The 144,179-nt window shown below is 39.7% G+C and overlaps 2 protein-coding genes and 1 pseudogene across 5 annotated transcripts; all 3 read left to right on the top strand.

Annotated features, from left to right (window-relative positions):
• Positions 1 to 40,036: 40,036 nt before the first annotated feature.
• On the top strand, positions 40,037 to 109,927 carry KLHL7 (kelch like family member 7). 3 transcript variants are annotated; one of them, XR_013414656.1, is made up of 12 exons: positions 40,037 to 40,421; positions 57,618 to 57,720; positions 58,510 to 58,603; positions 58,873 to 58,997; positions 59,593 to 61,042; positions 74,210 to 74,385; positions 77,651 to 77,825; positions 85,945 to 86,087; positions 100,003 to 100,243; positions 102,154 to 102,355; positions 107,161 to 107,258; positions 108,554 to 109,847. XR_013414656.1 is itself a non-coding variant. In XM_015133867.3 (12 exons), exons 2-12 carry the CDS (start codon positions 51,908 to 51,910, stop codon positions 108,835 to 108,837), a joined length of 1,695 nt encoding a protein of 564 aa, XP_014989353.1. In that variant the 5' UTR covers positions 40,037 to 40,421; positions 51,831 to 51,907; the 3' UTR covers positions 108,838 to 109,847.
• Positions 61,050 to 69,969, top strand: LOC106997494 (GTP:AMP phosphotransferase AK3, mitochondrial pseudogene; annotated as a pseudogene). The gene has a single exon (XR_003728212.2). The product of XR_003728212.2 is annotated as a GTP:AMP phosphotransferase AK3, mitochondrial pseudogene (transcript).
• A 5,598-nt stretch (positions 109,928 to 115,525) lies between the features above and the next one.
• NUP42 (nucleoporin 42) lies at positions 115,526 to 133,333 on the top strand. The gene is made up of 7 exons (NM_001266179.1): positions 115,526 to 115,739; positions 118,579 to 118,807; positions 120,505 to 120,599; positions 127,632 to 127,708; positions 128,471 to 128,557; positions 132,037 to 132,121; positions 132,737 to 133,333. The coding sequence occupies exons 1-7, from the start codon at positions 115,619 to 115,621 to the stop codon at positions 133,312 to 133,314; spliced, it is 1,272 nt and encodes a 423-aa protein (NP_001253108.1). The 5' UTR covers positions 115,526 to 115,618; the 3' UTR covers positions 133,315 to 133,333.
• The last annotated feature ends 10,846 nt before the right edge of the window (positions 133,334 to 144,179 follow it).

Here is a 144,179-nt window from a genome sequence, read left to right as displayed (position 1 = left end):
AAACAGGGGAAGGGAAAGGTGGATGGTGAGAAACTTGTGCTCCAAGGTGGTCATTTTGTCCATTTGAGATTCCAGGTCAGTTCTGCCAAGTGTCTTCATCTCAACATGAGATTTCCTGGCACGATTAGGAGACTGGAGTTCCTAAGGTCCTCGAGAGAAAGAGAGAGAATGATCCTAATGTGCACTCCAAAGCCTACTTTGGTACCTATGTAACATGGACATGGAGTTGAAAGCCACAAACCTGCCATGGGGCCTGCTGTGGCACTGGGATAGATGATCCCACAGCAAAAGTCTTCAGGATGAATAGCCTGACTGGGGGCTGGATAAGGGAGAGATTCAGAAAGGTCTATAGCCAGAGAGAGCTGAAGGTAGGCCAAGCCAACAAGGAAGGGTGACTAGGCGTTGACTAAACCAGGAAAAACTAGACAACTTTAGCAGCCATTGAAGTCTAATGCCAAAACTTGCATGAACTTCAATAGGCACTAATCAATGCACACTCAAGAACCAAGATTAAGGCTATAGAGACTCCTCTTCCCACCCTATATCATAAGAATACAATAAACTGTACCCCTCCCCCATGTACTTCCAGGTAGGAAGGCAAATAAGGGGTGAAAATGGGAGAAGTCCTAGAACCTGAGAGTTACATGACTAGATCAGAATACATTTTAAACCAGATTAATTTGTGTTTTTTGGTTTTGTTTTTCTTTCCCACCACCTACCAGGTCACAAGACTAAATAAGCTATAGATAAAACAACGAAATTAAATCTCTTCTAAATTTCTGTATCACAAGTAATTTTGCAACCCTGCTATAAAAATACTCAAATAAATAATAAGTTCACATTATATTGCATTTGACCCCAAAAAGCAAAAGATTCTCTCATGGCTCAGAAGTTTTCTATAAAGTCATTCATGTGAGGCTTTTGTGCATGAAGAATGATCATGACTATTTGCACTTATATATCTAATATTTTAATCTCATAGATTTATTAAGAGTGGGAGATTACATTATTTACTCACAATTCTTTCCCTCCCCAGCTTTGCATGGTTCACTGCAGGTAGAGCATTCTACTCCTTTGAATTATTTTGTTTTTGTTTTTTTTTTTTTTGAGACAAGGTCTTGCTCTGTCACCCAGGATGGAGTACGTGGCTCAGATTATAGCTCACTGCAGCCTCAGCCTCTCAAGCTCAAGTGATCCTCCCACCTCAGCCTCTCCAGTAAGTGGGACTACAAGCGTATGCCGTCATGCCTGGCTATTTATTTATTTATTTATTTATTTATTTATTTTAGATATGGAGCCTTCCTATGTTGCCCAAGCTGATCTCAAACCCCTGGGCTCAAGCAATCCTCCCACCTTGGCCTTCCAAAGTGCTGCAATTAAAGGCAGGAGCCACCATGCCCAGGCATTCTACTCCTTTGATGGTGGGCTTGGCCACATCTCTTGCTTTAGACAATGGAATGTGGGTGGAAAAGAGAACATGTCCGTTTTTAGCCATCACATTTCCATTCTCCTCCCTTACTCTTCTGCCATCTGCCATGAGAATAACCCTAGGTAATCACTGGTCCCAGAATAGAAACATGTAAAACATACTAAACTCAACTCACAGACTGAAGGAGAACCCTCCCCAGCCTACCTGCAGGTCAGGAATATAAAAGAAGTAATTTGGGAGTTTTTCATATATCAATATTGCAGCAAAAACCTGACTGATACATTAAGCAATTAATATTTCTTTAAATATTAAACAGTTACTGTAAACATATACTATTCATACAACTGATAAACCAAATCACAGATCTAACAACTTAAAACTTCCTAGCTATGGCCGGGCGTGGTGGCTCACGCCTATAATCCCAGCACTTTGGGAGGCCAAGGCGGGCAGATCACAAGGTCAGGAGATCGAGACCATCCTGGCTAATATGGTGAAACCCCGTCTCTACTAAAAATACAAAAAAAACAAAAAAAAAAATAGCCAGGAGTGGTGGTGGTCGCCTGTAGTCCCAGCTACTCAGGAGGCTGAGGCAGGAGGATGGCATGAACCCGGGAGGCAGAGCTTGCAGTGAGCTAAGATCATGCCACGGCACTCCAGCCTGGGCGACAGAGCGAAGCTCCGTCTCAATAAAAAAAAAAAAAATGTCCCAGCTATTCAAACACTGATTATAAACTTCTTTAATTATATGCTAAATAATTACTTTAAAATCACAAATTTAACATAGCAGGTAAATGTTTTAAACAACTTAAACTAGAGACAAAGCATTCATGCAATGTTATACTGATCACCAGCACTGCAGGATTTGGGTGGTTAAATGACTGTTTCTCCATTGGATTTGGAATCTGATCACACAGCCCAAAATAATTCATCCCCAAATTACTAGAATTTAAATTAAACTTCTATTACAACTAATACTCACTTTTGCTTCTAATCGATTGCCTTTCTTATATATTTGAATTTTCCAATGCATGGTCTCTCTTTACAAAATGATAAATTATCTCATGTTTTCTATGTCTGCCAGTACCTAACCAATAGTCCTGCCACTGTAATATGATGGTCTGGCCCGAAGGTATAAAGGGAGACTTCTGTCTCATGAATATCTCATAATAATAGGTAGCATATCTAGTTCAGGGTTTTGCAAACTTCAAGGTGCATGCAAATCACCTGAGAATCTTGTTAACATATATACTCTGGTTTAGTAAAGCTGGAGTAGGGCCTGAGATTAAGAGATGCCAGTGCTACTGGTTGTTGAACCATGCAAGTACTTTGCATAGCAAAAAATGTAGGAATATCTTCTCCTGGGTGGTAAGGGACTGACTCTACGTAGCTAATTCCTCTGCGGTATCTGGCTCCTTTATTTTCTTGGAACACATTATCTTCCTGCATGGTTATTACATCTGCTGATTAACTGTCAAACCTTCACTTCCCTGGCTATTTCATTTGCCTACTAGTGTCGATCAATTGTTCTCTTTCTTGAAACAATGTCTACTTCTTTGACACTCCCTGTTTATTCTTTCCTGTACACAGACACAGAAATAAAGACCCTTCTGGCCAGGTGCAGTGGCTCACGCCTGTAATCCCAGCACTTTGGGAGGCCAAGGTGGGCAGATCATGAGGTCAGGAGTTCAAGACCAGCCTGACCAACATGGAAAAACCCCGTCTCTACTGAAAATACAAAAATTAGCCAGGCATGGTGGTGCAAGCCTGTAAACCTAGCTACTCAGGAGGTTGAGGCAGGAGAATTGCTTGAACAGGGAGGCAGAAATTGCAGTGAGCCAAGATCGTGCCATTGCACTCCAGCCTGGGCAGCAAGAGCAAGACTCCATCTCAGAAAAATAAAATAAAATAAAAACCTTTCTATACTTCATAAACAGGCTGTCAGGAAAAATTGTAAAAGATTTTGAAAGGCAACAAAAAATTATTGGCTGCCCTGTCTAGCACACTTTTCTAGGTTTCATTGTCTTTGAACTATTTTATAACTCTGTAAGTTGTAGTGAACTGATAGTAGTACAATGGATTCTTGTCCACAGAAAAGCAAACTAAAGTGGAATGCACTTAATTATTGCCTTGTGGATAGATTCATTTTGCATTTATTTGTAAATTTATCTTGGCATTCCTTATTGCTTATATATAGGTGATTCTTTAAATTCTCCTTTGACCAAGTAGTAACATAGCATTGGTTCCCTGGTTAATTAATGAATTAAGTAAAATCTGGCCAGGCATGGTGGCTCACTCCTATAATCCCAGTACTTTGGGAGTCCAGGGTGGGTGGATCTCTTGAAGCCAGGAGTTCAAGACCAGCCTGGCCAACATGGTGAAACCCTGTCACTACCAAAAATACAAAAAAAAATTGCTTGGCATGGTGGCATGCGCCTGTAGTCTCAGTTTCTCAGGAGGCTGAGACTGGAGAATCACTTGAGCCCCAGAGGCAGAGGTTTCAGGGAGTCAAGATGCAATACTGCATGCCAACCTGGGCAACAGAGCAAGACTCTGTCTCAAAAAAAAAAAAATTAATGAATTAAGTAAAATCTTTCACATGGATTTATTTTATATCTACCCAAGAGAGTCATATAGATACAATACTGTCTTTTAAAAATAGTCCTTTAGCAAGACACATAATTGAAAAAAAAGCTACCCACTTATTCATTATTTACTAATTTACTAATTACTTCCATTAATAAGACTTGAACAAATCTATTTGTCTTCATCATTCTCTTGTTTTATATCCACATTTTTCTTCTTTCTTTTTTTCTTTTTTTTCTTTTTTTTTTTTTTTTGAGATGGAGTCTCACTCTGTCACCCAGGCTGGAGTGTAGTGGCACGATCTCAGCTCACTGCAACCTCCGACTCCCGGGTTCAAGCAATTCTCCTGCCTCGACCTCCTGAGTAGCTGGGATTACAGGCTCACGCCACCATGCCTGGTTAATTTTTTGTATTTTTAGTAGAGATAGGGTTTCACCATATTGGTCAGGCTGGTCTCAAACACCTGACCTTATGATCCGCCCACCTTGGCCTCCCAAAGTGCTGGGATTACAGGCATACACCACCGCGCCCAGCTAATTTTGTGGCATTTTTTGTGGAGACAAGGTCTCACCACGTTGCCCAGGCTGGTCTTGAATTCCTGGGCTCAAGCAATCCTTTTACCTCAGCCCCCAAAAGTGCTGGGATTACAAGCATGAGCCACCATGCCCAGCTGCTAAATTCTTTTTTTTTTTTTTAAGAATCCTTGTTTTCTACCAATAGAAGACTATTTTCGGACCCTTTTGGGGTTTTTTTGTTTGTTTTCCTGTCTCATGTCTTGGAAACTACCACAGTTCAAGGAGTTCAGGCTCCTTCTAGTGGAGAAAAGTATCAAAGACCAAAATTTGGGCCTTGTAAGTCTACAAGAGAGTTGGTGGTGAATGAGTGCCCCTGCTGCGGCTGCTGGTTCATTTGAGAAGTCACAGGGCTAGAAAATATGTATTTTTAAAGTCCGGAGTTCATACTGATTTTCCCAAGCATATTAAGTTGCTATGCCCTACTTTTCTTATAGTCCGGGGTTTCACTGACCTCTAAGATTTCTTACTGTGTTTCTGCTAAAGAAAAGATGCTAGGCTCATTAAAAAACAAACAAACACACACACACACACACACACACACACACACACACACACACACACACACACAGATATAGGTTTCCAGATGCAATGAGGAAAGGTTTGGGGAAGGGCTATAAAAGAAACGTTGTGGCCGGGCGCGGTGGCTCAAGCCTGTAATCCCAGCACTTTGGGAGGCCGAGGCGGGCGGATCACAAGGTCAGGAGATCGAGACCACAGTGAAACCCCGTCTCTACTAAAAATACAAAAAATTAGCCGGGCGCGGTGGCGGGCGCCTGTAGTCCCAGCTACTCAGGAGGCTGAGGCAGGAGAATGGCGGGAACCCGGGAGGCGGAGCTTGCAGTGAGCCGAGATCGCGCCACTGCACTCCAGCCTGGGCAACAGCGTGAGACTCCGTCTCAAAAAAAAAAAAAAAAAAAAAAAAAAAAAGAAACGTTGTATTTTACCTGTAACCTGTTTCCTTGCTTTTATCTCGTGTGTATAGTTATTTACATATAACCAGAGAAAAGAAGAGGGTAGGAAGCCACAAGGATTCAGGAATATCTCTTTAGAGACAGAAGAAAAGTCAAGCATTCTGTCTTGATCGATCTCCATTCCCCCGGGTTCAAATGGACCCCAGTCCACTGGGAGAAGTAAAATATTCATTTTAACCTCCCACTTGGCAGGGACAGAAAGATGTCAGTGGTCTCAAAGGACACTGGAATTGTGGCTTACAATTTCCTGGAGCTTTCTCTAACGCAGGAAATACATCTACTTTCACTGTGAAATTTTTCTCTTTGCCTGTGAGTATCAGATATCACTTGATTCTTTTTTTTTTTCTCCCAAATCCTGATGGAATTGAAGGTATCGCTTGATTTTAGAGTGTTTCCTTTTTTTCCTCTCTTTAAGTTGCAGGTTTTGTGAGACGAAAATTGCATCCTGCCCCACCTAGAGGACTGGAATGATGTGGGATCTAAAACCTGCCTGTCAGTGTGAAATACAGCCGAATCTGAGTTAGAAGGCTCAGGAACCCTCCAGTCTTCTTGTAAGGCAGCCAGAGGGGAAAAGGGGGATTGCTTGTGCCTTAGCACAGAACTCATGTGACCTGGGATCAAATCTAGATTGTTTCTCAAAGGCAATCGAACATTTAAGATCTCATTCTCTCTCTCTTTCTCTCCCTCTCTCTCTCTCTCTCTAACACACACACACACACACACACAAATGCACACACAAAACAGTTAAATGCTGTTGTGTGATGATAAGATTCTTCCCAAGACTGTGTCACTAGGAAAAGAATATACTTGAATGCTGGTATACATTTTGTGGAAATACTAAAGTGTCCATTAACTGAGATTATTATATGCTAGTCTTGAAAATAGCTTCTTCCGGCCGGGCGCGGTGGCTCAAGCCTGTAATCCCAGCACTTTGGGAGGCCGAGACGGGCGAATCACGAGGTCAGGAGATCGAGACCATCCTGGCTAACACGGTGAAACCCTGTCTCTACTAAAAAATACAAAAAACTAGCCGGGCGAGGTGGCGGGCGCCTGTAGTCCCAGCTACTCGGGAGGCTGAGGCAGGAGAATGGCGTAAACCCGGGAGGCGGAGCTTGCAGTGAGCTGAGATCCGGCCACTGCACTCCAGCCTGGACGACAGAGCCAGACTCCGTCTCAAAAAAAAAAAAAAAAAAAAAAAAAAGAAAAGAAAATAGCTTCTTCCTTACTAGTCTGAAGAAAGTAGCAGTTAATGCCAACTGACTATGAAGCAACAAAGTGCTACATTTATTTCTATTAACTGAGAATTTAATGTTGCCCCCAAAGGAGATAAATTATTTTTAAAAAATCACAAACCAGCCAAATTTGAGAACACATTCAAATTACTATCTCTCTTGAAGCATTTAGGAGACAAATTTTGGAAACTCATCATCACAAATATAGAGGAAAGGGCCAGACATGGTGGCTCATGCCTATAATTCCAGCACTTTGGGAGGCCGAGGTGGATGGATTTTTTGAGACCAGGAGTTTGAGACAAGGTTGGCCAATGTGGCAAAATCCTGCCTCTACTAAAAATACAAAAAATTAGCTGGGCTTGGTGGTGTGTGCCTGTAGTCCCAGCTGCTTGGGAGGCTGAGGGACAAGAATCGCTTGAACCCGGGAGGCAGAGGTTGCAGTGAACCCAAGGTTGCAGTGAACCGAGATTGCACCCCTGCACTCCAGCCTGGGTGACAGGGCAGGACTCTGTCTTAAATTTTTTTTTTTTAATTTTAGACAAAGTCTCGCTCTGTCTCTATTTATCTACCTACCAACCTATCTATATATAGAAAGAGAGGAATGAAGAAATTTAGAAAATATTTTACATGATCAAAGACATAAAGGTGAAGTTAACACAATATCTAGTTTTCCTACTTTCTGAAAAGATACTGAAATTCAAATAGGCAATTAACAAACTCCATTTATCCAATCTCATCACATTCCAGCACTAGGTAAACTTCGTCAGCTAGAAGTATTTATAGTTTAGCTAAGTTTGTATATGCTTACTTCATTTACTAAACGCCTGCTATGCCAGGTTCTTTGTTAGGAATGTGGATACAAAGGTAAAGAGGGGAAAAAATAATCTCTGGCACCAAGATTTCTCTTGGTCCTGTTTTACCAACAGTTCTCTGACTCTTGCATTTAAGAGAAGCAGCTTTGGTTGTGAAGGCAGCTATTATAGAAAGGGAATGATCATTTTGCTAAATAGAACTCAGTGAGGAACTAGCTAGTGAGTAAAAAAGGTTTCTAGGCAGCCAAAAACAGATTCCACACATGCCAAATACTAAAGTTATGGGTTGAATCCCTAGACATGACTCCTGGAGCCTTTTTCCTGCTTTGTATACAATTCTAGCAATTGTGGTGTAAAAGAATATTGGCTCCCTTTCAAAGATAAACTTGGAAAACTTCCAAAGTTAATACTGAAAGGAGACTCTCTAGCCCAGAAGTGGAGTCAAACCACGTAGTTCTGGTTCATTCTTTCTGATTCTAGTGTGCACTGTAACTTTGTTTACAAAGTATATTTGACTAACAACCCACAACTTATAAAAGGGCCAACAGTGTTACAGTGTTGTAAAGTTAGAGGTCACCCTGAAGGATTTGATCAGGTGGTATGTTTTACAGGCTTTAGATAAATTACCCCCAAAGATGTTATAGTTTTATTGCCCTGTAGAATGTTAGCCAATTTTATATCTAAATTAGCAAATATTTTCTTTTGCTTACTGGATACGTGTGTGTGTGTGTGTGTGCGTGTGTGTGTAAGCATTTGGAAAAGTCAATTCTTTTGTCTAGTTGTCTAATTTCCAGTTCCCTCACTAGTAGTTTAAATAAAACTTTGACACATTATAATGTATAACTTTGTTCAGAGACTTTGCTTTTAAAGTTCTGTATTGTTTGTTTCCACACATTATCTGATATAACTACCTGTCCTTCAGTCCATAAAAACTAACAAGCTCGCAGGTACTTGATCTGGGTCACTTTCTTTTTAGCTCCTAAGCTGTCTGCAGCAGGAGGGAGCCATCTTAACATTTGCCCCAGGAGTACCACTTCCTTGATTATTTTGATACCTTCATGGTTGGGACCAAGAGAGATTTCTGTTGACGGCAGCACCCCAGGCCTCTCCTCTCCAGCCTCTCATCAGCTAACTGTAACCAGAAAGGAAAGACACAGCAAATGACCTGCCCTGGCCCATTTAGATAACAAAATACCAAAGTCTTAATATAGTAAAATACCGAAGTCTTAATATAGTAAAATGCCAAAGCTCTGTGCCAAAAGCAATGGACCCAGGAGCCTTTTCTGAAAGAACTTTGCAATATTTATAACTTCCTTATTTTTGCTATATCTGTTACCCCTTATTTGTTTCCCTAAAACAAGTAATAAAACTTAAAATAAGAAGAGCTTATGTTGAAGGGTTATGAGAATATTTTTTCCCTTTTTATTTCTGTTTCAATGTTTCCCATCCCCTATATAACCAATGTTAGCGATTTGGTTTATAATTTGGCTTGCAGGCAATTTTTCTATGTATTTTCAATATGTTCTATATGTATTTTCAATATGTTCTGCTATCCTTCCAGGTCAAAAGGATGTCTTTTTGAACCATTTCCTCACCATTATGAAACAATTTCCCAATAGATTGTAAATGTTGGGGAATGGCATGGAATGAATTCCAGCAATGGAATACTTGGGAATTGTGCTTACCCTATTTGGCGGTTCAGAAATTCATTGTTTCGTAATTCATCTGTTTGTTTAGTCTATTGTTGGAAATGCTCACGGAATAGAGAGAGTGGGGAAAGGTAGGTGGAAATACAGAGGGGAAGAGGGTAGAAAATAAGTCTAGAGAAGCTGTAAGGAATTACCTAGAATGCCTAGTCCACAAGTCCCCAGTAAGAAGGGAGTGGGGGAGAAGAGTTTCCACTGACTTTTCAGGGCCACTCTCGTGTGTGTTTGCAGGTAGGGGAAGGACAATAAGGAAGGATGAAAAGAAATACTCTATAAGCTCAGGAGAACACAATTATCCTTTAAAAAGTGGAGTGGGGTGGAGGGGCAGCAGATGGATACTTAAGACGAACTGGACAAGAATGCTGATGCTCAATGGGAATACATTTAGAAAAAGTGCATACTTCCTCCAGCCAACTTGACCTATGAAGTGAAATAAGATTAACAAACTAATTCACTCCTTCAACAACTATTGATCAAGCATCTGGTTTATGCCAGACACACTGTACTAGTTGTTAGAATTACAGCTATCAAAGCTAAAAAGACTATCCCAATGGAGGAGACTGATGTGTAAACAAAGAAGTAAAACACTACTTAGTTGTTCAGATAGGGAAGCACGAAGGAGGGGAAAGTAACTCAGGGTTTGTTTGTTTTAGCATGCAGATAGAATCTGGGAAGATTTCCTGAAAGGGGAAACATCTGAGATTAGACCTGACAAACAAGCAGAGCTAGCACCAGCCAAGCAAGCAGCAGATACTAAGACCCAGAAGCCAAAAATAGTACCGTGGGTTGGTGATGATAATCCAGTTGGCTGGAGCATCAAGGGCAAGAGCCAGGGGCATAGGAAGTTGGTGAGAGATAAAGCAGGAGAAGAAAGCAGATTCTCCACATTTATATTTCAAGTAGATTTGCCTTTGGATAACAGAAAGGCTAAGGTTAAGGCTAATTGTTAATCATATTTACAGTTCACTCATGCTGACTTGAGAAGCCAGGCAAAAGGCTCACAGACTTGCTCTATAAGCATGTGGGAGAAAGAGCTGGCAGAAAGGAGCCTCACTGTCTGTTCCTGAAGATCCCAGGGCATAGGATGGCAGAAGTTGTTACAGAGGGTTATCAGGCCATTCTTGCATTGTTATAAAAATAATTAAATTAAATTAAATTTTAAAAAACTGAGACCGAGTGATTTATAAAGCATTGGCTTAGGCAGGCAAGGAGAGCAACCAAGTAGGTAAGAGCTGAGAGCTAAGCTGGGGTCCTGACTTCTCATCCAGGGTTAGGCAAGAGAGGAAGTCACAACTATGGAACCAAGTCAGTGCTGGGAGGGCAGGCAGGCAGGAATGGCTGCAACAGGGGACCAGAGGAGCCACAGCACAGAGTGGTCATATAAGGTCCAATTACCCCGAGGGTCCCAGGTCCACTCAGTGGATAGGTGCCTGATACTTTTGGAGAAATACTTACCTCTCTATTCAGGGTTAGTATAATAGGAAACAGTGTGGACTTCCAGAGTCAGATGGCCTGCCACTTTCTACCACTGTGTCCTAAGGCAAATTGCTGAATCTCTCGAAGCCTCAGTTTCCTCGTCTGTAAAACAGGGGTGATAGTATTCTCTATATCATATATTTTTCTTCCCATTGAATGAAATAATGCATGTGGATTGTTTAGTGCAGTGTCTAGCACATAGTGCAAACTCAATATCTGGCACCTGTATCATCACTCTGGCCACAACTTTTAGTCTGCCTTAGGTGCTATGCCCTTCTGGCAACCATCACTGCCCAGTCCACTCAACTGGGATTTGGACATCAACTTTGGAAAGTACTAGGGAACAGAGATCATATCTTTTACATCCAAAATTCCCCTTAGCACTTAACGATTTGATATAATCAGCATTTATGTGTCTACTGTGTTGGGTAGTTTATGGCAATAGACACTAATTCTTTTTATTAAATAAATTACTAAAAAATGACTTCAAACAGCAAAGTTAATAGAAGGAAGCAAATCATTTGCTAATTTACATAATGAGAAAAGTTTCCATTTGCAATCAATTACAGCACCCAGCCTAGCTTAGTGCTTTGCATAAATATTTATACACTTGAATCAAGATGGCTGTGAGATACTCTGCACATATTTTAAGTACTCAGGAGATACAACACTTAACATTCATCTAGCAAATCTGAAGCAGAATTAAATGCCTTGGACTGAAATCCTTTCATAGAAGGATTCACCGTCACGTTATCTTCTTTAACTAAAACAGCATTTCAGTTACTAGCTGTGGTTACAGCAAATTAGTGTATGACCCACAGGCAAACAGCCAACTAAGTAATTATAAGAAATGTATCAACCTAAATAATTCCTTGAGGGTCCTTGAGATACGGTACTGCCTTTCATTCCTGAACCTTTTTCATTAGAGCATCTATGCATTAATATACAATTTACATCTTTTAAATTGAGGATATGACTAAATTATACTCTTTTCAACTTAAGAATTGGATGAAGTTGGACGACTTAAAATGTTTGGCTCTTTAATTGGAAAATAAAAGAACTGCTCCATTTCTGGGCACAGGCACTTGAACTGACATATCGACTTATAAGCTGAAGACCACCAACTTGCCCTTTTACAATCACCTCTGAAAGAATGTTGACTCTTATATTATACTTTCAGTGTCAGATTTTTCCCTTTAAGGTTTAGCCCAAAAGTGCATGGTTATGAAGGACATTTTCTAGACTTCTTGACTACATATGAATTTTTAAAAATATAATGTTGGGCTGGGCAGGGTGACTCACACCTGTAATCCCAGCAAGTTGAGAGGCCAAGGTAGGTGGATCATTTGAGCCCAGGAGTTAGAGATCAGCCTGCAAAATCCCATCTCTATAAACACACACACACACACACACACACACACACACACACACACACACACAAATTAGCCAGTTGTGGTGGCACATGCCTGTAGTCCCAGCTACTCAGGAGGCTGAGGTTGGAGGACCCCTTGAGCCTGGGAGGTCAAAGTTGCAGTAAACTGTGGTCACATCACTGTATTTCATCCTGGGTGACAGAGCAAGACCATGTCTGAAAAAAAAAATTTATCTATCTATCTAGAGATTTCATATCTATATATATAAAGGCAAGGCAATGTAATTACCCAGAATACCTCAAATTTGAGATCTGCAAGGAGATAATAGTGCTTGGCAATTTAATTACTCAGTTAAGAGTTCAAAGCTGAGCCCAGTTCTTCTGGCTTCCTCCTTCATGTTCAAGGCTTTGTTTAATCAGGTCTAGGTACAACATGAGAATAAACAGGAATGTGGGAAATATGCAATGTAAGTTTCCAGTCCTCCAAGGTAGATGTTTATACAGTTAACAAAGTAATAATTACCACAATAACACACAATACTTTTGATTATCTATTATGTGACAAACACCATATTAGGTACTATATGATCCCATCTGCAGTATCCCTGATGGTAATAATAGATTCCTACAGCAATACTCCATGACATACACTATTATCTCAATTTTCTAGTTGGGAACCTCAGGTTCAGAGAGGTTAAGTAACACTCCTTGCATCACACAGCTAGTAAGAAGTAGAAGGAGAAATGTTATTAGGTCAGCTGGATTCTTTATGCCATTTTTCCTTTTAGTTAAAACAACAAACAACTTTTCACAAAGTTTTGCCAGAAATCAGGGATGGATCCAGATTTTGAGGAGCATAAGTTTATATAATTGGGGGGAGATAACTTCTTTAAGAGAAAGAATACAAGATATCTTTTTTTTTTTTTTTTTTTGAGACCTAGTCTCATTCCATCGTCCAGGCTGGAGTGCAGTGGCATACTCTCAGCTCACTGCAAGCTCCGCCTCCCGGGTTTCATGACATTCTCCTGCCTCAGCCTCCCGAGTAGCTGGGACTACAGGCACCCACCACCATGCCCGGCTAGTTTTTTGATTTTTTAATAGAGACGGGGTTTCACCGTGTTAGCCAGGATGGTCTCGATCTCCTGACCTCGTGATCCACCCACCTTGGCCTCCCAAAGTGCTGGGATTACAGGTGTGAGCCACGGCGCCCGGCCACAAGATTTCTTACTTTCACAAATTTTACAAAAACATATAAGCTTGCGAACACATTGTAAGATCCTTCCCGTCACTTGGAAGGAGCCAGAGCAAGTGACACGTAAGCTTCATTAACATCATAGAAAATCCGCCTCTGCTGGGGACTCAACCCTTCAAGTTACCTTTGCCTGGCTGAGAGAGTGAGAAGGTGCTTTTGTGATGCAACAGGACATTCTGATAGCTTTAGACATCTCCTCCCACCCCCAAACGTATCCATTGCTGAGGAAACTTAGATGCTGCTGGGAATTAGGATGTGTGTCGATCAGAGCCTTCAACACATGAGGGTACTCTTGAGGGGAATGGAAGTGAGAACTTGTCTTTTTGCATCCCAAGTCCAAATGAGTCAAATTTGTTTGATGGACTTTGGTGGCCTAACCCAAATTAGGCAACAGGAAAGAGCAGCAAGATCCTGGGAAATCTTTACCATGAAAACAGGAAAAAGGCAGGCTAGAAGGTCAGCTGGGAAAAGTGAACCTTGCATCTGGATCCATTAGTCAATCTGCTCTCAATGCAGCCATCCCGAAGGCAGTTTGGGGGCCCAAGGAAATACCTACATGAACCAAAAGAGTTTGAAGGTGGTAAGGCTGGGCCATTTTTGGTGTTGACCCATTAGCCAACAAATTGTACATCTCTCCAAAGAGTACATCATAAGGAATGACCATAGCCTGTGCTGGGATCTGCAATAACCCTTGTGGTAATAATTAGAGCAGGTGGCCCAGCTTGAGCCACAGTTATTTGGCTTACCCTATTTAACAGTAACCTTGAGGTTCAGCTTCAGCAATAGTAGCCACAGCATGGATGGTCACAGGGCAACGGGAGTATGGCCTGGTTAGGGCACACATCTCCAGACTGCCAGTATTATAGGAAAGGGGTCCTGATCCAGATCCCAAGAGAGGGTTCTTGGATCTCGTGCAAGAAAGGATTCAGGGTGAGTCTGCAGTGCAAAAAAGCAAGTTTATTAAGAAAGTAAAATGGTGAGAGGGCAGCTATTCCATAGATAGAGTAGGACATTCCTGACAGTAAGAGAAGGAACGCATCCACCCTAGGCACAATGCTTGTATATGTGGGGAGATGTGTTCTGCTACAAGGGTTTGTGATAAAGGATTGATTTTCTTAATTACTATATTTTGCAAGGATCAATATTATTATTATTATTATTATTATTATTATTATTATTTGAGACGGAGTCACACTCTGTTGCCCAGGCTGGAGTGCAGTGGTGTGATCTCAGCTCACTGCAACCTCTGCCTCCTGGGTTCAACTGATTCTCCTGCCTCAGCCTCCTGAGTAGCTGGGATTACAGGCATGCACCACCACGTCCAGCTAATTTTTGTATTTTTAGTAGAAACGAAGTTTCGCCATGTTGGTCAGGCTGGTCTCGAACTCCTGACCTCGTGATCTGCCTGCCTCGGCCTCCCAAAGTGCTGGGATTACAGTGTGAGCCACCACCCCCGGCAGACATTATTATCTTCAAAGCAAAATTAGGTATGCCTTTGTTCTCCAGATATCAGGATACCAGACACTCCCAAGTCTTTGTTCTCCAGATATCAGGATACCAGACACTCCCAATTGTTACTGTTTAGTAAACAATATTAATCTGTTCTCTTAACCATAAATATCTAGGGGCTAGGAATGCCTAACTTTCTGAGAATGCAGCCCAGCAAGTCCCAGCCTCATCTTCCTAGCCCTCACTCAAGTTAGAGTTGCTCTGGTTCAAACTCTGACTTCCTCTGCCATATCTCCCCCAACCCTTTACAACAGGACCCTTAATCCTAAGGGTTGCAGAAGGATGCAGATCTGTCTTCTGCAACTTCTTCAGGCTGAATAGGGGCGATTATATTCCTGCCTATTAGGGTCTCTTGCATTCAGGGTAGAGAGAAGCTCAGTCAGACAGCATTGGTATGATGAAAGTCATTCGTAACTCCGAGTTCCAACAAAAGGTGATACCTGGAAGATTAATAAGTGTCCAGTTTAGGCCTGGCGTGATGGCTCATGTCTGTAATCCCAGCACTTTGGGAGGCCGAGGCGGGCGGATCACGAGATCAGGAGATTGAGACCATCCTGGCTAACACGGTGAAACCCCGTCTCTACTAAAAATACAAAAAAATTAGCCGGGCATGGTGGCGGGCACCTGTAGTCCCAGCTACTCGGGAGGCTGAGGCAGGAGAATGGCGTAAACCCAGGAGGCGGAGCTCGCAGTGAGTCAAGATCATGCCACTGCACTCCAGCCTGGGCAACAGAGTGAGACTCCGTCTCAAAAATAAATAAATAAATAAATAAATAAATAAATAAATAAATAAATAAATAAGTGTCCAGTTTAAGAAAGCATTGAGTAAATTTGTCTTGCATTCCTACACAAAGAGTACAACCACAATATATTCCACAACAGCAAAGTAAAATAAGTAAAATCATTCCAAGTAAAATAAACAGGAAGGCTGTCCAAGAGCTAAGCAGTTGTTGGAACCAAGCCGATGTAGGGTCAACTGATAGTGCATCAATGGCAGAGATATGAGTATCTAAAGCTTTCATATCCCAGGTAATATTATGTGAATAGTCTGAAACATACAATCATTTGGTTTTGATCAGAGCACAAGTTCCCCCTTGGGCTGCCGTTAAAATCTCCACATACCCAACAGTTTGTCTGATTATGTAGAGAGGCTAAAGTCTATGCTCACTCGGTAAATAAGTTACTCTCTGCATGATTCCAACTTATATGCAAAAGTAGAATGCCAATCTATATCTTTATGTTATCCATCCCTTTCATTTCTTCTGAACAGGAGTCGGAGGTCACTGATTGGCTCACAGGAATAAACGAGATCACTCTCTTGTATTCCACAGGCCTGTGGGACTTCCTAAGAGACAGGTTTAATTCAAGATAAGTGGACCTAGCTGTTTTTTCCCAGAAGTTCCACTGCAGTGGGTACTAAGGAGAACTTAAGAGGGTCCCTTCCATTTTGGGGAAAGTGGATCTGCTGGGGATCCTTCCTTCCAAGTTTTTAATAGGACCCAGTCTCCCGGCTGGGTTGCAACAAGATTCTCTTCCTTAGTGGGGGAAGGGAGTCTTTGATTTCTACATTCAAGGAGTGTGCTTTGCACTTGTCCTAAGTTGATCACATAATTCTGTAGCTTGAAAGTATCTATGCCTATTAAGGTTAATAAGGTTACAGGTAATAAAGACAGCCAGGTTTCTGGTGGTGTAGTTTAGCAAGAGTCCTTTTTAGAGTCTGATTAGTTCTTTCTACTTTCCCCGAAGACTGTGGCCTCCATGCGAGTGAAGGAGGTACTGAATTCCTAGGGCTGAAGATATGTTTTGGGTAATTATCACTGTGAAATACGGGCCATTATCGCTATGTAAACTTTTAGGCACCCAAAATCTAGAAATTATTTCCTTTAGTAGGAGTTTAGAAACCTCAATTGCCTTTTCAGACCGGGTAGGAAAAGCCTTGATCCAGCCAGTAAAGGTGTCAACAAATTCTAATAAATAGACACTTTACATGGGGACATCTGAGTATAGTCTATTTGCCAGTCTTCACCAGGGTACATTCCCCTATGCTGAACAGGCCTTACTAGAGGAGGAGGTAAAGACTGGTTTTTTGGGTTATTCCGGGCACGCAGTTCACAGGCCTGAGTTAGTTACCTGTTTTACTCTTTTAAGTAAGCCTTTCCTACTAAATGCCAAGACATTAATTGAAACAGAGACTCTCTTCCCAAATGAGTAGAGTCATGCAAATGTTTAACTGTTTCCCACTGATTAGCACCTGGTATGGGCAGTTTTTTTGTTCTGTTTCCCTGGTGCACAAAGCTACTTCCATCTGCAAACCATTCTACCTCAGGATTATCTAGAGGATCGTCTTTTAAATCCAGATAGCTGAAGTAAACTTTCTCCATAACTTGTATGCAAGAATGATCTAGGGTGCCTGTGGGTTCAGGCAAATAGGTAGCTGGATTCAAAGTTTGGCTTGCTTAAAGAATTATATCAGGACATTTAGCAACAAAGCCTGATATTCATTCACAGGAAAGGAGAAGGAACCGTTTCTTGTCTGCTTTATGATTTCCAAAAGATACTACTATTTTCAGCTGAGTTAACAAATCCCTTCCCAACAAGGGGTGGGACATTCAGGAGAAAACCACAGTCCCTTAAGAGGAGCTTACAGGATAGGTGAATGTCATCTATGAGCTTGTCCATCTATCCCCATGACTATACAGTTTTGGGGTGACAGAGGCCCATTATAATGGGTCAAAACAGAATCAGCATTCCAGAAGGAAGTTAATATTCTTACCTGCCACGTCAAGGGTTACCGAGGCTCCTCCGGAGATATGGCTAGCTGCCCGACAGAAGCTGTGGCAGAAGGTCTCAGGCCCCATCACTCTTGGGCTTGCCTGGCTATTTCTGCCATCATTGGTTCAGGTGTCGATGGCTCCCTTTGGAACACTGGGCAATCCTTCTTCCAGTGGCCAGTTTTCTTACAGTGTGCACACTGATTCATGCCCAAGGCATGGTGACTTGGAGACCCAGCTTTGGGTTTCCTACCTTTCAGCTTCCCTTGTTCAGGCCAAGAGCCAGGAGGGCAACCCCATGTGGGAGGTGAGCTTAAGGCTGCAGCCAAGAGTTGCACCTTGTGGGAGGTCCTTCTTGCTCTTTCTGCTTCCTCTGCTTTGTCCCTGTTATTAGAAATTTAAAATGCCGTATCCAAAAGCTGTTCTAGGATAGGCACAGTGGCTCATGCCTGTAATCCCAGCACTTTGGGAGGCCAAGGTGGGTGGATCACCTGAGGTCAGGAGTTCAAGACTAGCCTGACCAACATGGTGAAATCCCGTCTCTACTAAAAATACAAACAAATTAGCTGGGCATGGTGGTGCATACCTGTAATTCCAGCTACTTGGGAGGCTGAGGCAGGAGAATCACTTGAACCCAGCATGCAGAGGTTGCAGTGAGCCAAGATCATGCCATTGCACTCCAGCCTGGGCAACAAGAGTGAAAATCCATAAAAAAAAAAAAAAAAAAAAAAAAAAGGTGCTCCATAGGAGTTTGGGGACCCATAACTGCTTTTTGCAGTTTCCTGTGGATATCAGGGGCAGACAGGAATATAAAATGTACTCCCAAAGGGTTTGTCCTTCCCTTGAGGCAGGATCAGTGTTAGTATATTTCCTGATTGCCTCAACTAAACCCCCTTGAAACAAAGCTAGATTCTCGTCTTTGCCCTGTGAAACTTCCTTAACCTTTTCATAGTTAACAGGCTTTTTCATACATTTCTTCATCCCTTCCAACAAACAAGAGACCATATGATCTCTACTCCCCGGGTCCTCACTGCACCTTTGATAGTTCCACCCTGGATCTTGATCTGGAACTGCTATACCTCCTGCCTGATACACGTGATGGTTAGGGTTACGAGCCAATACCTCATCTGCATGGGTCCTAGCTGTCCCCAAAATGTGTTGTTTTGGCTGGGCACGGCAGTTCACGTCTATAACCGAGCACTTTGGGAGGCCAAGGTGGGCAGATCACTAAGTCAAGAGATCGAGACCATCGTGGCCAACATGGTGAAACCCTGTCTCTACTAAAAATAAAAAAATTAGCTGGGTGTGGTGGCGTGCACCTGTAGTCCCAGCTACTCAGGAGACTGAGGCAGGAGAATCGCTTGAACCCAAGAGGCAGAGGTTGCAGTGAGCCAAGATCGTGCCACTGCACTCCAGCCTGGTGACAGAGCAAGACTCTGTCTCAGGAAAAAAAAAAAAAAAAAAGCATTGTTTTTCTTCCACTGTACAACACAGAGACAACAAAACATGCTGATTCTGCCAAGTTAAACTGTAGGTGAGAGGTAATTTCTCAAACTCATCTATGAATTTTCCTGGATCTTCAGAGAAATGGCCAAAGTTCTCTTTACATAGAGCCAAATCAGACATAGAAAAGGGAACATGTACTCTCACAGTGCTCTGGTTCAAACGTCTCTGATACCAGGGCTTCAGAAGGTCACTGGGTGTCTTACTCAACACTGCAGGAGCCCCACTGTTCTGGAGTTAAAGCATGGGAGTGACTCTGTGGAAGCTTTTAGCCTCAAGGGGGCGCACTGAGTTTGGTGTTTGCCAAGAGGAAAATAATAGCTAGAAGAACAGACACTTGGACATGTTTCAGCATCCCTGGGGTTTTTTGGAAATACTTGGGGAGGCAAACTAAAAAAAAAAAAAAAAAAAAAAAAAAAAAAAAAAAAAAAAAAAAAAAAAAGACGGACTTCCTGCAGTCAGGCATGCACACTAAATTGGATAGTAAAAGGACGTGTGACAGGTTAAGGGTCATATAAGGACATGTTTTTCCAGGTCACTCTGAATACTTCTTTGCCTCCACTGGATCTGTTTCTTCCTTGGGCTCTGATTTCGTAATTTGCTTTTGCTCATTTGTTTTCTTTTCCTTGGAGACCTCAATCTGCATCTTCAGTGACTTACTGGACATTTTTATATGTACATTATCTCCAACTCAGTTTGTCTGAAATCTACCTCAACAAAAAATCCTTACAAGTCAATAAGGAAAAAAAAAAAAGAAAAATGAACAAAAATATAAACAGGCAATTCACAAAAGAAAAAATAAAATAGTCAATAAATGTATGAAAACATGCCTAATCTCATTAAGAATTTTAAAAATAACAAGGAGATGGGAGGACTGCTTGAAACCAGGAGTTTGAGACCAGCCTGGACAATATAGTGAGACCCTGTCTCTAAAAAAACAACAAAAAAAGAAAAATTAGCTGGGCATGGCAGTGCACACCTCTACTCCTAACTACTCAGGAGGCTGAGGCAGGAGGACTGCTCGAGCCCAGAAGATAGTTAGCTATAATTGTGGCACTGTACTCCAGGTGACACAGTGAGACCCTGTCTCAAAAACAATAACACTGAAAAGTCTTTTTTTTTTATCATATTGATAAAGATTTCCAAAACCTAGGATTCCATTGTCATTATATATATATATGTAAAGCTCCTTTTAAAAAGTGATCCCGGCCAGGCGCGGTGGCTCACGCCTGTAATCCCAGCACTTTGGGAGCCCAGGGCAGGTGGATCATGAGGTCAAGAGATCGAGACCATCCTGGCCAACAAGGTGAAACCCTGTCTCTACTAAAAATACAAAAATTAGGAGGTCGTGGTGGCATGCCTCTGTAGTCCCAGCTGCTCAGGAGGCTGAGGCAGAAGAATTGTTTGAACTCGGGAGGCGGAAGCTGCAGTGAGTCGATGTTGCATCACTGCACTCCAGCCTGGCAACAGAGTGAGACTCCATCTCAAAAAATAAAAAATAAAAAGTGATCCCAATGCCTCCAAGCTTGTTACCAGCTTAAATCTGTTAAATCTTTAGGTGCTTTTAAAAGTACTAAGGCAGTTCAAATAACATTTATTGCTCAAATGTACAAAAGCCTCCATGGCCTCATAGTTGTTTTTTAAAAAACAATTGTATTGCGGTATAATGGACATACAATAAACTGCATATATTTAAAATGTACAATTAGATAATTTTTGCACCCATTAAATCATCACCACAATCAAGATCATGAACATATACGTATCCCAAAATGCTTCCTTGATCTTTTTTTTTTTTTTTTTTTTTTTTTTTTTTTGAGAGACAGAGAGAATCTCACTCTATTGCCTAGGCTGAAGTGCAGTGGCGCAATCTCAGCTCACTGCAACCTCTGCCTCCCGAGTCCAGGTAATTCTCATGCTTCAGACTCCCAAGTAGCTGGGATTACAGGCAAGCACCACCACGCCTGGCTAATTTTTATACATTTAGTAGAAATGGGTTTTCACCATGTTGGCTAGGCTGGTCTCTAACTCCTGGCCTCAGGTGATCCACCTGCCTCGGCCTCCTAAAAGTGCTGGGATTACAGGTGTGAACCACTGCACCTGGCTTCACACATCTTTTTAATCCTATCTTATTCCACCTTTTCTTAAACTCTGTCCCAGGCAACCCCTGATTGCTTTCTGTCACTAAATATTAGTTTGCATCTTCTAGAACTTTCTATAAATGTGTATATTTATAGAATGATACAATGTGTACTCTTTTCGTCTATATTATTCTGCTCAGCATAATTATCTTGATATTTATGCATTTGTTGCATGTATCAATAGTTCATTCCTTCTTATTGCTGCAGAATATTCCATTATATGGATACAGTCCTTTTTTAAATCCCTTTGCCTACTAATGGATAGTAGGTTGTTTTCAGTTTTTGGCTATTATAAATAAATCTGTTTGAACATTTATATGCAGGTATTTGTAAAGACATATGCTTTCATTTCTTTTGGGTCAATACCCAGGAGTGGAATAGCTAATTCACATAGGAGGCATATTGTATAACTTTAAGAAACTGCCAAACAGTTTTCCAAAGTAGTTGTACATTTTGTATTCCCACTTGGCAGTGTATGAGAGCTCCAGTGCTTCCATATTTTCATCAACACTTGATATGATCAAGTGTTTTAAGTTTAGACATTCTTTTAGGTGTAAAGTGGCATCTTACTGTGGTTTTAATTTGTACTCCCCGATAAATAAAAATGTTGGGCATCTTTTCATGTGCTTTTTTCCTATCTATGTATATTCTTTGGAGAATTATCTGCTCAAATCTTTTGCCCATATTTTCCCCAAACGATTTGTTTGTTTTTTCCTACTGAGTTGAGAGTTCATTATATGTTCTAGATACAAGTCTTTTATCAGTATGTGATTTGCAAATATTTTCTTCCACACTGTAGTTTGTCCTTTCGTCCTCTTAACAACGCCTTTTGAAGAGCAGATATCCTTAATTTTCATAAATCCCAAATTATCAGCACTTAAGCTCAGTGGGGCATGTAAAGGTAAAGGGAGACTATATAGAGAAAATATATAACACAGTGATTGGCACATAGTAAGTGCTCACTAAATGTTAGTTTTTGTCTATTTTACTGAAGGAAAACATGGCTTAAATACTCAAAACTAGTTATCAGCTTAAATCCCTCATTTTCTTACTCTAAATGATTGTGAGCCTTGTGGGCAGGAATTGGGGATCAAGGCAATTTTCTGGGGCTCTTTCCATACGTGAACATTCATAGCCATGGGTAATTCTCTTTTGTTGACAATGATAAAATTCTATTTGCTAGACAAAATCATATACAAATAATTTCAAAGCATTTTATTTTAAGAGAGATAATCCAATAGAAATACTGACAACTGGCCGGGCGCGGTGGCTCAAGCCTGTAATCCCAGCACTTTGGGAAGCCAAGACGGGCGGATCACGATTCGTGGTCAGGAGATCGAGACTATCCTGGCTAACACGGTGAAACCCCGCCTCTACTAAAAAAAAATACAAAAAAACTAGCCGGGCGAGGTGGCGGGTGCCTGTAGTCCCAGCTACTCGGGAGGCTGAGGCAGGAGAATGGCGTAAACCCGGGAGGCGGAGCTTGCAGTGAGCTGAGATCCGGCCACTGCACTCCAGCCTGGGCGACAGAGCGAGACTCCATCTCAAAAAAAAAAAAAGAAATACTGACAATTATTTAACATTAATCTAAATCATATTGAAATAAAAAAGCAGATGAAACTTGTGTTTTCTATTATCGGGTGTTACGACGAATGTAAATGAATTATTTCTAGGAGGGAAATCACGGAGTGTCAATTGTGTTTACCAAAAACATTCACTCCTATTCAAGTTATTCTTTTATGTCACATCAAAATCCTTTTATCTTTTATCACTGTCATTTTCTGACAGTTATATGTGATAAAGCTATGGTAGCTGGTGAAATAGATAAAACAAACAGGTAGTAAAATGGGCCAGTTGCTGTGGCTCACGCCTATAATCCCAGCACTTTGGGAGACCGAGGCGGGTGGATCACGAGGTTAGGAGATCGAGACCATCCTGGCTAACACGGTGAAACCCCGTCTCTACAAAAAATATAAAAGAATTAGCTGGGCGTGGTGCCGGGCGCCTGCAGTCCCAGCTACTCCTGAGGCTGAGGCAGGAGAATGGCATGAACCCGGGAAGCGGAGCTTGCAGTGAGCCGAGATCCACCACTGCACTCCAGCCTGGGCGACAAAGCAAGACTTCGTCTCAAAAAAAAAAAAAAAAAAAAAAAAGAGGTAGTAAAACGGACAGAGTAGGAAGCATTATATATTACCCTCGAGTCCTGAAAAATAAAGAGAATGTTTATTCCCCAGTCACGCCAGGGCAAAAGGGAGTAATGACAATTTGTTTTCACTGAGAAGCGAGGCATTGCTGAACAATATATGCCAATTTGGGTGCTAAATGGTATTAATAGTTTAGAGATGAGTTTTGAAAATCCTACCACTAACCCACTGCCCTACCAGGCAGGGTACCCAAGTATAAAAGCCACGCATAGATGTGACAAACAAGAGTCAGAAGGGAGAAAATACCATTTTATGAACAGCTAGAGAAGCACTCACAGCCCCTCAAGGCAGAACTCTGGCAGAACCAGAATGGAGAATGGAACTCGGCAGAGAGCCTCCCTCCCTGGCCAGCACCCCCTAAATCAGAAATGGCCGTGTTAGAGGGGCAGAGCTCAGCCTGACTTACACATCAAATTGCAGGCTGGAAGAAGCTCAAATAAATAGACCTGCCCAACAGATACAGGCCCTCCCTGGGCATTTTTACAACTCCATAGAATTAGATAATGAGTGATGAGTGTGGGTGCCGTTCTTTAAATGCATAGTGACCCTACCCACTAGTAAAATGGCACCCAATGACTTACGGCTCTGACCAATTAGATTAGCAACTATTCCTTCCTTGGGGCAGAGCTATTTCGAGAGGTAAAAGGAGTGGATGTCTGGGAAAGAAGCAAAATGTTTTAGCTGGTTAAGTGAGAGTAGGCAGACATGCTCCTCTTTTCCCCCGTCCACGTTCCCCATCCCCTCCCCCATAAGGAGCACCTTTTTTTTTTTTTTTTTTTTTTTTTTGAGGCGGAGTCTCGCTCTGTCGCCCAGGCTGGAGTGCAGTGGCGCGATCTCGGCTCACTGCAAGCTCCGCCTCCCGGGTTCCCGCCATTCTCCTGCCTCAGCCTCCCGAGTAGCTGGGACTACAGGCGCCGCCACCACGCCCGGCTAATTTTTTTGTATTTTTAGTGGAGACGGGGTTTCATTGTGTTAGCCAGGATGGTCTCGATCTCCTGACCTCGTGATCCGCCCGTCTCGGCCTCCCAAAGTGCTGGGATTACAGGCTTGAGCCACCGCGCCCGGCCAGGAGCACCTTTTGGCATGAGCAGAAATATTGAAGCTGTGACACTTGGTGGAGAAAAGAGTAGTTAGTGTCCCAGTGGACCAAAAATTAGAACCTGACGTTTAACCCTGCTTCAACCGCATGCAAAGTGACTTTGGAAAAATGGCTTAGCCTTTCTATGATTATATGCCCATCCTTAAAAAGAGAAATACATATAAAATATCATAAGAAATAATAAACATGCAAATATCCTATGAAGAGTAAAATAATATAAAAATATAAGGAAGATTGTTTCTGAAGGAGCAGATACATACTAGGTAGGAGAAAATGTTAATTTGTGACCTGAGAAAAAAGAAGAGACAAGAAATAAGCAACTACTGGACCATGCAGTTTGAGACTGATAAAACTGGGATATTCCCAAGTAGAAATTTTAAAAAAGGAAATAATTGAGAAATAATATAGATTCTGGACTATAAACAATGTCAGAATCATAAGCCTAAAGTCATGTAAGGATAGTGATGTTCATTTTTAGAGTGGTAACACTTTGAATGATATTCCTAGTTTCCATGTTTATTGCCCTTTTTTTTTTTTTTTTTTTTTTTTGCTAATCATTCGTTTTGGTTTTTGTATATAAACCTCATATAAATAAACTTAATATTATATAATTAGATGATTAGATATGCAAAATGCATAATAAATAGCCATGTACCTAGCATCTTGCTTAAGAAAAACAAAACAAAAATAAAACACACATTACTGAAATTATCGAAGCTTCAAGTGAACTCATCCTAAAATTCACCCATCTCCCTTCCTCACATGGCTAACCATTATACTAATTCGGTGTTTATCATTCACATACTTTTTAAAAAATAATACTTTTACTACCTGTGCATCAATTTCTAACCAATACATTGGTTTACTATTTCTTACACTTCAACAGCGTTATAATGGCTTCATAATGTGTGCGCCTTTATGCATCTTACTTTCTTTCCTCTATGTTACTGAATCTATGTTTATTCCTGTGGCTCTAACTCATTTTTTACTGCAATATAATTACAGTACAGTGTGCCTACTTTATTATGTTCCTATAAGTGGATATTTAGATTGTTTACAACCAAAAAATACTGCCATGAATATGCTATTCCCATATATCTCTCCTTGTAGGTATGCCCGGTCTAGGTGTGAAATTGTTTAGATAGGGAGTATGCATTGTCAACTTTACTAGATTTCATCAAATTATTCATCCAAAGTGACTGTACCAAATTATAACATTGCCAGTAATTGATAAATGCTAAATATCCTTAGCAATATTTGGTATTGTATCCCTATAGAATTTTGGTCAATCAGATGGATGAATGGATGCCAAAACCTATCTCATTTTGGTTTTTTATATTTATTTATTTATTTTGAGTTGAGTTCTCGCTCTGTTGCCCAAGCTGGAGTGCAAGGGTGCGATCATGACTCACTGCAATCTCTGCTCCCAGGTCCAAGTGATTCTTGTGCCTCAGCCTCCCGAGTAGCTGGGATTACAGTCATCCGTCACCACACTCAGTTAATTTTTTTTTTTTTTTTTGTATTTCTTGTAGAGACAGGGTTTTACCATGTTGACTGGGCTGGTCTCGAACTCCTGACCTCAAGTGATCTACCCACCTCAGCCTATCTCATTTTGCATTTAACATGCACTTCTCGGATTACTAGTGATGTTGAACACATTGTTATATGTTTCTTGGTCATTCCAGTTTCCTTTTGAGTACATTTTCTAATTATTTCTTTTGTCCTTTTTTAGAGATGTTTTTCTTATGGATTTGTAAGCAATTTTTATATATCCTAATTCATTCTCAGTCACCTGTGCTTCTGGGATCACAAGACTTTATCAGGACATGATGCATTATATTGTCAAGATGTGGTCCAATATGTCAGGATGCATAAAATATGAAACTTCATAGACAAACTCACTGTTGGTAGTACTGTTATAAAAACATAATAATTCTGATAAATTATATTTCATGCATTTCCCCTCAAAAATGAAAAAATAAGGTGCATTTATAATTTTTAAAAATATGCCAGGCACAGTGACTCACGCTTGTAATCCCAGCACTTTGGGAGGCCAAGGCAGGTGGATTACTTGAACTCAGGAGTTTGAGAGCAGCTTAGTCAACATGACAAAACTCTGTATCTACAAAAAATACAAAAATTAGCTGGGCGTGGTGGCACACACCTGTAATCCCAGCTACTTAGGAGGCTAATGCAGGAGGATCAATTGAGCCTAGGAGGCGAAAGTTGCAGTGAGCTCAGATCACATTACTGCACTCTAGCCTGGGTGACAGTGAGATCCCATCTCAAAAAGATAAATAAAAACAGCTATAGTAAATATAATTTGTATACCATAAAGTTTACCACTTTACAATACACAATTCAGTGGTTTTTAGTGTACTCACAAAGTTGTGCATTTATCACCACCATCTAATTCCAGAACATTTTATCACTCCAAAAAAAAGGCGTACATCTAAGCAGCCAATTCTCATTGCCTCCTTACCACCCCCCAATCCCTGGCAAACAATATTCTACTTTCCGTCTCTTTGGATTTGTCTATTCTGGGGATTTCATAAGAATGAAAACATGTAAGTTGTGGTCTTTTATGTCTGACTTCTTACACTTAGTATAATGTTTTAAAGGTTCATTCACATTATAACATGTATCAGAATCTCATTTCTTTTTATGATTTAGTAATGACTAATGTTCCATTTTAATGGAACATTACCATTATATGGAATACACCACATTTTGTTTATCCAGTCATTAATTGATAACCATTTGAGTTGTTTTCACTTTCTGGCTATTATGAGTAACAGTGTTACAAACATCTGTGCCCACGTTTTTGTGTGGACATGTTTTCAATTGTCCTGTATATATATCTAAGTGTGGAATTGCTGGGTCATATGATAATTCCTAAAAACAAAAAAAACATTTTGAGGAACTGCTGAACTGCTTTCCAAAGTGGCTGCATCATTTTACGATCCCATGAGTAATGTATGGGCATTCCAAATTCTCCACATCCCGCCAACACTTGTTATTATACATTTTTAAAATTACAGTCACCCTAGTGGGTGTGAAGCGGTATCTTGTAGTTCTGATTTTTTTTTTTTTTACTTAGTCTTAGATGACTAATAGAGTTGAGCATCTTTCATGTGCTTATTGGCCATTTGTCTTCTGGGGAGAAATGTCTGTTAAGATCCTTTACCAATTTTTAAATAGGGTTATTGGTGTTTTACATATTCTGGATACAAGTTCCTTTTCCAATGTATGATTTTCAAATATTTCCTGTGATTCTATGGGCTGTCTTTTCACTTTCTTGATGGTATCCCTTGAAGAACAAAAGTTTTTCATTTTTATGAAGTCCAAATTATCTATTTTTTTCTTTTGTTGTTTGTGCTTTTGGTGTCTAGGAAGCCACTGCCCAATCCAAAGTCATAAAGATTTAAGCATAATTTTTCTTCTAAGAGTTTTACAGTTTTTCTCTAAATATAAGAGTCTTATATTTAGTTCCCATTTGAGTTAATTTTTATATATGATGTGAGATAGGGATCTCAATTCATTCTTGTGCATGTGGCTAATCCAGTTATATTAACATAATTTGTTGAAAAACAAACTATTCCTTCTCTCGTTAAATGGTCTTGACACTCTTCCTGAAAATCAATTGACCATAACTACAAGAATTTATTTCTGGCCTTTCAATTATATTTCATTGATCTATATTTGCATTCTTATGTTAGTTCTACATATTAACTTTGTAGTAAGTTTTAAAACATGGAAGTTTACAATTTTTCAACTTTGCCTTTTTCTTTCAAAATGTTTTGACTATTCTGAGTTCCTGGCATTTCTTTGAGACTGAGTCTTCCTCTGTCACTCAGGCTGGAGTGCAGTGGTGCAATCTCAGCTCACTGCAACCTCCACCTCCCAGGTTCATGCGATTCTCCTGCCTCAGCCTCCCTAGTAGCTGGAACTACAGGCGCATGCCACCACTCCTGGCTAATTTTTGTATTTTTAGTAGAGACAGTGTTTCACCATGTTGACAGGCTGGTCTCGAACTCCTGACCTCAAGTGATCCACTAGCCTCGGCCTCCCAGAATACTAGTATTACAGGTGTGAGCCACCATGCCTGGCCTCTTGGTGTTTTCATATGAATTTTAGAATTATCTTGATTTCTATAAAAAAAAAATAGGAGTTGGGATTTTGATAATAATTACATTGAATCTGTAGATCAACGTGGACAGTACTATTATTTTAACAATGTTAAGTTTTTCATTCCATGATCATGGGATATTTTTCATTTATTTAAGTCTTCTTTAATTTTTTTCTATGATGTTTTATATTTTCCAGTGTATAAGCCTTGCACTATCTTTGTTAAATTTATTCTTATTTTATTCTTGTTTATGTTATGATAAATAGAATCTTTTCTTAATTCCATTTTCATATTTATTATTTTTTAAGTTAGTATATAGAAAACTGATTTTTGTATCTTGATCTTGTATCCTGAAACATTGCTGAATTTGTATTAGCTCTAATGCTGTGTGTGTGTGTGTGTGTGTGCACGTGTGTGTGTTCCTTAGTATTTTTTATATATAAGTTAATGTCAACTGTGAATAAAGATAGTTTTCCTTCCTGCTTCCCAAGCTTAATGTCTTTTAATTCTTTTTCTTACATAATTTCCCTGGTTAGAACCTACAGTACAATGTTGAATAGAAGCGGAGAGATGAAACATCTTTGTCTTGTTCCTAATATTAGAGGGAAAACTTTCAATCTTTCAACATTAAGTATGATGTTAGCTGTGGGTTCTTCATAGATGCCCTTTAATGGGTTGAGGAAGTTCCCTTCTATTCATAATTTACTGAATGTTCTTGTCATGGAAGGGTGCCAGATTTTTTCAATTGCCTTTTCCACATCTATAATCATGTTATTTTTGTTTTTTATGCTATTAATATAACACATATTATGTTGATTGATTTTTCATATGTTAAACCAACCTTGCATTCCTGGGATAAATTCCTCTTGGTCATGATGTAAAATCCTTTTTATATAAAAAATCACTTAAAACAATAATTATTTTACTCTGCCAAGGGGTTCTATGTGTGTGTTGGGTTGCAGCTTTAATGCTCCAGCAGGCAGCTTATAATTCTGCCTTACCTGTCACTTGTTGCTTGCATAGAGCCACAAAAGTCAACCAGAAGTAAGAGTTTCAGGCCTTCTGAGGTTTCTCCTGGCCTTCTAGATTCCCAAGTATATGCCATAGTTTTCAAAGTCAACTATGGACATCTCATTACCTAATGTGGTGATTAATTTAAGGTGTCAATTTGACTAGGTTAAAGGATACCCAGGTAACTGGTAAAATATTATTTCTAAGAATACTGTGAGGCTGTTTCCAGAAGAGATAAGCATTTGAATCAGTAGATTGAGTAAAGAAGACCCACAGTCACTAATGTAGGCAGGTGTCATTCAAACCACTGATGATAGATAGAACAAAGAAGCAGAAAAAGTTTGAATTTGCTCTCTCTTCTGGAGCTGAGACATCCATCTTTTCCTCTCCTCAGACATCAGAACTCCAGATTCTCAGCTGGGGGTGGTGGCTCACACCTATAATCTTAGCACTTTGGGAGGGACCTTAGGAACCTTACCTGAGGTCAGGAGTTCAAGACCAGCCCAGCCAACATCGTGAAACCCTGTCTCTTCTAAAAATACAAAACTTAGCTAGGCATGGTGGCACATGCCTGTAGTCCCAGCTACTCAGGGGGCTGAGGCAGGAGAATCACTTGAACCAGGGAGGTGGAGGTTGCAGTGAGCCAAGATCAAGCCACTGAACTCCAACCTGGGTGACACAGTGAGACTCCGTCTCAAAAAAAAAAAAAAATCAAAAAAAAAAAAAAACATGAACTCCAGATTCTCAGGCAACTGGACTCAGACTTACATGGTCCCTCCAGTTTTTCAGGCCTTCAGCCTAGGACTGAGAGTTAAACCACCTGCTCCCCTGGTTCTTAGGCCTTTGTACTCAGACTAATTGCAACAACAGCTTCCCTGGTTTTGTAGCTTGCAGACAACCTATCTTGGGACATCTTAGCCTCCATAATTGTATGAGCCAATTTCCGTAACAAATATGTGTGCATTTACATATGTATGTATGCATGCATTTATGTATGTATATGTAATACCAGCAGCAGACCATCTGGAGTGGCCATACTGTGAAGACACAGGCTGCAGTCAGGGAGGTGCAGCTGGGGCTGTGCACTCCCCAGAGCTAGCAGGGGCCAGGAATAGGTGGGAGCTCCTTGCCCTACCAAGTTGGTAGGCTAGGAGCCCTCTCTCTGGGGCTCAGCTGTAGCCACCCAGCCACAGCTCCAGACCTGGGCATCCCTGTGCTCTCAGGAACTGGGAAGCTCTCCTGCTCCCACAGGCTTGGAAGTGCCTGCTCCCACTCCCTGGCCTCTCCCTGCTTCCAGCACCTGCTCTGGGGCAGAGCAAAGTTGTGGTTGAGCCTGGGCATTGTCACAACCTGGCCAGCTGTACATGTGTTCAGGATGGTGCTGACACAGAGCCCCCAGCCGCTTCAGCCCCCTCTAGACTTTGGGCACCAAAGAGCATGGGAGGCAGGTGGGAAGGGCAGTGACTGATGGCAGCTTGGCATGGGCCTGCAGACACCCCTCAGTGTGGACAGCCAAGGTGCCATGTATGACATGTTGATGAGGGCAGCAGGCAGACAGGTTCCTGGATGGGAAGGGGTGGGTCCCCAGTAAAGCCCCTCCTTTGAGCCAAGAATGGCCTGAAGCCTGGGGGCCAGGCTGCCAGTTCGGGTAGAGTCGGTGGCCCAGAGTGAGAACTTATGGTGGTTTTCCTGGGCCCACCCATGGCTGCCCATGGACCAACAAGCACACACTTCCTCCTTTCTGAAGCCCATAAAAACCCTAGACTCAGCCAGACTCACACAGATGTCAAGACTACCAGCTGTGGGAAAGAGCTGTCCACTTTGGGTCTCCTTGACTCATCAGGATGAACTGCCTGCAGAAAAGAGCTACCCACTGTGGGTCTCCTCTCCACTGAGAGCTGGACATTCATCAGGATGACCTACCTGCAGAAAGGAGCTACCCACTTCAGGTCTCCTGAGAGCTGTTCTGTCGCTTAGTGAAACTCTTCACCTTGCTTGCCCTCTCCACCTTGCTTGCTTGCATACCTCATTCTTCCTGGATGCAGGATAAAAACTCAAGTCTCACCAAATGGCAGGACTGAAAGAGCTATAACACAAACAGGGATGAAACACACACACACACACACACACACACACACACACACACACACACCCCACTTGCCATGTTACAGACAACAAGAAGGAGAGAAGAACTGTGGCCCTTTAGGAAGCCCAGACCTAGAGGCTTCCCAAGCCAAGACTGTGACACCCTCTTCAGGGCTCTATGGATCCTGGCATCTCCAAGCTTCCGGGTGCTATGTGTTCCCCTCATCCAGATGTGGGTATCTGGAACAGAATCTGCACACAGTGCATCTGGACCAGCCACAGCCTCGTATGGAGCCAGCACCTGTGCTGGTGCCTGGAGCTGCCCGCCTTGCCACAGTAGCCGGCATGCCAGGCCGTGCACAGTGGCTGGACCCCAAGCTCACTGTCTCACACACTCCTCACCACTCTGAACCTGGTTCACTGTTGGCAGGTGTGGGATCTAGGCCAGTAGCCCGAGCTGAGCACAGCTTGCCAGGCCAAGTGGGCAGAATGAGTCCAGCAGGTGTAAGCAAAACTCAGGCAGAAGGTGCCACCAGCCACAGAGGTTTCTGGCTGGTGAAGCAACATCCTAAGGATCCTGTGACATATGTATGTATACATGTGTGTGTGTATACATGTATGTATGTATCATCTATCTATCTATCTTTCCATCCATCCATTCATCTTATTCGTTTTTTTTCCTCTGGAGAATCCTGCCTAATATACTCAGTTTTTCCTTTTAAGTGTTTAGGTCAGCCTTTTGCTAGCCCTAAATGGCAATACTGCCTTAGGCAGCTGCAATATTAAACAACTGCTACTTATTGTCTTTGTCAAATTCCCTGCTGGCAGAGCTGTTTGCACAAAGTGAGCTCTGAGTCATGTCAAATAAATACAAGCCCTGAGAATGGAGCTTTTCAGTAAGGTGCCAGACAGGCTGAATACTAAAAAATACCCTAGGGATGAGGCTTTCCAGGACCTCTTAACCTGTTCTGCCTTCTCCAATAACGGTGGGCTGGTGGGTTTCACAGCTACCATAGTTGTGAAGCTGTTGGTCTTTAAAGCTACTGTAAAGCTGGGGAGAGTGAGAAGGGATTAGGAAGAGTTAAAACACTACAAGTCTCATTGTTCTTACTGAGATTCAGCCATCTGTATTAAATAAATACTTCTTGGATTTTTATAAGCTTTTAGTTAGTTTCCAGCATTCTGAAAAAGTTAATTTTGACAATTTCCCAGTGTTCTTGTTGCTTTTATGGAGGAGTAGATTTTCAGAGGCCCTTACTTTACCATTCTGGAAGTTGAGGTCACACTTCCCATTCATACGTTATATTGTAAAATATACACACGACTAGCTGGGCATGGTAGCTCACACTTGTAATCTCAGCACTTCGGGAGGCCAAGGTGGGCAGATCACCGGAAGTCAGGAGTTGGAGATCAGCTTGTCCAACATGGTGAAACCCCATCTCTACTAAAAATACAAAAAAAAAAAAAAAAAATTAACTGGGCATGGTGTCAGGCACCTGTAACCCCAGCTACCTGGGAGGCTGAGGCAGAATCGCTTGAACCCAGGAGGTAGAGGTTGCAGTGAGCCAAGACTGCACAACTCTACTCCATGCTGATCAACAGAGTGAGACTCTGTCTCAAAAAACAAAACAAAACAAAACAAAAAAAAAGCATGACATATATATTCCTTCCACTTCTGACTGGAAGTGAGTACCAAACCTTCTGCTTACAATTTTACATATTTGATGATTGAAGAATTTTCCATAGACCAGCTTGTGGCTTAGCTGATGAAACCTGTTTAAAATTTGCTTCTCCTCCACTACTTAAATACTTTCAGTGCTGGTTACTGTAAGAAATATTAGGAGAGGCCGGGCGCGGTGGCTCAAGCCTGTAATCCCAGCACTTTGGGAGGCCGAGACGGGCGGATCACGAGGTCAGGAGATCAAGACCATCCGGGCTAACACGGTGAAACCCCGTCTCTACTAAAAATACAAAAAATTAGCCGGGCGTTTTGGCAGGCGCCTGTAGTCCCAGCTACTCGGGAGGCTGAGGCAGGAGAATGGCGTAAACCCGGGAGGCGGAGCTTGCAGTGAGCTGAGATCCGGCCACTGTACTCCAGCCTGGGTGACAGAGCGAGACTCCGTCTCAAAAAAAAAAAAAAAAAAAGAAATATTAGGAGAAGATCTCAAGCCCTGCATCTTTGCATCACAAGATAGGGCTGGCACAGTGGGACTAGGGACTATTCCTGGATGCCATTCTTACATTAGAAGGGCTGGAAATAGCTTAACTATATGGAAGTAACTGTGATCTACAAATATATATCCTGCTAGATGCCAAAAAATATATCCCCAGCTCAATTTGTGATGCGTTCCCAAATATATATATGGCCATTTCAACACCACCAGATAGTAAAAAAAAAAAAAGAAAGAAAGAAAATGTGATAGAGGGAAAATCAGGGTGAAATGAGACAATAGACTTAAGCTATTGTGGTTAAAATATCTTACTTTTATAAATTTTACCAAGCCAAATTGCTATGTGAACACATTACTAGGCCCACAGCTTTGAAATCAGCCTGTTCAAGTTCAGAGACCCTGAATTTTAAGCTTAGATAACCCCTATCACCCTGCCCACTACCTGGTCCTTTGTCTGATTTCTCTCTGGGTTTCTGCTTTTTTTTTTTTTTTTTTTTTTTTTTTCATTCTGCAGTCTCTGCAGACTGCTGCCTTTCTCTGCTTATCTACATACACCGTCCAGATTGGCTGGCTGAGCCCCTTGTACGTACTTCCAGTAGAACTGCTACACACCAGCTCATCAACATCCATCTGTCCAGTGTCCAAAGAGAACATGATGCTCTTTACTTCAGCTTATTAATTGGAAGTCTTTGGTTTAGGTGCTCAACCTTAATCCAATAAACTGAGACCAGGTCGAGGTAAAGTCCCACAGAATAGGTACAGCCTTAGGAATCCCTCCTGTGCGTGAATAGAGGTGTAAGTAATTCACAGAAAATGGGAATTGGCTAAGTTGACACTTCAAAAAGTACTGGACTATAGAAAAGTTGAATAGGTTTAAGTAATAGGTACAGAAAACCTTCTCTAAACACTTAATATGCAAATATATTTTGGGATTTTTCACTAAGGGTATATTTTACATGTCTCCCGAAATTGTTGCAAAGGTTCTCTACCAATCACATGATTGTGATTGCAAACAGATTTATTATGCACAGATAGATGAACAGCAGGAATAAATAGAAGCCTAGGATCCACAGCAAGCCAGTCCTCTAAGGCTCAAGAAAGCTGCTGAGTGTGGAAAGGGCCTTATCTGTGTGTGCTTCACATCCCACTGCAGCTGAGGGACACTGAAGCACTGTGCTCTGGGTTTTATACCCTAGGTGGCACTAGGATCACCGAGAACAAGCGCTGCAGTACACCCTGTTCTGCGAGGAACAAGGACACAACGTGGATTATTCTGGACATTACCTCTCTATCTCAGAAAGTTGCATTCTAAGGTTATTCTGAGAACTACAAGTTGCAGGAAGAGCTGGATTGGCCAAGATCACCCAAGGACCTATCCTCCTGTGGGTGCATTCCCAGAGAACCAATTCAGGTTAGGGGAATCATAAGACTAGTGGTATTCCAAGAAACACATTTTGGGAAATGCTAAATAGTAACAAAGTTAATACAGGACAGGTACACCTCATTTTATTTGCAGTTTGCTTTATTGTGCTTCACAGATACTACATGTTCTTTTTTTTGTTTGTTTGTTTTGCAAATTAATGGTTTGTGGCAACCCTGCATGGAGCAAGTCTATTGGTACCATTTTTCCAACAGCATATGCTCACTTTGTTGTGTCTCTGAGTCACATTTTGGTAATTCTTGCAATATTTCAAACATTATTATCATTATCATTATATCTGTTATGGTGACCTGTGACCAGTGATGTTTGATGTTACTATTATAATTGTTTTGGAGCACCATGAACTGAGCCCATAAAACAGCAAATTTAATCAATAAATGTTGCATGTGTTCTCACTGCTCCAATGACCAGCTGTTCCCCATTTGTCTTTGTCTCCCCAGGCCTCTCTATTCCTCCAGACACAATATTGAAATTAAGCCAACTAATAACCTTACAATGGCCTCTAAGTGTTCAAGTGAAAGGAAGAGACGCACATCTCTAACTTTAAATAAACAGCTAGAAATGACTATGCTTAGTGAGGAAGGCATGTTGAAAGCCAAGACTGGGAAGCTAGGCTGCTTGGCACCAAACAGCCACGTTATGAATGAAAAGCAAACACACTTGGAGGAAATTTAAAGTGCTACTCCAGTGAACACACAAATGATAATAAAGCAAACCAGCCTTAATGCTGATATGAAGAGTTTTAGTGGTCTAAATAAATCAAATCAGCTACCACATTCCCTTAAGCCAAAACCGAATCCAGAGCAAGATCCTAACACTATTCAGTTCTATGAAAGCTGAAAGAAGTAAGGAAGCTGCCCAAGAAAAGCTAGAAGATAGCAGAGATTAGTTCATGTGGTTTAAGGAAAGAAACTATCTCCAAAACATAAAAGTGTAAGATAAGGCAACAAGTGCTGATGTGGAAACTGTAGCAAGTTATCCAGAAGATCCAGCTAAGATCTTGATGAGGGTGGCTACATCAAACAACAGATTTTCAACGTAGATGAAACAACTTCTACTGGAAGAAGATGCCATCTAAGACTTTCATAGCTAGAGAGGAGAAGTCCATGCCTGTTTTCAAACTTTCAAGGACAGGCTGACCCTTCTTGTTAGCAGTTAATTCAGTTAGTGACTTGAAGTTGAAGCCAGTGCCCATTTACCATTCCAAAAATCCTAGGGTCCTGACAAATTATGCTAAATCTGCTCTGCCTGTGCTCTATAAGTTAAACAAGAATGCCTAGCTGGCAGCACATCTGTTTACAACACGGTTTACTGAATATTTTAAGTCCACTGTTGAGACCTACTGCTCAAAAAAAAAAAAAGTCTCCTTTCAAAATATTACTGGTCATTGACAATGCACATGGTCACCCAAGAGCTATAATGGTGCTGTACAAGGAGATTAATGTTGTTTTCATGACTGCTAACACAACGTCTATTCTACAGCCCATGGATCAAGGAGTTATTTTGATTTTTAGGTATTATTATTTAAAATATGCATTTAATAAGGCTAGAGCTACCACAGACAGTGATTCTTCTGATGTGGGCAAAGCACATTGAAAACCTTCTGGAAAAGATTCACCATTCTAGATGCCATTAAGAACATTTGTGATTGGGAGGAGGTAGAAATATCAACATTCACAGAAATTTGGAAGAAGTTGATTCCAACCCTCATGGATGACTTTGAGAGGTTTGAGATTTCTGTGGAGAAAGTACCTGCAGATGTGGTGGAAATAGAAAAACAACTAGAATTAGAAGAGGAATTTGATGTGACTGAATTGCTGCAATCTCATGATAAAACTTGAATGAGTGAAGAGTTGCTTCTTATGACTGAGCAAAGAAAGTGGTTGTTTGAAAAGGAATCTACTGATGGTGAAGACTCTGTAAATATTGTTGAAATGACAACAAAGGATGTAGAACAGTGCATAAACTTAGTTGATCAAGCAGAGACAGGGTTTGAGAGAACTGACTCCAATTTTGAAAGAAGTTCTACTATGGGTAAAATGCTATCAAACAGCATTGCATGATATGGAGAAATCCTTTGTGAAAGGGAGTCAATCAATGCAGCAAACTTCATTGTTGTCTTATTTTAAGAAATTGCCATAAACACTCCCAACATTCAGAAACTACCATTCTGATCAGTCAGCAACCTGACCCTAATCAGTCAGCAGCTATCAACATTGAGGCAAGACCTTCCACAAGCAAACTGACTGTGAATCTAGTGGGCATGGTGGTATGGGCCTGTAGTCCCAGCTCCTTAGGAGGCTGAAGCAGGAGGACTGCTTGACCTCAGGAGTTTGAGGCTGTAGGATACTATGATCACATCTGTGAATAGCCACTGTACTCAATCCTGGAGAACACAGCAAGACTCCATCTGTTATAAAAGTAAAAATAAAAATAAATTTAAAACTTGCAACTTGCAAAGGCTTAGATGATCATTAGCAATTTTTAGCAACAAAGTACTTTTTAATTGAGATATGTGCATTGCTTTTGCAGATACAGTATTATTGCACACTTAACAGACTACAGTATAGTGTAAACATAACTTGCATATGTTTTGGGAAACCAAAAAATTTGTGTGACTCACTTTACTGCGATATTTACTTTATGTGGTGGTCTGGAACAGAACCTGAAATATCTCTGAGGTATATGTGTATTATTAACTCAGTAAAGTAATTTTAAGGGTCTTGTGCTGGCACCCCTCTAAGCATTTTTATAATCTTTATGGCAGTTCCATGTGGTAGGTTCTATTTTCACAGATAAGGAGACTGAGGCATAACAGAAGTTAAGCAATTTGTCCAAAGTTGCACAACTAGAAAGTTGAGATGCTTGATTTTGCATCCAGGCAGTCTCATGCTTAACCCCTGTACTGTATAATCTCTGTGGTCTCTTTGAGTTCTGAATCCTATGGCTCTTCCATGAACTTTGATGTTTTATATTCAGCAATATGTAAAAAGACTGTTCTAACACCAAGCACTAAGGATGCTGTTCCTTGTTTCTTTTTTGCTTTATTGCAGAACAGCATTCTTTTTCATCACCTACATTTCTGCCTTTGAATCACGGATCCTTCATCTCTCAAGGCCTTCGAGTTAGAAGACAGATTTCTACTTCTTTTCGATTAAAAAAAAGAAAAAAAAAGTTATTCTGTTTTTCTTCAGTGTCCTGGGTCATTTAATAAACTGAATGAAAAATTTTCTCATTTCTAATTTTATTAACAATAAATTATTCCTATTGCCAGAGTTCACCTTAAATCCCCAAATCAACTAGTTAAAATAGAGGCACATCTGAGAACCTCTAGATTAAAAGAAGAAAGATAAAGTGTACAGAGACATAAATATCTTACTCTTTTGTAAAAATTGAGGCATATATACAGTTTGCTCTTTCATCTGGATTATGTTATGTTGTTTGTCCCCAACAAGAAAAGTATACTGTGGGCCAAGACTGGCGGCTCATTCCTGTAATCCCAGCACTTTGGGAGGCCTAGGTGGGAGGATTGCGTAACGCCAGGAGCTCAAGACAAGCCTGGGCAACATAGTGTGACCTCTTCTCCACCACCACCAACACCACCACCAACAACAAAATTTTAAAATTAAAAATTAGCCCAGAGTTGTGTTGCACGCCTGTAATCCCAGCTACTTGGGAGGCTGAGATGGGAGGATTGCTTGAGCCCAGGAGTTCTGAGGCTTCAAGCCACTGCATTGCACCCCCAGCCTGGGTGACAGGGCAGAGACCCTGCCTCAAAAAAAAAAAAAAAAGCCTCAATAGTGTAAATTATTTTACATAAAATAGGTCTCTATACAGTCCTATATAGACTGAGGAGGAAAACCAATGAAATATAAAGTTTTCATAACATTAATGTACAATTTCAAATAATCCTGTATATTACTATACACTAGAAAGAATATGGTTACAAAAAGCATTTCCATGAGGGCTGTGATTGAGTTCCGTGTTACCGTAAAAACACTTAGAGAAGCCTAACTGAAGATTTCTAGAACTGACTGACAACTGATTTCAGTTGTGAACACATAGTAAGCCAGCCTAGTTAGGCAGACACTCACTGCACGCCAAGGAGACAGCACGTGACTGTGTGCTGTTGCTTTATGAATCCCATGAAAATAAATCTTGTACTCGGTGTAACAAGACTTTAACGTGCAGTAACATCCTTTCATCATTTAATATCTACTGAGCGCCTACCATACACCAGGCTCAGATACTGCACTGAACACCGACCCTGTTCCTATGAAGCCTTACACTGATGGGAGACACCTTTGCATGTTCCACCGCCCTATTATCAAAAAACAAAAAGATAATCACGTAACCGAAACCTGGAAATCTGCCTTGGGCACACAGAAGGGCAGGCGCGACCTCGGACCAGCTCCGAGGCAAAATTCACTCAGCGCGGGACAGCGACAAAGCACCCAGCCGCACCTTTGCCTGCAGTCACATTGCTCGGAGCGGCGCGCCACTGTGACGTTCGAGGCCCCGCCCCTGACTCCCCTCAAAGGGCCCCCGCCTCCTTGCGCGAAGTGCGCAGGCTCCTCGGCCGGACTCGGGTTCTGCCCGGGGACGCAGCCCAGCTGGCAGCGTCGCTCCCTGAGCGCTCCTGAGGGGGCCGCCCGGCCTTGTCTTTCGGCAGTGGCCGAGCCACCGCCGCCTGTCGCGCGTTCCAGAGCTGGGTGCTGCAGCCGCAGTTCCGATCGCCGTGTTTGGTCGATAGAATCCCCAGTGTGCCCAGAGAGTGCGACCCCTCGCCCGGCCCGGCGAGTCCCGGGCGTGAACCGAGCTGAGGGAGGATGGCAGCCTCCGGGGTGGAGAAGAACAGCAAGAAGAAGACAGAGAAGAAACTTGCTGCTCGGGAAGAAGCTAAATTGTTGGCGGGTTTCATGGGCGTCATGAATAACATGCGGAAACAGGTACCGCCTCTGTGGGAGTGACGGACGACGGTGGGAGGTGGTCCGGGGCTCGGGTCCCTGGCTCCCGGCGTCGAACCCCGCGCCCTGTGGATCGCGCCCCTCTTCCTCGGTCCTCGCCCCTTCTTCCATTTTCGCAGGCGAGTCCGCAGTTGGTAGAGGGGCGCGTAAAACAATTCTCGAGCAAAAGTGCTTCTCGCCTGCGGAGGATGTAGCTCCCAAGTCAGACTCCTGGGGGACTCCTCGGGCTGGCTTTCGCCGTCGGGTATCGGTTGTGTAACAGCTCTGCCCTAGTTATCTCTTTGTGAGGCGAGGATTCTTCCACCGGCGAGCCGTTTTAAAGTGTCGTGAGATCTTGTGTGAAGAAACCCATTGGCATAGCCCAAACCGAAGCCCCCAAAGGGAGGAGAGTTGCTGGCCTGAAATCAGCTGCTCTTAAATAAGGATCCCCGCCCCCTCCAGTGTTTCCCCGGTGGAGCTAGTTGAAAACGTCCTCCTGTACGTGTTAATTTAGAGCAGAAGCAGCCATCGATAAATACCATGCCATCTTCTAAGGGCACTGTGCGCCCCTGTTATTAAGAGGAGCTCTTTGTTCTGTCTTTGGTGTGTGGTGCATTCATGAAAGTCTGCAGCACATCGGCGAAAGGTGGGTTATGAAAAGAACGGATTTTAACGCTGGCGAAGGTGAACCAAAGAGGCTTTATTATTATTATTTTTAATTCCATAACATCTATACCGATAAGCATAGAAAGTCACTTTTTCCTTTCTGTAAGCTTTATTTATAGATAATACACATCTAAGGAGATTTGTGGGAATGTTTGGGTTTTGTTGACTGGGATCCTATTTCAAGAGGACAAAGCAGGATGTGAGTTGTGTGTAACTGCAAAACCTAGTTTGCTTTGTCTAGTGGTTCTGGGAATATGGGCAACAGTAGAGGAATTTAAGATTTTTATGAAGATATTAACTTCTGGTTTCTATAAGCAAACGCTGACTGCAGGGATCTTGTCTTTGTTCACCAGCTCCTGCTACAGTGCACTAGTGCAGTCTACGGGAATGCTTTCAAATCTTTCCTGGCCTTTGTGCTGAAGTGCTGTGGATGTCTGAATTCGTTAATTCGTGCGACTTACTTCCATGTATCTATTTTCAAATTCATGTTCCTTTCATGTAAACCTTATTGTATCTACAATACCACAGACTTCAAATTGCTGGTGCATTTAGCTATTGCCTGCCTGTAATGGTAGTTGAACATAGTTTACCAGTGCTTAAACTTGTTGAAGACTCATTAGGTTCCCTCCCACTCCCTCAAATATGTTTTCATTCGTGGATCATAGCATGGTAAAGCATTGCCTCAATCCCTAAATAGATAGGGTGCAACTGGGTTGCAGTAGCAAATATTTACTTGAGGAGGAGAGGATTATCTGAGACTGTCCATTTAGCTCTTTGGATTTAAAAATTGACTCACATTTCCTAGCTTTGGAGTATATTAACATCACTTATTTACTGTTACAATAGAAATACAGTCACTGAAAAATCAGGGTTCTGTTACTGAGTAGGAAGGAAAAAATGGTTACTTGGTGAACAACCAGGGATCCCCTCCACAATGATTAACTGACCTTAATCTGCCAGGTTCTCCTTTTGTCAGTGGTTTGGCATGTGATTCAAACAGTTCTCCGATAGCACTTTTATCAACTTCATGGAATCATGCATCTTTTGCAAGATGTGCAGTTTCACTTTGCAATTGATTTACATTATGGTTATATTGTATTGTCCTGTTTAACATCATAACACAGGAAATAATTCACCAAGAATGACTGACAAGGGCAGTTGATGGGAATTGGCAGAAACAGTAGCTGGCCTGAGCCAGAGGAGGAATGTTTGAGCGAGGACCAACTTTATAAGTGCTCTTGTTCTTCAGTAAATATTTTTGTGTTATGACTACTTTTGCATCCCTTTACAATCTCATTGCTTTAAGGATCAGGATAATGAGTGCTTAGATGACAAGGACCCCTCTGTAAACATCCAGAAACATTCCTTCAAAAATTTCAGAACATTGTGAGATTAGCATACTTCAGTTCCAATCCCTGCTGTCTCATTATTTCATTTTGTTATTTTAGATAACATGATTTAGGTCATTCCATCTCTCTATAGCATAGTGGCCAATTCTATACATCGAGGCAAAAGGGGCTTCTGCAGAGCCAGCAGCCTCAGCTTCTTCTAAAGCCTTTGCCTACATTGTTTTTGTCATTTCTAGCCTTTTGTTTCTAAGTAAACTCTCCAGTGAAGTATGGGATACATAAAAGAGGGCACAAATCATAAATGTACAACTCAATTATTACAAAGTGCACATCCCACCAACAAGACTAGAACATGACCAGTACTCCAGAGGTACCCCTTATGCCCTTTTCAGTCACTAACCCCACAGTAGTAACAACTATTCTAACTTCTGTAACCATAGAAGTTAGGGCAGAAGCATCCATTGATAAATGCCATACCACCTTCTAAGGGCACTGTGCGCCCCTGTTATTAAGAGGAGCTCTTTGTTCTGTCTTTGGTGTGTGGTGCATTCATGAAAGTCTGCAGCACATTGGCAAAAGGTGGGGTTTTCCTGTTTTTGAACTTAAATAAATGTAATCATATGGCATAAACTCTTGTGTTTTGATTTCTTAAAGCCAACATTGTTTGTGAGATTATTCTGTGCTTTGTGTAGCACTACTTCATCCTTGTGGTATATAGTATCCCGTTGAATGAATATAGCACAATTTATCCATTCTATCATTATGGACATTTGGGTTATTTCTAGTTTGGGACTATTAAGACTAGTATTACTTTGAACATTTTTGTACACTTTGTACATACCTTTTGGTATGCATATGTATATATTAATATTTGTGTTGGGAAATACCAAACAAGAATTTTTGAGTCATAAGCTATATCACCTTCAGCTTTAAAAGATATTGTCACGTATTTTCCAAAGTGATTGTACCATGTTATGCTTCTGCCAGTTGTGTGTGAGAGAGGCTTTTGCTCCGCATCCTTGCCATCACTTGATGTTGTCAGTCTTATCACTTTAGCAATTCTAACTGGGTGGCATCTTATTTAATTGGACTGAGTACTTTTTCATGTATTTCTTTAACTTTTTGCTTAGATTAATGTTATTACCTGATATGTAAAATAGAAGCTTTACAAGGCAGGTCTGGGTCACAATCACTATTGCACATGTACATTGCTGTTGCCATACTCTTCTTTTGTGTTAATGAAGTCCAGGAGTCTCTTAACATTGGAGGAAGATGTTTTAAGACCTTCCTGAGTACCAACATAGTTTGTAGTTTCTCCACATTAAATGAATTAAAGCGTAATTGGAACTTGAAAGCTTATGTTAAATTCCTTATTGAGAGTTATGTGAGAGAACTACAAAGCTGATTTGACAATTAGGTACTGGGCAGTTAACTGGGCTCACCTGCTGGCTAAAATGACTTTGCGTCTGTATTCTTATCTGTCTGACTGTAAATTACTACATGTCATTATCTTTAGGTTCTCTTGTGAATAATCTAAACCTTTAGTGTTAAACCCTTGATAATAATAAGACTTCTTGAGCCCTTATAACTCTGTTCCAGCCACTTTGCAGAATGTTTTACATGCTTTGTCTCATTTAATTCTCTTAACTTTCATTGACAACTCCAGTCATCCAGACCTTTGTATTCTTTTTCCTGTACTTTACTGTTTTCTGTTTTTTTCTGTCTGTCCAGCTTAGAAGCTATTGTCACTCCACTGTCTCTCCAGTGCCCCAGCTTTCTTGACCCTCTGTCCCTTTTTCATGTCCATCTGGCAAACTTCAGTACTGATGACTGATTACCTTCTTCATGCACGGCTCCAAGCACAGCTGGAAAATATCTCATTATTGGGCAACTTCTGCCAAGTAAGTGCTTGGCCACTAATTTCCACTAGACTATCAGTGCCGGTGAGCAATCTTTTTGTTTTACTATTTTCCTCCAATCTGAGTCCTTTCTATAGATCCTCACTTTCAGCAGATCACCCTCTTTTGACATCATAGATAAATAGAAGTCATTAGTCTAGAACTATCTACCTTTTCACTTTCTACCACCAGATCTATAAACCTATTTTGACACTTTCCCTTTTCTCTTCTTATCCTGCTACAATGGAGATGCTGCTTCTTTTTCTAAGGCCAGTACTTCTACCTAGGCTTTGGCTTCCTGGATGCTGGGTTTCTCAGAAGTATTATACTGTTGGTTATTCCATCTTTGTTGAGCATCTTTAACTTTTCTTCTTTGCTGGATTCTTGCTATTGGCACTTAAGCTTGTTTTAACCTCTCCAACTTTTGAACCAACCAACCAGCAAACCCATTCTTAATGGGTTTAATCAACGTACCCCTGTAAATACTTCTCTCCCCCCATTAAAATGAGAAGTTGGGTAAATTCACTACGTTTTCTTAGTCACTATTTATTTATTCCTCTAGTTCAATTTGGCTTGCAAGCTCATTCATTGAAATGAATACTTATTGACAACCCACTGTATGCTAGACATTTTGCAAGATTCTGGGGTTGCAGTGATAAGCAAACCCTGACAGTCCCAATCCTCATGTGGTTTATAGTCTAGTAGAAAAGCAAGACATTAATCAAGTAATCACACAAATAAATGTAATATTGCAACAGTGATAGGTATTACACAAGAGAATAACATGGTACAATGAGGGCATATGGGTGGGTAATTTGACCATCAGGAAGTTTTCTCTAAGGAAGTGGTCATTGAGAGCTGAAATAAGAGTAGGTGTTAACTAGGTAAAGAGAAAAGGGAAGAGTGACTCAAGTAGAGGGAACAACATATTCAGAGGCTCTGAGTTGGAGACCTACTTTATTATAGAATGGCAAGTTTGAGACTGATTAAAGGTCAGTGTAATTGGAGCACAGAACATAAGGAGGACAATGGTTCTAGATGAAACTGGTGAAGTAGCTAGGGACCTGCCCATGCATAGCTTCATAACTCAAGTTAGGCGATTTGCCCTTATTCTAAAATCTGTGTGTGCATGTTTGTGTGCATGTGCATGCATGTTTGTAGAGGTGGGGTGTTTTCCTCTTTAAAAAAGATGACGGCCTGGCACAATGGCTCACACCTGTAATCCCAGCACTTTGGGAGGCTGAGGTCAGGAGTTTGAGACCAGCCTGGCAAACATGGTGAAACCCCATCTCTACTAAAACTTCAAAAAATTAGCCACGCATAGTGTCACGTGCCTGTAGTCCAAGCTACTCACAAGACTGAGGCAGGAGAATTGCTTGAACCTGGGAGGCAGAGGTTGCCGTGAGCCAAGATTGCGCCATTGCATTCCAGCCTGGAGACAGAGTGAGACTCTATCAAAAAAAAAAAAAAAAAAAAAAAAACTTACTGCTCTATGGTAAATGAATTAAAGAGTTTTCCGAGTGGTTGTTGGCAGACCAAATAGGAAGCTGTAGTAGTCCAGTGAGACATGATGGTCCTTTGGACTGAGGTGATGACAGTGGCAGCCACAAGCAACATTAATGAAGAAAAGGTGATAGATTAAAAAGATAATAAAATCAACAGGACTTGGTGATGATAACTACCATATGTAGTTGTGATAACTAAATTAGGTAACTAAATTAGGTAACCAAATTAAGATAACTTAAAATACGACCTGATAACAAGTAACATCTCAATAAGTGTTAGCTATTTGTGTTGTGATGCTGGTACTTGATTGGATGTTGAGGGATTCAGCATAAGGTGTCACTTATGATCTCTAGGGTTCTGGAATGCATAACGAAATGGATGATGACACTATTCACTGAGAAAGGAGGTATTGGAAAAGGAGCAAGGCATTGGGAAAAGGATTATAATTTGTGTTTTAGATGTGTTTAGTTTGTGATATCATTGGGACACAAGTATATATGACAGGTTGACAGGTCTAGAAAGTTGTGGGTTAGATGTATACATTTGTGAATTATCTGCACGTAGAAGATAACTTCTTCATTGAAGCTGTGAAGAGTCAAGAGTCCAGAATAAAGGATAGGAAATGGGCCTATGGAGGAGATAACAAAGGAGTCACCAGAAGAATAGGAGAAAAATGGAGAGTTTTGAAAATTGGTAAGAAATTGTTTCTCCTTCCCAGGAGGAGGATCACAGAAAGTCAGAATGGCCAAATGGTCTAAAGCACTGTGTTCAGAGGAGGACTGCAATTTTTGAAGCTGATAAAAGGTCAGAATAAGATTAAAACTAAAAATACTTGTAGGACATAGCAACACAGAGTGGTTTGTTGACTGTAGTAAGACTTATTTTGATGGGGAGACAAATGGGAGTCCGATTAATGTAAGCTGAAGTGAGTAGAATATGAGGAAATTCAGGCAGCTGTTTTGAGAAATTTGGCCTTGAAGGGAGAGGGAGTCAAACGAAGGTTGCTGGGTTTTATTTGTTTAAATGGGAAAGATATAGATGTCTTTAAAAACTAGTGAGAAAAAGAGATGTACAGGTTGAATGTATATGAGACAGAGTGGGTAATTAATAGATAATTCCTGAGATGAGATCCAAAGCAAATGTGGTTAATCTTAGACAGGGGTGGGGGGCAGTTCCTCTTCCATAAAAGTGGGAAGGAGGAAGGGATTGATAGTAGGTGTGTTTGAAATCAGAAAAATGAAGGAGTTTCTATCAAGTGACTTCTCTTTTCTATAAAAAAAAAAAAAGAAAAGAAAAGAAAGAAAAAGATTATCTGCTAAAATGAAGAAGGAAGAAGGCAAAGCTGGAGGTTGAGGAAAGTGGTCTTTGCAAAGAATAGAAATGGTATTATGGCTGTCAGTATTTTTGAAGATTCTTTTGAGGTTGTCATGAACTTATGTTGAATATTAAGCTAGCCTTCAAAGCCCTATCTTTTGTTCTTTTTACCTGATGAGGAGGTAAAAATTAGGAGGCTAATATAGGCAGGTCACAGTCTTAACTTTCAATCCTGTGGAAACATTTTTCTATCACTTGGTTGAATCACTTTTCTTTTGGGCCTCCAAATCTCTAAACTAACAGAACCCACTAGCAGAAAGACTAATTGCTGAGATTAGAAGCAAAATATTTGTAAGTGAATCATTAAGTATAATATTGAAGGGAGCCGGGCCAGGCACGGTGGCTCATGCTTGTAATCCCAGCACTTTGGGAGGCTGGGGTGGACAGATCATTTGAGGCCAGGAGCTTGCAACCAGCCTGGCCAACATGGTGAAACCCCCGTCTCTACTAAAAATACAAAACTTAGCTGGATGACGCATTCCTGTAATCCCAGCTACTCAAGAGGCTGAGGCAGGAGAATCGCTTGAACCCAGGAGGCGGAAGTTGCCATGAGCCAAGATCGTGCCATTGCACTCCAGCCTGGGTAACAAGAGCGAAACTCTGTCTCAAAAAAAAAAAAAAAAAAAAACCAAAATATTGAAGGGAGCCTCTTCCATTTTTTGGTTGCCAGGCTGTTAATTCTTGCTACAGAGAGACCATTCTGTCTATATAAATTATATTAGATTAGCTTATTTGAGAATGCTGCTACATAAAAAAGAAGCTCAAAAAGCACGAATGTAAGAAGCTGAAAGGAAATGAGGCATCTTGAGCTCGTATCTGTCTCACTTCCTCACTTTGTCAAACGAGAGAGGAGTAGCTAATCTAATTAAGTTGGAACTGAAGACACTGCTGTTTTATTAATGGTAAAGTTACTCTGTTGAGAGCTACCTTGTTGTATTTAAGGACTCCATCTGCTGAGTAGGACAGATAAGGTATGTGTTATGATGGACTCCATAAGCTGCGTTTGGGCCAAGCCATCTCTTTCATTTTTCCCATGTAGGACATATGACTGTGCAGATTCCAAAATTTAGATTATTGGGATATGTAGGGGCAATTTAAAGGTTGGCTTATCAAGCAAAGCTTCATTTTCCAACTTTCTTTTATGAGAGAAGCACTGCATATGGGAGATTAACAAGTACTTGCCCTTCAGTCAAAAGTGCATCTTGTTATGTCTTATTTGGTTATTGATCCTTCCTTATATAAACAACCTGAGTTGAGAATCTCAGTGGGCTGAATGATAGAATTCAGGCACCAAAGCCCCGCCGCAAACCTCCAGCACAAAGTAGCTGGACCAAGTAGCTATAAGTTATTTTTTCCAAGTTTGCCTTGTCTTTTGGGCTATTTTCTTACTACCTCAGGGAATGCTTTATCTTCAGTGCTTATGTGGCTATTTTCCTCTACCAATAACTGTTCTTTTTTGTATCCTCTGAAGACCAGCTTAAGAGGTTTTTAAAATTTTTACCCAAGAATGCTTTGAAATGGGTGGATAACTATTAACACCAGGCCTTGAGATACTACAGGCTGGCAGTTATTCACTTCTATTTCCCATCTCAAATTTTTCTAAGCCGAGGTGTCATTCATAGCTCTCTAGATGTTCTATGGTGAACCAAATGACAGCCTAAAGCACTCTGTATAATTCTGTATTAGCAACACAAAATCTCCCAAATCTGACTGTTATGAGCCCTCTCATGATTAAATTCCAACATCTATGTTCTTCCTCTGAATTAAAATGAAAGGCAGTTGAATTCCAAATATGTGCTCACCCTGGTTTCTTATACTGTTCAGTTTAGTCAGCCAGAAAGCATTTGCTTGAGTGTTTGGGTACAGTCAGGGTAGCTTCTTCAGCAGCTGCAATGTGGGCTAGCTTCCATTGGAATGGATTTAGTTAGCTTAGCACCTCCAAAGCTGACTTTCTCCAATTTCGAGGTAGTTGATGCCACACTTTTCCAGTATGTCAGAACGTCCCTAGGATTGATACAAGAAGATCTCTCATCTCTATACCAAACAGCCCAGATGTTGACATGTTATTTATACAATCCTAACCCACATTATTTTTCACAGCCAAAAACAGAGTATAAACTTTGGTTTCTGGGGAACAGAGGGTTTTCAAATAAAACATAACAATCTTGGCTTTTGGCTTGCCAGTCTGAATCAGCTTTCTATAAACTACAGACTCTAGGCTAAACTCAGTTGGGGGGAATCTTCCATGCTTATAGGGGCACTGTTTACCATCTATAGAAGAGATTTCTTCCATATATATTGATGCTTCTGTGGCATAGGACTCATTCTTTTTTTTTTTTTTTTTTTTTTGAGATGGAATCTTGCTCTGTAGCCCAGGCTGGAGTGCAGTGGCGTGATCTCAGCTCACTGCAACCTCTGCCTCCTGGATTCAAGCAATTCTCCTGCCTCAGCCCCCCGAGTAGCTGGGACTACAGGTGCACGCCACCACACTGGCTAATTTTTTGTATTTTTAGTAGAGACAGGGTTTCACCATGTTAGCCAGGATGGCCTTGATCTCCTGACCTCGTGATCTGCCCTCCTCAGCCTCCCAAAGTGCTGGGATTACCGGCATGAGCCACCACACATGGCCAGGACTCATTCTTTGTCTTGGACAATTGTTAGAAATTTGCCAGGGTGATAATACTCAGCTATCAGGTATCATAGAGTTTCCCTTCTTTCCCTATTGTCCATCCTGCACATTTAAAGCTTAATTTTGACATCTTTTTTGAACCCTGTGTTCCTGGCAACCTGATACTGAAATGATTGAGTTCTATCTAATGACAAAGCTTCTCTCATTTTTGAGAGAAGAGTGATTCACATTTGTAGCCAGCAGTTCTGCAGACCAGTTTGTGGCCTTGCATTCCTTAAAATTCTGAGCTTCCTGATTGTTCTGCACCTTTGTGTGCCCATTAAGATCCTGTCATGCTGTGAAATTCCTTATATCTATGAATCCTGTCTCTTGGAGGGGTTTGTCCTCCTTTCCTCTCCATTTGTTTCAGCTGGAGAATGGCCTTTAACATTCCTTTAAGACCTGTGGTCCCACAGGGACCAATATGGCCCTTACAGCATGCTCCTAAAAACCTTGCTTTTCCTCAGTATTTGAATTTTCTAGGCCTTGCAAACTCAGCAGCAGTGCAGACATGTTCCTTTCTGTTACCTATTGGTGTCAAAATGGGCTATGTCTCTAGTGTTGCATTTTCCTCTGTGGTACATCTGTTCTTTCAGGCAGCCTCAGCTGACTTGTTAACCTGCTTAAGTTGGATCTTTTCCTTTCTACATCAGGTAGCTGACCCTTTTAGATTAGAATACCTTTCTTTTTCTTTTCCTTATGATTTTGCTGTTTGTTTTGCTTACATACTTATTCCTCTAATGCATTTCCTACAGAGCTTCCCCTAGTGGAAAATAAGAGAGCACATGTGTTCAGAATTAGTTCAGGTACTGCCAGCCTTCACTAATCTCAGAAAGGTAATTCTAATTGTGGGGATGTCCAGCATATAACTTAGAGCCGGACTACTTTTGGGTTATTTGCCTTACTTTAATGTGATCTAGTACTCTCCCTTAGAGTCTTAGTTCCACAAACTTCTCAGTTCCACTATATACCATATGCCATATAGCAAATATCACACCTGTCTTCCCAGCAATATCAACTTGAAAATTACTTAATAATGCAAGAAATACTCTTGCTGATCTTCCTCCTTTTCAAATCTGTCTGAACTTAATTGTAATGGCCTATTATAGTTGTCCTATTCTTTAAGGGAAGTCCTCTAATTTTCTCTTAATATCTTTAGCATTAAGAGGAATCATAAAATTTTCCTAGATCCAGGCTTTTTTTTTTTTTTTTTTTTGAGATCAAGTCTCGCTCTGTCACCCAGGCTGGAGTGCAGTGGCATGATCTCAGTTCACTGCAACCTCTGCCTCCCAGGTTCAAGTGATTCTCCTGCCTCAGCCTCCCGAGTAGCTGCTATTACAGATGCGTGCTACCAAGCCTGGCTAATTTTTGTGTTTTTAGTAGAGTCAGGGTTTTGCCATGTTGGCCAGGCTGGTCTTGAACTCCTGACCTCAGGTGATCCACATGCCTTGGCTCCCAAAGTGCTGATCCAGGCCTTTCTGAGAGAACCGTTTTAATATACTCCTGAATTCTTACTTCTCTTCTTCTATTCCTGTTTGGTCCATAACACTTTCCTTGAATAAATAACAACAAAAATAGCTTTTTTTTTTTTTTTCTTAGTCCCATCTCTTAAAGGGCAATTATGCCAAAGTCTCCTTTCCTTTGCAAAGCTGTTCGGCCTGACCTGGTATATGTTTCCCTTGAGGAAGGCAGTCCCTCTTTTCCTTCTGCTTAGTCTAGGTATCTTCTTTTGTTTTTCCTTCACTATCCCACTTGCCTTATTCTAATATGTGTGTTTAAGTTCAGTCCTGTTTTTCATTGCTTTTCTGACAAATGTGATTTCTAGAGAAGTCTTTTTAATGTTTCTTAGCCTTTGCATTTACTATTGCTTTATTGAGGCTTTTCTAGTAACTAATCCAAGAAAATTATTTACCCCATCTAATAAGGGCTTCATTTCCCTTTATATTTTCAGTGACTTAAATCTACCACCCAGCTATAGTTGAATCTACAATCTGCTCAGGGGTTTATACTCAATGCCAATTTGATATCATGCTGGGAGGGACTGATTGCAGAACCTTCTTGACAAGCCACATAAATCTAAAGGTTAGTCATTCCTCAGTCTCCTCCTTGGGATATAACAAAGAATAGAACGTGGGGCAGTTGACTGCATGCCTCTTACTAATGACAGCACGTGTGATTAAAAGCTAATCTTCATACAGTGCTTTAGCGCTTACATGGACCCAGCTGCCTTTTGTAATCCCATGTGGTAAACTTGATAGAGAGCAAAAGGTCATGATACCAACAGATGCCTAAAATGTCTGCCTCTTCTGAGGTTAACCTTTCCTAGAACCAAAGGATTCTTCCTGTAAAAGCCCCCAAATCTTGTAGGCACTAAAGCAGCACCAAAGTTTCTTTCTCTATGATGTGTTGAGTATCTATGCATACATATTTGAGGACCCGTCACTACTAGTTCTAACTATAGGACATTGACCTAAGCATTAAATTGGGCTTTCTGTTCTTTCTTTCCTAAACTCAACTTACCTACCCAGTCTGAGGCAGAGCAACTGATGAGCAGGAACAGTCCTCTCTTGCCAGAGGGGCAAGCCTGCCCCAATGATTGATGTCCCACTTTTGGGGCAGACCTAGGAAAGAAGAATGAGCCACAATGCCTGGCTCTGTGTTGTCAGTGACCTCTGCTACACTCTTGTTCATCCTGTATTCACTCTTCCACATGTGATGGATGGAGACTGAAACTTCCTTCTAGTACTTACCTTCCCAGGGGAAGAGGGAGTATATTATGAGTGAGGAATCTAATGGTTCCCTAAATGATTAAGTTATCTCAATATCAATTTTGATTATCTGATCTCTTACCACATTATTTAATAGACTTTTTTTTTTAAGAGCAGTTTTAACTTCATAGAAAATTTGAGCCAGGTGAGGTAGCTTGTACCTGTAATCCCTATACTTTGAGAGGCCAAGGTAGTGAGATCACTTTAATCCGGGAGTTGGAAACCAGCCTGGGCAACACAGTGAGACCTCGTCTCTACAAAAGATAAAAAATTAGCCAGGCATGGTGGCACGTGCCTGTGGTCCCAGCTACTTGGGAGGACAGGGGGTGAGGATCACTTGAGCCCAGGAGTTCGAGGCTGCAGTAAGCCGAGATTGCATCACTGCACTCCAGCTTGGATGATAGAGAAGACCCTGTCACAAAAAAGAAAAAGAAAAATTGAGCAGAAAGTGCAGTATTTACATTTATTCCCTCACCTCCTTCTCTACAGTTACCCTTATCATTAACATGTTGCATTCATGTGGTATGTTTGTTACAATTGATGAGTCAATATTGTTACTTTTTTTTTTTTTTTTTTGAGACAGAATCTCGCTCTGTTGTCTAGGCTGGAATGTAGTGGCAAGATCTCTGCTCACTGCAACCTCTGCCTCCTGGGTTCAAGTGATTCTCATGCCTCAGCCTCCTGAGTAGCTGGGATTGCAGGCGGGCACCACCATGTCCAGCTAGTTTTTGTATTTTTAGTAGAGACAGGGTTTCGCCATGTTGGCCAGGCTGGTCTCAAACTCCTGGCCTCAAGTGATCCATCCGTCTCGGCCTCCCAAAGTGCTGGGATTACAGGGGTGAGCCACTGTGCCCAACCCCCAATGTTGTTACATATTATTAACATTCATAGTTTACATTAGGGTTCACTCTGTGTTGTACATGTTAAGGTTTTGACAAACGTATAATGACACATATCCACCATTACAAGATCCTACAGAATAGTTTCACTGCCCTAAACATGTCCTGTTCTCCACCTTCCCACTACATTTTTGAAATGGTATCTTTATCATATATCAAATTGCCACTTAATGAAGATCCCTCACATTTTTTTTTTGTTTCTCAATATTTAATTATTTTGTTGCTTCTGTGCCTTGGGATTTTTTTCTCATTTGTGTTTCTTTACGGCTTATTTCTCATACAAGATAGTTAATTGCATTTCCATATTTATCTTATTTGTGTCTGGCCATTTTACTGACTTTTCTTGTTATTTCTATAAGTGTAAATTGATTTATCTTTATCTTTTTACTAATTTGGCTAAGATTTCCAGAGCAAGGTTGAATAATAGTAATGACAAGGATTTGTATACGTAGTTTGTTTTATTTTATTATTATTTTATTTATTTTATTTTATTTTTGACTGAGTCTCACTCTCTCACCCCGGCTGGAGTGCCATGGCACAATCTCAGCTCATGGAAGCCTTTCGCCCCTGGGCTCAAGCGATCCTCCCACCTCCGCCTCCCAAGTAGCTGGGACCACAAATGCGTGCCACCACACCTGGCTACATTTTTGTATTTTTGGTAGAGATGGGTTTTACCATGTTGCCCAGGCTGACCTTGAACTCCTGAGATCAAGCCATCTGCCCACCTCAGCCTCCCAAAGTGCTTGGGATTACAGGCATGAGTCACCACACCCAGCCCCATATACCTTGTTTCAAGATTGAAATGAGAACATGTCTGATGTTTCCCATTACATGTGATGTCTGCTGTTGATTTTTTGTTATTTTATTAGAGACAGGGTCTTGCTCTGTCACCCAGGCTGGAGTGCAGTGGCATGATCATGCTCAGTGCAACCTCAAACTACTGGGCTCAAGTGATCTTCCCATTTCAACCTCCCAAGTAGCTGGGACTACAGGCATGTGCCACCATACCTGGCTAATTTTTTATTTTTAGTAGAGTCAGGGTCTCACTATGTTGCCTAGGCTGGCCTTGAGCTCCTGGCTTCAAGCAATTCTGCCTTAGCCTACCAAAGTGCTGGGATTACAGGTGTAACCCACTGCTCCCAGCCTGAATCTATTACTGTTAACTATAGTCATCCTACAGTGATATAGAATACTAGAACTTTTTCCTCCCATCTAACTGTAATTTTATGTCCTTTAACAAACCTCTCTATCCCTCCTTTCCCCCACTGCCTTCCCTCTACCCTTTCCAGCCTCTAGTGTCTTCTTTTCTGCTTTTTACTTGGATATACACATATGAGTGAGAACATGTAGCATTTAACTTTCTGTTCCTAGTTTATTTCAACTAACATAATGTCTTCCATTTCCATCCACATTGCCGTGAAAGACAGGATTTCATTCTTTGCTATGGCTGAATAGTATTCCATGGTGTATATATACCACATTTTCTTTATCAATTCATCTATCATTGGACACCTAGGTTGAGTCTGTATCTTGGCTGTTGTGCATAGTGCTGCAGTAAACATGGGGGTGCAGATGTCTCTTTGTTATAATATCACTGGAGTACAGTGATGCAATCACAACTCACTGCAACCTCCACCTCCGGGGCTCAAGTGATCCTCTTACCTCAGCACCACCCCCACCCCCAGTCACTGGGACTATAGGCACACACCACTATGCCTGGCTAATTTTTGCATTTTTTTTTTTTTACAGAGATAGAGTTTCATCATGTTGCCCAGGCTGGTCTCGAATTCCTAGGCTTAAGCAATCCACCTGCCTTGGCCTCCCAAAATGCTAGGATTGCAGGTGTGAGCAACCACACCCAGCTCCCATTTCTTGTTTGTGGATATACCTTTCTTTCGCTTATTGATAACAGGAGGGGCCTTTCACTATAGGTCAGTCCCATCTCTTTTTTATTATTTATTTATTTATTTATTTATTTTTTGAGACAGAGTCTCTCTCTGTCACCCAGGCTGGAGTGCAGTGGCTCGATCTCTGCTCACTGCAAGCTCCACCTCCTGGGTTCACGCCATTCTCCTACCTCAGTCTCCCGAGTAGCTGGGACTACAGGCGCCCACCACCATGCCCGGCTAATTTTTTGCATTTTTAGTAGAGGCGGGATTTCACTGTGTTAGCCAGGATGGTCTCGATCTCCTGACCTTGTGATCCACCCGCCTCAGCCTCCCAAGGTGCTGGGATTACAGGCATGAGCCACCGCGCCCAGCAATCCCATCTCTTATTGGAAATTATCAGTCTATTGTAGTACAGGCAAATAAATGTACCATTTGGATACAAAAGACTCTTCCGACTTATTCTCCCCACCCCTCAAACCATTAATATCCAGCTGGCCATTAATCTTAGACTAAAACTCAGTTGCTCTACAATGATCTACATTTCTTCAACCTCCTTCAGTGCCTAGAAAGTCATTCTACTTTTAAACTCTGTTGTTGAGTATGCCTTGGAGATGTTTTTGCTGTATTTTGGTTTAACCCTATGTTTCACAGAAGTTCCATCACTAGCCATAGATTTCTCCCTGATGATCTGATGTAATCTGATTTGCTTGATGCTTTATCATCTTTATTCTTCACTCCCCACCCCTTTCTCCCTCTCCTTCTCTCCCTCCCTCGACCTCCAAGGCAAATTGATCACTTGTTTTTTGGTGGTAACCAAATAGTTAACTTGGTTCTGCTACTTGGTATTTTTTGGTGTAGTATGTAGCAAAATCACCTAAGACATCTGCCTCTGTATTCCCTCCCCAAATGAAAAGAAATAAAATTTAAAACTTCAAGACACTATGAGAATAAAAACAGCTTTAGCTATTAACCTGTATATAAGTTTTTAGCAATAGTCAGTAGTAGGCCTTATTTGAAAATCTTCAAATAAGTGGTAAAAGTGAAATTTTGTTCATTTCCTAGCCTGCTATTTGAGGCTTATTTTCTCTCTCATTATAAACATCATTATTATTTATTTTGATTTATCTTCACAAAATAATACAGTAAGAAATAACAGGGATTTATCTATCAGAAACTATATTAACAGTTTTAATAAAATACTTAAAATTTGCAAAATGCAAATCCTCTGAGCTATGAAGCCAATCTTAGATTTGTAAGCGATTTTTTTTTTACTCTGAATATGTTATTTGTCTCATATTCCCAGTGCCTAGGACAGTGTTTAACACATTGTATGCACCAAGTTTTCTGTAAGCCTAACCTCTATATTTTATCTTTAACTTCGTTAAGAAATTAAGATTGGATTTGGCAAAAAGGACATTTATTTTTCTTGATAATCATTTATAAGTGTTTGAGTAAGCCTTAAATTTTTTTCTTTATTATTCCATTTTCCCCACATTTGAATTAAGTATTTACTCAGAGCTGCCTTCTTTAAGCAGCTTATAGTGATACTATTTTGACCTTGGTCAGAAATCACAATTTAAAACTGGCTGCTATCCAGCTTCTATCAGAAGTACATTTGAGAGAAGTGTTATTTAAGAAAAGATTGCTGAAAGGACATTTAGTTCATCTCCTCTCTGTATTCTGAGCTGTTTCTGTTTCAAGTTAGATCTGTGAATGCTACTTTCTTAGGAAATGCAGTGTGTGTTCTCAATTTCATCAAGGATAAATAATGGAAAACAAATCATATAAAAACTAATTGCTGTATTTGAAAAACTATCAGGGGCACTGCCATGATGTCATTTAATTTCCCCCAGAAAAGCTTACCATGAGAAATGTCTTAGAATCTGTGTCAGAAAAAAAAAAAAAAAAGACTTCTCGGAAGGGTTAGTAGACTTGTTTCTGATTATGAGGAACGTTTTCTTTCCTCTTGACTGTTGGACAACTCAGTGCAAAATTTTCATACTACATGGCAGCAACTCTGTAAGTCCTTCCTAAACATGTCTTCAAAGAAATGCTGTGCTGAAAAAAGATTGGCTTTAAATAGAAAAAAGAGATAAAGCATTTGGCAAGCACCTTTTTAATATGTATTGCCAAGCTAGGCTAGTGAGCCTCTTTTTATTTTATGTATTTTTTCTTTGATTAGAAAACGTTGTGTGACGTGATCCTCATGGTCCAGGAAAGAAAGATACCTGCTCATCGTGTTGTTCTTGCTGCAGCAAGTCATTTTTTTAACTTAATGTTCACAAGTAAGTATCTTAAGGTAAAACATGCCATTATTTCTTCTATGAGAATGAAGTAAAATCTAAAAGAGAATATGTCATTTTTCTAATTTTTAAAGCAGTTAAGAACTTAAGGCTGCAGAACAGTGAAGAGACTGAAAAAGTAGCCAGCTGATAACCAAAGGAAAAAATGTCCTTTCATTAGACATAAAGGCCTGATGCCTTTATAGATGGAGGTATAGCGTCAACTTAAAAGCCCAGGGTTGAGGTGGAGGTTGCAGTGAGCCGAGATCGCGCCACTGCACTCCAACCTGGGCGTCAGAGCGAGACTCTATCTCAAAAAAAAGCCCAGCGCTTTCTTTTTAACCTCAGGTGGAAAGACAAAGAAACAGATAAATTTCATAATATTTTAGCCAGCAAGTTAAACTTAAAAAAAAAATAGATATAGCATATTGTGCTAGAAAGAACCCTGGATTTGGTGTTGAGAACTGGGTCCAACTCCTACTTCCTCTACTTAGTACTATTTTATGAGCTTGGGAAGAAAACAAAATCTAGTTTTATGTTTCTGTTAATATGGTCTTTAAATTAAAAAAAAGTACACTAATTCACTGTTTTCTTAGCTTAATTTAAGGCACATCTTGTGTGGAGAATTAATTTGCATTTACTGTAGGAATGTTGGGCTTGCTGGGGTATTTTCTTCCAGAGAGAACTGTCCTGTTATTTTTCTCCATATTTAACATGGCCTGGAATGCCGTGGTTCCTCAGTCAAACTTGTGGTATTACAGATGCCATTTATGTTTCTTCTCTTCATTGTAGCTAACATGCTTGAATCAAAGTCCTTTGAAGTAGAACTCAAAGATGCTGAACCTGATATTATTGAACAACTTGTGGAATTTGCTTATACTGCTAGGTGAGTTAAGAAGGATTATTTTTATTTTAGAGAAGTAATGTTGGTATCTGCCATGGCAAAGCATTGTTGTAACAAATGGTTGCACTACAAATTCTTCAAAATGAAAAACCGCAAGGATGGAAGAGTTTGAGTATCCTGTGCCATACTGATTCAAGGACTGAAAGTTTAATTTTGTGTTTAATTTCAGGGGCTATTAGGATACGTTCTACAGTAACATTTAAATAATAAAAAATCATGGGTAACTAATATTCCCTCTAACTTATTTGCAGAATTTCCGTGAATAGCAACAATGTTCAGTCTTTGTTGGATGCAGCAAACCAATATCAGATTGAACCTGTGAAGAAAATGTGTGTTGATTTTTTGAAAGAACAAGTTGATGCTTCAAATTGCCTTGGTAAGAAATATCAGATTCCTGTTGTGTGGTTTTTTTTGTTTGTTTTATCCTCAATTTGTAATTTAATTTTTTTAAAAGGCTGATTATAAGTATCCTCATTTAACCTTAAAGACATTGTCCACTAGAACATTTTCTAGTAATAAAATTTAAGAGGGGCTTAGAGCGATGCATATTAGCCTGGGCAGCAGGAAGCTTATTAAATATTATATCAACATTTTCTAAAACAAAATGGCATTTATAATGGTTTTTCATGGATCGAGGACAAGGAATAAGGATTGCATGTGGTGATAGTAACATGATTATGAATGTTTCCTTTTATTTAAGCACTTATGATATGCTAAAGTCCGTCACAGATAAGGCAACTTATAGTTAGGTAACTTGCCTGAGGTCACATAGCTAGTATATGAAGGAGCTGGCATTGGAACTCAAGTAATCTAATTCTTAGCTACTACACCTTGCTGCTTCCCCACATTGTCAAAATGATGTTTTATACTAGAAAATATAACCTTAGTCTATAAATTAAGATACTAACTGAGGGACTGCTATAGCCATTCATTTTGAAGCTATTAATAAAGTATTTTCTATTTTGTGATAGGAGAAGCAGAAAAAGTTGATCAGAGCCTTCCAGAGTGTGGTATGCTTTTGGCTATGTGATGATCCTTAGTGGCACATGAATGAACGTCCAGATGTTTGTGCAGTAGCCCACCCTTATCTGCAGGATACGTTCCAAGACCCCCAGTGAATGCCTGAAACTGCAGATAGTACTGAATCCTATATATACTGTGTTTTTTTCTATGATACATACATGCCTATGATGTTTAATTTCTAAACTAGACAGTAAAAAATTAACAACAATAGTAAAATAGAACAACTTTAACAATATGCCAGCATCACTACTCTTATATTTTGGGGCCATAATTAAGTAAAATAAGGGTTACTTGAAAAGAGCACTGCAGTACTAGGGTAGTCCACTTCATAACCAGGACGTTTACTTAAGTGACAGACAGGCAGGTAGGTTAAACAGCATGGATATGCTGGTCAAAGGGATGATTTCTGTCCCAGGCAGGATGGAGCAGGATGATGTGAGATTTCATCACACAACTCAAAACAGCATACAATTTCAAACGTATGAATTATTTCTGGAATTTTCCATTTAATGTTTTTGAATGACAGAAAGCAAAACCATGGATAAGAGGGACTACTCTAATTCCATTTTCCTTCCCTTGCTGTGATTCAGAGGCTTTAAAGAAAGGGAAGAGTGCTGGGATAGGAGTGCTAGGAAAGCAGGGAGGAAAGAAAAGTAGAATGAAGAAAAGTATAAAGAGGGGTCAGAGATTCAAGTCAGTGCTAAGGTATTTGACCCAGGGGAAAAGAAGAGGGGTGCTAATGACAAGAACTCAAAGACTGAGGCAAAGGGCTCCTGGAGATGCTTCAGAATTTTGGCAAGCCTCCTCTGTCTCTACTTTTTCTAGGCTTTCCTCCTTCTGGACACTTTAGTACTCCTTCCTGCATACCCCCTCACCGTGAGCACAGAGAGAGAGATCTTGGAAGGCAAGTAGGAAAGAAGCAGAATAAATTTCAAGAGGGAGTAAAAGCCAGGTGAAGGGAATAAAAATGAGACTTAGTCTAATATCCAGAAAAGGAATTGGACTAGATGGAGCAGGAAGAGAAGCAGCTATGCAGGTGAATATATTGATGGAATTTTTAAAAGGTAGCCATGGGTCTAGGTATTGAAAAGATCCCTATGTTAGGAAATAAAAGGCCAATCTCTAATCCTAGGTATACAGCAGAGACACTCTGGCATGAGTTCTTCCATCTCTTTGGGCCATAGTTGGGGCTTCACTCATCAATAAGATTTATATTCTTAAGATTTCAGCTTACTTCCATTATATAAATAATTATCTTCAGACAATGTACTATAAAAAGATAATTACCTTAATTAAGTTTTTTGAAGATGATGGCTTGTGTATGTTTCTATAACTCTCTAGCACTCTAAATTTCCTCCTGGGGTGATTCAACTACAAAGAAGAATGGCTGAAATATAGGTAGGTAGTAGATGTGGTGGTGCAAAGCATAGTGTGAAACTTGGAGTTAGTCTGTGCTAAGCACATCTTAGGCTTTGGGCTTCTGAGGATACCCTCAGTTTTGCCTCTGGATACCTTCTATCCTCATTGTTCACAAAGCTGGGAGGAAGGACAGCCCAGCAACCTAGAAAGTAGCCTGACTCCTGGCTAAGCTTGTGGCAAAGACAGTGGCCCAGCCAGGTGAGCCAACTGCCATAGCCCAGTAACTGGTGAAACTGCTTCTGCTTGCTTTCTGTTTAGCTCTGAGCATGGCTCTCAATATCAGCTGATTGGAGAATTCCTATCATAGTTTTCACCACCTGTCAATTCTCTGCTGCCCAGAAAGTGTCCAACAATCGGGCTTCCACAAATGCTAAAGGGACCAGTGGCAGCTGATGGAATCGGGCAAAGATCATATAAAAAATTAAACCCAGTACCAGCCTGGTCAACACGGTGAAATCCCATCTCTACCAAAAAAATACAAAAATTAGCCGAGCGCAGGCGTGGTGGCACGTAGTCCCAGCTGCTCCGGAGGCTGAGGCGGGAAAATCGTTTGAACCAAGAGGCGGAGGTTGCAGTGAGCCGAAATCATGCCACTGCACTGCAGCTGCATGACAGAGTGAGACCCTGTCTCAAAAAAAAAAAAAAAAAAAAAAAAGAGAGAGAAACCCAGTAGTTTGAGGAACAGAAAACCAAGCTAAACAGCCAAAATGAATGGCTCCTGTAAGGCAAATTTAATGTAAGAAATAGTGGTGATGGCGCGCCTGTAGTCCAAGCCACTCCGGAGGCTGAGGAGGGAAAAACCACTTGAACTGGGAGGCGGAGGTTGTAGTGAATGAGCCAAGATTGCGCCACTGCACTCTAGCCTGGACTACAGAGTGAGACTCTGTCTCAAGAAAAAAAAAAAAGAAAAAGAAGCGAACTTAAAAACATGATATGTAAAAATATGGTTTTACAGTTTTTTGACATTCAATTGTATTGAAAAATGGAATGGATACTCTTAAAAATCAACCCGAAGAAGATCAAACAGGAAGTTGCCTCATGATGCAAAACAAAAATGCAAAGGAAGCCACTAGTGAGAAGATAAAAGAAAGGGAAGGAAAATACAGGAACTGCAGTGTGAGGTAGGATTTCCAGAAGAAACAGATGGAGAAAGCAATAATCGAATAAGACGACGACTTCTTTGGGTTTTAAAAAAAAAAAAAGAAAAATCTCTCGGACTAAGTTATACTGAGTGCTAAACCTGATCAATGAACTAAAATATTCCTCCCTCAGATATATTCTAGTGATATTTTTCACCTTCAGAGATCAAAAAAGAGCTTACATTTGGGGTGATAAAAGTGTTCTGGAACTAGATAGTGGTGACTGTGGTACAACATTGTGAATGTAGTAAATGTCACAGTAAGTTTTATGTGTATTTTACTACAATAAAAAAAAAAGTGACCCTATGGCTAGCAGGTCCCAAAAGAAACTCCCGCACCCGTTAGCAGTCACTCCCCATTCTTCCTCTGGCAGCTCTGGCAACCATCAATCTGCTTTCTGCCCCTATAAATTTGCCTATTCTGAGTGTTTCATATAAACTGAATCATACCAAAGATGGCCCTATGTGTCTGGCCTCTTTGAGCACAGTGTTTTTAGGGTTCATCCATATTGTAGCATTTATCAGTACTTCCTTTCTTTTTACGGCTAAATAATATTCCATTGTATGGATATACCAAAATGTGTTTATCCATTTAATGATTGGTGAATGTTTGAATTGTTTCCAAGCCAGCACATTTTATAGAGAAAAAGGAAAGCGCTGGTTAACTCGAACCAAAAAAAAAAAAAAAAAAAAAAAGTGCTTTCTGCCATCTGGGACCTTGGCTGTGGATCAGGTGAGTGCACAGGTCAGACCAAAACCCTGCGGTTGGCATGGCTTGGGCCTCTGTCCATGGTTGCAGGGGCATCTCCGCAGCTACTGCATGCAATGATCATGGGGGCCCCAGCCCTGGGCTTAGGCAAGGGTGCCGTGTTGTTGTACATCACCAAACACTTCAAGCTGAGGCACCTCTCCAGCAGGGACTGCTCCAGGACAACATGCTACAGGGCACAGAAATTGGTATGTTAGCCAAGGCTTTTCTTGACCAAGGGAAACTCATTCCAAATGATGTTACGACTCAGCTGAGGCCCTTCACGAACTGAAAAATCTCACCTAATATAGCTGGTTGTCCAAGGACACTGCCATAGGCAGAAGCCCTAGATGAGCTTATCAGATAGACACAATGATTAACTCGTATGTGCCCTTTGAGGGCATTTAAACAACACTTCACTGCCTGCTATTCATCCAGCCGGTGGCGGAGTCTGCTACATTGAATTCAACCCTCCCCAAACTGTGGGCATTGCTGATCTGACTGGGAGGCCTCTCATTCAGCCTGAGGATGATAGACCAGAGACACAGTTATCAAGAGACTGAAGATTTGTGGAGCCAGTCCCAGAATTTACCAGAAAAAAAGGATGTTGGAAACACTCTCCAGAGCAGAATCCAACAAGATTTAACACTATGTTTATGCTTTCCTACAAACTAAAGTTCCACAAATAAAGCAGAAAGCCCCAGTTACTCCATGAGGAGAAATGATTATAACTAGTAAGATGAGCAGAACCTCCTTATCCTTGGATTTAGAAGCTCCTTTTCCTAAGAATGGAGGATATGTAAATAAGAATGTATGCATGTATAAGAATGTATGCATGTATAAATTCTTTGAAAATTATTTATTCTGGATACTAATGATGTGCCAAATGAATCAGGTACTGATTCATCTTTTGAAATCATCTAATGTGTTTTATCCAGTTACCTTCTAGCAGTGTGCAATTCAAAAACATCAGCAGTGTCTAAACTTTTAAAACATCTGTTAGAGCAAAATTAAAAGAGCAATTAGTAGTCTTTTTTTTTTCAGTAAGAGTAAGTGGTTGATAAAATTTTCATATTTTTCTGGAAAAGTTTTTAAAAGTTATATGTCATTTGGGGAAAATATCTCAAAAGTTTTTGCATAGAGATATTTCTAGCCCTGTGGAACATGGATTTGTGAGACATCATGTCTATAAAATTCCAGAAAACCAGCAACTGGATTTAGAGATCTGTTACAAGATGCAAATTCACTGCTGCCTTTACACCAAGACATTTATAAGCTAACCATATTGCTATATTTATTTTGTTGTTAAATGTATCTTCAGTTTACTCAGAATTTTCAATTTGCTATACAATTATCAATTAGCATATGGGAATATATTACTTTAAGATGACTTGTTTTCTTTTGAAAATACATATGTGCTGAGGGATATGATTTATGTCAGAAATTGACATTGTAAGTTCTTGGATAAGTTCTTGCACCACAGTGGAATGAATTTTCAATGGAAAATGTAATTTAAAGACTTATTTTTTCATCTGTTACTCAGGTTTAGTAATGTATGTTTTAAGATCTACTTGCCAGTTTCTTTTCGATCAAACATGATCTGCCTTGATAAATAACAACATCTGGTACCAAGAAAAAGAAAGAAAAAAGATTAAGGGTAAACCTGGCCGGGCGCAGTGGCTCAAGCCTGTAATCCCAGCACTTTGGGAGGCCGAGACGGGCAGATCACGAGGTCAGGAGATCAAGACCATCCTGGCTAACACGGTGAAACCCTGTCTCTACTAAAAAATACAAAAAAAAAAAAAACTAGCTGGGCGAGGTGGCGGGCGCCTGTAGTCCCAGCTACTTGGGAGGCTGAGGCAGGAGAATGGCATAAACCCGGGAGGCGGAGCTTGCAGTGAGCTGAGATCTGGCCACTGCACTCCAGCCTGGGCAACAGAGCGAGACTCCGTCTCAAAAAAAAAAAAAAAAAAAGAGTAAACCTATGGCACTATGTAAAGTGAACATACTTTGTTGTTAGGAAATAGAAATAATAGATCAGGCAAGTCTGGGGAGTATTCCCTTTGCATAAGTAACAAACATAATTAGTAAACAGGTATAGCAACAAAAATAATTTACATAATGGTTAACAGGGATCAGGAACGTGACTTTCCTGAAAGAGTTATTTATTTCTGATGACATTGATACCTGGTAGTGTTCACTGCCACCCTATCTTAAGGGGAAAGAATTCTGCTGGTGAATGTCATCTGAGCAACCATTTAAAAATTTGAATCATTTTAGATTCCTTAGTGGGGCAACAAGGATGCATGCTTATGTACTGTGACTTGGTAGGAGAAGCGGGCCAATATGAGAGGTGGAGATAAAACTCGACTGTCTTCCATGGCATATTTACTTTTACTTGATGCTAAATCAAATGAAACAAGCCTTTGTATAGCTGTTATTAACTGCCTTTGAAAATTTGGCTTTTTTTCCCCAGGAACTTGAAACAAAAATGCCAATAAATGGTTCTTGTGTATTTTGGTGGAAAAAACCTTATTTTCCTTTTCTTTTGATTAAAAAAAAATTATTGTTGATCTTTGAAAATGAATCAAGGCTTTTAAAGAGGATTATAGTAGACATTTCATTCTTTATAAAACTTTCTTTAATGCCTATTTTTTGTGTGTTTGTGTTTTTATTTTTGTGGGTACATAGTTGGTATATTTCTGAGGTATATAAAATGTTTTGATACAGGCATGCAATGTGAGATAAGCACATCATGGAGAATGGGGTATCCATCCCCTCAAGGATTTATCCTTTGAGTAACAAACAATCCAATTACACTCTAAGTTATTTTAAAGTGTACCATTAAGTATTAACTATAGTCACCCTGTTGTGCTATCAAATAATAGGTCTTATTTATTTATTATTTTTATTTTTTTGTTACCCATTAATCCTCCCCTCATTCTCCCAACTACCATTCCAGGCCTCTGGTAACCATCTCTCTACTCTCTATGTCCATGAGTTCAACTGTTTTGATTTTTAGATCTCACAAATAAATGAGAATATGTGATGTTTGTCTTTCTGTGCCTGGCTTATTTCACTTAACATAATTATCTCTGGTTCCATCCATGCTGTTGCAAATGACTAGATCTCATTCTTTTTTATGGCTGAGTAGTACTCCATTGTGTATATATACCATAGTTTCTTTATCCATTCATCTGTTGATGGACACTTACGTTGCTTCCAAATCTTAGCTATTGTAGACAACGCTGCAGCAAACATAAGAATGCAGATATCTCTTTGATATACTGATTTCCTTTCTTTTGGGTATATACACAGAAGTGGGATTGCTGGATCACATGTTAGCTCAATTTTTAGTTTTTTGAGAAATCTCCAAGCTATTCTCCATAGTGGTTGTACTAATTTACATTCCCGCCAACAGTGTACGAGGGTTCCCTTTTCTCCACATCCTTGCCAGCATTTGTTATTAACTATCTTTTGGATATAAGCCATTTTAACTGGGCGAGATGATAGCTCATTATAGTTTTGATTTGCATTTGTCTGATGATCAAGGATGTTGAATACCTTTTCGTAAGTCTGTTTGCCATTTGTATGTCTTTGAGAAATATCTATTCAAATCTTTTGCCCATTTTTTCATTGGCTTTGTTTGATTTTTTTCCTATAGAGCTCCTTATGTATTCTGGTTATTAATCCTTTGTCAGATGAGTAGTTTGCAGATATTTTCTCCCATTCTATAGGTTGTCTCTTCACTTTGTTGATTGTATCCTTTGCTGTGCAGAAGCTTTTTAACTTGACGTGACTCTATTTGTCCATCTTTGTTTTGGTTGCCTATGCTTATGGGGTATTGCTCAAGAAATCTTTGCCCAGACCAGTGTACTGGGGATTTCTCCCCAGTGTTTTCTTGTTGTCATTTTATAGCTTGAGGTCTTAGATTTAAGTCTTTAATTCGTTTTGATTTGATTTTTGCATATGATGAGAGATAGGGATCTAGTTTCATTCTTCTGCATATGGATATCCAGTTTTCCCAGCAACACTTATTGAAGAGACTGTCTTTTCCCCAGTGTGTATTCTTGGCACCTTTGTTGAAAATGAGTTCACTGTCAGTATGTTGATTTGTTTCTGGGTTCTCTGTTCTGTTCCATTGGTCTGTGTGTCTGTTTTTATGCCAGTACATGCTGTTTCGGTTATTATAGCTGTGTGGTATAATATGAAGTTGGGTAATGTGATTTCTCCAGTTTCATTCTTTTTGCTTAGTGTAGCTTTGGCTATTCTGGGTCTTTTGTGGTTCCATATAAATTTTAGGATTGTTTTTTCTACTTCTGTGAAGAATGCCATTGGTATTTCGATAGGGATTACATTGAATCTATAGATTGCTATGGGAAGTATGGACATTTTAGCAATATTGATTCTTCCAATCCATAAACATGGACTATTTTCCCACTTTTTGGTGTCTTCTTCAATTTCTTTTATCAGTGTTTTATAGTTTTCATTATAAAGATCTTTCACTTCTCTGGTTAATTCCTAGTTATTTAATTGTATGTGTGGCTATTATAAATGGGGCTACTTATTTTATTTTATTTATTTTATTTTATTTATTTATTTATTTATTTATTTTGAGACAGAGTTTCTCTCTGTCACCCAAGCTGGAATGCAGTGGCACAACCTTGGCTCACTGCGGTCTCCACCTCCTGGGTTCAAGCGATTCTCCCACCTCAGCCTCCCAAGTAGTTGGGACTACAGGTGCATGCCACCACACCCGACTAATTTTTTTGTATTTTTAGTAGAAACAGGTTTTCGCCACGTTGGCCAGGCCATTCTCAAACTCCTGACCTCAGGTGATCCGCCCGCCTCGGCCTCCCAAAGTGCTGGGATTACAGGCATGAGCCACCACGCCCAGCCCTCTTATTTCTTTTTCACATTGTTCACTGTTGGTATATAGTAATGCTACTAATTTTTGTATGTTGATTTTGTATCCTGCAACTTTACTGAATTTATCCATTCTAATACTTTTCTTGTGGATTCTTTCAGTTTCTCCAAATATAAGATCATATTGTCTACAAACAAGGATAATTTTATTTCTTCCTTTCCGGTTTGGCTGCCCCTCATATCATTCTCTTGTCTGATTGCTCTAGCTAGGACTTCCAGTACTATGTCGAGTGACAGTGGTGAAAGTGAATATCCTGGTTGTGTTCCGGATCTTAGAGGACAGACTTTCAGTTTTTCCTCATTTAATATGATACTAGCTGTGGGTCTGTTGTATATGGCTTTTATTATGTTGAGGTATGTTCCTTCTATCCCCAGTTTTTTTTAGGGTTTTTGTCATGAAAGGATGTTGAATTTTTTTAAATGCTTTTTCAGCATTGACTGAAATTTTCATATGGTTTTTATCCTTCATTTTATAGATATGCTGTATCACATTGATTCGTGTATGTTGAACCATCGTTTGTATTCCAGGGATAAATCCCACTTGGTCATGATGAATTATATTTTTAATGTGTTGTTGAATTTGGTTTGCTAATATTTTGTTGAGGATTTTTGCATCAATGTTCATCAGAGATATTGGTGCCTGTAGTTTTCTTTTTTTTTTTTGATGTGTCTTTGTCTGGTTTTGGTATAAGGGTAATGCTGGCCTCATCAAATGAGTTTGGAAGTATTGCCCCCTCCTCTGTTATTTTTTGTTGTTGTTGTTGTTGTTGAATAGTTTGAGTAGGATTGGTATTAGTTCCTCCCTAAATATTTGGTAGAATTCATCAGTGAAGGCATCAGGTCCCAGGCTTTTTTTACTGGGAGACTTTTTATTATAGCTTCAACCTCATTCCTTGTTATTGATATGTTCACGTTTTGTATTACTTCCTGATTCAATCTTGGTAGGTTGTATGTATCTAGAAATTTGTTCATTTCCTTCTAAATTTTCCAATTTATAGGCATATATTAATAGTTGCTCATAGTAACCATTAATGATCCTTTGAATTTCTGTAGTATCAGTTGTAGTGTCTCCTTTTTCATTTCTGATTTTATTTATTTGGATCTTCTCTCTCTTTTTCTTAGTCTAATTAAAGGTTTGTTCATTTTGTTTTAACTTTTCAAAAACCCAACTTTTTGTTTCATTGATCTTTTGTATTTTTTTATTTCAGTTTTATTTTTTCTTTGATCTTTATTATTTCTCCTACTAATTTTGGATTTGGTTTGCTCTTGCTTTTCTAGTTCTTGAAGATACATCATTAGATTGTTCATTTAAGATTTTTCCTCTCTTGATGTAGGCACTTATAGCTATAAATTCCCTCTTAGTACTGCTTTTGCTGTGTCCCATAGGTTAGGGGATATTATCATCATTTGTTATCATTTGTTTCAAGAAATTTTTCAGTTTCCTTTTCAATGTCTTCAGTGATCCACTGGTCATTCAGGAGCATATTGTATAATTTCCATGTGTTTGTATGGTTTCCAAAATTCCTCTTGTTATTAATATCTAGTTTTATTCCATTGTGGTCAGGGGAGATGCTTGATACTATTAAGTTTTTTTTTTTAATGTTTTAAGACTTGTTTTGTGACCTAGCATATTGTCTATCCTTGAGAATGATCCACATGCTGAGGAAAAGGATATGTATTCTATAGCTCTTAGATGAAATATTCTATAAATATCTGTTAGATCCATTTGTTCTATAGTGCAGATTAAGTCTGCTGTTTGTTGATTTTCTGTCTGGAAGATCTTTCCAGTGCTGAAAGTGGGGTGTTGAAGTCTCCAGCTATATAATGCCCTTATTTGAATGATACATGCTTTCTAAAAATGTTGTGACTTGCTAAACATGTATTATCACTAGGCTATCAGGCATACATTAGTCTTTATTAGAATAAAACAAAATTTCATAACTGTGGCAGTTTGTCTTTGGTCCTTCACAGAGCCTACTCCATCCCACCTTCCTTTCTGCTGCCCTGATGTTTCCCTGGCTTCTGAATGAGTGACTGTGTAATAATAAGTTGATCTTAAAACAGTAAAAAAGAACAAATATCAATATTAAAAAATTTACAGCCTTTCAAAGAGAAGCAGTATAGTATATTACAAAAAATAACCATAAATTCTTTCCTTCCATTTATGTACACCCTTTTGCAATGTCACTTGATAGCTCCTCCCATCAAGAGATAGAGTCTGTTTTCCTGCCTCGTAATCTGTGACCATGTGATTTGCTATAGCCTGTGGGACATTAGCAAAGGGGATGTTAGCAGAGGATAGAAAAATGCTTGTGCTTTGGGATTTGCTCTCCATTGTTGCTGGGAACTCTTCTGCTGTCATGAAAAGAAGGCTAGAGACCATATGGCAGAGATGAACTATCCCAGCTGGTGTTTATAACAAGTTACTCAGAAAAGAAAGAGAATCAGAATGCCATTAATTTTTTATCTGCAACGCAAAATTAGAACATAATATCAAAGGTTGCAAATGAGAGGGAGAGAAAATTGCATTTCAAGGCATCATTCATTTGGATATTGCAAGAAAACAATCACATGTATCCCTTCTGAGATTGGAAGAAGTACTAAAGCTAGCTAAGTGAGAGAGATAAAGAGCTCAAGATAAAGATGTACTGGTTAGCTTTCTTACTTGCAAGCAAAATAAACCAAATGTTGCTGGTTTACACAGAAAGAGAATTTATGGAATGGCTAGTGAGTAACTCATAGCATTGCCCAGAAATCTCAAGTCAGATTTTAGAAAGAATAAGGATTTGAATAATACAAACTTGTTCAGCTAGATAACACAGAATGTTTTACTTAGTCATCAGAGAACACAGATTGTTTTCAGATACCCTTGGAGTATTTACAAGTACTGATCACCAGCCACAGAAAAGCTGGAGCACCTAAAAAAGAGGAGACACAGGCCACATCCCCTGATTATAGTGCAGTAAAAATAGAAATTAACTATAGAAGGACAACTCTTCTCTCCCGCCCCATTCTGAACACTTGAAAATTTAACCAAAGAATTATTTAGAAAGTTATTTTTTAGAGATATTAAAGGTAAACTTATAGGCTATATAGAAACATGGCAATAAGCACACAATAAACTGAAATCTTTAGAATATAACCAAAGTATTTCTTAGAAGAAAATTTGTAGTCTTAAATTTTTTCCAAATAAATGTATTTATTTTTATTCTTTCTTGACTTATGTATCCTATTCAGAGAGGTAGAGAAAAATAATTTGTAAACACCTAATGAAAGTAGAAAAAAATATGATTTAAAATATAAATTAGGCCAGGCGCAGTGTCTCACGCCTGTTATCCCAGCACTTTGGGAGGCCGAGGTGGGTGGATCACCTGAAGTCAGGAGTTCGAGACCAGTCTGGCCAACATGGTGAAACCGCATCTCTACTAAAAATACAAAAATTAGCCAGGCATGGTGGTTTGTGCCTGTATTCCCAGCTATGCAGGAGGCTGAGGCAGGAGAATCACTTGAACTCCAGAGGGGGAGGTTGCAGTGAGCCAAGATTGCGCCATTGCACTCCAGCCTAAGTGACAGAGTGAGTGAGACTACATCTCAAAAAAAGAAAAGAAAATATAAAGTAATAAAGTAGAGAAATAAAACTAATAGACTATAGACTTAGTCAGAAAAACTAAAGCTAAGTATTTCAAAATACGGTACAAAATAGCCTCAGACTTAACAAGTCTTATCAAGAAGAAAAGATCAAAGAACAGCATCAGGAATTAGAACTATAGATATGAAAGCAAAAGACAGTGACCAAAATTGTCTCTTTTTTTTTTTTTGATAGTCTCACTCTGTTGCCCAGGCTGGAGTGCAGTGGTGTGATCTCGTCTCACTGCAACCTTCGCCTCCCTGGTTCAAGTGATCCTCCTGCCTCAGCCTCCTGAGTAGCTGGGATTACAAGCACCCACCAGCATGCCCGGCTAATTTTTGTATTTTGGGCAGAGATAGGGTTTCACCGTGTTGGCCAGGCTGGTCTCGAACTCCCGACCTCAAGTGAGCTGCCCGCCTCATTTTCCTAAATTGCTGGGATTACAGGCATGAGCCACCATGCCTGGACAGATTTTATGCTTTTTAAGACAATTTTGGGCCAGGCACAGTGACTCCTAAAATGCTGGGATTACAGGCATGAGCCTGTAAAAAGAAAAGAAAGAAAAAAGTTATAAAACCTGAAGCTGGTAACCTCAGGAACAATAAAAAAAGTAAAGATGTATTTCTTTTTTCTTTTTGAGACAGAGTCTCACTTTGTCACCCCAATTGGAGTGCAGTGACCCAATCTCAGCTCACTGCAGCCTCTGCCACCTGGGTTCAAGCAATTCTCCTGCCTCAGCCTTCTGAGTAGCTGGGATTACAGATGAGCACCACCACACTAAGCTGATTTTTGTATTTTTAGTAGTAGAGATGGGGTTTCACCGTGTTGGCCAGGCCGGTCTCGAACTCCTGACCTCAAGTGATCCACCCGCCTAGGCCTCCCAAAGTGCTGGGATTACAGGTATGAGCCACCATGAAGATGTATTTCTAATTAGTGCTCCAGGCTTGAAGGCTTCGTGGGTTAATTCTATCAACCTTTCAAAGAAAAGATTAATGCTTATGTTATTTAAATTTTTCTAAATCTCTAGAAAGGGTAGAAAACTTGCCAGTTCATTTTCCTAGGGTAAGGTTACCATAATACCAACATTGGATGAAGAAAGTGTGTGCGTATGTATACATGTATGTGTACAAATACATATAACATTTTAGTTTCATTTAAAAACGTTTATTGATGCTAAAAAAAAAAAAATTCAAGAATACCCCTCGTGTGGAATGGTGATAGTGGGAAAGGTTATGCATGCGTGGTGACAACAGGGACATGGGAACTCTGTAATGTTTCTTCAGTTTTGCTGTAAACCTAAAACTGCTCTGAAAAAATGAAATTTATTTTAAAAATAATAATACTTTGTGACCAGCTAGAATTTACTTTAAAAGTGACACAATGGTTCAATCATTTCAATGTCAAGAAATCTAGTAACGGCCGGGCGCGGTGGCTCACGCCTGTAATCCCAGCACTTTGGGAGGCCGAGGAGGGCGGATCACAAGGTCAGGAGATCGAGACCATCCTGGCTAACACGGTGAAACCCCGTCTCTACTAAAAATACATAAAAAATTAGCCGGGCGTGGTGGTGGGCGCCTGTAGTTCCAGCTGCTCAGGAGGCTGAGGCAAGAGAATGGCGTGAACCCAGGAGGCGGAGCTTGCAGTGAGCTGAGATCACACCACTGCACTCCAGCCTGGGCGACAGAGCGAGACTCCCTCTCAAAATAAATAAATAATTAATTAATTAATTAATTAATTTGTGGTTTCATATAGAAGAGGGAGCCGACTTTTCCTGTAAAGGACCAGAAGAGAAAATATTTTAGGCTTTATGGACCACATGTGGTCCTTATCTCTTCTTTCCTTTCCGTCTTCACTTCCCCTTCTCGCCTCCTCTTTTTTTTTTTTTTAACCTTTCAAAAAAATGTAAAAGCTATTATTAGCTGCTGACCCTACAAAACAGGCTATGGGCTAGATTTTGCCCATAAACAGTACTTTGCAGACTCCTGACATAAAAGTTTATACCTGAATAAATTTGATGTATGTCATGTTTTTAAGTGGAGCTCCTCCGTGCTGCAGAAGTTGTCCCAAAGTAATCCAAAAGTTCAGTGCAATTCTGATTTATATCACATGGAGATTTTGTAAAGTAGAATGTGATAAGCTTATTTTAAAATTTGTCTGCAAGGGAAAATGTCCAACAATAGCCAAGAAAACTTTGAAAAAACATTGAAGGGGGCTTCTCCTACAGAATATAAAAACCAGCCGGGCACTGTGGCTCACGCCTGTAATCCCAGCACTTTGGGAGGCCTAGGCAGGCAGATCACGAGGTCAGGAGATCGAGACCATCCTGGCTAACATGGTGAAACCCCATCTCTACTAAAAATACAAAAAAAAATTAGCCGGGCATGGTGTCGGGTGCCTGTAGTCCCAGCTACTCAGGAGGCTGAGGCTGGAGAATGGCATGAACCTGGGAGGTGGAGCTTGCAGTGAGCCGAGATCACGCCACTGCACTCCAGGTGGGCGAGACTCTGTCTCAAAAAAAAAAACAAAACAGTCTTTTATAAGACAGTATAGTATTGGCACAAGAATAGACAAATCAATGAAACAGAAAAGGATCCAGATTTATGAAATTTATTCAACTGATTTTCCTGAAGTCATGCTTCATCTTAAATGTATACTTGGTTTTTCTAAAAATGATTTTCTATTCTTTTATTTTCTTTATGTATTTAGGTATAAGTGTGCTAGCAGAGTGTCTAGATTGTCCTGAATTGAAAGCAACTGCAGATGACTTTATTCATCAGCATTTTACTGAAGTTTACAAAACTGATGAATTTCTTCAACTTGATGTCAAGCGAGTAACACATCTTCTCAACCAGGACACTCTGACTGTGAGAGCAGAGGATCAGGTGACTAAATTGCCTTCTCACATTTTTCTTAATAAAAATGTCTTTATTGGTTTCTTATAACTCATGTTTGGACACATGACAAGGGAAAGAGTCATATTAGGAAAGAATATGTTCTTTACACTAAACAGAGTATTGCAATCTTAGGTGCTTGCCAGGCTGGCTGTTTGAGAAATAGGTCACTTCATAGAGATAAAACCATTGGGTACCATGGTAGGCAGAACAATGCCTTCCCCAAAGATGTCCACTTCCCAATCCCCAGCATCTGGAATACACCTTTGTGGCAGATAGGACTTTGCATATGTGACCAAGTCAAGGATTTTGAGATGAAATTATCCAAATGGGTCCAGTGTAATCATAAAGATCCTTAAATTTGGAAGAGGGATGCAAAAGAAGGCAGCGTCAAGTGGTACAATATAAGAAAGACTTGACTGGTCGTTGCTGTCTTTGAAGGGGGAAGGGGACCATAAGCCAAGGAATGCAGGCAGCTGCAAGATGCTGAAAAAGGCAAGGAAATGGTTTCTTCTATAGCGTCTCCAGGCAGACACATTGGTTTTAGTCCACTGTGACCCATTTTGGACTCTGACCTATAGAATTATCAGATAAACTGTCAGAAGTGTAAGCTGGGTGCAGTCATTTGGGAGCTGGGTGGGGGAACACTTTATTTCATGTATGTATGTATGTATGTATGTATGTATGTAGGTATGTATGTTATTTTTTGAGATGGAGTCTCGCTCTGTTGGCCAGGCTGGAGTGCAGTGGCATGAACTCAACTCACTGCAAGCTCCACCTCCCAAGTTCACGCCATTCTTCTGCCTCAGCCTCCCAAGTAGTTGGGACTACAGGCATCTACCACCAAACCTGGCTAATTTTTTGTATTTTTTAGTAGAGACAGGGTTTCACCGTGTCAGCCAGGATGGTCTCAATCTCCTGACCTCGTGATCTGCCCGCCTCGGCCTCCCAAAGTGCTGGGATTACAGGCGTGAGCCACCATACCCAGCCTTATTTATTTTTTTGAGATGCAGTCTCACTCTGTTGCCCAGGCTGGAGTGCGGTGGCGCGATCTCAGCTCACTGCAATCTCTACCTCCCGGGTTCAAGTGATTCTCATGCCTCAGCCTCCCAAGTAGCTGGGATTATAGGCATGTGCCACCACACCCTGCTAATTGAGATGGAGTTTCACCAAGTTGGCCAGGTTGGTCTCAAACAGGTGACCTGCCCACCTCAGCCTCCCAAAATGCTGGAATTACAGGTGTCAGCCACCATGCCTGGCTGTGGGAACACTTTAATATGCAAACTCAATCTCTGTTTTCAGCCCCACATGCTTCTCTGTATTTTAAGCCACTAAGTTTGTGGTAATTTGTTACAGCAGCAATAGAAAACTAATGTAGGTACTATAAGATCATATGTTTTAGGCCGGGTGCGGTGGCTTAAGCCTGTAATCCCAGCACTTTGAGAGGCCGAGACGGGCGGATCACGAGGTCAGGAGATCGAGACCATCCTGGCTAACCCGATGAAACCCCGTCTCTACTGAAAAATACAAAAAACTAGCCGGGCGAGGTGGCGGGCGCCTGTAGTCCCAGCTACTCGGGGGGCTGAGGCAGGAGAATGGCGTAAACCCAGGAGGTGGAGCTTGCAGTGAGCGCTGAGATCGGGCCACTGCATTCCAGCCTGGGCAACAGAGCGAGATGCAGTCTCAAAAAAAAAAAAAAAAAAAAAAAAAAAAAAAAGATCATATGTTTTAAGTTGCTTTTGTTCTAAAAACAAAAATTGGCACTTAGCAATGTTCTTTTGCCCAGTCTTCTTCGTGGCCCAGGGTGTCAATTTGCAAGTTAACAGGTTAGACCTGGAGGACCTCACTAGGTAAATAGAAAAAATTTACTTCCATGTTCAAAATTGGTTGACTTATATGCAGTATGGAAAAGGAATAACAAGTAACGTTAGACTGGAGAAATGTGACGAGCATTACCTACAGGTGGTCACCATTAGCATCATCAGTGATGTCATGATGATTAGTATGCACACTTGATGTAATGAAAATGTCATTCACCTCTATGATCATCCTCCTAAAAAACCGTAACCTCAGTCTAATAAGTAACACATCAGACAAACCCAGATTGAAGGACATTCTCAACAAAATACCTGACCAGAACTCAAAACTGTCAAGGTTGTCAAAAACAAGAAAAGGCTGAAAAATTGTCACAGTCTAGAAGATTCTAAGGTTTAATGACTACATGTAATGTGGTATCTTTTATAGTATTGTGGAACAGAAAAATAACACTAGATAAAAACTAAAGAAATCCAAAAAAAAAAGAAATTTAGTTAATGTGTCAATATTAGTTCATTAGTTGTAACAAATATACCATACTAATGCAACACCTTAACAACTGGGGCAGGGTATATGAGAACTCTTTGTGCTATCTCTGCAACTTTTCTATAAATCTAAAACTATTCTAAAATAAAAAATTTGTTTAAAAAAACACCAATTCCCATAAAAAATTAACTCAGAAAGAGATCAGAAGTTGGGCCTTATTAAATCACTCCAAAATTAATTTCAAATATCACCCCAAAATCAATTTAGTGGGTATGGGAGATGTGTGTGTATATGAAGCAATTGATGTTTTGGGGGATGTTTAATGATTTGTAAGTTAAATTATGTTGAGGAACTTGGACTTGTTCAGTGCAGTTAAGTGCAGCAACAGTATTATTTTGGAAAACAATTCTTTTAAATATCCTGTAATTTATTTTTAAGTATAGAACTCTTCATATCTTAAAGTTTCTAAAAAGCAGATAAGTCTATCCATTCATAATGCAGGAATATAATATTGAAATAAAATCATGGGTGACCTTCATATCTCCTGGAATGGACGGCCTCTTGAGAAATTAACCTGTTTTCCCGGTACTAAACTAAATGAGGGTATGTTGAAACTTTTGTTGACTGCAGTTTTTTTTTTTTTTTTTAGTGCAATGTATATCATGTCTTTGTCTGAAAATGAAGCTATCTTTTTTTTTTAATCATAAATTCAACATCCTCACTGTCATTACATTACATAATAGTAGTTAGTTCTAAAAAACATATTACCTACAAGACTCACTAGAGCAGTAAGTAAACTGTTCTGAAGTACCAGCAAGTGTCCAGAGATGAAAAATATTAGGAATAAGTGGTTGTCTCCTTATGAGGTTCTCTCCCTTCAATGTGAGAGTAAACATAGGTAATTGGAAATGTTGCTGTCTTCTAAGAACTTTACTGTGCTGTTTTTCCCCCTTAGGTTTATGATGCTGCAGTCAGGTGGTTGAAATACGATGAACCTAATCGCCAGCCATTTATGGTTGATATCCTTGCTAAAGTCAGGTTTCCTCTTATATCAAAGAATTTCTTAAGTAAAACGGTACAAGCTGAACCACTTATTCAAGACAATCCTGAATGCCTTAAGATGGTGATAAGTAAGTTGCCTTAATATCCATTTGTAACCTGATCATGTAGCCAGTTTCTCATGGGCTTGAAACCCTTTAGAATGGATTAGACTCAGTAGCCAGGGAGAAAGAGTCAAGATTTTGCTCTTCTAGATAGTTAATCCCTTGGGTTTCTGAACTGTACACTTGGAAGGGACTTGGCCTCAGCCCTTATTTTATAGGGGTGTATATCATAGAAAGTACAAATTACTTATGCTTTTTCTATTCTTATATACAATAACTTTCATGCACTTTTGTTTCTAGTGTTTCCTTTTTTATTTTACTTAGCCAAGTAGTTTACTGTGATCACGTTTTCTTTCTTCAACAGTATATATATTTTTTTCTTTTTTGGCCCAGAGATAAAAATTGCCACATTGTTTTCATTTGCTTCGATTTTCTTGCTTGCCGGCTAAGTCCCAACCCCTCAACACCTTTGTAAAATGCCACTTAATAAAATTGTCTATGCAATTAAACAATCTGTTGCTTTTCTTTCTTGGAAACATGCCTTGTAGAACCTTCCTTCTGCCTATTCCAATATGACCTGTTTGCTCTCTAGACCTGAGACACGGTTCTTGTCCTGGGGCTTCCGTCTCCACAATCCTGGGAAGCCGTTTCACTCTTCTCCTGTTAGATCTGTTGTCTTCTTGGATCCTGGCTGTCCTCTATCTTAATTCTGTTTGATGCAATATATCCTCTAAAAGGTTCCTGATAGAGTATATGATCAGTAAATATTTGGAGACTTGACAAATCTCATATGTTTTATTTTATCATAAAATATTGAAGGAGGCCGGGCACAGTAGGCCACACCTCTAATCACAGCACTTTGGGAGGTCAAGACAGGAAGATCGCTTGAGGTCAGGAGTTTGAGATTCACCTGGGCAACATAGCAAGATTCCAACTCTACAAAAAAAAAAAAAAAAACAACGTAGCCAGGCGTGGAGGCATGTGCCTGTGGTCCCAACTACTCCAGTGGCTGAGGCAGGAGGATTGCTTGAGCCCAGAAGTTTGAGGTTACAGTGAGCTCTGATCCTGCCACTGCATTACTCCAGCCTGGGCAACAGAGTAAGACCTTGTCGAAAGAAAGGAAGGAAGAAAGGAAGAAAGAAAAAGAAAGAAAGAAAGAAAGAAAGAAAGAGAGAGAGAGAGAGAGAGAGAGAAGGGAGGGAGGGAGGGAGGGAGGGAAGGAAGGAAGGAAGGAAGGAAGGAAGGAAGGAAGGAAGGAAGGAAGGAAGGAAGGAAGTTAAACTGAAGATAGAATTATGCTGAAAATCATTTTCAGGTAGAATTTATCTTCTAGCTTCCAATGTTATTTTGAGAAGTCTAGTGCCAATCTGATCCTTTTCTTTCTTTCCCTTTCTTTCTCTCTTTCTTTTCTTTCTTCTTTCTTTCTTTTTTATTATCCATCTTTGTCTCTTGGCCTTTTTCTGAGATAGCTTGATTTTTTTCAACCCTTTTATTTCAGCTATAATTTTTAATTTCTGGAGTTTTTATTCTCTATTATTTCATGGCTGCAATATCTTATCACTCTAAAGTAGTCTTTGTAGTGCTTTTGAGGTTTTCTTATGTTGTCTGTATTTTCTATATTTTGAGTTTTCTTTTCCTTTTTTTATTGGAAGCTTTTCTTAAATATTTGGTTTTATATCATATGAGAGTGAGTTATTACAAAACTGATAGATCATGCTGTATGTATGATTGGGCATCTCAGTTCTTGGGCTAAACTGTAGCATAATCAGAGTAGCTGTTCAGTTTTTTAATTGGGGACCCCCAGATGTCAATATTTGTAGATATTGTCTCAGGGAACTATAAGCTGGGTGTAGGCATTTAGGAACTGGATGAGATAATATTTTGCTATTCAGACTTTCACTTAATCCATATTTTTATTTTTCTTTTTTTTTTTTTTGAGACAGAGTCTCCCAGGCTGGAGTACAGTGGTAAAATCACAACTCATTGCAGCCTTGTCCTCCCCAGCACAAGTGATCCTTTCACCTCAGCCTCCCAAGTAGCTGGGACTACAGGTGCACACCACTATGCCAGCTGATTTTTATATATTTTTGTCAAGATGATGTCTCACTATCTTGTTCAGGCTGGTCTCAAACTTCTGGGCTCGAGTAACCCTCCTGCTGAGGCCTCCCAAGATGCTGGGATTATAGGCGTGAACCACAGTGCCTGGCCTTAATCCATGTTTTCAGACTCCCATCCTGTTCTATGCTGTTCCCTGAGTCTGGAACATTTCTCATTCAGTATTTTCAGAGACCAGTCCTGTGTCCTACAGTGGTACAGGTATAGTGGGTACCTGACTGTGCAACAGGGGAAGGAGAGCTGGAAGTTCAATTGTCGTTTGTTCAGTATTTTAGAGTTATCTTGTTTTCATGCCTACCTGCACTTCTGGGCACTTAGTATCTCCAATTATGAGCCTTTTCAGGGTTCTGCAGGGTAATTTGGCTTGCTTTTCATTGGTGTCTCCTGGCACAACCATTTAGGTTTAACAGACACTCCATCTGCTAGCTGTCTTCATTAATTGTGTTTTGGGGTTGCAAGTCTCTTAGTATTATCAAAGATAGAGTTTGTGTTTGTTTCTTGTTACCTTGTCGTTTGGGATAGCTTTTGAGAGAAGAGGAGAAAAAAGATCTTAAAATGGCGAGTCTGATCTCATGTTGTTTTTTATATTAAGACTGAACTAGTCTTTTCCTTTGTGATGTGATTGGAAAGGTCTTCCCTATTCCAAGGTGATTTTTAAAAATTAACTAAATTTTCCTCATGTGCATTTATCACTTACAGAGTTCTTCTTCTCTTTTTAAAAAAAATTTTAAGGGTATATCTTACTGAAATCATTTGGGTGTGAAATAAATAATATTTTTCCTAATATATCTGATAAGATGGTTCAATACCATTATTGAATAATTCGTTTTTTCCCACTGATTTGAAACCGTTAAACTAAATTTCCATATATCTATATGTACACACATCACTTCTCAGTCTTTTGGCTAAGATCAAGTGTAGTGTAGGTACACATACACACAGTTTCTCTTCTACTTCATTCTAATACCTTTTAATTATTGTTATCCTTCATTTAAATTGCCATGTGTCTCTGGAGAATTTGTAATTTTCTTATGAGTTCTGCATTCTTAATTTATTTCAGATACTTTTGTTGTCATTGTAAATTGTATCTTTTTCCTTTTATGTATGTATTATTTATTAGCCTGGCTTTTTTTTTTTTTTTTTTTTTGAGACAGAGCCTCGCTGGCTTCCAGGCTGGAGTGCAGGGGCATAATCTCGGCTTGCTGCAACCTCCACCTCCTGGGTTCAAGTGATTCTCATGCCTCAGCCTCCCAAGTAGCTGGGATTACAGGTGCTCCACCACACCCAGATAATTTTTGTATTTTTAGCAGAGACAGGGTTTCGCCATGCTGGTCAGGCTAGTCTGAAACTCCTGGCCTCAATAGATCCACCCACCTTTGCTTCCCAAAGTGCTGGGATTACAGTTGTGAGCCACCAAGGCTGGCCTACCCTGGTCATTTTTTATGGTCTTTTTTCCTTGCTTGTGTTTTCAGTTCTTGCTTTACCTTAAACTTTTCAAATGTTATTTTATGTTCTATGTTTCATAATGCCAGTATCTGAAGTCCCTGAAGAACAATGCTGCTATTTGTTGGTTCTATTGACTTATTTCTGGTGGCTTAATTCCTTGTATGTTTTGTAATTTTGAATGGTATGCTTATATTTGATTGACTTTAATCACCAGGAATATTGGGAGGCTTAGGTAGTGTCTTCTCTGTTCTCTGGAATGTCTTCTCTCTTCTCCTCAATAGGAGAATGGTGTTTGCTTTTGCCAAGTTCTATAGGGCACAACAATCCAGGACTACTTTGAGTTTTCTTTGGCTTATGGTTTCCTAGACTTGCAGGCGGGGTAAATTCAAACCTCAAAGCTGCATGAAGGTAGGGCTGTCAATATAAATTCTCAAAAGAGGGACACTTTACCTGAAGCTGAAATTGAAACAAAATTATTGCTGCTGCTTCTGCCATCGGGCAGATATTTTTCTTAGCCTATCCTTTCACTAAAAGTATAACCACCAATCCAAGTGATCCAGCTTTATCTCAGTTCCAACTCCTTATCTTGAGCAGATCCAAGACTTTATCTTCTCTGCCTCACATAGCCAATAAAAACAATTTCTAGGTTTCCAGTATTTTCATTAGACTTATCACATAGCTACTGCTTACTAGTATGATGTGGTTTTAGGTAAGTAGACCCAATGTCGTCCCTAGATTGGAAAAAAATATATCCATACAATGTAATGTTCTATAGTTACTAAAAATATTTTACATGAATATCTAATAATGAAAATTTTCATAAGTGGCAAAGGCGTATTTTTTTAATTAAATGAAAACAAAACTGAAAAAGACTAAGTGTGTTTGAACCTAGTTGAGGTTGTCAAGGGAAAAGGAGAAGAGGTGTGCGTCAAGGACACATCCTTACAAATACCTATATTTAAGGGGTACAAGAAAATGAAAAAAAATAAAAGAGCAGCCCCAAAGCTACTTGAACCAAAGCCTGGTGTCTTGGAAAACCATAGTGTAAAAGAGTGTTTAGAAGGTAGAACATAGGTGGCCACTTGTCTCTTTAAATGCAGAGAGGAAAGAAAATCAGGACCAAGAAGATGCCTTTACATTAGGACTTTATCTCTTAGATTTTGTACATGCTAGTATCAGGTTTTTTGTTATGCCCAGTTCCCAAACTGTGTGTTATTTTCCTGGCCTTAGAATTTCTATGTCTTCATACATGGTCTGAGCTGTTGAAAACAACCAGCCAGTCTCAGAATCTAGTGTTTAGTTCTTACATGGATTCTGAACTGATTAAGAAACAGGATAGTGGCATTATTTCAGAAAGTCAACCAAGTGTGAGGAGTAGACACTTGAGCAGGATGCTTTGTTGTTTAGTTTAACTTACTAGCCTTATTACATTTTTTTTTCTTTTCCTTTTTTAAAATAAATAATAGTGGATTGTTCTATTACTCCTTGACTAAGCACAAGCAGCTGAGATGCTTCCAAGCTTTGGGGCCTGGGCAGAGCTAAATTGGGGAAAGCCTTCCAGCCTCTCTTTTTCAGATCATCAGTTGTCTTCCTACCGCCTAACTTTGTTGCCTTTCCAGAGTAGAAGAAAAACAGAAGACGATTGAAAAATAGAATAAAACTAAGCTAAAAAAGTTACATCTAAAAGAAAACAAATTACAAAATACAAATGAAGTGCACAGTAAAAGCCACCACAAAGGGCCAGGCCAACTTCCCTGAAAATTTCCAAATGATTATACCTAAATCTGGAAACAATAACTCACGAAGGAATAAGCCTAAGCAACAACGAGCTCCTCAGAGAAAGTTACCAAAGTGTCCCCCAGCCCTATTCTTGGGGAGGGAAAAAAAGGCCCATCAGTGAAGGATCCAAAGGCATGCCTCCTCCAGTGTGTCAGCACAGTTGGCCACTGTCAGCCACTTTTACCCCATGGCCTATTGGTGGAAACAGTTCCCTCTTGTCTCTCTCCTTCCCTCCAACCTTTTTCTTACTGGGAATATTTTGCGTTCATAGACTACACAGTCCACTTTCAACCTGTGTGGAACCATCCTAGAGCAGTGGCTCTCAAACCCCTCCCTAGCGTTTCTGATTCAGAAGGTCTGGGCTAGTGTTCAATAATTAGGATTTTCAACACACTTCCAGATGATACTGATGCTGGTGGTTATGGAACCACACTTCAAGAACTACCCACAGGCTAAATGCAGACTTGAGCTAATGTGGTTTTTACAATTGTAAAGGATTATAAAACAAAGAATATTCCACAGAAACCATATGTGGCCTACAAAGTCTATTTGTCCCTTTACAGAAAAAGTTTTCAGATCCCTGACCTACAGCATGCATCAGCTTGCCTTGGCCTCTGAAATATCCAGCTGTTTGAATACAAAAGAGCTTCTACTCAAACTCTGAAATGGAAGAAATGATAAATATTGATAAAGATGTTCATTAACTCACCAACTATTCCAAATGAGTTTCCATTCTCTATCCTTTTAATAAAGACCCAAAACATAGCCTCATTTATAGAAAAGTTTTGCATGTCTCAGGAATTTTTGGGCCAGGCATGCTGGCTCAGGCCTGCAATCCCAGTGCTTTGGGAGGCTGATGTGAGAGGACTGCTGAGCCTAAGAGTTTGAGGTTATAGTGAGTTGTTAGGGCACCACTGCACTCTGGCCCAAGTGACAGAGCAAGACCCTGGCTCTAGAAAAAAATAAAATAAAATGGCCTTATTTTATCTTTAGATTAATAATATTGTACAGTTCAAAAGATATTAAAAGGATACATAGTGAAAAGTAAGTCTCCCTGATATCCCTTTTCACTACTCTCTCATTCTCTTACCCTGGAGATTAACATTATTATCTTGTATATACCCTTCCAGAGGTAGTCTTGAGACTGTACATACAGTCATTTACTTATATATCCATGTATAAATTACATGTATAAAATTTGTATATTTACATTAAAATATACATTTTTAACACAAACAGTATTGCACTCTGTGTACTGTCCTACATCTTGCTTTTTTCATTCCTTATTATTTATTGGAGATCATTCCATGTGTACATACTAATCTTTCTCATCTTAACAGCCACATATAATGTTCTATTGTATAGGCATAGCATAATTTTTTAACCATTTTGCTAACAGTTGATAAACTCCTAGAAAGGGGAATTCCTGGATTAAAGGGTATATACATTTATAATTTTTGTAGATTGGGCTATATCACCCTTCCCATGGTTATACCCATCCATCCCCACCATCAATGGAAGAGAGTGCTGCCTCCCCGATACAACCATTTTATACCCTGTGATCCAGGCAGTTTGATCTTGGCCAATCTGATAAGTGAAAAAAGTATGGTTTTAATTTGTTGTTTTCTAACTAGAGCACTCAAGCATCTTTTCATATGTTTAAGAGTTATAGTTCTTTTTCTGTGAACTATATTCAGATACTTCACCTAATTGTTGGTTAAGTTGCTGGTAATTCTTAATAAAGTATCTTTTAATAGTATTTTTTATTATTTATAAATATTTTTCTAGTTTGTCATCTTTTAATTCTGCCTTTTTTTTTTTTTTTTTTGCTGTGCACTATTTTAACTTAAAGTTTTATATAGTTAAGTGTGAACATTTTTTTCTGGCTCCTATATTTTTGGTCATTCTTAGGCTTCTCCATTCTGGGCCTGTTTTTTTTTTTCCAAGCTTTTACTGCATTTATGAGTTTATATATTCAGATTTTTATTGATTTGGAATTGAGAGTGAAATATGAGGTAGGGGTATAATTTCTTTCTTCATATTGTTGTCTAACATAGACAATCCTCCTTTCCCACACTGATTTGAAATGATACTTTAACAGTTTTTGATTGTTAAGTGGCATTGACAAAATTAAGGAATTGCCGAAGGAAAAGGATCGTGATAGATCACAGTAGTTCTGACCTTATTGCATTTTAGAGTCATCTAAGACAGTGCTTCTCAAAGTGTTATGTACATCCTAATTACTGTGGGGTGTTAAATATGCAGATGCTGATTCTGTAGGTCTGGGATATGGCCTGGGGTTCAGCATTTCTAACAAACTCCCAAATGCTGAAGCCACTGGTCTTTGAACTACATTTTAAGTGGCAAGATTTAAGAAGCCCTCTAAAATACCAATTCCTAGACTCTATCTAGAGATTTTTATTTAATTGGTCTGTGGTAGGTCCCAGGTATAAATAGTTTCAGAGATTTTCTAGGTGATTCTAATGTAAAGATCGAGAACCACTGGGTTAGGAGATGTGGATATTATTTTGACAGCTGTTGCCAGATAATTCACTGGTACATAGTAAGTTGCTTGCTGGGTGGGGCAGTCTTAGAATAATGGTGATTGCTGAGAATAATGAATTGCTTAGTACTCGGATCCTTATACATTTCTCCTGCCTCTTCTCCCTCACTTTCCTCAAATGCTATAAAGATAGGATAAAAGAAAGTTACTGAAATAAAGGCCCTGTTATGTCTTGGTATTTCCTTTTCAAAGCACTGGTTAGTGCCTGAAGTTCTTGAAGAGTTGCCATGTATTTTACTACAGGTGGAATGAGGTACCATCTACTGTCTCCAGAGGACCGAGAAGAACTCGTAGATGGCACAAGACCCAGAAGAAAGAAACATGACTACCGCATAGCCCTATTTGGAGGCTCTCAACCACAGTCTTGTAGATATTTTAACCCAAAGGTAACTGATTTTTATTCTTGTTTTTTGATGTTGTCTTTGAAAGCACTGAACACATAAGACACTCACCAACCACAAGTGGTAATAACTCATACCTTCAGAGATTATAGTTTATGGTGTTCTTTCACATACCTTAGGAGATACATAGATCATTTTACAGATAAGGAAATCAGGCTTAGATTCCAAATGTTTCCTTAATTGTTCTGGAATGTTACATGGTAACCACTGTCAAAGAAAAAGGGAAACTAGTTCTTCCCCACCTCTCTTTGTCAGCAGCTCCTTGCATTCATTACGATTTCTTCCTTATGTCCCATTTTAAATGAAAATCTGCTGGGGCTATATTTTGTTTGTTTTTTCCCCTTAGTAATTTTAATATGAAATAATACATAGTCATTCTAGAATATTTGGAAACCCTAGAAAACCACAAAGAAAAAAGATTAAATGACCTTTATTTGAACCATCTAGAAATGATCACCAAGTTTAGTGAACTTTTCATTACATATTATGCCGACCAACTGGGTCAGGAGAGCTTGAGTCATAGGGATAGGAATAAAACTTTTTTCAGTGGGTCATTACTTATAACCTTGAGAGAGTCCACTCACGTTTCTACTCCTTGTGTCTTAGACCTGTATGTTTTGGCTGTGGGAGAAAGAATACCATATTTTTCTGGTACTACATGTATTGCTGGGGAAGAGCAAATACCACAATCCTAAAGGATAACACCCCAAACTTGCACAGTGATATCCATAAGTGGTGCTGAATCCAAACACATAATGATCTTTTTCATCATTTTGCAAACCCATTTTTGGTTGAATAGATACTTGATGAGACCAGAGCATTATTTCAAGCCTACATCCATCTGGATAAACCATTAGCAACTGCCCAAGACTTGATAAACAACTGACCTTAGGGTTTTTCTCCTAAAAGGTATAATGGACAGTAAAATTAACTGCTTGGAATTCTGTCAAGTCAGAACACTTTCCTTCATATTGTCCTTCAAAACAGTTCCTGACACGGGGAGCTACAATGCTTTTGCAGCTCATTATTGGCTATTACTATCAAAAGTGAACCAAGTCCAGGCCTCTCAAATTTGTTAGCTGATATATTAGTGACACCCCTCCATGAAGGCATAGTCCTGGGTGAGGGAGAAAGGTAGTGAATTAAGTGAAGGGCTACTGGATAAGGACTGTCATTAGCCTATTTGGGTATTTTGTGCCTTTGGAACCTCCGTAAGCCCAGTCTTACATTTACATGCTGCATTATTGGTTGAAGACATGCTGTATTTGTGGCTAGGCAGGTCAGGTAAAATTGTTCAAGATGGGTTAATGACATGGTCACCTGGTTTACCTTGGTGTCAGACATTTGCCATCTGTCAGAACCTCATGGCCAGCTGGGAATTGTCTACTGAAAGAATGATACCTGCATAAAGGAGGCTGGCCTTGCTCCAGAATTTGGGGCATGCTCTGATTATATTGAGACATACCTCAACCTATATGCAGCATCCTAATGCCCCAGGATCACAGGCAGCTGAACCATACTACTGTAGCCTGTCCCACTCAGAAAGATTTCTCGTACTCTAGATTTTACTTGTAACTGATAGCTTTGCGGTTTACCCAGAAGTGTAATAACCATATGCCATCTCTAATATGTAGGAGGTGCTAGGGGTCAGCAAGCTGTCCTTCATTTTCAAGGGATTATACCAACGTGCTGTAGATCAGGGCTTCACAAACTTTTCTATAAAGGACCAGAGTAAGTATTTTCAGCTTTGCATGCCATCCATAGTCTGACCCAGTAGCAGGAAAGCAGCCATAAACAATACATAAGCGAATGGTTATGGCTGTGTTCCAATAAGACTTAATTTACAGGTCAAGTGCAGTGGCTTGTGCCTGTAATCCCTGCACTTTGGGAGTCCAAGGTGGATGGATCACCTGAGGTCAGGAGTTTGAGACCAGCCTTGCCAACATGGTGAAATTCCATCTCTACTAAAAATACAAAATAATTAGCTGGACATGACAGTGCATGTCTGTAATCTCAGCTACTTGGGAGGCTGAGGCAGGAGAATCACTTGAACCCAGGAGGTGAAGGTTGCAGTGAGCTGAGATCATGCCACTGCACTCCAGCCTGGGCGACAGAGTGAGACTGTGTCTCAAAACAAACAAAAAAAGACTATTTACAAAACCAGCTAAGGGGTTGGATTTGGCCTTCAGGCCATAAGTTGCCAACCTCTGCTCTAGACCTAAGAACATCTAGGGACTTTGAAGCAATCAGCACTGTATTCTAGGCTTATCTTCTGTCCTGTCAAGCAACATTTCTTACCAAGATGTAGGATCCTTTCCATTTTCTGGTCTCCAGTAATGGTTAGCATTATGCGCATCAACACAGGAGACCAGTATGTGACCTTGGGAAGGTGAGATGGTCCAGGATGCCTGCAGCTTAGATTATGGCATAGAGCTAAAGAGTCAAGGGATCCTTGAAGTCAGACCATGACATTTAAAAATTTTCCCTGCCGGCTGAAAAGGAATTCGATCTAATGATCTGAATAGATAGAAACAGAAATATGCATTAGCCAAAGTGTTAGCTATATGGCAAGTTTTCCTGGCTATATTAATCTGATCCAGTAAGAAGACCACATCTGGCCCTCTTGCAACAAAGTTACCAGTCTCAGCAGTTCCACCAAGGCAAGCAGTTCCTCTTATATTTTGGTAGAGAAAGAAACTTCCATCAGCTTTTCTTTCTTACCATAACACTTAACACCATAACCCATAGAGCAAATATGCCGCCAGATAGCAAAAACAGCTCCCCAAGGAGGGAAAGATCAGTTTAAACTGGCTAATCACCATCATATTTGGACTGTCCCTGTTGCCCCGCTCTTGGCTCAGACATCGATTTCTGGTCTATTCCTTCATCTCCAGAAAATAGGCTGATTTTTCACCTACAGAATTCTGGCTTTCTCAATAGAAGACTGAGTGACTAGCAGGTGCCATGAGAATTCATGGCCTGTGTACTATCCAGTAAGCACACTGGCCTCACTGTGAGGACAGTTAACTTTTCAGGATCCTTTTGAGTGAAGAACAGGAAAATGATAAACTTCCTTTTTTCCCAAACAAAAACTGAAATGGTAGTTTAAATTGTAATTCTAGGCCAGGCACAGTGGCTCACACCTGTAATCCCAGTACTATGGGAGCCCGAGGTGGGTGGATCACCTGAGGTCAGGAGTTTGAGACCAGCCTGGGCAACATGGTGAAACCCCATCTCTACTAAAACTACAAAAAATTAGCCAGGCGTGGTGGCAGATGCCTGTAATCCCAGCTGCTGGGGAGGCTGAGGCAGGAGAATCGCTTGAACCCGACAGGTTGAGATTGCAGTGAGCCGAGATCCTGCCACTGCACTGCAGCCTGGGTAATGAGAACAGCAACAAAAACAAAACAAAACAAAACAAAACAAAACAAAAATTGTAATTCTAAAAACCACAGCTTTCAGGTATTAGTAATAATTACACCCAATTTGTTTCCCAAACCGTAACTGTGGTATTGATTTTGGCAGTTAAAAAGCAATTAAGCCAAGTGTTGGTGGAAGATATTTTATTTTAAAATAAAGTAGATGGCTATTTTGATGTACAGATGGGCAAGAAGAATTCTGATTTCATTTAGGAGGTAGGGAGCACTGTTCCTACAATAAGGCAAATGTGGGATGACTCTTAGCACTTTATTTTTAGTCTGTAGTTCTAATTCTTTCCTTGATTTTTTTTTAATTGGACAGTTGAAAAGAGATGCATATTCTTCTACACAAGCCTGGAAGTGAGACTGTAACTTCAGAATTCTCATTTGTTGTCTTGCCTTGCTCTTATAAATGACTCATTCCTAATTGTACTTTGAAAATTTATGGGAAAATTCAAATAATTGAGGAATGAACTACCAATAAAAACATTTTCATTCCATCAATTATAGTTCTTGTATTTCATTGGTGACAGGAGGCAAATATTTTTTCTTACTGGTGACTAAAAAGTTATAGCAAAGAAAAATCTTACTTTTTTTCTGAATATTGACAGAAAAAGAAGTCTTGGGTTGCTATATTGAATTGAAATGATATTTTTCTTGTTATTATCCTTTTATAAAGCCTGTTGAGCTGCCTCTTCCCATCCTGTATCTGTTTTTAAATCATCAAATGCTTAGTGATTTCTAAAAGAGTTATGTATTCAGTGTTCTATTTATCCTAGTATTGGTGTTCTCAATCTGTAGCATGGTAATGTCTTACGATATTGATACCTAAATAAAAGTTGACTTAACTGACCAGTTTTTATTTGGATTCCTCCTCCCAGCGAAATGATGAGCTGGGGCTTTGTAAGGATCTTGGCTTCATACGTGGAGAAACAGGAGACTATGCCCTGGAGAAAAGAGGATTCTGCATATTCCCTGCCAACAATAAACTAGTAGTAAGACTAGCAGGGCGAGGGCCAGAGCTTGTAAATTACTAAGGCAGAAAACCATATGGCGCCCTATTCATGGAACCACCAGGTTCAGAAGGTTTACCCTGGGTGCATTTTCGTATTCAGAACTCTAAGGTAGACTCATTACTGAGCTGAGTGTCTGGCGCAGGGTGAGTACTCAAGTTTATAAGGATGAGTGAATCAATATAACTTTACATAATTTTCTCGGTTGTATAAGACTGGATCTAAATATAGAGGGCTCTAAATAAAAGAAAAGAAGATAAAAAGAAGTTATCTTTAACTTGGGACACATTTTCCTGTCAGAAATATTTTATATTAAAGGTATTGCAGTGCCTGTATCATAGCCACCCTCCCTCTTAAACAGGTCCTCCCTAAGGAGGAAACAGTCCCACCCTGTGATCATGGCGGAAATCAGCTGTTATAAACTGTGTACAATTTTAAAAGATCATGTGCATAAATGAAGTGTAAACCTTAAAGGAAAATGGTGTTACATTTTTTTTAAAAAATGAGAGTTTTATAACAGTATATGAGTAGTGTTTGTCACCAGCAAAGAGCTCTAGAAGTACTACACAGAAGTAAAAATGTGAACACTGCTACAATGATCAGAAGTACCTACAAGAACAAAATATCTTAAATAGGGAGCAACCATCCCAGATGAGTTGGACCTCTAGCTGCAAGCCCCAGCAACTGACATTGCTGAGATGCAAGTTTGGGTCATCATAAGTATCCCTTAAGCTTCCTTAGTTGTCAGCATCATGGGCAGCCAGGGGTAAACAGTGTTCTCTGCAGTTTGTGCTTGAAAGGTATTCTCCCTGATTCTTTGAAGGCAGTTTGTAAGATAGGTGGTCTTCATGTTCATGTAAAGAAGAGATTAGATCACATCCTGAGGTAAGTTCTCAGTTATATGCTCTGGTTTCCTAGAACGTCTTCCAAAATAGAAATATTGAGGGTCTCAATTTCTTTTCAAGTACCTCCCTAATACACTGGTTGGTAGTGTTGTTCTAAAATCAACTTCACAGCCCCTTCCACCCCACCTTGGCATAGTGCCTGAAGTTCCCACCTTCAAAGATTTGTTTCTCTTTGTGTTATGTCACTGCATCTCCAAGAAACCCCCAGGGAAAATATGACTGATGCTGGGAGTCATGACATCAAACTCATGCTCCATAGCCACAGCTGGCCTTAATTATCATAAATTAACAGATCAGCCCTCTAAAAAGGCTCAGGGAGAGTGGAAACAGAGCTGCATATATTTGATTGAAGGCTGTAAATGGGAAGAAATGAGGAAAATGGGAATGATACCTCCGTGAAGTTTGTGTTATGTTGTGTTTCTGAGACAGGTTCTTGCTCTGTCACCCGGGCTGGAGTGCAGTGGCACGGCCGTGGCTCACTGCAGCCTTGACCTCCCAGGCTCAAGTGACCTCCCACCTCAGCCTCTCCAGTAGTTGGGACTTCGGGCACTTGCCACCACACCCCACTAATTTTTTTCATTTTTTGTAGCGACAGGGTTCTCTCTATGTTGCCAGCGCTGGTTTTGAACTTCTGGACTCAAGCAGTCCTCCTGCCTCAGGCTCTCAAAGTTCTGGGATTATAGGTGTGAGCCACCACAGCCAGCCTGGGGTGGGGTTTTAAGGGACTCTAGCCTTTGGGAGGTAGCTAGACAGCAGTGGGTCTATGAGCACAGGACTAAAGGGATAAGTCAAGCTAAGGATAACTGACAGGGAAGGAGATAAATTCACACTCTTTACTAGACCATGTCACCAATAATTAATATTGATTACCTTTGGTTATTGTTCATATGTTGACCCAGAGCTGCATTAAGAGCTGTCATCTCAGAAGTATTGAATCATATTTGGTTGGGTTGGGCACGGATTATTTTCTTTGAAAATTTGGTAATCCAGGTATAAAAGATAATTATCCTTACCTAACAACAGGGTGTGTTGTATGGCTAGCTGGTTGTAAAAGTATAGTTTAAACAAATAATATTTTAGCATATATTACCAGTATCATGGTTCATCTAGGATTTGAAATTTGTGGGTTGAACACCAGCAGGGGATATGAAAGACACATACAACAGGACCCTGTCCTCACAGAGTGCATGAGGTGTACACATAAGCACACAGCAGTTAGCACAGAGGTGGCGGTCAACACCTCAGCTGAACTTAACAGTTAATTGTCCTGATGTGTGATAGACAATGACTGTGTTGGTGGCATGGAAAGAAGAGAGCTGCCTGGGTGGGATTTGTCAATCAGGAATCCTCTGTGGAAGCTTCATGGAAGTTTTCTTGAGGGAGACTTACTCATAGGGTTTGGGTAGGAAGAAAGAGAAAAGACTTAAAAGTATATTGAATCCTGGGTATGAATGCATCTTGACTTGGTAAGTATGATTATTAAAATTTTTCATAAAAGCCACCAAAAGTATTATATAACTGAATGGAATCTAACTTGACTTTGCACTTAAAAAAAAAAAAAGACATTAGACATAGGTGGAAGAGCTGAAGGATTAGGTCATTGGTCTTTTGTCTTTTGTGAGATCTTTTTGTTGTTTTGTTTTTAAAACAGGGTCTTCCTCTGTCACATAGGGTGGAGTACAGTGGTGATCACTGCAGCCTCAACCTTCTGGGCTCAAGTGATTCTCCCACCTCAGCCTCTCAAGTAGCTGGGACTACAGGCGTGCATCACCACACATGGCCATTGTTTTTATTTTATTTTATTTTTTTTGTGGAGACAGGGGTCTCACTATGTTGCCCAGGCTGGTCTTGAACTCCCAGCCTAAAGCCATCCTCCTGCCTTGGCCTCCCAAAGCACTGGGATAAAAGTACATGAACCACCAAGCCTGGCTGAGACTTTTCTTTCCTTTTTTCTTTTTTCTAGATATGATCTTAGGCAAGTCAGTTAGCTTTCTCCTCCTCCTCCTTCTCCTTCTTCTCCTTCTTCTCCTCCTTCTTCTCCTCCTCCCTCTCCCCCTCCCTTCCTCCTCTGCCTCCTCCTCCCTCACTCTGTTGCCCAGGCTGGAGTACAGTGGCGTGATCTCGGTTCACTGCAGCCTCAACCTCCCAGGCTCAGGCATTCTTCTCACCTCAGCCTCCTGAGTAGTTGGAACTACATGCCACTACATCTGCTAATTTTTAGATTTTTTATGGAGACAGGTTTCACCATGTTGCCCAGTCTGGTCTCAGCTACTGAACTCACGCAATCTGCCTGCCTCAACCTCCCAAAGTGCTAGGATTACAGGCTTGCACCACCATACCCCACCATCAGTTAGCCTTTCTAAACCAGTTTTCTGGTCTAAAGCCAAAAAGTTTAAATCTTCTCAGGATTTATGTGAATGTCATTTATGTTCGTCTGACTCTTTTTTCATTTCCTTGCTCTCCTTAACTCTTCTGTCAGATTCTCCCTGCCACCCTTGGGTTTTCTAATCTTCCCATATTTAAATATAAAAATGCTTGCCATCTTCCCCACTTTGTTTTTCCCTTCATCTTCTGAACTCTTCTAGACACCTGGGACATCTCCTGTACTCTGTACAAAAAGTAGATGTTTGTTTCATTGGTGAGAACGTTTTTATAAATGAGTATACGATTACTTTCTGGGATTTGAGATAATTTAAAGCATAATATACCTTGCTACACCAAGATTAAAAATTGCATGGCAAAGTTCACTTAAAGGCAATCTTCTGTTTAGATAACTGGCAAGGTACTAGCGCAGGGATACTATATACTTCTCTAATATGTTATTTCTACTCAAAGGACAAGTACTGTTATCAAGCGTAATAGCCATGTCATGCTTCATTCACCTTCAGACTGAGTTTTATTTAATGGTTGAGTTTCTGAGTAGCTTAGGTTTGATTTTTGTTTGTTGGTGGTGTGGTTTTAATTTGAGAGTGGAGACAGGAAGAACATTTTGTGACTTTATAAAGCAGCAGTGATTCTTAATAATTCCCTTTCAGCTTGCCACTGGCCTCACTTTGGACTCTTTGCTAATTTTAGCTAATCATTAACAGCTAAGGAATGCCCATTTATATATTGTTTGTTGCTAATTAAGCCTGATTTTATCTAGCAGCCTGCAATAGCACAATCTCCCTCCTCCCCAACTGTGGAAACTATTGAGCTACAATGTTACTGTTGTTGAAGAATTTGAGTTACAAGAGTATTTTTCCTAATGGCTAATTATTAAATTTCTTTCTGGACTTAAGGTTAATATGTTTCCAGTAATATTTGTGTGACTCTACTGAAAATGAGCATATTTCAAAATATGGATACATCCTGTGGAATTACTTGACATGATCAAGTGTTTGCTTCTGGAAAACCAGAGTGCCCTTAAGAATGTGCTATTTGGAAGGAAAGCAAAGACTGCCTCTAATCTGTCCTATAGTTGAAATTTAGTCTCATAATATAGCTATTTGTGTTTCTCAATTCTTAAAGCCTTTAAATTAGTTTGAATTAAATGTTCCTGTTAAAACATTTAGCACTAGTATAGGCTTCTGCTGAGAAAAGTAGTTGTTTTCCTGGTACCGTATTTTTGGTATCATTCCTTGTATTTTTGTTATTTTTTTTAAATACATATTCTTTGTAGAAAATTCAAATATAGCAAGATATAAAGGAGAAAGCCAAAGTGTCCCCAACGTCCAAAGACAGTCATCAGTAGTTAGTGAACATCATTTCAGTCCTTACATTTTACAAATATGGGATCATGCCTACATGCTATTTTACAAAATGTATTTTACTCTCACCATTTTATTATGGAGATATTTTCACATCAGTGAGAATATCATCCTTTTGAAGGGCTGTAGAGTATTCCATCACAAGGATATACCATAATTTAATACCTGTCTTCATCAAACACATTTGGTTGATTTACAGTTTTTTCCTGTTAAAATACTCCTGCAGTGAAACACCTTTATATCTGCCAGCTTTACACGCTGTTTAGTTTTTTCTTTAGGATAAATTCCTAGGAGAAAAATTGCTCTAGCAAAGGATGAAAGTGGAAACTATTTGGATTTACAAAAACAGGAGATGAAAACCTGGCCCTCAACCCCAGGAACTGCCAGTTGGTTGGTTACAGGTCCCTCTGGTCTTCAGTGGTACAGCCACCACAGAACCAGGAGCCATAGTGATAAGATGCCAGCTGGAACTAGTGTAGTATAAAGATAGTGCTGCAATGAAGAACTGGTACAAACCAGTAGCAGAGTGCAGCAAATGTCTATGACATTTGCAGAGTCAAAAATGAGGGTGGCCCAATTGAATGATATATTTTTCTACAAATGTGAACTATCACTCAATGACAACATTCCCTCAGTATGCTAAGCCCTGGGCCAAATACTGTACAAACACATGGAGAGAAACTCTATTTTCACACCAGCTGTGCTTTTGGTGGTTGAGCATTGTGTTTATAAGTGAAAAGATATGGAGATTGTGCAGGTCATCAGCAGCCATCCTGCTAACCTCCTGATTTTATAGATGAGGCTGTTGAGATCCAACGATGACAATTCGAGTGCCCAGAATCACTTTGCTAGAAACACAATAGTGACAAGAGCAACCCAGATCACTGTACTCCGAATCCTTTGTTCTTTCTAATAGGCCGTGAAAGTCTTTTAGAGAAGCAGCGTAGAGGCTAAAGACACAGCTTTGGAGTCGGATGGATTTAGATTAAGATCTTGGGTTCACCATTTTCTAACTATGTGACCTTTGATAAGTTACTTAATATCTCTTAGTTTTCTTATCTGTAAATGAGTATATTAACTTATAGAGTTATTAAGGAAATTAAATTAGATGATGTTTTAAAATATTTCAGCATAGTTCCTGGAAAGGTAAGTACTTAATAACTAATAAATTAATAGTAGCTATTTGGTTAGGGATACATCCTAAGTCATTTGGATTCTAAGATCATTGGATGTTCGGGCTGAAAGTGAAGAGACCTTTGGTCATCTAGCTCAATCATTTTGTTGTACAGATAAAGTAAAGTCCCTTGGAAGTTAAGTGACCCAGTTGAGATCCGTAGCTCCTCCATACAGAGCCTGGCTTTATACCCAAGTTTCCCAGTTCCCTTGAACTGCATTCTTTGTGTCCTTGTAAAATGAATGAAGCCAAAACTGTTTCTATGTGTTTCTCATGAAACTACTTCTAGGAATGTTCTGGTATCTGGCATAAACCTGCTTTTCATGTAGATTGTCACCATAGGCGTGTGGCCTTTTTTAAAGCCCTTAGAAACTGAGCTATATCAAATAATGGCTTAAGAGAAAGTACTTGCAATTTGGTCATCTTAAACTCAGGTTGGATTGATTCCCTGTGGTTTCTCTAAGGAATCTTAAAGTTTCGATAATTTTGCTTTCTTTTTTTCCGTAAGACCCTGCCTTCCCTAATTTGGCTCGATTTTCTCTCAAAATGATCTGAAATAAAGTTCTCAGGTGTTAAAAATGAAAAGTATTTCATTTTGGATTGTGGTTCCCTTCATACTACAGCATTTCTATTATTTGAGGATCTATGTGTTTTCAGAATACATTATGTAAAATCAATCCTTACTTTGAAGGAAAATATCTTTTTTTTCTTTTTTCTTTTTTTTTTTTTTTTTTTGAGACGGAGTCTCGCTCTGTCGCCCAGGCTGGAGTGCAGTGGCTGGATTTCAGCTCACTACAAGCTCCGCCTCCCAGGTTCACACCATTCTCCTGCCTCAGCCTCCGGAGTAGCTGGGACTACAGGTGCCCGCCACCTCGCCCGGCTAGTTTTTTGTATTTTTTAGTAGAGACGGGGTTTCACCGTGTTAGCCAGGATGGTCTCGATCTCCTGACCTGGTGATCCGCCCGTCTCGGCCTCCCAAAGTGCTGGGATTACAGGCTTGAGCCACCGCGCCCGGCCTGAAGGAAAATATCACACTGATCTTTTGCCTTGAGGCATTTAGAGAAAATATTTACAACTTATCACCCCCAAGCTTTTACTCTTTTTTTTTTTTTTTCTTTTTTTGGGGGAGACGGAGTTTCGCTCTCGTTGCATTGTCTGGAGTGTGATGGCATGATCTCGGCTCACCGCAACTTCCACCTCCCAGGTTCAAGCAACTCTCCTGCCTCAGCCTCCCGAGTAGCAGGGATTACAGGTGCCTGCCACCATGCCCGGCTAATTTTTTGTATTTTTAGTAGACACGGGGTTTCACCATGTTGGCCAGGCTGGTCTTAAACTCCTGACCTCAGGTGATCTGCCCGTCTTTGCCTCCCAAAATGCTGAGATTACAGGCATGAGCCACCACATCCCACCCGAAGCTTTTACTCTTGGAGGAGCAATGAGAGCTATTGTATTAATAGCTAGAAAATCACACAGGGCAAGATACAATGGAGTGCTCAGTCATCAGGCCTGAACTTCAAGTGGTAAGGATTCAGAAGAAAGAAATCAGGAAAACCTACAAAAAGGAAAGCAGTCTTGAGCTTAGAAAAAAGTATAGCATGGCATATCACAGCAGAGGCAAGAAAGGCTGACAGGGCCAAGGAAGACAGGACTTTATACATGGATGTGTCTGCATGTGTACATGTGTATAATGAGAGATATATCAAAATTTTAAAAATCCTTCTACCCATGTCTTTTCCAGGCTTTCCAATTTTCCCATTTTCACATCTCAGCACCTAAGTGTAAGAACTTGCATGGAATAGATACTCAGTAAAACTTAACTGAATTAAATCATATTTTTAGGGTAACCGTTCCCTGACTCTGCTCACACACATACAACTTCCCATCTGTGACTCTAGTGTTATTTGTCCATCTTCTTGCTAACACGAAAACTGCATATTCCTCTAGATTTCCCTTTAGCCTATGAGTGCAGGGAGCAATAAATAGCACTGCCTTTACCTGCAAGCCCAGGTTGGAACTAGTTTTATCACTAGGGTAATGCCCAACCAGTCATACCCACTGAGCTGACAAGGCTGACTTCCCATCTACTCTTTCCCCCTCCCACAACTACATACAGTATCTAGGTACTATAATAATAAAAAAAAAAAAAAAAAAAAGTTTCCCATATAGCTCTCAAGTAATAAATGTCAAATAAATAAGGGGTAAGAGGGACAAGATTTGAGATTCACTGAGTTAATGCAGTTAATGAAATCATATTTCTCTGCTACCTAAAACTGATTAGATAGGAATTATGAGTAGATCTGAAGAACATTTAAGAGAATGATTTAGTTTATCTTTGAGGGATTGTTGCCTGTACAATATGATCATTATTTTATCTCTTTATTTCATTCTGTGGTATACAGTTTCTTTAAGAGAACAAGTGAAAATATTTTCCCCCAGTTTTTCAAGTGTTCGTTGAGTGGAATTGAAGTTTCAGGAACATGTTATGTTTATCCCATTGTTTTGTGTGCCCACCACTGAGTAACCTAGGGGGATATTGATCCTAATTTGAGAATAAAATCCTAAGCTATTAAGGCTCTATTTTCCTGGTCACCTAAAAAGCAGAATGTTCATCTTTGTCAGGAGTCAAAGTATTCTACATTAAGGGCTCTTCCTTTCCTAAGAGACCATTCCTGATGTTCTGTGATACTTTAATCCAGTGACTGCCTGAAACACTGGATACGATCATAGGTTATCAGTCAGATTTTCTCAAAGGAAACTCAATAATCACACATAGTGCTTTCCTTGGTGAGATTGGGAATGGTATGAATTTCTATCTGACCCTGATTATTTTCAGAAAATAGCAGGAACACTGTAGCTTCCTATCTCAAAAAAGGGGAGGGTCCAAGATACTATAACTTTAGGGGCATCCCTCCATGCACATCCATGGAAGGGTGGCACAAGCATTCTTGGATGCTATCAAACATAGTGAAGAAACAGGTGCTGTGAACAGCCCTTACTGTCAAGTACTGATAGGTGTATATTTCTAATCGTTGAGGTGAAAAGTGAGTATCCAGAATACTCAGAAGAGATTACTCAAGTATTTCCTTATAAACATCAACAGTTTTAAAGTCCAGCTGACTACATTGGCTCAACTGAATATAGAAAAGTAATAAAGAAATCCACAAAATACCTTCTGGCTTTAGACTATCGGTAGGATAATGGCAATTTGAGCTTTATATTATCCATTGATTACTTATATCACACTACATATCTGGCAGGGAAGGGATGGAGACATTTACATTTGAAAAAGAAGCTTTTTAAAAATAATAAAAACTTATTTTAGAATCTTCTTGTATTATCTTCAGTAACAAAAGGAATAGAAAACAGGGTGGTGATGGTATATCCAAATATATTTGAGTTTATTTTAGAGCCAGAAAGGACCCAAAGCAGTCAAGTGCCTGCCTTCTGCCCTCTGCCCCATCTAATCAACATTCTGCAGAAACCACACAAGATTAAATTGGTAATAGTCTCAAGCCAAACATTTGTATGTGTAGTCTAATAAATTAACATATTCTTATACATTTTTGGCTATATCTTTGCATTGTCCTTTTCAGTTATATTTTTTTCCTTACTGAAAGCTTCCTGTCCTTTTCCGCTACAGGATTATAGCTGGACAGACATCCGCTGCCCCTTTGAAAAACGAAGAGATGCAGCATGCGTGTTTTGGGACAATGTAGTATACATTTTGGGAGGCTCTCAGCTTTTCCCGATAAAGCGAATGGACTGCTATAATGTAGTGAAGGATAGCTGGTATTCCAAACTGGGTCCTCCGACACCTCGAGACAGCCTTGCTGCATGTGCTGCAGAAGGCAAAATTTATACATCTGGAGGTTCAGAAGTAGGTAAGGACTCCTTAAGTATTTTGGTTTGGGGCAAATGCTTTAAAGCCAAGTATCTTGGCTTTCATATTTAAATAAACAGCTGGTATTATTTCTCCAGGTACTTTCTTGGTAATTTAAATACGTGTTTGTCACATTTTAGAGCTCATCTCCCTGAAGGTTTATCTCATTCCTTTACAAACTATTAAATTACAGAATTTAGCTTCGTAGATTAATGGTCCATTTTTTATCATAATGAAGCATTAGTTGACACTATCAGAATTATAGTTCTAAATTAGTTATTTGGGCTACATAATATTTGTTTTAAAGATTTCAGAGTTCAACTTTTAGACTCTTTAAGAACTCATTACTGTATTCAGGCTTTTAAAATTTGTATTATTTTTGCTTTCTTTTTATTAGAAAAAATAATGCTCTTTTTCATTCGTTTTATTCTTTAAGTTTTTAATGACTGTAATGGTATTCATGCTTATGAGCAGAATGGGGTGTGGGTGTGGATATAAAAACCTTTCTTATTGAATCGTGTGTTAGTGTCCAGTAGTGCTCTTTTTCTAAATGAATAATTTTTCTAAATGAATATTCTAGGTGCAGACTAGACACATAATAGCTTTTGTATGCTTTCATTTTCAAGTAATTTCTTCAGCATAAATAATGGGCTAATAAAGAAAACTAGGAAGACCAAGTAAACAGTTATACTTTTGGTCTGCATACTTAGGTTTTTACCCCCAACTATATGTCAAATGAATAAAAAAAAATCATTTCCTAATTGTAACCATTTTCTCTCTTTAAAAGCATTCTTCACGGGCTGTTATAATGTAGAATATTTCAAATACAAAAAATAAATCCTAAAGATGATAGACAGTAACTATTCTGTGGTACTGCAGATAACTTCATTTCTTCAGCCTTTGCTAAGTGTGTTTTTAGCTTAAATAGTTTTTTTTAATTTACTATATACTATATATTTTCCCATGGTGTCCACCCACTGAACCTACCAAATCAGAAATGTTTAAAAAGTTAAAAATAAATTATTTTTGGTCATGACCATTGCTTCTTCTAGTTGTTATTTTCTGATCTTTACTTTTCACAGACCTTAGTTGCAATGGAGAATTATAAAGGTGATGTTGTTTTTAAATCATTTGATATTAGCCCAGAATGGTGGGAGATGAGAAATAGTTTGGTAACTTCTAACATTTTTTGTCCTTGGGAAAGAAAAAAAAAAAAAAAAAGCACTTAATCTTTAATAGTATCATTTCTAAAATTTTTTATTGAACTCCTGCAGTGTGTAGAAGTTTCAAAACATGATGAATGTATGTTTTGCCTTTAGGTTGTGTAATCAAAATACATCAGAAATATACATCAGTATTTTGAGAATATACTCAAGCAGGGACCAGTGTGATTTCAGGAAATACCACACTGAGAATAGTTAGGAAGTATAGTTTTGTTAATGGTGCTATAGCTATTCCAGAATATTAAATAAGAATATGATCAGATAGTAATTTTCGTATTTTAAGGTGTGGGTCTACCATCTGTCAGGAACTATTATGCTTTTCCACTTTATATAAACATTTGAAGCATGGATAATTCCCGTCATGCATAACGGGGCTTGAAGACATATATTAGGCTTCGTATTTAATTTTTCTTTTGAAATAAAATTTCTTTTTCTAAAGTTTAATTACCAATAAATAAGTCTTTCCAACAGATCCTTTTAAGGATGTTTTCCAGGGTCTATACAAACAGGATTATTAGTGTTTTCTTAAACTATTCCTACACTTTGTTGTTGTTGTTGTTGATTGAGTATGAAAATGGCCCTATGACCCTAAATTCTTCCTTCCTTAACTAGTAAGATCGACAGTCAGTTCTCTCCAAACCCCCGCACACACTAAAGTTAAGTATGATGGGGCCTTTTTCTTTTACAGGAAACTCAGCTCTGTATTTATTTGAGTGTTATGATACGAGAACTGAAAGCTGGCACACAAAGCCCAGCATGCTGACCCAGCGATGCAGCCATGGGATGGTGGAAGCCAATGGCCTGATCTATGTTTGTGGTGGAAGTTTAGGAAACAATGTTTCTGGGAGAGTGCTTAATTCCTGTGAAGTTTATGATCCTGCCACAGAAACGTATGTATCTATTTAAAACTTATTTTACAGTTAATTGTATTCTATAAGCTCTGTAGGAGATGTCAAAAGACCAGAGGAACCCAACAGAAGAATTTTGTCCTTGAGTGAAGAGTGTATATAAACTTTTAAGTGTGCTAGGCTCAAACAAAATGTTTTTGTTTGAGCGGTCAGGAAATGTAGAGGAGGAGGGGGGAATTTATGATCAGCAATAAATTTGTCCTTAATTAGAAATAGATTTGTCCTTAAATAGAAATATTAGACACTGGCTCATGACATTAATAAATCATGCCTCCCTAGTTCTTTTTAGGTGGTAACTTCCTAAGTATGTTTAGATTCATGTTTATTAAATAAAATTATTCTTAAATCAACTGCTTTTAAAAAGGCAAAGTGTATCAAAAAGGTAAAGTGCTAAAGAAATAACTGGTTAGCCAGTTTTTCTGACCTTGTAGTTAATGATGGAACACATTCAATGTGGCCAAAGGAAATGTGCTAATCATTGAATAATGGAGAGGAGACAAGGGCAGGGGTTGTGAGTAGTGACATTAAAGCTGATGAGGACATAAAACAGATGATACCCTAGTTGTACCTTTTATGGAAACATCCAAAGAGCTTTGATAAGAAAAGTCACTTGATCATATGGCTGAATTGCCCATTGTTCTTCCCTTACTAGAACAAGTTACTGGGTAAATATGTTCACTACAATGTTGTGCCAGAGTTGCATCAAAACTCTGGTGCTTGAAGTTTTATATTTAGGAAATATTGCCAAAGTACAAAACATGGAAGTCTTCAACTCCAGCTGCTGCTTTTTTAATAATTAAGAAATAAGAGACCAGGCACGGTGGCTCATGCCTGTAATCCCAGCACTTTGGGAGGCTGAGGCAGGCAGATCACTTGAGGTCAGGAGTATGAGATCAGTCTGGTCAACATGGCAAAACCCTGTCTCTACTAAAAATACAAAAACTAGCTGAGTGTTGTGGCACATGCCTGTAATCCACTACTTGGGAGGCTGAAGCAGGAAAATTGCTTGAACCCAGGAGGCAGAGGTTGCAGTGAGCCAAGATCGTGCCACTGCACTCCAGCCTGGGTGACAGAGCAAGACTCCATCTCAAAAAAAAAAAAAAAAAAAAAATTAAGAAATAAGAGTTTAATTATAAAATATGATTAATTATGTGCATTTATCTATTTATGACTCCTACCTATTTTTAAAAGACTTAAGGAAGCATAATCAATAACTTCTTTCCAATGCAAATAATAGAAAAGCAACTTGTCTTGAAATTTGCCTTTTGTTAAAGATGTTTACCAACTTTGCTCCCTTTCATGTGAACCTCTACCTTACTTCCCATAAACCCTAGGTTCAAAAAGTGTAACAGCATACTAGTTGGAAAACTGATTCATTCTGCTGTCTAATTATTTTTTATTTCTAAAAAATCTCTTAAAAGAGAAGCCATAACCATAAAAACTCCAGGTTTCTAATTTTTTACATCTTTATTCAGGCACTATCAATGTAAATTAGTATTGATTTTTTACTTACTTTTGTTCAAAGTAAAAATATAAAGGAGTTCTGCAGCTTCTGCATTTTTTAAAACTAGGTGAATATTCAGTTTCAGGAATATTTAAAAACTTACAAGACCTAACATTTCTTTCATTTTACATATATTGAGCTTAAATTTCAATTCTCTGTGTTCCCTTCAATGCCTTTAAATTTTCACAAATGAAAAGCTAGTATGAATATAATTATCCAACTCTCAAAATAAATGTTATATTATTTCCTTTTAAAAATGTTACCTAGTCCAGGTGTGGTAGTTCACACCTGTAATCCCAGCACTTTGGGAGGCCGAGGCTGGTGGATCATCTGAGGTCAGGAGTTCGAGACCAGCCTGACCAACATGGTAAAACTCTGTCTCTACTAAAGATACCAAAAAAAATTAGCCAGGCATGGTGGCACGTGCCTGTAATCCCAGCTATTCAGGAGGCTGAGGCAGGAGAATCGTTTGAACCCGGGAGGTAGAAGTTGTAGTGAGCTGAGATCACACCATTGCACTCCAGCCTGGGCAACAAGAGTGAAACTCCGTCTCAAAAAAAAAAAAAAAAGTTAGCCAGCCAAGTTATTTTTTATAAGAATTTCTTCCCAATTTTGACATTTTAAGTGTTTTACAATTAGAGTGTGTTTAATTGGAAGCTGAAAAACTGAGCCTATGGACCATAGAAATACAAATAACACATGTTGTCACTCATGTGGGAGCTAAAAACGTTAATCTCATGGAGGTAGAGGGTAGAATGATGGTTATCAGAGGTTGGTTAACAAGTATAGAAATACAGTTAGGGTAAATTCTAATAGTAGTACAGTAGGGAGACTATAGTTAACAATAATTTATTGCATATTTCAAAATAGCTAGAGAAGAACTGGAATGTTCCCAAGACAAAGAAAAGATATTCCTCAGCAGCCACATGGGAGGCCTGGGTTCCTTCCCTAGCCCAAAAAGAAACAAAAAGGAAAGATAAATGTTTGCGATGATAGATAATGCAGTTACTCTGACTTCATCATTACACATGGTATACATGTGTCAAAATATCACAGGTACCATAAAAATATGTACATGTATTATGTATCGCATTTTTAAAATCAATTTTGAAAAAGATGGAGAGGAGCAGAAGCTCATAATAAAGTAACAAACTGAAGAAAGAAATTATGCCTGTGGAAACAATGTGACACAGTTTGAGCTGTCAGAATTTTAAGAAACGCTTGCTTTTTTTTTTTTTTTTTTTTTTTTTGAGACAGAGTCTGGCTCTGTCACCATGCTAGAATGCAGAGGCATGATCTCAGCTCACTGCAACCTCTGCCTCCCAGGTTCAAGCGATTCTCCTGCCTCAGCCTCCTGGGTAGCTGGGATTACAGGTGCACGCCACCACACCGGCTAATTTTTGTATTTTTAGTAGAGACGGGGTTTCACCATGTTGGCCAGAATGGCCTCGATCTCTTAACCTCGTGATCCACCTGCCTCGGCCTCCCAAAGTGCTGGGATTACAGGCGAAGAAATGCTTCTAAACATTAAACTTAAGATTGCAGATAGCAGGGACCTAGTTCGTCCTCCACATGTGAATTATAGGAGGAAGGGGAATTTGCGAAACTTTTTTCTAAACCTTCAGGAGATTTAGATATACATAAATACATGCTCTCTTTTTGTATCATTAACATAGTATATGGAGAAGAAAGTGATATGTAAATGGAATTTTTCCAAGTCAAATACTATGTTTAATGCATGATGATAGCTCAGTCTATAAATCTCACTGCATGCAGGGCAGTAAAGACCTAGTTTTTACTGCTTTCCCACTTCCGAGCTGTATGCCGGTCATTTCACCTGGATGAGGGTGTTTTTCCTAAAAACAGGAGCCATGCTGTCCACCTCACCTTAACAGAGTACTTCGAAAATGAGAGTGGTAACTGTCAAACCATTTTTAAAACAATATAATGTAAGACAAAAGAATTGTTAATATTTCAGAGTTAATCATGGTGCCCTAATTACGTTTTATAAAGTTAAATTCATCAAATTGTTTTGTTTGTTTGTTTGTTTGTTTTTTGAGACAGAGTCTCGCTCTGTCGCCCAGGCTGGAGTGCAGTGGCGCGATCTCGGCTCACTGCAAGCTCCACCTCCCGGGTTCACGCCATTCTCCTGCCTCAGCCTCCCGAGAAGCTGGAACTACAGGCGCCCGCCACCGCGCCCGGCTAATTTGTATTTTTAGTAGAGGCGGGGTTTCACCGTGTTAGCCAGGATGGTCTCGGATCTTCTGACTTCGTGATCCACCCGCCTTGGCCCCCCAAAGTGCTGGGATTACAGGTGTGAACCACCGCGCCTGGCTGGCCATCAAATTGTTTTAAAGAAGAAATATAAACAATAATTATAGAGAGTTACACTTATGCCAAGTTTCCCTTTTGTTGTTGTCCTTACTGTTGTTTGGAGTCTTTTGGTTTAAGTTAGCTGCTAAAAGCACAAGCCTATGTGCCAGTACCACCTTCACAATCACAAATGTCAGACTCGGGAGTGTATGCAGAAGAAGGTATTAAATCTCAGAAAAAAAAATAACTAAACTCTATTGTCTGTGTATATATGTATAATGCTGCTACTTGTGAATTAATATCCTTTAACTCTTGTGTCCACATTTATATTCTCAGCTTCATTATTTATAATAGTGGCTGTGAACAGAGCACCATGAGTTACTAAACTTGACAGAATGATAGTACTTTTTTGTTACCAGAGCAACATAGACTTCTTAATGTAGATTTAAAGATGGACATGTGAATAGTAACAGATACTATTAATTTCCTGATTGCCTGAGGCCCATTATAAGTTTGTGTTTTACTTACACATGTATAAATAATAATTAAAGCTACGTGTGATAGAACTAGTTCATATTTCCTGCCAGCAGAGGTGTGAAGAAAGAAAAAAGAATTATTTCTTTATCTTCTAAGTATCTTCCTCTTCTTTTTTGTTCCCATATTACAAGTTTTTATGAACCTCAGGAAATGGATTTCCTCTAAAAATGTGTTTTTTAATAGTCAGATATCCTCATTTTCTTATATCCTATCAGAATTGAAAGGAATAAAATCCCTGTTTACCCCATGTATTAATAAATTACCCATAATCATTGTTAAACTTTTGTTTTCTACCCTTCTAGACATTTTGTGTGTATATGTACACATATGTGAGTAGTAAATAAGCACTTAATTAGAATAATAGACCTTTCTTATTAGTATGAGTTCTTTTACTTCCTGTAAACAAGCACACTAAAATCTTTAATTTTTTCAGATGGACTGAGCTGTGTCCAATGATTGAAGCCAGGAAGAATCATGGGCTGGTATTTGTAAAAGACAAGATATTTGCTGTGGGTGGTCAGAATGGTTTAGGTATGTGATGTTAATTCACTGTTCCACTTTCCTGATGAGTTTGCTGATACTTCCTTAAATTATTGAAGCATTTTTTTTAAATCTAGATAGCATTTGCCATGCATATTATTATATCTATTTTTATAGTTTCTGGGAATTAACATACTTGATAAAATATCGCAGGATGTTAAACATTCTTGTTTATGAAATGTCGCAGTGGTCACCAGTCATTGTGACAATTTTAGATGGCTGCTATACATTTCCAGATACCTCCTGGGGAATGATGTCACACCAGCTTAAGAACTATTGAGCAATAGAAATATGTGAACCTTAAAAAACCTTTAGAAACTTTTTAAATACAAGTTTTAAGGCTTGTATGCAGGGCCTAAATGGTAAAGTTTCCTAAATATTTTTAAACATTGCATGAAAATATCAATATTGTAATTTTTTTTTTTTTTTTTTTGAGATGGAGTCTCGCTCTGTCGCCCAGGCTGGAGTGCAGTGGCGCGATCTCCGCTCACTACAAGCTCCGCCGCCTCCCGGGTTCATGCCATTCTCCTGCCTCAGCCTCCCTAGAAGCTGGGACTACAGGCGCCCGCCACCACGCCCGGCTAATTTTTTTTGTATTTTTAGTAGAGACGGGGTTTCACCGTGTTCGCCAGGATGGTCTCCATCTCCTGACCTCGTGATCCACCCGCCTGGGCCTCCCAAAGTGTTGGGATTACAGGCGTGAGCCACCGCACCCGGCCCAATATTGTAATTTTTAAATGACTAAATTTGGCATTTTATATTCGTAAATGATGTACTAAAGAATCTTAAATAATTTTATTAAATGAAAGAGAGTCGGAACTGAATCTAGACACAAGCTTCATTTTAGTCAGTACATTAAAGCATTACTTAAATGTAACAAATAACGTCTTTTGCTTCTTGTGTCCCCGCCCATTGCTATTTTCCATAAAGTGCTAAAAGATAAGAGGGAAAAGAAGGACATTTGAATAATTATAGTCAAAGTTAATCAGAGGGGAAATCACTGATCTGTTTATTTTGCATTTTTCCAGAATAGATAGAATATGTTTAATTTTGTAGAAAAAAAATCAATATTTAAAAAGAAATATTAAATTTCTATTGTGTTAAAATAAGAGTAAGAATTTAGGTGGTGGCTATGTGGACATTCATTGTAAAATGATTACAATTTTTCTGTGTGTTTGAAAATTTTCACAATAAAATATTGGAAAAATACAAAAAGTTATTACTTTAAGAAACCTTAGAATTTTTCATACAGTTTTTCATGTTGTTCATGTTTTATTCTTTTAAAGGTGGTCTGGACAATGTGGAATATTACGATATTAAGTTGAACGAATGGAAGATGGTCTCACCAATGCCATGGAAGGGTGTAACAGTGAAGTGCGCAGCAGTTGGCTCTATAGTTTATGTCTTGGCTGGTTTTCAGGGTGTTGGTCGATTGGGACACATTCTCGAATATAATACTGAAACGGACAAATGGGTTGCCAACTCCAAAGTTCGTGCTTTTCCAGTCACAAGTTGTTTAATTTGTGTTGTCGATACTTGTGGAGCAAATGAAGAGACCCTTGAAACATGAAAAATGAGTGGACTTCAGAATCATCAGAGACTCAAAAATAGAGCCACCAGTGCTTTGTTCCAAGAGTTTGGTGACAAAGTTTTGGTTTGGTGTTTTGGTAAAGAAAGTTTCAAGTGAAATGAGGTTCCTATTCAATAGATGTTTCTTTTATATGGATTTCCTTAATTCAAAGATCATATTTTAGCTGACCACAAAACCAAGAACATATCTAGCAAGAAAACTTGAAAAAGTATAAGCATTTGTTAAAAATATGAATTTCTTGAATGAATTTCACATTTGTAACTATGATTTTGGCAGAATGGCAGATTGGCTCATCAGTGAAGCGCAGTATCTTAGCTCTAGATTCTGTTTTCATGCATCACAGAAGTGCTACGTGGTTAGGTCTGTTTGTGCTCAGTCAAGAACTAAGAAATAGTATGAACTGTAAGTCAAGATGGGCAACTCAGATGGAGCAGCTTAGTCTCACATAGTTTGCTTGTCTTTATTTATTTTTCTAGTGCCAAATGTATTCCATTTTTAAAGTAAGCCAGAGTGAGTCAAGGCATATACACACTTTCTCAAAAAACTTCCTAAACAGATTTGGGGGTTTAATGTGTCCAACTCCTCATGAAATGTATTCGATCCACTTAAATATATTCCATATTTTTAACACAAAATGTAAAGCTTAGCACCAATCATTAATTTATGTATGTTTTATTCAGTGGTTAAAAAAGGATTCTGCCTCTTTAGTCCTCACTGTTAAATAAAATCCAATCATAATAAGTGATTAACTAGCAAAAGGTTAAGCTATTTATAGCAAATTTCTAGATCATTAGAAAATCACTGGTAGTTGTACCACAATATCAGTGTTGACTTTGAACTTCTTTAAAGAGATCATGAATTATTTTCCCTTAGCCAAAACATGAGATATTTAACCTAGTTGTCTCTAAAAGTTTTGTAATCATGAGTTATATATATGTCATCTCCTATTCATTGCTTTTATGTGATCAATAAATCTTTTACAAACCCAACTAATTTCTTTTTTAGTAATACTTTGCCTTTTTCACTGTGTATGGAATGAACCATGTAAAGCTGTCACCATCAATGTTTTTATCTGATAATATTAAATATTTTTTAACTTAAAATAGGCCACTCAATTTATTCGTTCTTCAAGTATGTTAGGTAATGGCTGTTTTTAGAATTTGTGAAGCAGTGTCTCTTAATTTTCAGTTTTCTTTATACAGAGGTTATAATAGTCTTAAACCCTAAAAATGTTTAAATCAAAAAGGAATTAGGAAAAACATAATGATAGCTATATTTCTATTTGTGTAGGTTTTTTAATGTACAGAACAGCTTTATTGAGATATAATTCACATACCATACAGTTCACCATTTAAAGTATACTATTCAGGCCAGGCACAGTGGCTCACGCCTGTAATCCCAGCATTTTCGGAGGCCAAGGCAGGTAGATCATTTGAGGTCAGGAGTTCAAGACCAGCCTGGCCAACATGATGAGACCCCGTCTCTACTAAAAATAGAAAAATTAGCCAGGTATGGTGGTGCGCACCTGTAGTCCCAGCTACTCAGGAGGCTGAGGCAGGAGAATTGCTTGAACCTGGGAGGCAGAGGTTGCAGTGAGCTGAGATTGTGCCACTTGATTCCAGCCTGGGCAACAGAGCAAGACTCCTTCTCAAAAGAAGAAAAAAGCAAAATACAAACATAAAAAGGAAAACATAGGGCCCCCAATCCAGTATGACCTTACTTTAATTACACCTGTAAAGACCCCATTTCCAAACGAGGTCACATTCTGAGTTTCTGGGTAGACATGAATTTGGGGAGACGCTGTTCAACACAGAAAACCTCCCAAATACCATAGCCCTAGGCAACCGCTAATCTACTTTCTGTCTCTAGATTTGACTATTCTGAACATTTTTAGTAGGGTTTTCAATTTTGTACTCTAGTGAAAAATGTGTCTACTTTAATTTTTTTTGAGGATGAAATATTCATTTATTATATTAAAATATAGCTATATAATTTGACAATCTCCTATGTAGAATATACAGTACCTGTTTGAGATATTTTAAGTACACTAGCATTTCCTTTTAGGCTGTGTCAATTGACTAGAACACACTAGTAAATACATACACAGGTTTGGTGTGGATTATAATGAAGTAGTTTTTTTCCTTAGTAATCTGTATCATAATTCCTAATTAGTGTCTTTTTCTGCCTTGGAAATTTCTACAGAATTGTCAATATCAGGATAGTAGGTAAAAGTACACCCACCATACTGACAAGCACATTTTCTATTTTGTTCCCCAAAACTTCCTGTCCTGTAAAGTGCTCTGCTTGCTTTTTAGTAGACATTTGATAAGTTAATGTTATATCCTTTGCAGTAATACTATTTTGATGACAAAGTAATTCAGTTTATGCTTTCAAAAATCACAATTTGGACAGAAAAGTTTAGCATCTTTAAAAAATTGTTGCTATTAAAAAAAAAAATACACTTGTGACTTTGTGGCCTAGCTGGCAAAAACTTGACATATCGTCCCATGAAAATTTTGAGTCATGAATTATTTTGACATGACAGTATTACTAACAAAATCAAAATCAGCCATTTAATAAAGAATTATTCCACCAAGCAGTCTATATTCCTTTTGCCATATATACTGTTAACAGCAAAAATTTTGGATTTGCTACATATGCACGGGTAAAGGAGGTATTCAGAGGAAATTTTGCTTTCTAAGGTTATACCAAAGACTTGAGAAAATCCAATTTACTCCCACATGGCACCAAACCAGCTCTCACTGAGAGTCATTATTTGGACTCTTTTAAGTCCAAATAATTTGTCCTTTTAATGAAAGGACATTTTACAGGTGGCATCATTCAGCATTTGATAAATTCTTCCTTTAAATATCCTCCTCCCGGCCGGGCGCGGTGGCTCAAGCCTGTAATCCCAGCACTTTGGGAGGCCGAGACGGGCAGATCACGAGGTCAGAAGATCGAGACCATCCTGGCTAACATGGTGAAACCGCGTCTCTACTAAAAAATAAAAAAACTAGCCGGGCACGGTGGCGGGTGCCTGTAGTCCCAGCTACTCGGGAGCCTGAGGCAGGAGAATGGCATGAACCCGGGAGGCGGAGCTTGCAGTGAGCTGAGATCCCGCCACTGCACTCCAGCCTGGGCAACAGAGCAAGACTCTGTCTCAAAAAAAAGAAAAAAAAATCCTCCTCCCTCTTTACAGTTGCCTCAAAAGACTTTAAAAAGCTTGAATCCACTTTTATCTTCCTAACCTTCCTCCTTCCCAAGATGATTCACACTACTTTAGAAAAAATTAAAATTAAAAAAAAAAAAGAAGTCTGTGCTGGGAAATTGTTTGAAATGTTGCCCTTATTAACTAGAAATCTTTTTACTCTCCAGAGCTTTACGCCCTCTCTCATAACAGATTTAAAATGAGGTTCAAGATCTAGTTTGAATCTTACAGAAATTCCCTCAAACATTATCTTCTAACCCTCTTTAATTTGCTCCCACTATCTATGTTTTCCAAGAGTACTTTATTTCTATAGTTGTTCTTTTGTACAGTATGCCATTCTTGTTTCATGTTATCCTCTCTGGTGATATTTTAGTTTCTTTAACTTTTAAAATATTTTGGTGTTTTTGTTTTCTCTAACTTCTTTTTCTGTTTCTTTGCTGTGCTCTTTCCTATTGGCATCTGCCTTCAAATGTCTAGTCCCTGACCGTGCATTTGTATTTATAATGAGACATTTGAAAATTGATAATTCAGGGGTACAAGGGTGAGCTTAATCAGTGAACTTCATTATATGATGAGGAGACGGCCAACTATTTTTGTTGCTGGTCCATAAGAGATACATAGGTATTTTTCTGGGCTGTTTGACTCACCATTCAATAAGCATAAGCCCTCTCTGTACCTTATGTCCTAGAATCTGAAGTGTCTCTTGTTCCCTTTTACTGGGGGAGGAATCCTATCTCCTATCAAGTTGAGACAGTTGTGTCATCCAATTGGAAGGGGAGGCAGCAGTATTTTTACTCTGCCATCTTGAAGAAATCAGAAGTTTCCTTCCTGTAACCCCACTCTCCTGATTTCCACCTATACCCATCACCAAACTGATCACTACCAAGTTCTGCAAGCCCTAGGCTCTCCTTGTCTCACACACACTCCACCTAGACAGTCTCAACCGGCATTCTGACCTTGCCCCTCTCTACTTTCACCAAGCACTGGGCTTACCCTCACTTAAGTTTCAGCCACCACTGGTATTATTTTAGGTATCTAATCCCAGCAGAGTCCTTATACATGCTGACATTTGCAGGAATGAGAAGTCAGTGGCTACAAAGCAATTCTGGTTAACACAAGGAGATAATAAAATAAATATATTAAGGTTAATGAAAGCCAAGTTTCTTGTTATCAATGGAGTTAAAAATAGAGGAAAATAAAATGAATCATGTGATTTTGGATTGAAATTGGAGATTATCAGTGTGAACTCAAGTTTTTTCTTTTTTTTCATAGTCTTTGATATAGAAGACATAATAGTTTTAATATATAAAATATAGAAATGTTTGATGTAAATGTTTGTGTTTGTTTATACTTATGTATTTCCCAGCAATGTTCATGAGAGCAAAGACATCCCAGTAGCAATAAGCACATTAAAGCTCAGCTTTTGGTTTCTAAGCAGCACCAAAAGGACCCCTGGAGAAATAACTGATTTCAGGACTGGAGTAGAGAATGTAAAAATGAGCCTGGAACATGTCTAGATCAGAAAGTAAAAAAGTGCTCAAGTAATCATGGTAATTTTTTTTTCCTTTTTCAAAAGTGCAAAGGAGCTTAAAGGGGCTCCCGCTGGCCAAATTGGAGATGATTTGAGCATCAAAATAAATAATGATAGTAATGGATTATAACCCACTGAGTAACATTAGAAATCATGAGTCCATACTGATATGAATAAATAATGAGCTAAAAGTTGAATGAACAATCAGATTTTTAGATACTTTCAAAGTACCTCCCCACAAAATTCTTATTAATAACAAAAAGGAAAAGAATAACTTTATGGGAGAGCGGCTTGGCAGACACCACCTTAAGCAAGTGATCAATTGAGTATCACAAGTAACAGGACAAATTGAAACTGTGCACAACCTGCAATGTGAAAACCGCAGCATCACTTCTGTGATAATCCTGCCAAAGATGCATAATCTGAATCTAATCAAGAGAAAACATCAAACAGACCTGCACTAAGGAACTTCTACAGTATAACCAGCCTGTAGTCTTTAATGGTGTCAAGGTTATGAAAAGGAAAAACAAAAAAATCTTCCAAATTGAAGGAGACAAAAGAAATATGCCTAAGCAACAATGATTCTGAACTGAACCCTTTTCCTCTAAAGGACAATATTGGGACATTTGGCAAAACATAAATGGAGTCTAAGGATTAGAGAGTAGTAGTGCATCAGTATCAATGTCCTAATTTTGTTGATTGTGTTGTGGTTATATAGAATGCCCTGGTTTGTTTGTAGAAAATATACAGTAAGTATTTGGATGATGGGGCATTAGGTCTGCAACATAGTCTCAAATGGTTCAGGAAAAAAGTTCTTTGTACTGCTATTTGTAACTTTTCCATAAATTTGTTTCAAAATAAATGAATTGCCTTGATTAAAGAAAATAAAAAACTAGTTTGGACAAGTAGTTCCCGTCCTGTAGATTCTGTCTTCAAAATCCAAACAAATTACATGAGCAAGAATGATGGCTCACTCCCAGCCCAATAATCCTAAAACCACCAGCACAAACCTGTAAGCCAACAAAGTCAGATTTATTGACTTATTGCAATCAAGAAGACTGCACACCAGAGGAGCTGTGGGGTGTCTCACCGTACAAAATAAAAGGTAGTTATTGTATGTTTTGGCAGGGAGAGTGAAGTTTAGGTGAAATTTAAATGAAATCTCAAAACATAGCTGTGTGTAAAGGCATTAACATCAGGTCTGGACGAGAACTGAATGTAGGGCATGTTTCCTTGGAAACTGCAAAGTTAAGAAAATATATAATGTTTTCAGAAACCGTTTATATGAATGAAGCTCTACACCTAGATAGAAATTGAGGCTGCTTCTCTGCGTCAGAGAGACTTAGATCCTCCAGGCAAGGATGGGACGTTTCACTGGTTCTGATATAATTTCAAATAGCAACGTTTATGTGGACTTGAAAGAACAAGGTTTCTGAGTGTGTAGTAAGAATGTACTACTCACTCAAAGGGGTAATACTTTTCCGTTGCAGTATGTCCTAAAAGAAACATTGTTTCCTCTTAACGTCACGTCTGGCTTTATTTGACTCTGTTATCCATTCAGATGAAAGGCTGGGCATTTTGTTACTTTCTCAACCCAAGCTAAGTTTTACTGTCTTAGCAAGAACGACTCGGTCTCGCAAATCATAGCTAAGTCTCCTCTCAGGGCCTTGCTGAAGTTGTGCGTTTGCTTGCTCCGCTTTCCCCTCATTTTGGGCCTCAAGCCTTCCTGTAGTCCGAGGCCCTGCACCGGGGTCAAACGCGCCTCCGGTCTTCACGTAACCGTTCAAGCATCCCGCCTTCCCAGGACACACTCAAGCGTCAGAGCGGTCCGCTCTTCTCAAATCTTATTGGCTCAAGTCCACGCGTCTCATGGCACTGGGGGGGTGAGACAGGTTCCCCCGGCGCGAGAAGATGACGTCACAGTAGCCCGGCCGGGCGCGGAAGTTGCCTGGGGCTCTCTGCCCAGTAACTGGCATCCACCGGTGCCGACCGAAGACCCCTCCGTCGGCAGCGCAGTTGCAATGGCCATTTGTCAATTCTTCCTTCAAGGCCGGTGCCGCTTTGGAGATCGGTGCTGGAACGAACATCCTGGTGCCAGGGGTGCAGGAGGAGGACGGCAGCAACCGCAGCAGCAGTCTTCAGGTGAATGTCCTCTGCATCCTCCGCGGTAACCGAGCCGTGAAGGGCCGGCTGGCGGGGACCGGACGTCCCACTTGTGTCCCAGTGCTGGTGACCCCAACGTGCCCGCATCGCTGCCTTGCCGGCCCCAATGGGCCCTGCACAACGTTTTTAAACCGAGGGTTTTATCTACATATTATTCATGGGGTCCGTTTCTATTGAGCTTCAGAGGACCTGGGTTTGGGCCTGGATGCTTTTGCGAAACTGAGTTTTTAAATCGGAATTAAGTATCGAAACTATCTTGTAGGTAAATGCCGTAATTGAATATAATTATTACTAAGTTGTTTTTTCGAGGGTGAGGCTAGCAGCTTGGGTCAGAATCAGGACTTCATTTGGGATAAGTCGTGGACTTCTTTGAAAATCTAATAAAACCGGCCAGGTGCGGTGGCTTACGCCTGTAATCCCAGCACTTTGGCAGGCCGAGGCGGGCGGATCACGAGGTCAGGAGTTCGAGACCAGCCTGACCAACATGGTGAAACCCCCGTCTCTACTAAAAATACCAAAAAAAAAATTAGCCGGGCGTGGTGGCGCGCGCCTGTAATCCCACCTACTCAGGAGGCTGAGGCAGGAGAATCGCTTGAACCCGGGAGGTGAAGGTGGCTGTGAGCCAAGATCGCGCCACCCAACTCCAGTCTGGGCGACAGAGCGAGATTCTGTCTCAAAAAAAAAAAAAGAAAAGAAAAGAAAATCTAATAAAACCTATAGAGCCATACCGCAGAAAAAATGCACCTGCTCATAAATTTGGGGTGAAATTGGGAAGGTGGGAAGTCCAGTAACTCTCCGGGAGATGAGGAAAGGGGATGTGGGGGCCTCGTTAATCTAATCCCTGGGCCTAGATCATTGTCAAAGCTTTTTATCTTAAAGGAAAGGAGAGATTAGACGTGAAACCTTAGAACAACACAAGATTTTAAAGATCGGGTTAATAATTAGGTGCTGCCTCCCTTCCTTCCCCTCCTTTAGGGCTCTTCATGTGATGTGATGTGGTGTGGTGTGATGTGATATTTTGAGACAGCCTCTTGCTCTCTCAGGCAGCTCACTGCGACCTCCACCTCCCAGGCTCAAGCGATTCCCACGCCTCAACCTCCCGAGTAGCTGGAATTACGGGTGCCCGCCACCATGCCCTTGAAAAGTTTTGTATTTTTAGTAGAGACAGGATTTCGCCATGTTGGCCAGACCGGTCTTGAACTCGTGACCTCAGGTGATCCGCCCGCTTCGGTCTTTCAAAGTGCTGGGATTACAGGCGTGAGTGACCGCGGCAGGCTACGTCTAACCTTTAAACCTTGTATTGCTTGATGGTTTCACGTCTGATCCCACTTAAGGGAAGACAGTCCTTTTATTTCATCCACAATTAATCTAGTGAAATATTTCAAACCAAAAATTAGGACTCAGGTCTGAAGAATGTGAGTGTAAACAAAATTTAGCAGACAAACTTTGTATTTAGCTCCCAGAAACAAATGAATGTTTCTAGAATTTTAAGTATGAAGACCAAAAGCAATATTTAAAAAAAAAATTAAAAAAAGGAGGAAGTGAGTTTCTTCAGTTATATCATACCCCAGTGAAATTTGGAATTTTAGAAGAAGATACCATTAACTCCTACTTGAAGGATCTGGTCTAGCAATCTCCACTTTTTTGTTGTTGTTGTTATTATTAGGGTAGTTTAGAGTTGCAGGATGAACTTTCACAACTGGGCATGTTTGTCATTCCAACTTTTGATATATTTAATGGCTTATCTCCTAATTCAGTCAGAAACAAGATGAATTACCTTAATCTTGGCCCCAACAAGGAAGTGATGAGTAAATGAGATTGCTAAAGTGATTTTAAAAAACAAAACCAATATGTAAACAGAGGAGATAATCTTCATTTTGATATTTATGAAATATTGGAAAGCTACTCATAGAGGAACTACATGCATTTTGTTCACATGTAAATACCATGTATAATCTCTCCGTGAAAATAGGTGTGTAGGTGCTTGCCCGGAGAAAAGACTGCATCAAATAGACTTAAGCATCTGTCCAAAAACAGAGGGTAGAATCTAATCTTTCATATTCAAGAAACTAATTCAATGTCCATTTTTCAGCCTTTACTACAATATAGGACCTGGTGGGGGAGCAAAGAATGATAAAAACACAAGTTTTTATCCTGAAGGAGTTTATGATTTATGATGCATGCCTTCTGTCAACTCGACTATCAAGCAGTTGTTTATTTAATAAGCTTTGTCAGCTGAATTTAGTAAAATATCACTATTTTTCTATATTATTTTCTTCTGAATCTCAAACAGAAATGCAATTGGCCACTATATGATTTGTTGATATTACAACCTAACTACTGTCTGTAAATAAAAAATGAAGAGATTGTCATTTAAAATGAGTTTAAATGTAGTGCTTGTTGAATCTTTCTATGATGTCTAGACATACTAAGATACAAAGATTTTTGAGATTTAAAAGAACAGTTGCTGGACACAGTAGCTCATGCCTGTAATCCCAGCACTTTGGGAGGCCAAGGCGGCTGGATTGCTTGAGCCCAGGAGTTCGAGACCAGCCCACGCAATATGGCAAGACCCTGTCTCTACAAAAAGTACAACAATTAGCCAGACATGGTGGTGTGCAAAAAACGCCTGTGGTCCCAGCTACTCAGGAGGCTGAGGTGGGAGGATTGAGCCTGGGAGGTTGAGGTTACAGTGAGCCAAGATCATGCCACTGTCCTCCATCCTGGGCAACAGAGTGAGACCCTATCTCAATTAAAAAGAAATAAAATAAAAAGAAAAGTTGCTAGCAAAATTATTTTGTTTTATTGTTTATTTTAGGTAATAATAGACGTGGATGGAATACCACTAGCCAGAGATACTCCAATGTCATCCAGCCATCCAGTTTCTCCAAATCCACACCATGGGGGGGCAGCAGAGATCAAGAAAAGCCATCTTTCGGTTCTTTTGATTCTGGAGCTTCAACTAACAGGAAAGAAGGCTTTGGATTGTCTGAGAACCCATTTGGTTCACTTAGTCCTGATGAGCAGAAAGATGAAAAGAAACTTCTGTAAGTGAAAGCTTTCAGGAAAATTACTATCCATTTGCTTATGTTTTTTCAAAAGCACCTACAATCTTTGTATTTTGTTTTCTCTTTTTTTGTAACATCTTTTCATAATACAATATTTTCTTTAAAAAAGAAATAATGCATTATTTTTAAATCAGAGTAAGCAAAAAAAAGTCACCCACAATCCTATCACTCATAGATAGCCACTCTTTTGCTATGTATTATCCTAAACTTTATTTCACTTAAAAATATATTATCTTTCTATAATAGTAGAGTGCCTTCCTAGGGATAATTATGCTTTTTCCACTTTGTGTTGATAACACTATATTGTGAATATCTTTCTAAGATTAGTCCTCCTTAAGTTCATTCTAACTTACAAGTCCTTTACAAAGTGTGATGTAATTTAGAACAACTTGTAAACTTGGAGGTCACTTATACCATCTCTGTCTCTCTCTCTCTATTTATTTATTTAGAGATGGAGTCTCGCTCTGTTGCCCAGGCTAGAGTGCAGTGGTGCAATCTCAGCTTGTTGCAGCCTCCACCTTCCAGGCTCAAGCCATTCTCCTGCCTCAGCCTCCCAAGTAGCTGGTATTACAGGTGCCTGACACCACGCCAGCTCATGTTTTGTGTTTTTAGTAGAGATGGGGTTTCACCATGTTGGCCAGGTTGGTCTTGAACTCTTGACCTCAAGTGATCTGCCTGCCTCAGCCTCCCAAAGTGCTGGGATTATAGGCATGAGCCACCATACCCAGTCACATATCTTATTTATTTCTAAAACTTTTACTTGGATTATCCTATTCAAACTGATCTCATTTGATTTCCTACATTTATTGTGAGGTAGATATATGACATTTCTTGAGAATATTTACGGTAAAATTTATGGCTGGTGTCAAAACAATGCTTGGCTATCTGTAATGTTCCCTCAACTCATGGTGACCAGGATGGAATTTAAATGTAACTGGTTAGTCTTTTACTTCTCCTAATTAAATCAGAACCAGTTGTAGATATTTTGAGCCATGTACCATATACAGCTGATTTTTTTTTAAGTAAATGAACAAACAAAACCTTACTTTCTGCATTTGTTACAGTCCTAAATTTAATACAGTTTTCTCTGTGATAATTCTCCTTTTATTGACATAGTCTAAGTAGGAAGAAACTAATTTACAGCCGAATCTACCCATGGCATTACCACAGATTAGTTGTATGGATGTGGGTCTGTTTCCCCTGTTGCAAAATGCGAGAATTAGATAAAATGATCTCTGAAGTCCTATAACCCACCTTTAAAATATTATGATTCTGTATCACGTAAGTGGTACTTTGTTCTTCCCAGTTAAATGATTATTGATGTTTGTGATAATTAACAAAGAAAGATTAAAGTTACTATTTTAGATTTTAATTCCTAAAAAAAGTATGGTATCTGTGATAGTATTTATGTAAGTATATTGGTTAATGGGTCAGTGTATTGGAAAATCAAACTCATTAACTTCTCTGACATTATAATACCATTTGTAACCATATAGTTCACACTTCTATAAACTTGTGCTTTAAAGAACACTCTTCAGAAAATATAATGGAAAACATTTTGAACTATGTATTTACTAGAATTTAAATTTTCAGTTGTGGAAAACCATTAACAATAAATTTTACCAAGCAGCTAAGAAGATCCTTTACTCTTTTTTGTTTTTTTTTTCTTTTTGCAGGGAAGGAATTGTAAAAGATATGGAGGTTTGGGAATCATCAGGGCAGTGGATGTTTTCTGTTTATTCACCAGTGAAAAAGAAACCTAATATTTCAGGTAACTGAAAAATTGTGCATTTAAAAAATATGTTCTAAAACTATTATTTTCTAAAACCAAAAGAATGCCAAATAAAGAAATCAACCACCAACTTAGCTACAACTAGGAGAGTTTGGACATTGTTTAAAGTATTTGAGTATTCTAGCCAAACTTCATAATTTAGAGATTAAGGTTGGAGAATATAGTATTTTAAGACATGTAGTTCTTGGGAGAAAACATTTAAATAAAGCCCAGGAAGAGAGTCTACATTCTTGATTCCCTGTATATACAACTTTGGAACCTCTTAGCTTCCTGTAGTGAATAGAAGAGTCACATCCTGCCTGTCATTGAGGCCTTGGCTGCCTGGTTCTGTTCTTTCTTCCCTATCTTTCCTTCTAAGAATAGTTGTGTGGAGACCCGTTCTGGAGATAATATTTAGATGTGAGGAGGCTTAGCTGGGCTACAGGGACAGCAACTTTTTTTTTTTTTTTTTTTTTAGACGGAGTTTCACTCTTGTCCCCCAGGCTGGAGTGCATTGCGATCTCGGCTCACTGTGACCTCTGCCTCCCAGGTTCAAGTGATTCTCCTGCCTCAGCCTCCTGAATAGCTGGGATTACAGGTGCCCGCCACCACACCCGGCTAATTTTTGTACTTTTAGTAGAGACGGGGTTTTGCCATGTTAGCCAGGCTGGTCTCGAACTCCTGACCTCAGGTGATCTGCCCGCCATGGCCTCCCAAAGTGCTGGGATTACAGATGTGAGCCACCACACCTGGCCTGGGGCCTGAAATAGCATTTGCTTTAGAATATTCTTCTCTCTTTTTTTTTTTTTTTTGTCCATAGTCCCTAAGCCCTTTCTGGGCTGAAACCTACACCACCAGGCTTTTCCAAGCCCACTCTAGGTGTTCCTGGGCCTCCATCCTTTTGAGGAAACAGTGCGTATCTTGCAGATGGGAGCCCTTGCAATCAATATCGCAGAACCTTGGGATCTTTCCTCTGTCTCAGTTCTAGTTGCTCATTTTCTGTGAGCATTTGCATTGCAACGCTTCTTAGTTATTTATTTACTTGTCCATTTGACAAATATTTACTGAATTTCTTTTGTGCTAAGTGCTAGGAATATAGTGATGAGCAAGACAGACAAGATCCCTTCCTTATGAATCTTACATTCTTGAGGGAGGAAGACAATAAGTGCTGCAAATAAACTAAGATGATTTCAGATGATATTTTCTATAGAGAAACAACAAAGTATTAAGCCCTTAATCAGCTTAAGTATTAGTACTTGAGTATTAATCCATTCCAAATTGAACCTAATGCCTGTTGCCCTAAAGCAGTGGTTCTCAAAATGTGGATTCCTGAATAAAGTTGCCAGATAAAATATGGGACATCCAGTTATATTTAAATTTCAGATAAACAAACAGTATTTTTAATATGTGTACATCCCATGTAATATTTGAGGCACATTATACTAAAAAAAGTATTTATTGTATATCTGAAATTCAAATTTAACTGGGCATCCTGTATTTTTATTTGCTGAATCTGGCAACTTTATCCGTGAGGCCCTTTTAGGAGTTGCCTAAGTTCAAAAATATTTTCTAATAATACGAAGTGATTAATTGCCATTTTTCACTGTGGTGACATTTGCACTGTTGGTGCAAAAGCATTGATGAGTAGAACTACTTGTATCTTAGCATGAATCAAGGCAGAGGCAATAAATTACTAGTAGATGTCACAATAAAAAAAAGTTTAATGCCATTTGAACTTAAGAACTTCCTTTATGAAGACATAAAAATTATTAATTTTGTTAACCCTTGACCCTGAGTACACACCTTTTTAGTATTCTGTGTGACAAAATGGGGAGCACATACAAAGTGTGTCTGCCCCATGCCCAAGTGTGATGGTTATCTTGTGTGATTGTTCATGTTGGACTGAGCTAGCCACTTTTTTCAAAGACAATATTTATTTGAAAGGAATGACAACTATGGTTATTTAGAAGAAAACAGTTGATAGTGTTTATTGCCAAAGAAAAAAATTAAAACTTTCAAGCAAAAATTGGAATTACGGAAAACTTTTTTGTCATCATGAACATGATGACTTCTCAATACTTAAAAATCTCCTCTGATGAAATGGATGGCAACATTCACAAATGTGAGGGCCACACACAGCAGCTCATGCCTGTCATCCCAGTGCTTTTAGAGGCTGAGGTAGGAGGATGGCTTGAAGCCAGGAGTTTGAGACACCCCCCGGAAAACATAACAAGACCCTGTCTCTACAAAAAATAGAAAAATTAGCCTGAGTATGATGGCATATGCCAAGAGTCTTAGCTACTCTGGAGGCTGAGGTGGGGGGGAATCACTTGAGTTCAAGAGTTCAAAGTTATGATGAGTTCTGATGGTGCCTCCACACTCCAGCCTGGGTGACAGAGTGAGACCCTGTCTCTTTAAAAAAATTTTATGGCCGTGCGTGGTCGCTCACACCTGTAATCCCAGCACTTTGGGAGGCCGAAGTGGGCGGATCATGAGGTCAGGAGATGGAGACCATCCTGGCTAACACAGTGAAACCCCGTCTCTACTAAAAAATACAAAAAATTAGCCAGATGTTGTGGCGGGCACCTGTAGTCCCAGCTACTCGGGAGGCTGAGGCAGGAGAATAGTGTGAACCTGGGAGGCGGAGCTTGCAGTGAGCCGAGATTGTGCCACTGCACTCCAGCCTGGGTGACAGAGCGAGACTGTCTCAAAAAAAAAAAAAAAAAAAAAATTTTATGTTGTATAATAACATGCCAATGTTTGGGAAGTTCTGCATAACTCGGTGAACTGGCATTTTTAAAATGACTTAGGTGTGATATTACAAAATTATGCATGGCTGAAAGTCCATTCTACATGCATGATAAACCAGTGGATTTTAATATAATACCACAAAAAGTTCATTAGTATGGCTTGAGTCTGTGTTATAATTAACTTTTAAGAAACTACCACTTGTCAAGTTTTGGTGTAGTATCAAAGAAAAATGTCCACAGTTACTTGAAAAAGCCATTTAAGTCTTCCTTTTCCAATACGTGTCTGTGTGAGTGCCCGTTTTCTGCATACACTTCAGTCAGAACAACATATTGCAACAGAATGAATGCAGAAACATATATAAGAATCCAGCAGCCTTCTATTAAGCCAAACATTAAGAGATGTATAAACATAAAGCAAGGCTATTAATCTTACTAAATTTTCATTTTTTGTTTTGGAAAATAGCTTTTTCATTTATGTAGATAGGTAATTGGTTTCTTTTAAATAAATTAATACTAAGTTTCTCAGTTTTCATTTCAAATGTGGTAATTATCAATGTAAGTAACCCATGTAAACAAACATTCTTTGGGGTCCTTAATGATTTTTAAGAATGTAAAGGAGTCCTGAGACCAAAAGTTTGCGTACTTCTATCCTTTTGTGGTATTATATTAAAATCCACTGGTTTATCATGCATGTAGAATTAATCCATTGTATTAATAAATTAACTTTTTCTATGCAGCTATAATAGAATGATACTACTTTTGCCCCATTTTACGAGACTTGAGAAAATTGTCACTCAAATCGTTTTCTGTGTTCTGTGGTTCAGATGAGGAATTCTGGTTGAGCTTGGCTGGAAGGAATAGGAGGCAATTAGGGGAACAATGTTCCTTTAGATAGAGTGGTTATCTATTCCTGGGAGGCAGTATTGGGAATGAGTCCTGCATAAAGAGAGGGTATCAGTTACGGGAAGATTTGGGGGAAAACATTCCTGGCAGTAGGACTAGCTATTGCAAAGGCCCTGAGGTAAGAACAAGGTTGGCAGTGTTTACAGACTAGTGAGGCCTGAATTACTGGAGGAGAGTAAACAAGGGAAAGTAATATGACAGTAAGGCCAGAGAGATAGCCAGGGGCCAGATCATGTTGGGCCTAATTGCACTGGGCAGGCAGCCATGAAGAACTTTAAGCAAAAGAGGGACGTGATCTGATTAGGAAAAGCTAACTCAACATGTGTGTGAGGGGGGATAAAAAAGGTCTGTTGGGAGCAGAGGCAAAAGTAGAGATAGGGAGACAGAAGACGTTGCTGCTTGTGACTAGAGTTCATAGCAGTGAAGACAGAATTGGTCATATTTGGGTTCTGTTGGAGCTTGAACTGGCAGGATACTGATTAATTAGATATAGGGAAAGAGAAATCCAAGGTGATTCCTAGGGTTTTTTGGCTTGAGGCGTCAGTAAAGATGGGGAAGACAAGTCATTAGAAGGAATCCAGGGTTCTGCTTTGAACATTTAATCTTTCCTTTATTCTGAAGCAGGTGTCCTTCGAGTTAATAATAACTGGGTTACAAGGAATTTTTTGTAGAAAATATCTTGAACATTTTTTGCCTTTCTTAGTAGTTTGCCCAATTATAAAGTTACAGCTTTTGGACCAGATGTGGTGGCTCATGCTTGTAATCCTAGCACTTTGGGAGGCTGAGGCAGGTGGATCACTTGAGCCCAAGAGTTTGAGACCAACCTGGGCAACATAGCGAAACCGTGGCTCTACCAGGGTGTGGTAGCACATTCCTATAGTCCCAGCTACCCAGGAGGCTGAGATGGGAGGATCACTTGAGCCCAGGAAGTTAAGGCGGCAATGAGCCACTGCACTCCAGCCTGAGTGACAGGAATGAGACCCTGTCTCAAAAATAAAAAAAAAAAAACCGGTTACACCTTTTGCTTTAGAAAACTTGGAAAGTACAGAAATATATAAATAAAATAAAAATAACCTGTTATCACAGAGATAACTACTACATTTTAGTATATTTCTTTCAAAACATACACACACAAACATATTTCTTGTTTATGTATACAATTGACCCTTGAACAACATAGAGTTTAGGGGCACTGATCCTCTGTGCAGTCAAAAATCCACATATAAGCTTTGATTCCCCAAAAGCTTAACTACTAATAACCTACTGTAAGAGAAAAGAAAATGTTAAGAAAATCATAAGGGGTCAGGCGCGGTGGCTCACGCCTGTAATCCCAGCACTTTGGGAGGCCGAGGTGGGCGGATCACAAGGTCAGGAGTTCGAGACCAACCTCACCAATGTGGTGAAACCCCATCTCTACTAAAGATACAAAAACAATTAGCCGGGTTTGGTCGTGTATGCCTATAATCCCAGCTACTGGGGAGGCCACGGCAGGAGAATTGCCTGAACCTGGGAGGCAGAGGTTGCAGTAAACCGAGATCACGCCACTGCACTCCAGCTTGGGCAACAGAGCAAGACTTCGTCTCAAAAAAAAAAAAAAATAGAAAATCATAAGGAAAAGAAAACATATTCTTCACATAGTGGAAGTGGATCATCATAAAAGTCTTCATCCTTGTTGTCTTTAAGTTGAGTAGCACAGGGCTAGGTGGGTTTGGTCTCGCTGTCTCAGGAGTGGCAGAGGCAGAAGAAAATCCCTGTACAAGTGGGCCCTGTACAGCTTTGTGTACAGTTGGCTCTTGAGCAGAACTGCAAGGGTCCACTTGTACAGGGATGTACAAGTTGTTCTATGTGTGTATATATGTATACCTATACATATATACATATACATATATATAATTAGGATCGTAATCTAGTTTTTCTTTGTTTTGTTTTGTTTTTTTGAGATAGAGTTTCGCTCTTGTTGCCCAGGCTGGAGTGCAGTGGCGCAATCTCAGCTCACTACAGCCTCCGCCTTCTGGGTTCAAGTGATTCTCCAGCCTCAGTCTCCTGAGTCGCTCGGATTATAGGCATATGCCAACACGCCTAACTAATTTTTGTATTTTTAGTAGAAACAGGGTTTCGCCATGTTGGCCAGACTGGTCTTGAGCTCCTGGCCTCAGGTGATCCACCGGCCTTGGTCTCCCAAAGTGCTGGGACTACAGGCATGAGCCACTGTGCCCAGCTGTAATCTAGTTTTATTTATTTATTTATTTTTGAGGCAGAGTCTCGCTTTGTCGCCCAGGCTGGAGTGCAGTGGCGCAATCTCAGCTGACTGCCACCTCTGCCTCCCAGGTTCAAACAATTCTCCTGCCTCAGCCTCCCGAGTAGCTGGGATTACAGGCGCATGCCACCACGCCCAGCTAATGTTTTGTATTTTTAGTAGAGACAGGGTTTCACCATGTTAGCCAGGATGGTCTCGATCTCCTGACCTCGTGATCCATCTGCCTCAGCCTCCCAAAGTGCTAGGACTACAGGTATGAGCTACCGCACCTGGCCCTAGTTTTATATTCTAATTTTTGCTTTCAGTTTGTTTCTGGTACTAAAAATATTAGAATGAGCACCCCTATACATAGTGACCTTTGTTTACATATATAACTATTTCCCAAGGTTAAATCCTGTAAATTGTATTATAAGTCACAGGATATGAATGTTTTTCAGGCTTGTGATGCTTATTAATAATTATCCCTCCCAGAAAACTTGTACCATTTTAATTCCCTTAACAGTAATTTAGGAAATGATACATTTCACCACATTTGGAACAACAGTAAATACCAGCTTTTAAAATTTCTGCCAGTCTGATAAGTAAAGCATTTTATCTATATTTTAAGTTGCATTTAACTTTCATTTATTTACTATTTGATTTTTTTGTGTGTGAATTGCCTGTTCATTATCTTTGCCCAAATTCATTTACTTTTCTCATTTATTTGTAAGAGCTATTTATACATTAGGGCATTAGTTCTTCTCTTGTCATACATGTTAAAATTGCAATTTTCCTAGTGTACAATTTGCCTTGTAATTTTGCTTAGTATAGTTTCTGGCAGATTTTTTAAAATATAAGTTTGAATATAAGTGTAGTCAAATCTTTCTCTTGTGTTTGTTGTTCATTCTACCCCACCTATCTTTAGAAAATTCTTCCCCATTTAAAGATCAAAATAACCAACTATATTTTACTGTAATTTTACATTTTATTAAACATTAAGTAGAGTGTAGGCTTTAAGTTTCTTCCTTATGATTATGAAAATTTTCTAATCAACATTAGATATTTTCTTGTTTAGCACCTGTAGCTTTACTATCAAAATTATTGGCATTTATTTTAAAGATTCCAATTGATTCCTCACTTCAGGTTTTACAGACATTTCACCAGAGGAATTGAGACTTGAATACCATAACTTCTTAACCAGCAATAACTTACAGAGTTATGTAAGTTTGTTTCCTATTAATCTACTGCAATAACAGATGAGCTGTTAATTACTGCTTTCTTTATTGTGGCTTGTATTTTGGCAAAACCGATGAGGTCTATGATCTTTTTTCAGGAGAAGGCTATTTTTCTTTTCTATATTATTTTCATTTAAATTGGTTGGTTATTAAAACGATAGTATATTTTTACTTTAATAATTAGGAATATTACTATTTTTATTACAAATTACCTAACAGTCAGTCCCAGAAATGAAACCGTTTTACCATTTGACAGATATTTATTGAACATCTGTTAGGTACAGATCCAGTGATGAATGCTAGAAAAACAAAGTTAAATAAGATACAGTCTGTAATACAGATTAACATCTTCATATATCAGATATCAAAAAAAAATAAAAATCTTGACAATAAGTTGAGTACCTGAAGGAAGCAGTTTAAATGCTGTATTTTTCTGTTTCTACAGTCATGATCATGCATTTCAACTAGTACATGTGTTCACCTCCCATCCAAATATAACTAACTACATGCTGCCAGATGCTGGTGATATTAACCAGATGATACAAGGAGTTGAACAGGGAGAGGGAACTGGAGCTGGAATATCTTTGACAAACAGGCCAAGTCAATGCAAATTTTGCAAGTCATGGGCCATAAAACTGTTACATAAACCTTTCGTGATTTTGGCAAAGAAATATGTGAAGTTTTTATTGAAGAAACTAACTTAAACATACAATATTGAACTGTTATTTTTCTGTCTTCCCTTTTCAGCTAAATTCTGTCCAACATTTAATAAATCAATGGAGGAACAGGGTAAATGAACTGAAAAGTCTAAATATATCAACTAAAGTAGCTTTGGTGAGTATGGGAGAGTTTTCTTGAGGGAAGTGTCTTACCTATTGCTTTTTTGAAGAGAATATTTTACTTTAGATTTGGAAAGCAAAACAAAAATTTTCTGTCAAGAATTATGATACACGTTCCCAAAATAGCATCACTTAAGAGTCAAGGTCTTGAAATAGTTTTCTCTGTGTTCCTTGGTCAGAAAAGCAGAAATAGTTATGCTTTTTTTTTTTTTTTTTTTTTGAGACGGAGTCTGGCTCTGTGGCCCAGGCTGAAGTGCAGTGGCGTGATCTCGGCTCACTGCAAGCTCCGCCTCCCGGGTTCACACCATTCTCCTGCCTCAGCCTCCCGAGTAGCTGGGACTACAGGCGCCCACCACCGCGCCTGGCTACTTTTTTGTATTTTTTAGTAGAGCCGGGATTTCACCATGTTAGCCAGTATGGTCTCGATCTCCTGACCTCGTGATCTGCCCACCTCGGCCTTCCAAAGTGCTGGGATTACAGGCGTGAGCCACCGCACCCGGCCAGTTATGCTTTTAAAAGCTTTTTAGGGTAAAGTTGTTAACTTTGGTAGTGCTAGTTTTGAATATGGCAAACTTATATAAATTCAAGTATTTAAAGTTATCTGTATGTAAAAAGAAATTGGCCGGGCGCGGTGGCTCACGCCTGTAATCCCAGCGCTTTGGGAGGCCGAGGCGGGCGGATCACAAGGTCAGGAGATCGAGACCACGGTGAAACCCCGTCTCTACTAAAAATACAAAAAATTAGCCGGGCGCGGTTGTGGGCGCCTGTAGTCCCAGCTACTCGGGAGGCTGAGGCAGGAGAATGGCGTGAACCCGGGAGGCGGAGCTTGCAGTGAGCCGAGATCGTGCCACTGCACTCCAGCCTGGGCGACAGAGTGAGACTCCGTCTCAAAAAAAAAAAAAAAAAAAAAGAAATTACTTTGAACAATTATATGAATGCACATTTAGAATGTAATGTATCATTTTGTGACTGAAGAACACAGTATGTTCCTTGTCTTAAACAGAAATGCCTTTGGAAGATATATACCCACGTGTCTCCAAAGATCTATGGTCCTAACTGTAGCAAGTTCATTATCCTTGTAAATAAAGTTATGATGTTTCTACACCCATTAAAAAGTTCTTAAGAATTTTATTTTAAAATAAGATATTCACATTTATAATTTTAATATTTCCAATTTCTCAGATGGTTTCTACTCTGTATAAAGGATATGAGAGTACTGTGTCCCTACACTTAGTGAATGGTTGACAGTCCCAACACCCCTCCCCTTTCTTAAATATGTGCTTCCTGAATAACTAGACTCTTGTGCAAGCTAATTTCTTTGACCTTTTAGTTGTTGTAATGCTATTTGAATTTAGTGGGACCTCTTGGAAGTAGTCTGTCCTTGTGTGAGAGGTGGGCCACCATCACCATGGATGAGAGCTGATGGAGAAAGGATAACTGAGTCCAAAGAACTGTGGAACTTCCCTCAGGGCTGGAAGGTCCCTGCTCTTTGCTAGCTGCCCAGGGCCCCCCCATAGGTGAGGATGTGGGACAACCCACCCATAGCTGACTTAACATGTATCAGTAGTTCATGCCTTCTTTATGCTGAATGGTAACCCATTGTATGGATATATTATAATTTATCATCTGCCTGTTAATGAATATTACACTGAGGAAGAGAAGCCAGACCAAAAAACAAAACCAATAGTGTAGACCATGTGATGCCATTTGTATGAAACTCTGGAAAAGACAAGTCTCATTTGTAGTGATAGAAAGCAGATAGAGTGGTTGCCGGGGACGAGGAGTTGAGAGGGAGTTGACTGGAAAGGGACACAAAAGAACTTTCAGGGAACAAAAATGTTTTGAATCTCGATTGTGGTGGTTGCAAGTTTGTTAGAACTCATTGAAATATATACAAAAAATGGATGCATTTTATTGTATTAGACTATACCTCAAAAAAAGTTGATTCTTTAGAGAATGCTCTTGAGGGCTGGGCGCAGTGGCTGACGCCTGTAATCCCAGCACTTTGGGAGGCCGAGGCAGGCAGATTATGAGGTCAGGAGTTTAAGACCAGCCTGACCAACGTGGTGAAACCCGGTCTCTACTAAAAATACAAAAATTAGCCAGGCATGGTAGCGCACGCCTGTAATCTTAGCTACTCAGGAGGCTGAGGCAGGAGAATCACTTGAACCCAGGAGGTGGAGGTTTCAGTCTCAAAAAAAAAAAAAAATTTTTTTTTTTTTTTTTTGAGATAGAGTCTCGTTCTGTCGCCCAGGCTGGAGTGCAGTGGTGCAATCTCGGCTCACTGCAAGCTCTGCCTCCGGGGTTCACGCCATTCTCCAGCCTCAGCCTCCCGAGTAGCTGGGACTACAGGCACCTGCCACCATGCCTGGCTAATTTTTTGTATTTTTAGTAGAGACGGGGTTTCACTGTGTTAGCCAGGATGTTCTCAATCTCCTGATGTCATGATCCACCCGCCTCAGCTTCCCAAAGTGCTGGGATTACAGTTGTGAGCCACTGCACCGGCCAGAGAATGCTTTTGAGGCTTCCAAGTGAAAGAAATCACTTATGTTTGCTTTGGATGATTAAGAAAGTCTTCTTGGAAGGAAGGAGCAAGTACAAAGTTCCTTGAAAGGAGGATTAAGATTTCAGTAAGCAGAGATGAAAGACATTTCTAGAGCACAGAATAGCAAGAACATAAAGTACTTTCAGGGAATGGGAAATGTTTAATGGATATTTGGTCATAAGCTTTTAATTATATAATAGTGGATCTACTTCATTTCGAGTATTAAAGTTGACTGGGTATTCTATAAAGGTCCTTTTTACCTAATATCTAGATTTCTCTATAAATGCAGATCTAACCTTATAGACACTGAAAAAAATTTAAAAATATTTTTCTCATTATAATATCTGCTCATTTTAGGAATTTAGAAAGTATAAAAAAGCATAAATAAAATTTAAATCAACTGTAATTCATCAGCCAGAGACAATCACTGTTAACTTACTAATGTACATTTTTTTATGCATATTCATATTATTAGTTGTGATTATACTGTTTATACAGTATTAGATCTTATCCTTTTCAACATCATATTATGGGCATTTTCCATGTTAAGCATTTAACTTTGCCTTTTTTAATGCACTTTTTTCTTCTCTTTTCTGTTCTTTTTTTGAGTCAGAGTCTTACTTTGTCACCCAGGCTTTCCCAGGCTCAAGTGATCCTCCCACCTCAGGTTCCCAAATCGCTGGGACCACTGGCTAATTTTTTGTAGAGATGGGGGTCTCACTGTGTTGCTGAGGCTCATCCCAGACTCATAGGCTCAAGCCCTTCACCATCTCAGCCTCCCAAAGTGCTAGGATTACAGGTGTGAGCCACCACACCCAGCCTTTAATGCACATTTTAAAAAATTGAATTTGTCCATAAAATGTATAGAAAAGATACTGGAGCATTATTCATCAAGCACTTTATTATTTGCACACTTTTTTTTTTTCCAGCTCTCTGATGTAAAGGATGGTGTAAATCAAGCAGCACCTGCATTTGGATTTGGCAGTAGTCAAGCAGCAACATTTGTGTCGCCAGGTAAGTGATAAAGTAATACAGGACTTAACTGATTTAGAAAAAGTAGATTTTATAGGTTTCAAATTATAAGCCTGAATCACCATTTTAAATTACCTTCATAAATTCTACAACCTTCCATCATAGAACCTCAAAGCATTTGGCTCATTAGACATTTGTGAAATGGAGGCCAGATTGGGCATGTTCTTTGAAAGACACTTAAGCTTTAGAAGTCCATTTTAGGAATGGTTTTTCAGGAGTTTCGTAGAAGTACATAGCTATGATAGCAGCACCTTTGAGAACTTTCTTGTCACTGTGTTTAACAGCATAGCATTGTCTTCAGGTGGCAGCTCTGGTGAGGTAAGTAGAAACCAAAGTGAAAGTCTGTTCTCTAGTCCCTGTGGTTTCTCCTTGGGTGAAGGTCAATCAAGGTGAAAATGGGATTGTTAGCAGAAAAGGCAGGAAGCAGGCTTTAGTGGGTAGTTCTAGCCTCTCATTTTTACTTTTCTCATCTCATCCTTCCAGTAAGCTTCTCAATACTGAAACATGACATAAAAAAGAAAGATAGGGGAAGGAAATAATGGTGACATTTTTTTGACTATAATAAATTTTTTTTCTGCTTTGTTTTGTTTTTTGTAGGCTTTCCAGTCAATAACAGCAGCAGTGATAATGCTCAGAACTTTAGTTTTAAAACAAACTCTGGATTTGCCGCTGCCTCTTCTGGAAGCCCTGCTGGTTTTGGGAGTTCCCCAGCATTTGGAGCTGCAGCCTCTACCAGTTCAGCTATCTCTACTTCTGCTCCAGCTTTTGGATTTGGGAAACCTGAAGTTACATCGGCTGCATCATTTTCATTCAAAAGCCCTGCAGCTTCCAGCTTTGGATCACCTGGATTTTCAGGACTTCCAACTTCCTTGGCAACAGGTTCTATTAGAGCTCCAGTGGCCCCAGCCTTTGGAGGTGGCAGTTCTGTGGCTGGTTTTGGTAGTCCGAGCTCACATTCTCACACTGCTTTTTCTAAGCCATCCAGTGACACTTTTGGAAATAGCAGCATATCCACTTCTCTCTCAGCCTCAAGCAGCATCTTTGCAACAGATAATGTGTTATTCACACCCAGAGATAAACTAACAGTAGAAGAACTGGAACAATTTCAATCCAAGAAATTTACTCTGGGAAAAATTCCATTAAAGCCTCCACCTCTGGAACTTCTAAATATTTAAAAGGGCAATTTTAAATACAAAAAAGAATGATGTTTGAAATTGTTTTGAGTGATTCATATAGAGGTGCATATATGCATACATGTATTCATAAGGAATATAAGCTTCCATTATTAGTGATTTTAAATTTTATTTTTTCTTAAGTCTAAATATTTAAGTAAAAAGTAACAAAAACTCAGCAAGCAAGGGAATTTTTTTGTACTGTAATTTTGAATGGAACCGAAAAATTTTGCATGAATAAAGTACTTTTCTCATGCCACACCACTTTACTATCTCACCATTTAAAGTTTTAAACTTTTTTTTTAGGAAGGAGATAATTTCTGGAACTATTAGGGGGAATATGCTCAAATATTTAGCCTACTGTTAGAATAAACATTAATAGCATGACTTCATGTTCAAGATTCTCTCAAAGAGATAAATCACAGTTTGTAAAGAGTGACAAGCTTTTATTTTTAGAACCATAGGGGCATTTCCCCCCATTAGTTTGAGACTGCCTCTCAACTTTGGCAGTCTCATGGACCACTATTTGAGTTTTCTTCAACAATCTTAGGCTGCTTTTTATTTTGGCCTCACTTTTATAGAATTCTATTTATTCACCACATTAGTCTGTCAAATGGATGAGTTGTAAGAGAAACAAATTGTGATCTCATATGAGTAAATAATGTGTGTAGTGTGGTCAGGATTTACCAGTTTCTGTTTCTAGATCTTCTTAGGCATGGCCAGGTACGGTAGCTCACACCGGTAATCCCAGCACTTTGGGAGGCTGAGGCGGGCAGATAGATCACTTGAGGTAAGGAGAGTTCGAGACCAGCCTGGCCAATATGATGAAACCCTATCTCTACTAAAAATACAAAAAATAAGCTGGGCATGGTGGCAGGCACCTGTAATCCCAGCTACTGGGGTGGCTTGAACCCGGGAGGCAGAGGTTGCAGTGAGCTGAGATCACGCCACTGCACTCCAGCCTGGGTGACAGAGCCATACTCCGTCCCCTCTCCCCCCAACCCAAAAAAAAAAGAATTATCGTGCGTGTTTGGATCCCCTGTGTCCTCAGATTGAGGGAGTAAGATTTGTATCTTACGTATGGATGATCCAAGAAACTAACGGCCTGTCACGAGTTGAAGCAGGTATATCAGAGTTCTGTGCTTTCTCAGGCCTCAAAAATTACATAGCTAGCACTGCCAAAGCAGTTACTAACACGGGTCTGGCATTGAGCTGATTTTTCTAAGTGAATATAAAACCTTACGTAATAAAAGATATGCACTCCAAATGATTTTAACATATGCAAAGGATTCAGTCCTCAAAGGACCCGCATTCTCCATTTTGCTTTGTTGTTGTTGTTGTTGTTGTTGTTGTTTGTTGTTGTTGAGACAGTCTCGCTCTGTCGCCCAGCTGGAGCGCAATGGCGCGATCTCCTCTCACTGCAAGCTCCGCCTCCCGGGTTCACGCCATTCTCCCGCCTTAGCCTCGCGAGTAGCTGGGACTACAGGCGCCCGCCACCACACCTGGCTAATTTTTTTGTATTTTTTGTAGAGACGGGGTTTCACCATGTTAGCCAGGATGGTCTTGATCTCCTGACCTCGTGATCCGCCCACCTCGGCCTCCCAAAGTGCTGGGATTACAGGCGTGAGCCACCCAGCCCGGCTCCATTATGCTTTTTGAGAAGCTGCACGACTCATTTGACAGTTCTGGAACCCCAGTGTTTGGGACAGAAGCTATACTATACCCAGGGGATTGAAACCATGCTGGTGTAGAGATGGTAAATAGAGCATAAGTTCCTTTAGAAGGAGCAAGATTAAAACAAAAAGAGCATAAATTCCTTCTTTGGTCTCAAGCTCTAAAGACTTTCCAGTATTCGAACTAATACTTGAATCCTAGAATTTTCCTGCCCCCTGGGATGAGCCCTACACTACCTTTAAATTGCATACAAGCTCCCTGAGGTATCAGTTGAACGTCCCAGTGTCCTGGAAGATCTCAGAGAATTCAAGTTAAAAGCCCATTGTTTCCAGCTGTGCCTGATTATAAGAATCACCTGGGGTGTTTGTTAAATAAGATCTCCAGATAATATATCCAGATTACAGGGGCTGCCCTTTGGGATGGGCTTGGGAGTATGTCAACAGGTATTCCTTGTGATCTTTCAGGCAAGTTTGGGAAACAGGCCTATCCAGCTGTATTTGGGAATTTTAATTGTTGAAGTCTGTTTTCTGTGCTCCCATATACACAAAATGTGGGAATTTAACAGGATCCAAAGTTTTTTAAAAAGCACAAATAAGTGCTACGGCTACTAAAAAAATTGAGAAACTAAAGCAGAGAGGCCCACAAAGTAGAATCTAGCACCATGCATGCATACTGGTGTCAGAAGTCAAGAAAACTGGTAACTCCCAGACCTAGGCTAAGGGGCATCGGGGCTTCAAAAAATCAGGAACAGGTAGTAATGAAGTGGCAGCAGCTGGGCATAAAGGTAGGTTGAGTGTTCAGACCCCAATAGGGAGGGAGTAGAAGGGAAAAGGCACCCACAGCAAGAGGATGTGCCAGCATCTTCTGGGTGGTATCTCCTAATCTCATATCCAGTGAGACTAGGAGAGCTGGACTGACTAAGAGGCATACCCTAAAACAGGCAAAAACAGCCTCCCTTCACAGCTGCTGCAATAGCTGTCCCTTTTACCAAAGGCCTAGAGCAAGTGACAGAATTGCAGATAAGGTATAGCAAATAAACTGATTTAACTCGCTTGATTATCTGATCACAGATTAGAATGGGAGAACAGTAACAGCTGAGAGCTGATTAGAAGGGGAGAGAAAGTGAGCTGACATTAAAACTAAAAGGAATGAAATGATTTAGCTACACAGTATTATTCATAAGAGTAAAATAATTCAACTTGATGCATCAACAATGATTTAATTGTGGTAAATACATACACTGGAATACTAAATAGCCTGTCTAAATGACTTAATAGAGAATAACTATGAAATGTTTTCTGCAATCAGTGGACCAGAGTTTGCTATAAAAATAGCATGTACATTGTGATCCATTTGGAGGGAAATAATATATTCATGGGGGGGAGCCTAAAAGTTAACAATAATAGCTCAAATTTTAGTGAGTTTTTGCTATGTGCCAGACAATGTCCTAAGCATTCTGTATCTAGTATATTAGCAAATTGCCTCATCACAACCATGTAATCTAGGTGCTATTATAACAATCCTCATTTTCTAAATGAGAAGAGCAAGATTTGGAGACATTAAATGGCCTAGACAAAGTCACTCAACTTGCAAATAGTTGAGTTGTAATTCAAACACTGAACTTAAAGGGGCCATGTTTAAACCACTCTGCTATACTAGATACTAGATTATGAGGCCACTTTGTCTTTTTTTGTGTTTTCTACAATAGCATTAACTTTATATGTTTCCCCCATTTTTCTTCATATGAGTACAATTTGCAGGTCCCACCCCAAACTTACTGAATCAGTCTGCATTTTAACAAGACCAACCAAATGATTTGTATGCACATGAACATGTGAGAAACTATTTCCTGTGTAAAGGAGATGTACAAAAATGTACACAGTATTGTTTATATAGCAAAACAGAAAGCACCAGAAGTCCATCCACGGGATAATGGATAAACTTTGGCATAATGGAATATAACTGTATAATGACTCTAGTTACTTGTATAAACAACCACCAAAAATGGGAAGGTACAGAAAAGTATGTATGATATACCATTTAAAGTACAAAAGAGCAAAACAATACTATAGTATTATTTATGGATACATAAATATAGGAATAATAGCATGTGGATAATAAGCACTGATATGATTTGGCTGTGTCCCCACCCAAAATCTCGTCTTGAATTGTAATAATCCCCATGTGTCAAGGGTGGGACCATGTGGAGATAACTGAATCATGGGGCTGGTTTCCCTCATTCTGTTCCCATCATAGTGAGTTCTCATGAGATCTGATGGTTTAGGGGCTTCCCCCTTTGCTGGGCTCTTATTCTCTCTGCTGCTGCCATATGAAGAAGGATGTGTTTGCGTCTCCTTCTGCCATGATTGTAAGTTTTCTGAGGCCTAGCCAGCCATGCAAAACTATGAGTCAATTAAACCTCTTTTTTTTTTTTTTTTTAAATTATACTTTAAGTTCTAGGGTACATGTGCCTAACGTGCAGGTTTGTTACATATGTATACTTGTGCCATGTTGGTGTGCTGCACCCATCAACTCGTCAGCACCCATTAACTCGTCATTTAAATCAGGTATAACTCCGAATGCAATCCCTCCCCCGTCCCCCCTCCCCACAGTAGGCCCCGATGTGTAATGTTCCCCTTCCCGAGTCCAAGTGATCTCATTGTTCAGTTCCCACCTATGAGTGAGAACATGCGGTGTTTGGTTTTCTGTTCTTGTGATAATTTCCTGAGAATGATGGTTTCCAGCTGCATCCATGTCCTTACAAAAGACACAAACTCATCCTTTTTTATGGCTGCATAGTATTCCATGGTGTATATGTGCCACATTTTCTTAATCCAGTCCATCACTGATGGACATTTGGGTTGATTCCAAGTCTTTGCTATTGTGAATAGTGCTGCAATGAACATACATGTGCATGTGTCTTTATAGCAGCATGATTTATAATCCTTTGGGTATATACCCAGTAATGGGATGGCTGGGTCATATGGTACTTCTAGTTCTAGATCCTTGAGGAATCGCCACACTGTTTTCCACAATGGTTGAACTAGTTTACAGTCCCACCAACAGTGTAAAAGTGTTCCTATTTCTCCACATCCTCTCCAGCACCTGTTGTTTCCTGATTTTTTAATGATTGCCATTCTAACTGGTATGAGATGGTATCTCATTGTGGTTTTGATTTGCATTTCTCTGATGGCGAGTGATGATGAGCATTTTTTCATGTGTCTGTTGGCTGTATGAATGTCTTCTTTTGAGAAGTGTCTGTTCATATCCTTTGCCCACTTTTTGATGGGGTTGTTTTTTTCTTGTAAATTTGATTGAGTTCTTTGTAGGTTCTGGATATTAGCCCTTCGTCAGATGAGTAGATTGCAAAAATTGTCTCCCATTCTGTAGGTTGCCTGTTCACTCTGATAGTAGTTTCTTTTGCTGTGCAGAAGCTCTTTAGTTTAATTAGATCCCATTTGTCAATTTTGGCTTTTGTTGCCGTTGCTTTTGGTGTTTTAGACATGAAGTCCTTGCCCATGCCTATGTCCTGAATGGTATTACCTAGGTTTTCTTCTAGGGTTTTTATGGTTTTAGGTCTAACATTTAAGTCTCTAATCCATCTTGAATTAATTTTCGTATAAGGAGTAAGGAAAGGATCCAGTTTCAGCTTTCTACTTATGGCTAGCCAATTTTCCCAGCACCATTTATTAAATAGGGAATCCTTTCCCCATTTCTTGTTTTTCTGAGGTTTGTCAAAGATAAGATGGCTGTAGATGTGTGGTATTATTTCTGAGGACTCTGTTCTGTTCCATTGGTCTGTATCTCTGTTTTGGTACCAGTACCATGCTGTTTTGGTTACTGTAGCCTTGTACTATAGTTTGAAGTCAGGTAGCGTGATGCCTCTGGCTTTGTTCTTTTGACTTAGGATTGTCTTGGCAATGCAGGCTCTTTTTTGGTTCCATATGAACTTTAAAGCAGTTTTTTCCAATTCTGTGAAGAAACTCATTGGTAGCTTGATGGGGATGGTATTGAATCTATAAATTACTTTGGGCAGTATGGCCATTTTCATGATATTAATTCTTCCTATCCATGAGCATGGTATGTTCTTCCATTTGTTTGTGTCCTCTTTTATTTCACTGAGCAGTGGTTTGTAGTTCTCCTTGAAGAGGTCCTTTACATCCCTTGTTAGTTGGTTTCCTAGATATTTTATTCTCTTTGAAGCAATTGTGAATGGAAGTTCATTCACGATTTGGCTCTCTGTTTGTCTGTTACTGATGTATAGGAATGCTTGTGATTTTTGTACATTGATTTTGTATCCTGAGACTTTGCTGAAGTTGCTTATCAGCTTAAGGAGATTTTGGCCTGAGATGATGGGGTTTTCTAAATATACAATCATGTCATCTGCAAACAGGGACAATTTGACTTCTTCTTTTCCTAACTGAATACCCTTTATTTCTTTCTCTTGCCTGATTGCCCTAGCCAGAACTTCCAACAGTATGTCGAATAGGCGTGGTGAGAGAGGGCATCCCTGTCTTGTGCCAGTTTTCAAAGGGAATGCTTCCAGTTTTTGCCCATTCAGTATGATATTGGCTGTGGGTTTGTCATAAATAGCTCTTATTATTTTGAGATACGTTCCATCAATACCGAATTTATTAAGAGTTTTTAGCATGAAGGGCTGTTGAATTTTGTCAAAGGCCTTTTCTGCATCTATTGAGATAATCATGTGGTTTTTGTCTTTGGTTCTGTTTATATGCTGGATTACGTTTATTAATTTGCATATGTTGAACCAGCCTTGCATCCCAGGGATGAAGCCCACTTGATCATGGTGGATACACTGTTTGACATGCTGCTGGATTCGATTTGCCAGTATTTTATTGAGAATTTTGCATCAATGTTCATCAGGGATATTGGTCTAAAATTCTCTTTTTTTGTTATGTCTCTGCCAGGCTTTGGTATCAGGATGATGTTGGCCTCATAAAATGAGTTAGGGAGGATTCCCTCTTTTTCTATTGATTGGAATAGTTTCAGAAGGAATGGTACCAGCTCCTCCTTGTACCTCTGGTAGAATTCAGCTGTGAATCCATCTGGTCCTGGACTTTTTTTGGTTGGTAGGCTATTAATTATTGCCTCAATTTCAGAGCCTGCTATTGGTCTATTCAGGGATTCAACTTCTTCCTGGTTTACTCTTGGGAGAGTGTAAGTGTCCAGGAAATTATCCATTTCTTCTAGATTTTCTAGTTTATTTGCGCAGAGATGTTTATAGTATTCTCTGATGGTAGTTTGTATTTCTGTGGGGTCGGTGGTGATATCCCCTTTATCATTTTTTATTGCATCTATTTGATTCTTCTCTCTTTTCTTCTTTATTAGTCTTGCTAGCAGTCTATCAATTTTGTTGATCTTTTCAAAAAACCAACTCCTGGATTCATTGATTTTTTGAAGGGTTTTTTGTGTCTCTATCTCCTTCAGTTCTGCTCTGATCTTAGTTATTTCTTGCCTTCTGCTAGCTTTTGAATGTGTTTGCTCTTGCTTCTCTAGTTCTTTTAATTGTGATGTTAGAGTGTCAATTTTAGGTCTTTCCAGCTTTCTCTTGTGGGCATTTAGTGCTATAAATTTCCCTCTACACACTACTTTAAATGTGTCCCAGAGATTCTGGTATGTTGTATCTTTGTTCTTATTGGTTTCAAAGAACATGTTTATTTCTGCCTTCATTTCGTTATGTACCCAGTAGTCATTCAGGAGCAGGTTGTTCAGTTTCCATGTAGTTGAGCGGTTTTGATTGAGTTTCTTAGTCCTGAGTTCTAGTTTGATTGCACTGTGGTCTGAGACACTGTTTGTTATAATTTCTGTTCTTGTACATTTGCTGAGGAGTGCTTTACTTCCAATTATGTGGTCAATTTTGGAATAAGTGCGATGTGGTGCTGAGAAGAATGTATATTCTGTTGATTTGGGATGGAGAGTTCTGTAGATGTCTATTAGGTCCACTTGGTGCAGAGATGAGTTCAATTCTTGGATATCCTTGTTAACTTTTTGTCTCATTGATCTAATGTTGACAGTGGGGTGTTGCAGTCTCCCGTTATTATTGTATGGGAGTCTAAGTCTCTTTGTAAGTCTCTAAGGACTTGCTTTATGAATCTGGGTGCTCCTGTATTGGGTGCATATATATTTAGGATAGTTAGCTCTTCCTGATGAATTGATCCCCTTACTATTATGTAATGGCCTTCTTTGTCTCTTTTGATCTTTGATGGTTTAAAGTCTGTTTTATCAGAGACTAGGATTGGAACCCCTGCTTTTTTTTGTTCTCCATTTGCTTGGTAGATCTTCATCCATCCCTTTATTTTGAGTCTATGTGTGTCTCTGCATGTGGGATGGGTCTCCTGAATACAGCAAACTGATGGCTGTTGACTCTTTATCCAGTTTGCCAGTCTGTGTCTTTTAATTGGACCATTTAGTCCATTTACATTTAAGGTTAATATTGTTATGTGTGAACTTGATCCTGTCATTATGATATTAACTGGTTATTTTGCTAGTTAGTTGATGCAGTTTCTTCCTAGCCTCGATGGTCTTTACATTTTGGCATGTTTTTGCATTGGCTGGTACCAGTTGTTCCCTTCCATATTTAGTGCTTCCTTCAGGGTCTCTTGTAAGGCAGGCCTGGTGGTGACAAAATCTCTAAGCATTTGCTTATCTGTAAAGGATTTTATTTCTCCTTCACTTATGAAACTAAGTTTGACTAGATATGAAATTCTGGGTTGAAAATTCTTTTCTTTAAGAATGTTGAATATTGGCCCCCCACTCTCTTCTGGCTTGTAGAGTTTCTGCTCAGAGATCTGCTGTTAGTCTGATGGGCTTCCCTTTGTGGGTAACCCGATCTTTCTCTCTGGCTGCCCTTAACAGTTTTTCCTTCATTTCAACTTTGGTGAATCTGATAATTATGTGTCTTGGAGTTGCTCTTCTCAAGGAGTATCTTTGTGGCGTTCTCTGTATTTCCTGAATTTGAATGTTGGCCTGCTTTACTAGGTTGGGGAAGTTCTCCTGGATGATATCCTGAAGAGTGTTTTCCAACTTGGTTCCATTTTCCCCGTGACTTTCAGGCACCCCAATCAGACGCAGATTTGGTCTTTTCACATAATCCCATACTTCTTGAAGGCTTTGTTCATTTCTTTTTCCTCTTTCTTCTTTAGACTTCTCTTCTCGCTTCATTTCATTCATTTGATCCTCAGTCGCCGATACTCTTTCTTCCAGTTGATCGAGTCAGTTACTGAAGCTTGTGCATTTGTCACGCATTTCTCGTGTCATGGTTTTTATCTCTGTCAGTTTGTTTATGGCCTTCTCTGCATTGATTATTCTAGTTATCCATTCTTCCATTCTTTTTTCAAGATTTTTAGTTTCTTTGCACTGGGAACGTAATTCCTCCTTTAGCTCTGAGAAGTTTGATTGACTGAAGCCTTCTTCTCTCAACTTGTCAAAGTCATTCTCCATCCAGCTTTGATCTATTGCTGGCGATAAGCTCCGTTCCTTTGGAGGGGGAGATGCGCTCTGATTTTGTGAATTTCCACCTTTTCTGCCCTGCTTTTTCCCCATCTTTGTGGTTTTATCTGCCTCTGGTCTTTGATGATGGTGACGTACTGATGGGGTTTTGGTGTGGGTGTCCTTCCTGTTTGTTAGTTTTCCTTCTAACAGTCAGGACCCTCAGCTGTAGGTCTGTTGGAGATTGCTTGAAGTCCACTCCAGACGCTGTTTGCCTGGGTATCAGCAGCAGAGGCTGCAGAAGATAGAATATTGCTGAACAGCGAGTGTACCTGTCTGATTCTTGCTTTGGAAGCTTCGTCTCAGGGATGTACCCCACCGTGTGAGGTGTGGGGTGTCGGTCTGCCCCTAGTGGGGGATGTCTCCCAGTTAGGCTACTCAGGGGTCAGGGACCCACTTGAGCAGGCAGTCTGTCCATTCTCAGATCTCAACCTCCGTGTTGGGAGATCCACTGCTCTCTTCAAAGCTGTCAGACAGGGTCGTTTGCGTCTGCAGAGGTTTCTGCTGCTTTTTTGTTTGTTTGTTTAGCTGTGCCCTGTCCCCAGAGTTGGAGTCTACAGAGACAGGCAGGCCTCCTTGAGCTGCTGTGGACTCCACCAAGTTCAAGCTTCCCAGCGGCTTTGTTTACCTACTTAAGCCTCAGCAATGGCGGATGCCCCTCCCCCAGCCTCGCTGCTGCCTTGCATTAGATCACAGACTGCTGTGCTAGCAATGAGGGAGGCTCCGTGGGTGTGGGACCCTCCCAGCCAGGTGTGGGATATAATCTCCTGGTGGGCCATTTGCTAAGACCCTTGGTAAAGCGCAGTATTGGGGTAGGAGTTACCCTATTTTCCAGGTGTTGTGTGTCTCAGTTCCCCTGGCTAAGAAAAGGGATTCCCTTCCCCCTTGCACTTCCCAGGTGAGGCGATGCCTTGCCCTGCTTCAGCTCTCGCTGGTTGGGCTGCAGCAGCTGACCAGCACCGATTGTCCAGCACTCCCTAGTGAGATGAACCCAGTACCTCAGTTGAAAATGCAGAAATCACCCATCTTCTGTGTCACTCACGCTGGGACCTGGAGACTGGAGCTGTTCCTATTCGGCCATCTTGCTCCACCCCCAAACCTCTTTTCTTTATAAATTACCCAGTCTTTATAAGCAGTGTGAGAATGGACTAATACAAGCACCAAATTCAGAATAGTGTTTACCTAGGGAAAGAAACAAAGGAATGGGATCTGAAAGGAACAGACAGGGAGCTTTATATGTGACTTTAAAAAAAAAAAAAAAAAAGCTTAATATGATAAGCATAAAATTTGACAGTGGGAGCTGGGCATGATGGCACAAACCTGTAGTCCCTGGTACTTGGGAGGCTGAGGCAGGAGGATCACTTCGGCCCAGGAGGTCAAGGCTGCAGTGAGTCATGATCACACCACCGCACTCCAGCCTGCATGACAGAGTGGGACGCTGTCTCAAAAAAAAATTTTTTTTTAATTGATGCTGGGTGATGAGTAGTACATAGTAATACTCTGTTAACAATTTTCTGTACTTTCCCACATGCTTGAAATAAGTTTGCAAACTTTTGTATATTTGATTTAGGGGGAAAATGCCTTTTTCTCCACCCTAACTTGTGTATTATCAAGTCACTTTCAGATTTCTGCAGTTATCACTGTGAACCCACTGGTTTGCCAAATTGTGTCCAAGACTGTTGGAT

This window comes from Macaca mulatta, chromosome 3, assembly GCF_049350105.2.
Source record: "Macaca mulatta isolate MMU2019108-1 chromosome 3, T2T-MMU8v2.0, whole genome shotgun sequence".
NCBI lineage: Eukaryota > Metazoa > Chordata > Mammalia > Primates > Cercopithecidae > Macaca > Macaca mulatta.
The sequence above is the reverse complement of the archived record's forward strand: the minus strand, read 5'-3'. Positions and strand labels throughout refer to the sequence as shown.

Coding starts and splice junctions, on each gene's coding strand:
- KLHL7 (XM_015133867.3), top strand. CDS start 51,908: ATGCTGGGAGGGACTGATTGCAGAACCTTCTTGACAAGCCACATAAAT. Junction 74,386..77,650: donor CTGTGAGAGCAGAGGATCAG/GTGACTAAATTG, acceptor TTTCCCCCTTAG/GTTTATGATGCTGCAGTCAG. Junction 77,826..85,944: donor ATGCCTTAAGATGGTGATAA/GTAAGTTGCCTT, acceptor ATTTTACTACAG/GTGGAATGAGGTACCATCTA.
- NUP42 (NM_001266179.1), top strand. CDS start 115,619: ATGGCCATTTGTCAATTCTTCCTTCAAGGCCGGTGCCGCTTTGGAGAT. Junction 118,808..120,504: donor AAAGATGAAAAGAAACTTCT/GTAAGTGAAAGC, acceptor TTCTTTTTGCAG/GGAAGGAATTGTAAAAGATA. Junction 120,600..127,631: donor AAAGAAACCTAATATTTCAG/GTAACTGAAAAA, acceptor TCCTCACTTCAG/GTTTTACAGACATTTCACCA.